This window comes from Medicago truncatula, chromosome 2 (assembly GCF_003473485.1).
Source record: "Medicago truncatula cultivar Jemalong A17 chromosome 2, MtrunA17r5.0-ANR, whole genome shotgun sequence".
Lineage (NCBI taxonomy): Eukaryota > Viridiplantae > Streptophyta > Magnoliopsida > Fabales > Fabaceae > Medicago > Medicago truncatula.
The window spans coordinates 18344050-18488228 of NC_053043.1; the positions used below are offsets into that span (position 1 = coordinate 18344050).

The following is a 144179-nucleotide window of genomic DNA, read 5'->3' on the forward strand; positions in this document are numbered from 1 at the left end:
ATAAATTTTGTACATATGCAAAATGTATCTCAATTACAATCAACAACTTTTTTCTCTTTCTTTTTCTCGAAATGTCGATTTCAGGTTCAAAAATATCTAACTAATGTGATAATCCAAGAATCATGCAAATGCAACTGGTGGCTATGGATTCTTCTTGCTAACTGGAATACTAATGTCGCGATTATTAACAAGTAATTGTCATGCATTAGTCCCACATGAACTTTGTTTGTACTCGAGCTTTTTACACCGCTTCTGTGAAGTATTGTTTGTTTTGAGTTTAAAAGTTATCTGAATCGTCTTAATTTTCTTAGTTAAAAAGCGTCTCAATGAATTGAGGAGACTTAGTTTTAAAGCAATGTGCAACTTTTGTGTATTTTAACCTATCATAAAATGAACAACATTGTATATCGTTATGAGTCTTGTTAACCGGTGCCCCGGAACACTGGTTAAGGAATCTATAAATAAAATTTTTTGTTTTGGAAATATAAACTTTCACTTTTTATTAAAGGAAAATACTATTGTGCACGACATATTTTGTCGTTATATTTGCACGATTGCGTAGATAAGCTCATTTGATATGGTTCTTTTAATATTTTTTAACCTAAATAGCCCTTTTAATTAATGACGCACTTCTCCTAAAAGAAATCACAAATTATTGATCTTGTGGCATCTCCATATCATAAAGTGAGTGTGTTTTGTCTTATCTAATACTACTAGTATTTATCTTCTTTTTTGACTAAAGATAGTATTTATTTATCTTATTTTAGTACTATAATGCTTTAGAATTTGTATTATGATAAATACAAGTGTGTGTAGACCGTTGTTGTGGAGTCTGTGGTGTTTTGCATGTATGTTTTCACAATGCAAATTGCATGATTTTCATTGTCGTGCTAGTCGTGTGGTAAAGGGCGTCCTGCTATATAGCACAACTTTTTATTAAATAATAATTATATTACTTTTTAATAAAAACTTACTTTATTTGGTGCTTAACCAATGCCCGGATACACTGATTAACATTCTTATATTGTTATTGGCTATGATATGAAATGAATGGCCATTGGCCAACGACAAACTTATCCTATGCTGCAGTTTGAGCATCCAATCGAATTTGAACATAAGAATAGGGAGATAGCTAGGTAGGGACCAATAGTGAGCAAAAATCACTGAAAGAGTTGCTATATGACATAATAGTACAGGCTCATCCTCTTGTCATGGAACAAAAGTCACAAGGAACCTTTTCATGAGTATTAGTCATAATCATCATTATATACATACATTTGTTGTTATCATTTTGTAATTATTGAATGGTAAATCACTCGAAAGATATTTCTAATTGATAGTCATAGCCTAAATTTAGGGAAGCCTAGAGACCTAAAAAAAAGTTCATTTCACAATAACATGCTCAAGAACACAACGGTTTGCTAACTTTGCCAATGTGAGTTTAGAAGAAAAAAAATCGTGTTAACCCTCCAATTTTTAAGGAAAATAGACTCTGATAATCCAAGTTCAACTGAGTGGTAAATAAAATCTGATTAAAAATTGTTTTATCAATAAACCAAATTCAAGTAGTTATGACCAATTTGTTCTTTGGTGAAGCTACAAATTAGAACTGCTAAAATTGTAAAAAGTGCTTACAATATGGTTTTACTTTTACCTAGTTGAGTAAAAATAAGGTTCCCTATAAGATAGGGAATTTGAGATAACCACAAATGTATGTATGGCCATATATATTGTCAGTAAGTCTTGCAGAAAGGGGTCATTCTATTCTAGCTGTCAGACGTCTTCTTATGCCGTCCTTTGTTCCTCATCCCATGTGACTTTGTTGTGGACCATCACCTTCATTTTCCTTACTACTATGCACTTTTTTCCCCTCAAATTCCTACAAGGATTTTTATTGGAATGTACACAAACTCAAGCTCCCCCATTAATCAGGAATATTTTCCCAATGATAAAGGAGAGACTAGGACTTTCATGTCATCAATGACTCACCCATTTTATGAATTAAAACATATGATTAGAAATTGGTAAAAAAAACTTACCAATTGAGCTCAAGTGGTCAATGAGTTTCACCAAAAACGAATCGTTCGGAAGATTCCAAGTTTAATTTTTAAGTGAAACAATTCTTGGTCACACTATCGTTATCCAACCGCTGAACTCCGAATTATCAAGGTATTTTTTTAGAGATTATATGACAAAAAAAATTTGTTTAAGTTATATTTGTAAAGATTTATCTTTTTAAATATGAGACTTGAGTTTTTCTCGATACAAGTAAAACTCTATATGATGGATGCATGACTTAAACATAAGCAATTGCAAACTTTTTCACCAAGTGCTATATAACATAGGTTAATTCAAATAATAACCCTAAAAATTGGAGGAACATGCAACTTGAAGAAACAATATCTTTTGGAGCATATAAATTATAATATACTAGAAAATCCTATTGTCCTGAATTCAAACAAAAAGACACTTATTGTTGTTATTCAAAGGAAAAAAGTTCATCATTCACGTGAACAACAAATCCTACCTCAAAATATCTATCCTTTCAACAAAAAAATCTATCCATGTTGAATAAATTCAACATTATTCAATAACAATAGTAATAACATATTCACCATTCCACTCTCTATATATAGTAGAACCAAATTGACCACAAAAACACACAAAACCTAACACTATCAACAAAATGAAGATGATTGTAGCTATCTCCTTCATTTTTTCTCTTCTTTCCCTTTCTCATGCATCAGTAGTAGATTTCTGCGTAGCAGATTACAATTTACCAAATGGCCCCGCCGGATATTCTTGCAAAACACCATCAAAAGTAACCGAAAATGACTTCGCCTACCACGGCCTAGCTGCAGCCGGAAACACCTCAAACATTATCAAAGCAGCTGTGACCCCTGCATTCGACGCGCAATTTGCTGGTTTAAACGGTCTTGGAATTTCCCTTGCGCGTTTAGATTTAGCCGCAGGTGGAGTTATTCCACTTCACACTCACCCCGGTGCTTCGGAGGTGTTGGTTGTTATTCAAGGAACAATCTGTGCTGGTTTTGTTTCCTCTGCCAACACTGTTTACATTAAAACACTTTACAAAGGTGATGTTATGGTTTTTCCACAAGGATTGTTGCATTTCCAAATTAACAGTGGTGGTTCTAATGCACTTGCTTTTGTTAGCTTTAGTAGTGCTAACCCTGGTTTACAGATATTGGATTTTGCTTTGTTTAAAAGTGATTTTCCAACGGAGTTGATTACTGCAACTACTTTTATTGATGCTGCTGTAGTGAAGAAGCTTAAGGGTGTTCTTGGAGGTAGTGGTTAAAACTATGATGTTACTCATGAAAGAATGAGGAATTAATCTTGAGGATTAGTGTGTTCTCTTTTAATTTAATTGTTGTTGGTTTTGTTTCTTGTTGTGTTTAATTTGTTTTGAAGGAATGTAACTTGAGAAATTTGTGACATGAGATGAATAAATGTATGTGTTGTATTTTCTTGAATATTTGTGCACTTGCTTGCACTGCCAAACTCAGTTTACTTAATGGATAAAACTCAACTTATGTCAAGACCTGCCAGAAAAGGCTAAGGAAAATAAGTATTAGTTACAACAAAGAAAAAACGAAAAACACCTTGAAGATATCAACCAATCAAAATGTGATATACAAATGTAACATTAAATGTCAAATAAATGAGTCAATTTTTTTCTATAAAAAAAAATCAAATTTAATAAGGTAAATTTTAATTTTAATTTATTATATTTAGGTATACAATCTTAATTAATTTACACTATAGGGCTTGTAACAATTAAAATTTCACATCAAATTCAACCCATCATGGCTGTGTTTGGTAATACGAATAAGCTAGCTTATAGCTAAGCTTGTTTTGTTATAATAAGATGTGTTTGGTAAAAAGCTTTTTTCACTAGCTTATAGCATATTTTGAGAAGTTATTTCAAGTAGCTTTTGAGCTTATAACTGATAGTTTTTTTATATTTTCTTCCAATTTTAACCCTATTAATTTAATTTAATTATTTTTTAATAAAACAACATGTTCATGGCATAAAAAATAACGGTCAAGTTCATAGCTTATTTTTTAATAAAAAAACTGTCACGTTTTCTCCTTTGAAAAAAACTGCCATGCTTTATTTTATTTTTTAATGAACGTTATATATATATTTTTTTAAAAGAAATGCTTTATATTTAACTATAACTAGTCTACGGTACGTTGTAAAATTTTTTGTATTCTTGCTTACATTTTTTTCCACCTTCCTCTTATTTTTTGGATTCATAAAAGTAGAGATCAATGAGCTTTTGCCCTCTTTTGTACAAAAAAAAAAAAAAAAAAAAGCAGAGATCAAAATTTTCTGTGAAATTTTAATAGAAACTAAAACCAAAAGTTTGAATATTTATAGGGATCCAAAACATAGTTAACCATAAATTAAAATATTAAAAAATAAATACGTTAGAAAAAATGTCTTTCTCACTATATATATATATATATATATATATATATATGTGTGTGTGTGTCCTTTTATGTCATTTTATACTTATCAGTCACTTCAACAACTAATTTTACCAAACACTTCAATTTTAATAAACCATCTTTTCAGCTATAAGCTATCAGTTATAAGTCATCAACTATAAGTTAGTTTTTCAGCTTTCAGCTAGCTTATAGCTTATTTTTACCAAACACACCCCACATACGTTCATAAATTTTGTTCCATTCCAAAACCTAGAACAAACATAACGTGCAATTTCATCTTCATTCTTCTTCCCATCTTGATTGTTGAATTCTCTTGTTCCAGAATTGCCGTCGTTTGCAATTATCGTGAGAATCATTGTCGTCCTTTTGATTCCAGACATTGTGAGAATCGGCGTTGTTTCCATAATCACATCAGATATCATGACTTGATTTTTCTTCTTGATTTGATTTTTCATTTTCGTTTCTTTCTCACTACTATCGTGACTTGATTGCAACCGTTTTACACTTATAATGCGATAGTGGCGACTTTCAACTTTGGCATGAATTCTAATGATGCTTCCATTTTTATTTGGGCCTTGAGTTTGATTGAGTTGTTTTAGATTATATGAAATTGTATTTAATCACACATATTTTGCGTTTGATTAAGATAAATGGATCTTCAATACTTTGATTATTAATTTTATTTTTGGTACAATATTGATTATTTTTTGAACAAGGTACAATATTGATTATTAAATTTACTTTTGGAATTTGTTTTATTCAAATCATTATATTGTGTTGTTATGTTGTTTATGTAACTGGTGAATTTTGTGTTGCCGAAATGAACAATTATTGAGATTGTGAACACCGTGTGAGGTCGGTTAAAACTATGGAAGAGAAGACAAAGTGAAATAAATAAATAATAAATAATGCTAATACAAACATGAATTTCATAAGGTGAGCGTTAATTCGTGGATATAGCTTTTGGAAACAATGGCGATCTCACAATGTCTGAAATAAAACGGACGGCAACGATTCTCACGATAATTGAAAACGGAAACAATTCTGGAACGAGAGAATTGAGCAATCAAGATGGGAAGAAGAATGAAGAAGAAATTGCGCGTTATTTGCGTTCTAGGTTTTGGAATGAAACAAAATTTATGAACGTATATGATGGGTTGAATTTGATGTGAAATTTTAATTGTTACAAGCCCTATAGTGTAAATTAATTAAGATTGTATACCTAAATATAATTAAATAAAAATTAAAAGTTACCTTATTAAAATTGATTTTTTTTTTATAGAAAAATTGACTCATTTATTTGACATTTAATGTTACATTTGTATATTACATTTTGATTGGTTGATATCTTGAATTGGTAAATACTCTCTAAACAAGATAGGGTAATCTAGGTCTCACCAGGATTTAGTCAGCTGCACTTTTCAATGTAAAATTATTATTTTATTTTCAGTTGTACCCTCTAATTAATTAAGTGTACACTACTTCCAAAGCATCATATCAGTAATAAATAAGGTTAGTTTAGTAAAATTGTCATGTCTTTTAACATCATCATCACATTTTTTAATTTGTGTGTAAAATTTTTTAACAACGCTTATTTTAAAATGGAGGAGTGCAAATATGACTAGGGATGCTATTACTATCACTATCAAACTCTTGGGAATGATCGCCAAAGTTATTATTATTGCTTGCCTTATTAAGTCTACTGAACGAATGCAACGTTCTTTGTATCTCATAATCTAAAGAATATAAAACTTTAGACTTTGATGGTTGCTGAAAGTAAGAAGATGGAATGAAATTCCTCTCAATTGAAGCTTATCATGGTTTAGCGATGAAGATGCAGGTTTCAATGGTAGGAAGACAGTGCACAACGCAGAGGAAGAGAGGGTGCGCGTTCTGTTTTTGTTTTTTTAATTAATAAAATAAATGTTTATTTCTTAATATAAAATCACAACCATTGAATGTTTATTTTAAAAAAGTGAAAGATTTCTCAATTTTTACATATATTTTCCACCCCGGCCCCGAATCCTCACAAACAAAGCATTGGATTTGAAGTTAAACATTAGAAACACTAATAACTAAAGAAATATCGACAATGTCCCTAATGCCAAAAACAAAGTGGAAAATGAAAAATCCTATCAAATAAAACATAAAAATATAAATATGAAATTACCCAAAAAAAATTCGACAGATTTCTCATTCAATTATTAATTAATACGGGCCAAAAATTTTCTCCTATTCAAATATATACGAGATGACAAATTTTGGGGTACACACCATATATTCGATGTTTAAATTAGGGTTAATAGGTCTTTACCCCCTTGTAATATATGGCACTTTTGGTTTTGTCTCCTGTAAATTTTTTTTTTAGATTCTGTCCTTGTAAAATGAAGATTCTTCACGATTGCCCCCTAAGCCCATTGACTCAGCAGAATCTTTGATGTGACACCTACATGGCCTTTTCTTTTTATTTTTTATTTTTTTTGCTTGCCACGCGTAAAAAATAGTTTACACGTCATTTTTATTTAAAAAAATTAAAATATAAAATAAAATTTAAAAAAACGAAAATCATATTTTAAAAAATCTAAAAATTAATTTTCAAAATTTTAAAAAATCTGAAAAAATTCAAACTATTTTTTTAAATCGAAAAAAAATTAGATTTTTTTTCCAAAAATTAAAAAACATTTAAATTTTTTTCCGAAATAGAAAATTGTCTTATCTTTTTCGAAATAATTTTTTTTTTTATTTTATGAAAATTCTGGAAAATATTTTAATTTTTAAAAATCTGGATATAAATGTTTTTAAATTCCAACTATTTAATCTGAAAAAAAAATTGATTTTATTTAAATTTTTAAAATCTTAACTTCAGATTTTTTTCGAAAATTTTAAATTTAGAAAAAATTCTGATTTTTTTTTTGAATTTTTTTATAAAATCTTGAAATATTGTTCTAGAATTCAAATTTTACGAAATTTTGAAGATTTTTTAAATTCTGAATATATTTTTTTTTAATTCAAATCAAAATCTTAATTTCAGTTTTTTTTTTCAAAAAAATTAAATTTAGAAAAGATTTCAGATTTTTTTCGAGAGTTTTATTCCTGAATTTTTATGAAATCTTTTTCCAAATTAAAAAAAATCAATTTTTTTACGAAATTAGGAATAGTTAAAAAAAAATTCTGAAACTTAATTTTCGAAATAATTTTTTTTAGATATTTTCGAAGTTTTTTTAATTTATATTTGGAAATTTTAGAATCTTTTTCGTAATTATTTTATAAATTTTTGAAAAATTCGAAATATATTAAATTTGAGATTTTTTTTCTAAATTTAAAAAAAAATCCTAATTAATTTGTTTTTTATAATTTTTGAAAATTAATTTTCATATTTTTTTATTTATTAATGATGTGTAAATTGTTTTTCACGCGTGGCAAGCAAAAAAAAATGAAAAATAAAAAGAAAAAGCCATGTAGGTGCCGCATCAAAGATTCTGCTGAGTCAATGGGCTTAGGGAACAATCGTGAAGAATCTTCATTTTACAAGGACGGAATCTAAAAAAAAAAAATTACAGGAGGCAAAACCAAAAATGCCCTATATTACAGGGGGGTAAAGACCTATTAACCCTTTAAATTAATAGTTAAATGAACTTTTTCTTAAAATACATTACTTTTTATATCATTTACAATATTAATAACTAAATCTTATTTAAGAAAAGTGAGGGGAATATATTTTTAATTTTTTTTTTCCACGCATAATAATGAATATTGATTATTTTTAAGATAAATTAAAAATATTTTAATATCATTCTTATAAACAATGAAATAGTGTTTTTTTAAAATGATAATTTTTAAAAATATAAAAGTCGACTAAAGCTCTTTATTTCATAAAATTAATAGTTAATTTATAACAAGTGTATATTCTTTTTTGACAAGAAAAAGCAAATATATATATACACTTTAATTTGCGGATGTATCTAAAACCTCCCTTAAAACATTTTACCAGACAGAAAAAAAATAAAAATTGAATCTTACATGTCTACTAGATTTAATTCACAAGTCCTAACTCAACTGACCAAAAATGCCAAAATTGTTAGACCGAATGCCATGATCGGGGTTCGAACCCTGGTACCTCCACTTGTGTGTGAGTGGTCTATCTACCAAAAAAAAAAAAAGATTTAATAATACATTATCAACAACTAACTTTTTCTCCTTTTCTTATTCTTCTTTCCTCTCCTTCCTCCTCCACCCTGCTACAAACGGGTGTTGTGGACTCTTCCCCCTAACGTGAACACTAACGCCACCGACGATAATATAGTAACATCAACCGCACACAGTGACATGCATCCAATCAAATTTAAGCTTAAGGATAGGGACTAGAGACCAATAGTGAACGAAAATCACTTATCATTTAATTTCATATTATTCAGAATACCTCTTATCATATATATGGTAGTTTATTAGTCACAATAATCATTATATAAGTCATTGCAGAACCCTTTTCATAGTCATGTTTCTTTGAACTTTTAAAAAAAAGAGACCTAGCTGAGAAGAAATAACAAGAGTGGTAGAGAAAAGACGTGGATATATAAAATAACCAAACAATTAGATACAAGTGGTTAATAAGTATCGAGGAGAAATTGTTCAAGAGAAACTGAGTTTGCTTTCTGACCAAACTCCAAATCACCGGTGTCATTTTCTAGTGAGAAGGAGAGGGTAAACACTAGCTACAAACTATATAGCATACAAAGTAGAATCTTTATTTAGATACTTTTCCAATAACATGTCTCAATTTAGTATTTGTTGTGAAAAAGACAATGTAACCATCTAAGCCTTCATTTAAAGAATATTAAACATATCTCACATAAATGGTACTCACAAATCACAACCTATGAAACACTGATATAATTGAACGTAATTATACGTGTCAGTATCATATCGGTGTGTCGGACACGTTCTCTATCATAAGTGTCTGTGTTACAGAGCTCAAAACAATAACAAGTAATTATTATGTCACAACTAATGACACATATATATCAATTACACCAAAATCAATAGTTTGCCCAAACACACCTAATTAAGAAACAATGTTTATTTGACATTGCAGAACTTAAAAAGTACTATTTTAGTCTTCCTAGTGTTTATAAGGCATTTGTTAGAATGACCACAATCATCATTACTCATTACATGCATTTGTCAATGACAATGATCAATTCAAATTATTCAAAAGGAATATAAAAAACATATATTTCCACTATTCCACTCTCTATATATAACAGAACCAATTTGACCACAAATACACACACAATATAACATTATCAACAATAACATGAAGATGATTCTAACTATCTTCTTCATTTTTTCTCTTCTTTCCCTTGCTCATGCATCCGTAGTAGATTTCTGCGTAGCAGATTACAATGCACCAAATGGCCCGGCTGGATATTCTTGCAAACCACCATCAAAAGTAACCGTGAATGACTTCGTCTACCACGGCCTAGCCGCAGCTGGAAACACCACAAACATTATCAAAGCCGCTGTTACCACTGCAATAGACGCACAATTTCCCGGTGTAAACGGTCTTGGAATCTCCATTGCGCGTTTAGATATAGCCGTTGGTGGTGTTATTCCACTTCACACACACCCCGGTGCTTCGGAAGTGTTGGTTGTTATTAAAGGAACAATCAGTGCTGGTTTTGTTTCCTCTGACAATGTTGTTTACCTTAAAACACTTCACAAAGGTGATGTTATGATTTTTCCACAAGGATTGTTGCATTTCCAAATTAATGTTGGTGGTTCTAATGCACTTACTTTTAATAGCTTTAGTAGTGCTAATCCTCGTTTACAGATATTGGATTACGCTTTGTTTGAAAGCGATTTTCCAACGAAGTTGATTACTGCAACTACTTTTATTGATCCTGCTGTAGTGAAGAAGCTTAAGAGTGTTCTTGGAGGTAGTGGTTAAACTATGATGTTATTCATATGAAAGAATGAGGAATCTTCAGGATTACTGGGTTTTCTTTTAATTATTTATCTTTCATTTCGTTGTGTCTGTTTCTGGTTGTGTCAAGTGTTTTGAAGGAGTGTGTTAAGAAATTTGTGACATGAGATGAATAAACGTACATGTTGTATTTTCCTAATATTTGGTTTGTTTTTTTGTTTGTGCACTTCTCATTTTATATTTAAGCAAACATGTAGTAACATCATATAATTGAGTATCTATGTTTCAATGGTTTCTTCCTAAAAAAAAAAAGTTTCAATGGTTTCCTTCACAAAAAAAAAGTTATAATTGAGACCAAAAGTTTGTTATATGGTTTCTGAAGATTCCATTGATGTGAGCAATCTCAATAGTTCCAACCAAAAGTTTGAGAAACCATTGATGTGAGCAATCTCAATAGCAGCATAGTAGTTACTAATTCAACATATAACTCCCCCAAATACTAAGTAAAACATCTAATACACATGCTATCAGAGTTTCTGAAGATTCCTCATGCAGCTGCTCTATTAGGGTTCTTTGTAGATGTTCCATCAGTGTTGGCTTTAATCCAACTTGTCAAAGGAGGTGTCCAAATCACTTCTTTGATGATGGGGCCCTAGGGGGTTTGATGTTAACTTTACAAGCTTTAAGAATCTTGAATTCCTGCATATCCCCTTTGTAGACTTCTGTGGTGATGTTACCTCCTAGGCCAGTTTGAGCAATAATCATGTTGAGTGCAGGCTTCCGGTGCATAGTCTTATCTTTGAATCTCACATGATTCCTTCTAATCCATATAGTGTAAAGAGTTGTGTTATTTGAACATCCATATATGTGACAACTTTTGTGACAACCAAAATTTTACAAAGGAAATGAGATAGTGGCACAAAAACCAAAGCAATAGAGAGAGAAAGTAAAAAGATAATGTGAGTATGAGAGAGAAAGTTGTCACAAAAGTTGTAAAAAATGGTTGTTCAAATATCATTTCTCTAGTGTAAATTATATTGAACATGCAAGCTTTTAAAACAGTCCTGCACTGAGGAGACCAGTTATATTGATGATATCTCTATTTCTAGTTCCTTCTAACAAATGTTATAATCTCACTCAAAAATAATTGAAGCTTCAAACTATTATGTGACAATTTTTTAAAAAAACTTTTTTTCTAAAATTAAAAAGGTGTATTGGGTAAAAATAAATATAATTTGTCAATACTCTAATATATATATTATAATTTGTCAAAAACCGTTTTTCTTTGGAGTACAATTTTTTATTTGGTAAAAATACCAAAAGTGTGTCCCAGTGAGCTTAACTCAGTTGGTAGGGATAAATGCATTTTATATGCAGGGGCCGGGGTTCGAACTCCAGACACCCCACTTCTTCACATTTAAAATGTGTGAGCTCCAACCACTAGGTTACTTGACAAAACAAAAAAAAAAAATCAAAAGTGTAAATTTAGTACTTTAAATTAAAGTGTTGTCTAATATGGACCCAGTCCAATAATGGACTCTCCTATTTTAGTAAATTTTGATAAAATATTATTTTTATTTACAATCTTTTATTATTATAAAAAAATCTAAAAAATAGTAAAGATCCACCTTTAGACCAGTTTTTAGAGGTTCAATTTAGACGAACCTTGAATTCAAGGTAAATTAAGAAGAAAAACTTTTTTCTTCAATATTATATATATATATATATATACACACACATATACATATTAAAGTTTCTTAAAAAAACATATACTCCTACATAATACAGTTAATCATTTTAATATTGTTGTTTCTATTTGAACAAATTATCTATTTTATAAGTATATTTATATATAAAGACTTTCTACAACCAAAGGTTGTTGACCTCCTATATAGATTTAAAGGATCATGCGTAACACTATTATGTCTCCCTGATCTCATATTTACGAAAATTGATTTTATTATTTAAAAAGGTTTAGCGACGCAGCTTGTTGTCCATTGACCTTCTACTCATATGTAATTTTATGTATATAATATATTAGTGTATAAAGAGAATAAGGTATGTTGGGTCAGCTTTTTCATTCTTCAAATTATACTCTTAAAATAATTTGCCTATGTTATTAAAAAAATTTGTAAGAGTTTATGTTATATGGTTTGTATCATTGAAATAAATAAACATGATTTCTTACGATTTAAAATCACAAACATCTATATTTATACTTTAATTTAAATTAATATTTTTAATCAAAATAAAAAATTCATAAAAAAAATAATATCAAGATTTACGTGTTAGCTCAATAAAAATAACGGGCACAAGGCCACGAGATTGCTAGTCAGAATATGCAAGTAATATAATTATTAATGAGTCCTGTGAGCATAGGGAATGTCAATGCATTTTTATATGCAGGGGCCGAGTTTCGAACCTCGGACACCCCACTTATTCACATTATAAGATGAATTCTAGCCACTAGACTATCTAACAAAACAAATATATATAATTATTAATGAAGTTGAAAAATCTATACCTCCTAACTCAGGATTTGGATCCATTAAGGATCATATTAATAATTTTCAACGTCAAGTATCTATGTTGGAGCAATAATATAGATAGTTTGCAGCTCACCTCATTATTTATTTTTATTTTTATTTTAACCATTGAAACATAGATACTTTATTGTATGATGTTATATGAAGCACGGACACTCCTTGGATTAGGCGTGTCCGACACCGACACTTCTAATTACATTAAATTATGTGATTTTTTTAAATTATTATCTGTGTCAGTGTGTCTGTGACTGTTATCGTATCAGATATCCGTATTTGTGCTTCATATACATGTTTACTTAATAGAAAATGAGAAGTGCACAAAAAAAAAAACCAAATATTCAAGAAAATAAAACACATACATTTATTCATCTCATGTCACAAATTTCTCAATACATGACAATACCAGAAACAAACACAAACAAATAAAAGAAAAGCCAGTAACATGAAGATTCCTCACTCTTTCATATGAATAACATCATAATTTAACCACGACCTCCAAGAATACCCTTAAGCTTCTTCACTACAGCAGGATCAATAAAAGTAGTTGCAGTAATCAACTTCGTTGGAAAATCGCTTTCAAACAAAGCGTAATCCAATATCTGTAAACGAGGATTAGCACTACTAAAGCTATTAAAAGTAAGTGCATTAGAACCACCAACATTAATTTGGAAATGCAACAATCCTTGTGGAAAAATCATAACATCACCTTTGTGAAGTGTTTTAAGGTAAACAACATTGTCAGAGGAAACAAAACCAGCACTGATTGTTCCTTTAATAACAACCAACACTTCCGAAGCACCGGGGTGTGTGTGAAGTGGAATAACACCACCGACGGCTATATCTAAACGTGCAATGGAAATTCCAAGACCGTTTACACCGGGAAATTGTGCGTCTATTGCAGTGGTAACAGCGGCTTTGATAATGTTTGTGGTGTTTCCAGCTGCGGCTAGGCCGTGGTAGACGAAGTCATTCACGGTTACTTTTGATGGTGGTTTGCAAGAATATCCAGCCGGGCCATTTGGTGCATTGTAATCTGCTACGCAGAAATCTACTACGGATGCATGAGCAAGGGAAAGAAGAGAAAAAATGAAGAAGATAGTTAGAATCATCTTCATGTTATTGTTGATAATGTTATATTGTGTGTGTATTTGTGGTCAAATTGGTTCTATTATATATAGAGAGTGGAATAGTGGAAATATATATTTTTAATATTCTTTCTGAATAATTTGAATTGATCATTCAATAGTCATTGACAAATGCATGTAATGAGTAATGATGATCGTGGTCATTCTAACAAATGCCTTATAAACACTAGGAAGACTAAAATAATATTTTTAAAGTTAAATATGATTTTGGTCTCTATAAATATACCAATATTTTGTTTTAGTCCCTCTAAAATTTTCTTTAAACTTCTAGTACCTGTACAAACTTTTTGGTGAGATATGCTTACCATTCTTTAAATGGAGACTTAGATGGTTGTTATCTTGTCTTTTTCACAACAAAATACTAACGGGAGTTTATACGGTGCAGTTATCAAACTGACTTTTGTGAAAAAGTTAATTTTAATATTAATAATTTATTCATTTTAAAATTGTCGATTACTGATTAATGATAAATAATAATTCATCTAGTAATGCTTGCAACATCTTAGATAGAGCCGTCAAAACGGGCGGTCCGACCCATTTAGGGTCGGGCCTAACGGGCTTCGGGCTTTAGCGGGCCGGACCAAAAAGCTCGGTTGAAAAATGGGCTTGAAATATACTACCTGAGCCCGGCCCTACACGGGCCGCAGGCTAAACGGGCCGGCCCGTTTTAAAAATTATATATTTTTTATTTTAAAAAAAGTACTATAAAACACTACTATAATTTTTTTATAAATAATATTTTTAATATGTTTAAATAATGTCTAGCACAAAAATAAATTGTAAACATTTTCGTACAAACGTCGTAAACTAAAACGACGAGGAAAATGATTTTAAATAAATTAGATACGTTATGGTTATAGATATTTATATATTCGATCTTTAAAACTATAAATAACGAAACGAATAAATATAATTTTATATTACATTTATATTTGTGTTAATTCATTGAATTTTCACTTTTGTTTTTTACTTTGATAATCAACTAAGTAAAGAATTATTTGAAAAATATATATAATTTATAGAATTTTTTTTGTTATGCGGGCTACTCGCGGCCCGTTCGAGGTAGCCCTAACGGGTACCGGGCTTTTAAGGGCCGGGGTAAAAAGCCCTATTAAAATTCGGACTCAATATTTTAGGCCCAAGTCCTATATTTATTCGGGCTAAACGGGCCGGCCCATACATCCCGGCCGTTTTGACAACTCTAATCTTAGACTTGCAGTTACTATTTTATCGTTGGGATCTTTAACATGCAAAGAGAGTTGCTGATATCATGTGATAGTCTTAAGTGTTACACTTTATGGGGTGTTACACTTAAAAAAATGTAGGATAAAATTAGATTAAGTTTATTCTTGTTAACATCCGCTTCTCATTAAAAAAGGACTGTGTAATCTGGAGTTCGGTCAAAAGATTCATTAAATCTGATAAAGAATTGTTCCATGAGAAGTCAAATTTAGTTTCTCTTGAACACAATTCCTTCTTGATGCTCGTTAACTACTTGAGCTAATTACTTGTTATTTTATTCATATCTTTTCTCTACCACTCTTGGTTATTTCTTCTCAGCTAGGTCCCTTTTTGTTAAAAGTTAAAAGAAACATGACTATGAAAAGGGTCCTGTAATGACTTATATAATGATCATTGTGACTAATAAACCACCATATGATAAGAGGTATTCTGAATAATTTGAAATTAATTGATAAAGTGATTGTCGTTCACTATTGGTCCCTAGTCCTATTCTTAAGTTTAAATTTAATTGGATGCATGTCACTACTCACTGTGTGCAGTTGATGTTAATGCTACTATCATGATTGTCGGTGGCATTAGTACTCACGTTAGCGGGAAGAGTCCACAACACCCGTTTGAGGTTCCTGTATGCCGGTGATCGCTGTAGCAGGGTGGAGGTATGCTCCATTTATTCTATGCTCAGTCATGTAGGGTTTTAGATGAATGACATATGGTAAAAAAAGATTCAGTAGTTTAGATTTAGTAATAAACAAAACATTTATTTTTTTAATAAAAACTTATTAAAACTCATAAACGCTTCTCTTTCTCTTCTTCTCCTTCTCTTGTATCAGTGTACGTTTTTGTCGTTAAGCTTTTACCACAAACTCTTCCTCACCTGTCTCATCACCGCCAACGTAACATTCATCGATTGTGCGGCCATCGAGAGAAGAGAAATAGAAGCCTTTATGAGTTTTAATTATTTTTTATTAAAAAAATAAATGTTTTGTTTATTTTTAAATATGAACCATTGAATCTTTTTTTGCCACATGTCATTCATCCAAGATCCTAAATAAAATAATTAAAACTCACAAACGCTTCTCTTTCTCTTCCTGTATGACAAAATGTTTCAAGGAAGATTCTAGGATACACTCGCAAATTAAAGTGTATATACCTTTATCTTGTCAAAAAATAATATACACTTATTTTATAAATAAAAAAATTAACGATCATTTTTATGAAATAAAGAGTTTTAGTTGACTTTTATATTTTTATAATTATTATTTTATAAGAAAAAACATCATTTAATTATTTATAAAATAATATTAAAAAAAATTAGTTTATCTAAAAAAATAATCAATATTCACTATCACGCGTGATAAAAAAATTTAAAAAAATAATATTATGCCCACACTTTTCTTAAATAAGATTTAGTTATTATAATTATAAATGATATAAAATAACATCTTTTAAGAAGAAGAAGAAAAAAAACATTTGATTATTAATTTAAAGACCAAGAACCCATTTGAGTTGGCCTGGTGGTATTGGCTTGAGATTTGAGAGTGTGCTCCTCCTATAGGTCTCAGGTTCAACTCTCTCCAGTGTCAATCTAGATGGACTAGTTTACCTTCTTCAAAAAAATTTAAAGACCGAGTATATCGTGTGTACCTCAGAAATTGTCATCTAGTATATATTTGAATAGGAGAAAATGTTTGGCCCGTATATTAATTAATAATTGAATGGAAAATCTGTTCAATTTTTTTTGGGAAATTTTATATTTATATTTTTATGTTTTATTTGATAGGATTTTTCATTTTTCACTTTGTTTTTGGCATTGGGACATTGTCGATATTTCTTTATTTGTTAGTGTTTCTAGTGTTTGACCATCATGCATCACTAGGTTCAACTCTTGTGAGTTTGAAGGGGAAGAAAAGGAAGGGCTTTGAGGTCGGGGTGGAAAATATAGGTAGAAATTGAGAAATCTTTCACTCTTTTTAAAGAATATATTTTTTTTTAGAAATTGAATGTTGACTCAGTTGATAAGGAGTTGGGTGACGCGTAAGATCGTGGGGTTCAAGTGTCGTTGTCGATGTGAGAACATTTTTGATGAGTGATTCGTAAGTAGCTATTTAGTGCTCTTTGAACTTGAGATTTGTCATAACCCTGGTGAGCACCTTGAGGTTGCCTAAACTTTTTGTAACCATTTTATTTAATAGATAATTTATTTTTTAAATAATCTATTAATAGAGGAAATTTTAAATAATTATTTGATTAAAATTAAATTATTTATTTAATCAATTTTATAGATGATTGAATTCCCCTTTTGTTGAAAAACTCTAGCATTCATGTCACGCCGAATATTCCAAACCCAAGAAAGGAAAATTAAATAAAAAAACATAACAAATGTTTTTTGAGAAGCCACCCACAACGATCGAAAAAGAAGAAAGTGATCCTTTATTCGAGATGGTTTGGCTGAGATCACTCCGAGCCAATTATATATGTCATACCAAATTTGTCCAAAATAATCACAGGTGAAAAATATATGATCAATATCCTCTGGTGAACCGCAACCTCCTGAGCAAAAAAAACGTATTTGGTTGAAGGACCCTTGGCCTGATTAAGTTATAAGTTGTTGGAAGACGGTTTTGCAAAAGACGTCAAGCAAAGATGTTGACCATTAGAGGAACCTCCTTGTGCCAAATAATAGTATTGCAATCATTGTTAAAAAGTTGTAAACACTGTTAACGTTGTATTTTGAAGAGACATGAAATCGATAAATCCACCTGTCATTTTTATTAGCCTGCAAAACAATTGATAACAAAAGAGCACAACATTTCCTCCTTATTTCTTTCTCCCACGCCAACGACCTCCTAAAACCCTATAAATATAGGTCCTGGGGATCATCCCTTAATCATCACTTTCATAGAATGCCCAAAAACCAGTGCTCTACTCAGCATTATCGTTAGTAGGGTATCTACTACTGTACTCTCTGTGTAAGTATAATCGGAACCAAAAATTGTTATTTTGAGTGACGTAACATATATTCTTGCACGACGTTTATTTTTCGGAAACAAAAACATGAAAAATAACCTTAAAGAGATAAGAACTCTTATAGTTTAAAAAAAAATAAAAAAATAAGAACTTTTATTATGATTCAAAGAAATACAATATGTCAACATACGATTAATCTACTCCAATTTAGTTGGCATAAAGTTGTGACTGATCGGATGACAGATAAATCATTCAATAAATTCGTCACCATATTGTTTAATCCTATCCAAAACATTATTAAGTTTTCTAAACTGAGAAATTATTAAGTTGCAAATTGATGGAGAAATCGGCAACAGATTTATTTTTTATTATGAAAAATAATCCAAATGGATATGCCAAAGAAAGTAATGATAAAGATGTTTGACCGTGCTTAAAAAATGTTTAAAGTAAAAAAATGATAGAAAGGTGTATTTATTTATTTTTATGAGAAATTAATGCTACCTATCCTAATACGCAATAGCATAAGTTAAAAAAAAAAATATTATAATTTGTAAAATTGTAATTCTCAATAAAAAGTTTTTAACCCTCCCAAAAAAACAAAAAGTATTTTTATATAAGCGAATACCTACAAAAAGTATTTTTTATTTAGTATTGGTAATCATGTTTCTCTTTTACTTTTGTCAAAAAAAAAAATTGTTTCTCTTTTACAATCTTTCAAAAATAAATCTTTTTTACAAGTCAAGTTTATTGTTTTTTTTTAAAGAAGTTTATTATTGTATATAAGGTTTAAGGAAAATAATTCATGATTTTATTTTTATTTAATTATTTATATTTTTTTGTTAAAATTTAATTAGTTGTATATTATTATCTACTTCTTTTTATTTCATAAATAATTAGATATTTAATTCACAAAATATAGTTATTTTTTTTGGCATTATAAAAAAAATATTGTTCTGCTTTAAAATGTCTCAAATAATAGAGTTTGAATTGAACAGATTAATACTTTTCTTAGTCCCAAATTATAAGTGGTTTCGACTACTTTACATAAATTAAAAATGTAAGTAATTTTGTATGAGAAAGAGAAATTATGAGTTATTTTATAAAATTATCCTTTATTGATGTTATTGAAAAAATAAATTAAAGAGATATTAATATTTTTTGACAAAATTAAAGAGAGATTAATAAATAGCTAAGAGTATATTAGTAAAAATAACATTAATATTTTATTAGAAAATGAACTTATATAAATTGAGACAAATTTATTTCCAAAGCAATATATAATTTTGAGACAGAGAAAATAATGTAAATTGATTCTACATTGTTAGTGTACAATAATCGGTTTTTATCTTCTAGACGAAGTAACAAACATCTTATCAAAAAATAGAACGAGCAATATGATCGTTAAGAAACCTTTTAAAATAAGTTAAATTAAAATGATTTTGATTGTTTTTTAGTGAAAAATCATTTAGATTATTTTTTAGTGGAAAATCATTTAGATTATTTTTTAGTGGAAAAATCATATGATCAAAAGATAAAATTACGCGCGCTTAATTCGATTTAAAATGATTAATTGGTTCGATCAAATTTACTCATCATTAATTTATTTTCTTTTTTGAAATATCCTCATTAATTTCTTTTTCACTAAATTCCATCATAAAAATAAAAATCCATGATTAAAGAGAATAGCAATAATTTAAAATGTGATCAAAATCTATAAAAAGAAAGTACATCCAAAAAAGTAAATAAATAAAAAATGAGAAAGTGAATGAATGAATGCAAAAAAATCTCAAGCAGAGAATCCCCAGCAGAGAGACAGGTAAGCAAAGTGCAGGTTGGCAAATGGAGATTTTAGAGAGAGAAAGTAACAAATTTAGAGAGAGAAAGAGACGGACAGACTGGCAATTATAGGAAACCAAGCGAAGGTTAAGCAACCTCTATCCTTGTTTGTTTTTGTTTTCTATATATATAAAACCTTAAATTAAATTGAGACATTCTTTGATTTCTTATTCTTATTATTTTTTGGTTTTTGTTTTTTTGCGAAATTTCTTACGAGGTGCCTCTGGAACTTGGATCCATCTTCAAGAATCAGAGTTACCTTTGATATTTCGCCACCATGAGTCTCTTCGGTCTTGGTAGCAGGTTCTTTTTTCTTCTTCTTCTTCTTCTTAATTTTATGTGTTTTAAGATTGTTCTCTTAATCTCTTTGAACTTAATCATCGTTTTTTCTTATGTTATATGAGATTGATGATCATATCATTATTGCACATGGTTATAGAATTTTTGTGCTTCAATTTGTTTGTGATTTGATGATTTAGTTTGTGGCATAGCAATTTTAATTTGTCTGCTATTTGGAATTAATCACAAGATTCAGGAATTGAAATCAGATTGAAATCTGAATAGTAATATGCTTTTCGTAAGTTTTGGATGATGTATATTTTATGTTGAGTGATAAATACTCCATCATCTCCGGATACAAATATTCAATGAACCTAAAAAGTTTTTTTTTTTTTTTTTACTAATGGTAATATTATGTTGTCAAATTTTCTGTTCTACCGTCCTTCTCAAATTGGCAAATTGGGTCTATACTTAGCTACCTTAGAATGGGTTTATTTGATATGCATCAATACAGCAAATATTTTTTACACGGTCAATCAACCATCAACCAGGTAATAATATTTGATTTTAATCATATTTACTTTAAAACTCATACGAAAGGTGCTTTGTGATTGATTGGTTGATAGAACGGTATAACAAAATTAAACTCTTTCAATATTTATATTTAGGTTTTGCAAATATGGACATAGGAAGTACCTATCAAGCACGGACGCACCTTAGATTAGGTGTGTCCCGGTGTCTGACACAACACCGACACATATGGGATTATGTCATTTTCTTGAATCAGTGTTTGTGTCGTGTTCGTGCTTCATAGATAGGAACTACTTTGCGTTTGAAAATGTGTAAAACTCCGTTCAACATTAACCACTTCACGGCTATGGTTGACTGAAATTTGAAGCTCTATAGATATCACTTATTACCTGCCAAATTGCTTCTATCCGTAACTTTTTTGTTATGGAAATTGCTTGTTTTATTGAATTATCCGCAATTTCTTATGGCTTTTAGTATGGCATACTTTCGTTTTTATTTCTATTGATGGTGGTCACTCGAGCATAACTAGAATTTGATATTTGATTCATGCAGAAACCAGAAAACATTTCGTCCAAAAAAGAGTGCTCCAACTGGAAGTAAGGTTGGTAATTTTGCTTGTTGTGCATCGGTTGCAAGATTCCGTCTACTTTATATCTTTTGTGGTTCATATTTGGTCATATGAGTAATGAATGTTCTATTCGTTTTGAAATCTAGGGTGCTCAACTTCAAAAACACATCGATGCTACATTGGGTAGTGGGAACTTGAGGGAAGCTGTGAAGCTGCCTCCTGGTGAAGATATCAATGAGTGGCTTGCTGTAAACAGTAAGAATCTCTAATCAATTCAGTTCTGGCAATTGGTTGCGAAGTTTCCAACTTTTCCATCTAAACCTATGTGTTTGATTTCTTAAGTCACTTATAATCTGTGTTGTTAAATAGCGGTGCTAATCGCTCTAACGTGAATTTGAACAAATCACCATTGTTGCACTATACAATATTTAGTACAAAATATTGCTAAATAGTGGCTATAGCACACTGTTGTGTAGTGCAATTTGAGCAAACTCTATTTCCACGATCTGCAATCTGTGATTGACACCACTTATAACGTGTATGTTACTGTTTAATTGTTTACAATATTTTTGTCATAGTGATTTATGTTTTTATTTTATGTGCAGCTGTGGACTTCTTTAATCAAGTGAATATCATGTTTGGTACGTTGACCGAATTCTGCACGCCGAGTAACTGTCCTACGATGACTGCAGGACCGAAGTATGGTTTGATCCTTCAAAAAACTCTTATCTTAGTTTCACAGCGTTTTTGCATCTATATTAATAAATATCATATCAGCTATTTCGTGTTTCTCTTTTTGGTTTGTCTGCAATTTATGTACTTCAATTCAATTGGTGTTAGGAACTTGTGAACTCTTATTATAGGAAATATTGATGCTGATTTTAGTGAATATGACATACCGATATGATAAGTAAACCCTGCCTGCTAAAAGTTATTGCATAGTTTAGTTTCTGTTAATATTTTCAACCTTTTTGACAAGGGTTGAGATTAAACTGATTTCACATTTTCCATGTCAATCTTCCTTTGTTTTTTTAGTGTCCACTTGATCAAGTCGTTGCCTACCTTAAGCAGAGTAGTTAAATCGTCATAAAAACGTTAAAACATGCATGTGCGACAAGTATTTAATGTAAAATCGTCCAAAAAAAGAAAAGAAAAGTTATTTAATGTAAAATAATGTACAGGTATGAGTATCGATGGGCTGACGGCGTTACTATCAAGAAACCAATAGAGGTATCTGCTCCAAAGTATGTCGAGTATTTGATGGATTGGATTGAATCTCAGCTAGATGATGAAACAATTTTCCCTCAAAGATTAGGTATGTTGGACATTTCGACAATGCTGGTGGCATAATATTCTTGACTATTTATATATGTGTAGTCTCACTGCATTATTCAATTGCTTTTTTGTAGGGGCTCCTTTTCCACCCAATTTCAGAGATGTCGTCAAGACAATATTTAAGCGATTATTCCGTGTATATGCTCACATTTATCACTCACATTTTCAGAAGATTGTGAGTTTGAAGGAAGAAGCTCACTTGAATACTTGCTTCAAGCATTTTGTTTTATTTACTTGGGTAAGATGTCACAAAGATAAATTTTTTATTGATGTCTTTGTACTGAATTGTAGTCATTGAAAGCATGTTGTTGGATTCAACTTGAATTTATTAGCTGAGATACATACTTTCTTATGTTGTAGGAATTCCGGTTGATCGAAAAAGCGGAGCTAGCACCTCTTGAGGACCTTGTTGATTCAATTATACAATTATAGTGCTGTTTATTTTCCTTCTCTTTCATTCATTTTGGAAAGGTTAGACATTGGAAGGTTGGGTATACATTTTTGTCGGCTTATTATCATGCCCTTGTGATATACTTTGCTAAATGGAAAACCTTTAGCCACTTTTTTCTATTTGTGCCTGCATTGTTGGTATGGTTTGCTGAAAAATCTTTGTGAATCAAGCTAAACAGCGAGCCAATTATCGATGCATTGACGCTTTATTTTTCCTAGATGGTGTTTCTATATTTTGAAGTACTTTTTGCTTGTTTTTCCTGTCAATGGTTTTAAGGCGACGTTATAAATTATGATTTCATGTGATGAACAATTTATTCAAATTCTGTAACTTTTCAGATAAATATTCAATTTCTTTGCAAATGAAGCTGCTAAGGCTTTTGATGGAAGACAAACATGAATGCAGTTAACAAGTTCTGTATATTGTATTTCCCTAAAAAAAAAAAAGTTATGTATATTGTATATTCGTAATGTGAAGAAATTCTTTATATTAGATTTAGGAGTTCCTAGAATTTGTTAACGCGGCTAAATTTTTTGCGTTTCATCATTGAAAACGATTTCTATGATGATACAAGTATTTCTTGAGTATTTAAAATAATTTGTTTTTGGATCACAAGTAATTGATATATTTTTTTGTTGAGAAAATCCCAATTTTGATTCAACTTTGTGAAAATCGATTAAATTTAGCAATTGATTAAAAAACTTTTAGACTGTTTTTTTCTTAGGACTTTTCCCAATAACAACAATATTAGTAGTTCCTTTCAAAAAACAATATTAGTAGTTAGTGTGTATATTCAGGAAACTTTTTGAGGTTTGCCACATTAACGGTTTATGATTCCAAGTTAACCTTTTCAGATACTAGAGCTATACTAGAAAAGGAGGAGGAAGTAGAAGAGTTGATCTTACACTCCAAACTCCAAAGGCAGCTTAAATTCAAAAGCATCAAACCTAAAAATGGTTCTATAATTTCTATTTATAGTTAAAATGTGTCTAAGTCCAACAAGAAACATAATTAAAAAAACATAAAATGCAGTTTTAACGTATCAAACACGATCGTGTTAACTATCACATCTAAATGTATTTCATAACAAGCTAAAATAAACTACAATTTGAAGCATGAAACACGGTCGTGTTTCTTAATAAACGTCATGTTGACGTTTAATTTGCTTTTAGATTGACCAATCTCCAAATAATAGACAACTTTTCAATGCTTAAGTGCTTATTTCTTACGCAACGAAATATAAGAAATGCAATCATCGAATCTAAGAAAATGAGTCAAAACCAGAGAGATTAAACGTAGATGGGATAAGTGTGCTTGGTTGAGTGATGGTCACCCGCCACCGTGAGTTTAGAGTTCCCTCGATTGTGAGTTTTAATAGCTTCAACGTACAGTTTCTACTCCACGGTAAATTTTTACCACAATTCAATTGCTTTTCTAAAACTCACTAAAAACACATGAAAAAGTGATTGAAAATATGATGCAATCAAATTAACTATGGAACATAGAAACATTGGTCAATATTTCAAAATGTCTATATTATACTTAGATGATATATTCTATCTTTGGACTTTTGAGTTCTAAAAGTCTGCAATTAAAAAGTCAAATCTCACACATGAACTAATTTAAAATTACCGGAGTTTAATCTTTATGTTAATTTTTAAAAATGTGAAAAATAAATTGGCTGTTTTGGTAAATAATGGATATCCTAACATTAAATTAAAGGAATGGAAGAAACGGAAACTCCCTTACACGATTTTGAAATCCTAAATTTAAATTTAGACGACAACGTTCAATCTAATAATATGAATATTGCGAACTAAAATAAGAATCAAAACACATTTCAACTAAAGTTTGCATGTAATCATTCACCTCTTAAACATCTAATCAAGAGCGAACAATCCAGATTATAATAACCAATTTTAACTATTTTTAAATCTAAAATTAAAGTTTAAAATTCAAACCATATGATCATAATATGACGGTCTAGATATGACAGACTACTGTGCAACCACAACATCACTACTACACACAAACCCAGTCCACACTACCGGCGGGAAAATGAAGTAAAATGTGCGAAGGAAGATTCTCATACGTCGTCGTTTACTGTACACATTAATCTGCGGTTACTTCGAAGCGGTGCAAACCACAAATTACACTCCCAATAAATACTCACTCACTCTCCTTTTCCCTCCAAATCCCTTCATTTCCCTTTTCATTTCCAAACCCTACTCTTCTTCCTTATTCATAGCCGAAAATGTCTCCACCAACTAAAACTACACCCCCCTCTAAACCCATACACCCCCTCACTCCTACTCAAACCACCGAATCTCCTTCCCTTTCTTCCTCCTCCGCTCCTCCTCGCCGTCGCAGCCTCCGTCTCGCTAACTCCGAACCAGCCTTAACTACCCCCGAACCAACCACCGCTAGGGTTTCCGAACCGAAGAAACAGAAAATGGATAAATCAAATCTTACCGCTTCGGATTCCGAACCTAATCCAATACCGAACGGTTTTGTGAACTTGCGATCGGGGAAGAAAATTCTCAAACGTGAAATCGTTATCGATGATAATGATTCTCAGAACAACACTCCTAAAAGGAACAAAATCGAAGTGAAAAACGATGAAGTAGAATCTAGTGGAAGAAGAAAATTGACTAGAGAAGAGAAAGGGAAGGAACCTGTTGTTGTCGCTGATGAAAAGGAAAATGAAAATAACGAATTCGGTGTGGAATCTGAAGGCGTAGTTGAGAATATTGTGGAAGAGAGAAATGAAGTACCGAATGTTGTAGAAGAAGCTAGAAATGCTATTAATAATGTGAGAGAGGAACGCGGTGTGAGGAGGAATATGGAACGATTTCGTGATATAGCGAGAGTGAATGCTTCACGTTTCGCGCATTTTGTGAATGATGAAAGCGCTGATGAGGATTTGGTGCAGGAAAATGGAGTAGAAGAAGAGAGGAATGAGGTTGAAGATTGGCCTGGTCCATTTTCAACTGCGATGAAAATCATTAGGGATCGAGAGAAGAAATGGATTCCATTTGGTTCTGATACTGTGCAGGAGAATTTGATTGATAAGATAAAGTGGAAACCGAAAACGGGTTTGGAGAAGTTAGGTGGAAAGTTAACTGTTCCGTCATTGCAAGAGCTTTGTATTAGGATACTTGCTAAGAATGTGGATGCGATTGTTTCGCTTGAGGGTGTGCCGGATGGTTTGAGGCATAGGCTTAGTCAGTTGTTGTGTGATTCGAGAAGAATGAATGATCATTTCTTTGAACTTCTTGTTGGTGGAAGTCCGACCGAGATTCGGGTTAGAGACTGCTCGTGGTTGTCCGAGGAACATTTTACTAAGTGCTTTGAAGAAAGTGATACTTCTAATTTGGTGGTACGTGGTTTTTACTTGTTTTGTTGTCGTTTAGTGTTTCATGTGATTTTGTTAGATTGTTGTGATTAAGGAAATCACGGTTGCTGTCAAATATATATAGATGATACTAATTGAATTGTAGTTGCAGTGATATCAAACAGGCTGATATAGCGGCCGAATTGCAGTCGCAGACTCTTTAAAACACTCAGTGATTTTAGTAGATTGAGTTTAGATTAACTTTGGATTGTAGGTGAATATTTGTTTGATAACTGAATAAGCTATTTTCAGTTTTCAAAGGTGTGTTTAGGCGGTTTTTTTAACTTGTTTAATAGCTTTTAGTGTTTCATATAATTTCGATGAATTATTGCAAACAGGGTCTGAATTTGCGGTCATAGTTAGATACGGAAAATGCCGCCTCAATTTTAGTTGTAGTGGTATCGAACACTTTGCTGTAACGGTCAAATTTCATTTGAGGACTTTTTAAAACCCTAATAGTGAAATTAATGAATTGAGTTTAAATTAACTTTGGTCAGTTGGTGATTCTCGCTTTTAGATGAATATTTGATAACTGAATAAGCCATTACAAAGTTTACAAACGTGTGTAGGCAGGCGGTTTTAACTTGTTTGATTGCTTTTGGTGTTTCATGTAATTTTGTTGAATTGTTGCGTGATATCAAACACCGTGATATCAAACACCTTGATACAACTCTGACAAAATGCAGTTGCGATTTATTTTTAATAGTATATTTTTCCACAAATCTTTATTGTTGTTATATAATGATTATATAACAAATATTTCACTAAAACTTCAGTGCGGTTTTGTCGGCGTGGTGGTTTATCCTTGTATATTTTTAAATTATCACGTACTGGGTTCGAATCTTGACATTAATGTTTTTTGCTCAATAAATTTGTTAAAAAGGCTTTAGAAGGACTTGATCCCAGGACAACAAGGCTGCGATATATTGTTTTGCCGCTGATCCACCTCTGCTAGTTTGGTTGTCTGAAGATATTATACTAAAAATATGCAAAAATATATGCAGTTGAAAGTGTGTGTATATCGAAACTTTTGGAGGGGCACATTCTATGTCCTATCTAAGATCCGCCTTGGTTTTAGGCGATTCTCGATTAGTATGAATATTTAATAACTGAAAAAGCCCTTATAAGTTTACAGTCGTGTAGAAGTTCGGCAAGCGATATTTTCAAAATTTTGAGATTAAGAGTCCATTAATTATAAAAGATTCAGAATCAATTAGGATGAAGTTTTCAATAAAGATTTGTGGAAAAATTTACTATTAAAAGAATACGCAATAACTACTGGTTTCTTTATTCATTAGTAATGTGAGCCAATAAAGATTTGTGGAAAAATTTACTATTAAAAGAATACGCAATAACTACTGGTTTCTTTATTCATTAGTAATGTGAGCTTCCTTACCTTGGCAGTGGAGCCAACAGAGAGTCTGACTGGGTCGTGTAAGCACACATATATGACTCTATAAGAATATGGGGATTACATGGGGATATGAAATGGATATGATTATGGGGATATGAGAAATTTTGAAAATTATAGGACATTACATGGTCTATAATTGGTTTAAAATTAATATGAAGTGTAAAATATTAAATCACGGACAGTAACATTTCAAAAGTTAGCATGTGTCCTTTTAAAATCATAAATTTTTGTGGTACTTTGTTTAGTATTTGACAAGGCAAAACACAATGTATTTTTGTTTTAAATGTTTTTTCCGCTTTCTTCACTTTGTAGCTTTCTTGTTTATATTTATCTAGCTTTTGTTTTATATTCCTATTTGCTTTCTGAAGATTTGATTATCTGAGTTTTACTTATTTATTCAATTTTGAATTTGAAATAGGTACTGCAACTTGACCAGTGTGGGCGCTGTTTGCCGGATTATGTGGTAGTTGATACTTTAGCAAGGTCACCAAAGCAGTTACCTAATTTAACAAGTCTATCCCTTGGTGGTGCATGTCGGCTCTCAGATGGGGGGTTGCGAGCACTTGTTTCTTCTACTCCAACACTTAGATCAATAAACCTTAGCCAGTGCTCGCTTCTCACATCTGCCAGTCTTCATATTTTGGCTGAATCATTGAAAACTCTTTTGAAAGAGTTGTACCTTGATCACTGCCTTGGCATTGATGCTGCACTAATTGTGCCAGCACTGATGGAGCTTGAAAATTTAGAAGTGTTGTCAGTGGCTGGCATTCCAACTGTTTGTGATACCTTTGTAAAGGATTACATTGTTGCACGTGGTCACAACATGAAAGAGCTTATTCTGAAGGACTGCGTGTAAGTATCATTATAGCAGTTTGTTTCGTGTCTCAAATCTCCTATAGATATTCATATAAGTAATTTCATGGCAATTTCATTTTAGATAGTTGGAGAATAAATTACCAATCAGAGAAAAATATAGCCTAATTCGGTGTTTATGTTAAAACCAATATCGTTCTTTTTAAATTGTTGATCATTCTTTGGACATGGATTAATGATTATTTGTGAATTTATTAGTTCATTCAAAATTAATAATTTACTCAAATTGTAGGTTCCTTATTTCTTTCTTTCTCAATAGATATTTATCAATATTTCAACTTGTTGATTATATTTCTCGATATGCAGAAACTTGACTGATGCATCAATCAAAGTTGTTGCTGAACATTGTCCTGGAATATGTCGGCTTGATCTGATGAACGTGTGCAAATTAACAGATTTGTCCATGGGATATCTTACAAACGGTTGTCGTGCACTTCATACACTGAAGCTTTGCCGTAACACATTCAGGTGTCTGTTTTTCCTGTTTCCTTTATTTGTATTTGTGTTTAATTATGGCTTTATGTTTTTCTTATGCTAGCACTCGTATTTTCGGCACCTTATTGATGCCCTCACTTTTTATTATGAATTTTACTGTTCTTGTCTGTAGTAAGAATTTAAAAGGACAGTCATCTTTGTTACCATACTGTTCCCATGTGCTGTTTGAGTGTTCTAGAGTTTAATGGGCATATGCCGTCGGTGTATAAAATTGGTTTATATTAATAATGCATATTCGTTAATCCTTTTCCATATGCATTAAGAATGGACTCTCTTAATGTTGATTTTTCACTTGTCTGAGTCTCTGAGATAGAGACGAAGACCCTAAACAGGTTCCGACATATTTTGCTGATAGGCCGAGGGTCTTTGTCTATCTCTGTAATTTTCCTGTCGTGCAAAAAATTCATGAGAGGAATATTCATAATATTCATACCCTCCTATTGATTGATTCCCCACTTCAAGTCTTACTTTTGTGCTTAATCAAATCATGAGTCTCCCAATTAATGTATAAACTAATCTAACTTTTTCAAACACTGCAGTGATGAAGCAATTGCTGCATTTGTGGAGACTAATGGAGAGTCCTTGATAGATTTATCGCTTAATAACATCAAAAAGGTATCTTGCTTATTTGCCTCATGTGACTCTCTCTCCAGTGTCTTGTGAAAAGGGTATGATTATTATTGCATTATGCTACATAAATGCACATTTATAAACAAACAGGTACTTGAACATTCTTATATGCTGAAAGAGCCGCTTTGTGTTTGTAAAAAGATTTCATACTCTATTTGTCTGTTTTTTTTTTTTGTGAAATTATATTGCTCAAGGCCCCGCCCACCTGATGCAGGAAGCTTTATTATAATTTTAGCTATCTGAGGCTGTTAAATATTTCTGCCTATTTGGATTGGATTATCAGTTTAGTTGTAGCCTGCTAATTCTTAGTTACATTGTTTCGCTTTCTGAGTGCCTCATTTGATTTAATCCAGGTTGGTTATCACACGACCTTATCACTTGCAAGCCATGCAAAAAAATTGCATAGTCTAGATGTATCTTGGTGCCGAACTTTGACCGACAATGCATTGGGTTTGATAGTGGATAGTTGCTTGTCACTTAGATTGCTTAAACTCTTCGGATGCACTCAGGTATCATATCGTTGAGCCTTGCCTCAAAAACGTTAGTTATTAATTCATTGATGCCACTGATATCATAGTTCCTTCTTATGTTGGTATTGTATATTGTATAAAATGTAGTGTAATTATATGATTCGCTAAGCTTTCATGAAGAATAAAAGAAATGTTTCATTTTGTTGCAGTTAACAGATGTTTTTCTGAAGGGCCACTCGAACTCACAGATCCAGTTAATTGGCCTAAAAATGACTTCTGTTTTGCAACATGTCAAAGTGCCGGATCCTCATCAAAGCGCTTTGAATTATTCGTCAGTCTCTGTAGATTTGGCTCCGTAGCTTTGACATAATCTGAAATCAGAGAAACTAATACAGTAGTAACAGTGGCATTACAAATATTTCTAGGCCAGTGGAACTTTTTTTTGCTACAATGCCTCAACTTGAAAGAGGATTTTATTTTTGCTTTCGACATATGATAGTGAAGTTATATGTCTGTAACAGTGACAGAAGTTTCCTTTTTTTGCAAGCATTTATCAAGGTCATCAAACCTAACATACCAACCTGACTTTTTACTTTTTTACTTATATCTTGAGAAAGACCATTACATTTATGTGTCCAAATATTATTACTTGGTGGTGAGTTTTCATTTTGTTGGCTCGAGTTCTGATTACCCTTTTTAGCAATTTATCAAATTCATATTAGCCTCCAAAAAAAAAATTTGTTTTAGCCGATTTTTATCCATGGAATCAATAGAAATGATTATCATGACTCTTGCATTGTCGTTTTCTTGAACTAATTTTTTCTTTTTCTTTCTAAATGAAGCATAAGAGTATACATTTATGTATATTCTTGCAACTGATCTCGGTGCATATTTTATTTAATCGTTAGCTGTGAAACCGTGCAAGTGCTTTCTTTTGTAAAACTTGTCTATGTAATATCATTTAACTGCAAGTAACCAAATAGTTCGCTTGAATGATTGATGAACTTTTAATGTTGAATCAATCAAGATAACCCAGTTCAATCCGTGACTGGAATGGGCAACAATGAATCCCCGACTATAAATAAAGAATATGGAAGAAAATCATTTAACTGCACAAACACTGCAATAGAACACAGTGCATTCCAGTCCTTGTTCTTGTTCTGTTTCATTAATACTTTTTACAATCCAAATGTATTTGAGTATGCATAGTCAAATTCAATAAAAGGAGGAATACAAGACACCACAAAAATTACAAAATGGAAGACATCCATACATAAAAAGATGGACACCTACACGCCTATACATTGATTCAAATGATTTACAGAAACTGAAACAGTTGGCTTTGAAATTTGCAACTGTTCCAGATTGGATCATAATTAACTATGTTTTGTATTTTACATCCGTAAACGTAGCAAGTATGTTTCCTCTGGTAACAACCGAGAGTTTGCAGTTTCAACCATCTGAAATTGACGGTGAAGTTGCCATAGTTATTGATTTCACATGTAGCAACAATCTATAACAAAAACTGGAAATACAGATGAACCAACAATTACATTACCTCAAAGCCCATCTTCTGGTACAACAACTGTCCAGGCCTATTATTTCTGTCAACATGCACATATACCTGACTCACACCTGCTAAATGAATCCACAGACAAATCAGGCGTTAACCATAAAGTTACTTCAACTTAACGTTAATATTACCATTAGATTTTGCATTTTCAACAGCAAAAGACATCATGTTGCTTGCAATCCCTTGTCGACGAGCCAATTTGGCAACACATAAATTTGCAATGTAACCATATCTACTTGGTGGTGTCCTGTTTACGCTGCAACAAAAAGGAGTTTTGACTCGTTCCTGCAGAAATGATATGATGCCTAAGTCGTGAGAAACATCAAGACCATCAGTCTAGACAGAACAACAGACGAGAAAGAACGAGTAGTACCCCAGGAAAAGTCTCTCCTTGCAGCAAGTATCGGATATTCAAATCAAGTGTTCCTACAACACTTTTTATTATCGAGCGCTTTACATTCTTCTGCTCCTTTCTCACCTGATAAACATAAATCCAAACACCGTAAGTCGAATCATACTCAAGGAAAATCAACTTTCAAACAGTAAATAACTCAACAAAGTTAGAGCTTTAATCGAAGTTAGAGCTTTAAATTATATATATATATATTTTCAACCTGAATTTTTTTTAACTAGATCAGAATCTCAGATGAGATTGATTTACCGCGATAATGCATGCGCAGCTGTCCCCATTTTGCACCTTGCACCGCTTTTTTACCGCATTAAATTCCTAAACAATAGGGATTCTTGTTAAATTTTCATGAAAGACACTCCAATGTATACAGTACTAAGTAAGGAAATTAAGCGCTGCCAACTCCTACCTGGTCAGCAAATTTCCTTTTGTAGATATCAATATATCTAAAAAAAAAACATAATCGCAGTTAGTACTACCCAAATTCTTACCTATTGTTAATCAAGTCAAATGATTTACACCCACAACCGGTAGGTTCATTCAGATTACTTCCTATATTCTACTATTTACAAAACTGATTATTGACATTATCCATCTTGATCTGGTTTATAGTTTGTTCTCAATTCAAGTACCACAATTTGCTCAACATAAGTTTTACACATTTTTTCAATTCATTCTACAGAATCCTTATGCATGAAAAAACATTGGAGATTTGTGATGTATTTTGTATCATACCTTTCATATGTTCGATTCTCCCAATGACTTTCTGCTCGTAGCCAGGCTGCTGTCTACCACATAATTCAAAAACTTACAAATAAATAAAAGAAAATATATTTTGTGTAATATTATTTTCCATAAAAGTAAAAAAAGTAATAAATGATTGGTTGTATGCACTTATAAAACAATCTTTCTTTGATTCCAACATTATGTTAAGCTTTTTTTTCTTCTTTCTTTTTCATCTTCAACTAAAAAATAGCTTTGCTTATCAATCTACCACTAAAAGATATGAAGCACGGATACAGACACGGACACCGGACACGATACAGACACTGATATGCCGACACCGCTAATAATTTGAGAAAATCACTTAATTCAGTGTAATTATGTGTGTCGGTGTCAGATACCACACGTGTTCAACATTTTAGTTCATTAAATTGCAGAAATTTGGCAATCAATGATCACATTAGTCATTTTAGATCGGTTTATTTAAACCCAAATATTGTCCCAAAAGGACTAATATGATCGAAGATTTACAATTTCAAACATCATTATAATAAAGTTTCTTTGATTTCAAAACCAATTAAGCTAATCCTACAATTCATGACAACAAATTGAATACTCACTATCAAACAAACCTTGAGAATTTTCAATTTGAAACATTATTTTAGTAAAATTTCAATAATTTCAAGACCAAATCAACTAACTCTACAATTTCATACACTAAGGGCCCGCTTGGATTGACTTATTTTTGAGCTTATGCAAATAAATGTATTATTCATTAGTCTGGCAAGGTAATTTACTAAAAAACAGCTTATGAAGGTAGTCTGGCAAGGTAGTTTGCATAAGCTATAAAATAAGTCAATCCAAACGGGCTTCTTTCTATCCAACAGTTTATGACATACCCAAAACTCTTCATCAAGCACAGCTTCCCTAGCAACAAATTGTCCAAACTCAAATATATTTTCTCTAATCAACTCTTGTTCCGACGGCTGCAACCGATCAAATCGAAGACCGTTCGAGCTCAAACCTTCTTCCACCACTTTAGGAACAATTGGACTTGAAAGCTTCACAGATAGTTCCTCCTTCATCTTCTTATTCTTAATATCACTGTTACTATTCACCGTTGAAGAAAATTTAGAATCCATAGACCTATTCATATTGAACAGTAATTAATAAAAATAACCATATAACACAAACATATCATAAAATTGATAACAATCATAATAATTAAACTAATAAATGACTGTAAAAAGAAATTAAGATATCAAATAGAAGAAACTTACATGGTCCATGAGGATGTAATTTTAGTGCATTTGTAATTAGGGGAATTGAAAAGTAAGATATGAAATCCAGGTTTTTGAATTGGAATAGTTGACATGATTTTGAATATATTAAGAAGAATAGGTTATTATTGGAATAATAATATAAACCTTTTTTTGTTGTTAAAGTAATTAAATTAGGCGCTAATTGATTTGAGAAGCATAAAGTATTGGGAAGAACATGGTTTTGATTTTGATTTTGATTTTGATTTTGATGGTGATGACTTCTACTTTTCCGGCGTGGTGGATTTGATGACATCACCAGTCAGCCACCACAATGGAATGGATAATATGTTTATCCATCTTTTTTCCTTCATCTACTTTGTACTTCATGTATATCTAGACACGTACTATTTCTACTTTGCACCATACCATTTTCTTACCTTTTTTTGGACATATATGCTATTTTGCTCGTACAAAACAGTGGATGAGTTTATAAAGAATAGTGGATAAGATAATTCATATTGGATAAGGTAATAGATTAAATTTGAGGTTTTGGTAAAATTGTCTACCAGCTAGAGAAATTTACCTTACATATAAATGATTGGGTGTTTGGGATTTGAACTCCAATCCTACTTATATTATGCATTATTGCTTACCAAGTCACAGAGACGGTAAAATTGGAGTTTAAATTAACTCAATAGCATACAATGACCATAATAATCTTTAGTTTTTTTTCTTCTTCTTTCATTTAAGATAGTAAGAGCAAAAAAAATTGAGAGAAAAACTCAATTAGTTGAACAACGATTTGGAGGCTTTGTCAATTCAATGCCGGAAATTGTTCTATAAATTTCTCTATGGGGATATATCTTATGATGACATAAATTTATCGGAGATAAGTTTGGATTGACTTTTTTTTTTTGGTCAAATAGCCTAGTGGCTAGAGCTCACACAATTTAATTGTGGAGAAGTGGAGTGTCCGGGATTCGAACCCCGGCTCCTGCATATAATATGCAATATCCCTACCAACTGAGCTAAACTCACGGGGATGGATTGACTTTTCTATTTCCATCAAAAACTATTTTTCTAGCGATCTTTTTAAGAGTTGAGCAACCTACATGTCTATAGAGCAACCTTCTTCAATATGGAGTTAATACATTAAACCATAACCAAAAAATCTCGCAAGAGTAATATCTAATTCAGTTTTTAAAACATTGGGTTAGCAATCCACGGGTGATGGTTTCTCTATTGGCCCTCCTATTTGCTCTTTATCCTGAAAAATAAGATTCAGGAGTTAACTCGAAACCTTTGTGTTTAATTTTTTAAATAGTAAATTCTTGACAAAACAACATAAGTTGCTTAATAAAAACAAAACAACATAAGACAAAACTTTATCTAAAAAAAAACATAAGACAAAACACCACAAGACAAACTTTTATGATATTGAATAATATTGTCTTATACAATTTTTGGTGGACATAATGCTATTTTATACAATTTGTATGTGAGACAAAAAGTTGTGACGTGATTTAGTGAGGAACAAAAATTTTAGTTTTTGTGCCGTCCTTTGTCTCCAGTTTGTCTTGTCCCTAAAACATTTTATAAATCAAACATTGCACAACTAAATTGTCATGTCCTGTCCTTAATTTTTTAGCAGATCAAACACATCTAAATCGATCGTGAGTTGTCTCCGAAACAATTTATGTATTTTCGGGGAACATTCCAACAGTGAAGCCCAATCCAAAATAAGCCCAGCCCAATTACTTCGCACCACTCCACCGAGCTTCTTCACTTCACTTCACAGTTCAAACTTCAAAACCAGCACAGCGTGACAGCGCAAAACAGAGCAAAACAGTTACAGAAGAAGAAATGGTAGCAATGGCAACCACCACAAAGAAGAGAATCGAAACCTACGAAGACTTCACCAAAGTTCACGGAATTCTACTCGCCGCTTCGGGATTACCAGAATCCCTCCACCGCCGTCTCTTCCACAAACTCTCCACCGAAACCTTCGACGGTGGCGAACATTTCCAGATCGAACCTTGTGAAGAGAATCGCATGAGACGCCTCGTTTTAACTTCGGATTCTATGGCTAAAGACTCCAATGTCTTCCTCGTTGATCATGCTTGGACTTTCCGACTCTCCGACGCTTATAAACAGGTCCCAACCTTCTCCTTCATGCAACATTCATTTCGAGTATCGTAGAACACTTTCAAATATGTTTGAGATTATGAATATTTCGAAGAGGTCTCGGACTCTGTCAAATTATGAGAGTATGTTAGGGACTTTTGGATTGACTAACTTATTTGAGATTATAAAAAAAGTTTTAACATTATTTTATGTTTTGTTACTTGAATGGCTTATGCATAAGTGTTTATCATTATAATAAGCACTTATGCTATAAGTTGCAAATAAAGTTGTTTAAACATAGATTAAATTGATTGTAAGTGGTTAAATATGAGTCTAAATTGATAGTTAGTTGTTAAACTATAGGGAGCTAATAGATAGTAAATGGTTAGTTATATTATAGGACCAACTTGACAGTTTAATAGAGTAAGTGATCTTTTTGAGATATTCATAATCCCAAAGTATCTTAGAATGTTAGGGACTAACATTATGGCGTAATTTTATCCATGTAGCCAATCCAACATACTGGGATTAGGCTTAGTTGTAGTAGTAGGGTTTCATTTTTGCGTTAATTTTGTTGATTTTTTGTTGTTTGTTGTTCTTTTTGGCGATTTTAGCTGCGTGAAGTTCCGGGATTGGCCGAGAGGATGGGTTCTTTGATGTGCGTGGATATTGATTTGGATGGTGAAATTGAGGTGAATGGTGTTGATGATGAAGTTTCGAGAGAGGAGGTTAGTGTTGTAGAAATGTTGGAGAGTGAGGTTCGAGAGGTCAAAGAGAAAGGTGATGGTACATTGAGATGGTTGGAGCTTGATGGTCTTGATATTGATGATGATACGTTTCTTTCGTTGGACTTGCCTGCTAGATTCCCGGTCCGTAACTCTTTATCTTGTTTTTTATTTTGTTCATATTTTATTTTATAGTAATAATTTCTATAGGTTCTATTATTTTGAAAGTGCGGCTTTGTTCATTCAGCAAATAGAAATCATGCTCATCAAACTTAGGAATGTTATTATAAGACTCACTTTTGACCTTTGTTAAAAAAAATAAGACTTTTGATATTTCCTTGTCCCTTAATATAGGACTCTTTTCAAAATTTTACATGCACTAATAATTACTTAAAAATTTCCTTATTTAATGTACAATTGTGAATTGGAAATTTGTTTTTTTCACTCTTACGATATCAATAATTGTGAGGATATTTATAGGAAGTAACACAAATTTGACAGATTTATTGTTACAGCTATTTGTTACAGCTGTTAGCGAGTATCATAATAAGAGACGATGACAGTATTATTTATTTATCGTCGGAATATTCAGTTTTCCTGTCAGATCCTGTTATTCTAGATGTTGAAAGCCAATTTTAGTTTCATGTTTCTTGTTATAATTATTTAATTTGAATTTTGATGAACTATCCTCCCCTTTCCCTTTCAGAATTTAGTGGCACTTAGCCTATATGGAAACAAGCTTACAAGACCTGAATTGATTATTCAAGAAGTTATCAAATTTAAACATCTCAAAGGACTCTGGCTGAACAATAATCCAGTTCTTCAGAATTGGTAAGTTTTCTCATATTTTAAAAATTTCTTAAACCACATTCCTTTTTGGTAAGATGTTGCTGTTAAGGAGAACTAAATTACTTTACTTCTAGTGATGGTGATCTTGCAGGTATTATTCTTAAGGAGTTACCAGAACTGGAGATTTATAATTCAACTTTCACAAGCAATTTTGGGGAGTGGGCTTTGGGCTTTTGCGCAGAGATATATGGAAAGGATAACCCATCTAATGCTGATCAAGCTGACAGTCCACTGCTGAGTGTATCTAATCTTGATCTTTCAAATAGAAACATTCACAATTTGATCAACAAGGTTGAACCTTTTTTTATGCTTATTTTCTATCTTCTTGGCTTATGTTTTAAAAGTATAGATAGACTTAAGCATATTATTGTACTGAGTTAAAAAATCTGATAATTATGAATCTCTCATTGAGTCTATGCTCAAGAGATGCAAAATGGTAAACAAAGCATAATCAAAAAAAGATTTTAAACATATGGCATTGCCAATTCACTTTTTCCAATCCCATATTTGTATGTTTTGATCTAATTATTTTGACGCTTCCCTCATTTTGTTAGGACTTTTCACCCGTTTGTTTGCCATCCCTTTCATACTTGAACATTCGTGGAAATCCATTGGAGCAAAGCTCAGTTACCGACTTATTAGATCTGCTAAGGAGATTCTCTTGCTTATGTTCATTGGAGGTACTTTGATTTATAATATGACAATTTTTCAAGCCCCAAATTGCCTTTGTTATTTATTTGATTTTGTATGTCCATTCTCTGGTAACCAGTGTTTTGGCTTTGGGAATTTTGAGCAAATTTTTAGGTCGATATTCCTGGTCCTCTTGGGGGAAGTGCCGTTGAAATTCTGGAATCTCTTCCAAACATTTCTGAACTAAATGGTATTTGTGCATCCAAAATATTGGAAAGTGGAAAGCATGTTATTGATTCAGTGCTTCTTCCTCGCCTTCCTGAATGGACTCCTGATGAGCCTATTCATGACCGTATTATAAGTGCAATGTGGCAATATCTGATGACATATAGACTTGCTGATGAAGAAAAGTTAGACGAAACCTCTGTATGGTATGACATTCATTTTACGTGTTTTATTTTCTTGGTTCTAATGTAGCACTAGGTTTCTATCAATCAGTAAATGCTTTTAAGTTGTGTTTTTGCACTTCTTGTTGAAATACGCAATTTCATCAAGGTTGTCTGATTTGTAAATTATTGTTGTGACACTACTCGAATCAATGGGTCAATGTTTAACCATTCAAATTGTTGGGTCAGTACATTATATGAAACATATGATCAATTTGGAATTTCCCAACAACAAAGAAAACTAACATCCCATTGTTTTCGATAATTCTAGGTATGTGATGGATGAATTCGGTTCTGCTTTGCGGCACAGTGATGAGCCAAACTTTAGAGTGGCACCTTTTCTTTTCATGCCGGAGGGTAATCTGGCATCGGCTGTGAGGTTTTCTTCTATATTTTGCTTTTCAGATTTGTTCTATGACGTTGAAGTTACATTTTCATGATCTAATTCTATGATACCTGCTGCTTTACTATATGATTGAGCTTGCATGATTGTAAAAAAAAAAATTATATAAAAAAATTCGATTATAGGTTTTGCTCCGTAATTCTTGCTCATTAATATATAATAACTTAATTACCTGTGTAGCTCATATTAGTGACTTCTAACTGCGAAACTTCTCCTCCATCCTTTTTATGAATTAGATGTATTTTATGGCATGCCCTCTGGATTTGTGATAATTCTAAATTAGTCTCTGCAAGTAATAACTCCCACTTTTCACAGCTTTTCTATTCTATGGCCAACACGGAATGTTTGGAAAGGTGATGAATGCACTCGTGACTTTCTTCTTGGTATTGGAGAAGATAAACAGCGTTCTGCCAGACTTACTGCCTGGTTCAATACCCCAGAGAACTATTTTATCCAAGTATTTCTTCTATTACTAAGGCAGATTATGATTCATATATGTGGTTAAAATATACCATACGAAAGTGTTAGGGATGTTTGAGGCTAATTATTTTATTACTTTCAGGAGTATGAGAAGTACGATCAGAGATTGCAATCCACAAGTTTAATACCACCCACTGTGCAGTCCTCTGAGAGCAGAAGTATTCGCCCACATGATGTGCGTCCTTTACGGGTATACACAGATATACCTCACGTGGAGGAGTACTTGACACATCCTGAGTTTGCAATCAGTAAGTGGACTGTATGCATCTGATAGATACTGGATTAAATTAGAGATTAACAGAATGAAAATAATGAAATTTTGTCACATATCCTCCTCCAACTTTTGTTCCTTTTAGTTAGGTTGCTTTGAAAAAGGCACAAGCAGGGAATAATCCGTCCCAGAGTTTATTGATAACCGAAAGGTTTATTGATAACAGAAAGAAAAGGGTTACTCAGGGAAGCAATCCTTTCCTCACCGGAATAAGCCAGTCAATTTCTTAATAAAGTTCAGAATGCCTAATCTAGGGGCTGGGAAGCTATTTATAGATTATAGAATAGATTGACCATAACAGAAACTAACTATTCTAACTGGCCCCTAAGTACTGCCTCTCTAACAAATAGAGGCTGATTTATTATTCCTGAACTTCCTTCTATAATAACCCCCTTAAGATCTTCTCAGTAGCCAGTGTGTGTTTGTGGTGGGTTCGGAGCCGGACGAAGGAGAAAAACTATTCTAACAACTAATTACTAACCGTTAAAAAAAAACATTCCTTATCTGACTGACAGTTGCCAGTTAAGACGGTTACAGTCTGTCTCTGATACCATAATAGAGTTTGTAGTTTGAGAGATTTTGCTATTCTATTGTAACTGAATTCTCAACTGAAACGTCAATTTATTTCATAATAAGATTACAATAGGTGATGAGTCTTTATATAGAGTCCTCCTGACTACCTCTAGTTAACTGACACATGTCAGTTAACATTCCCTGTGACTGGCAGTTGCCAACTAAGACGGTTACATTCTGTCAAGACAGTTACAAGGGAAATGCTCTAGTGAGACACAGCTTATGGTGATCATTCTGAATTCTGATCACCTACTACCTATATTTGGAGTCAATCCTTTGAAATGTCCAACACTTTGTTACAAGAGAAATGCTCTAGTGAGACACAGCTTATGGTGTTCATTCTGAATTCTGATCACCTGCTACCTATATTTGGAGTCAATCCTTTGAAATGTCCAACACTTTTCTTGATCTTAAAATCTGTTTCCTTGAGCATCACCTCTCTCGGAAGCTTTCCCAGGTTTCCTTAGGATTGTTAACCTCCCACTACTTGTAAACCAGTGTCGGAACGTTCACCCAATGCTTCCACGCCCATCATTTTCTGTGTGTCGAAGTGCTCCTCAAAATGGATTATCCACCAACACTTCTTTAAAATCTACAATCCTGATAATCTGATATGTTCCCCCTTGAATGCTTTCCTTAAGCTTTGCAAATGTCCTTTGCAAATCTTCTTGAATTTACTTCTTGATCAGTCTACACAAAGTTCCCCATTTCTTGGGAGCTTCAGTACTAGTTGATAGGTACTGGTTCAATATATGGAGGCAAACAAAAGGAATATGAGGACGTTTTATAATAAATCCTCTTAACTCAACTCTGGATGAATGATTATCCAAGTCAAGATGAGCAGGATGACATATAATGATGTTTTCCCCGGGTATTTGAGCTGGTCTCTCCTAAGTCCCACTCAAAACTAATTAACTTCCTCTAGCTTCTTTGCCTCTATTAAACAGCCTAACTAATTAACTACTCTAACAAGCTAGCAGGGTTCCTTGACCTAACTGATGTAAGCTTTCCTAATGGAGTCTGCTCCTAACAGCATGCTTGAACTCTTTCATCAACTCTTAATATACATTTAAACAATCATGTAACTTGGAAAGTGAAGAACCTAAATTGAATTTTCCTTGTTTCATTTGAACCTTTTCTCATTCTGAGCAGCATTGACATCTTATGTTTTTCATAAAATTACCTTGGATATTTGATTCAATGATTGCCTCCACGTTTTTAACATTTGCTGGATTCTGACCTTCTCCCTCTCTTTTGAATGTGTTTGGCTTCAGTAAAGGACCCAAAAGATGCAGATATAATATGGACCTGCGTACAAGTAGATGAGGAGTTGAAGAAGGCCACGGGAATAACTGATCAGCAATACATTAATCAATTTCCATTTGAGGCTTGTCTTGTCATGAAGCATCATTTAGCAGAAACAATTCAAAAGGTGATATTATAGTTAATCAACATTGTATGTTGATGCTGATGAGATTATCCTTAATGTCTGACCTGTTTTCATTATGCATTTCTAGTGAAATTCCATCATACATTCAGAGAAATATGTATTATATTATATATTCATCAGAGCATGCTACATTTAATTTTATTTTCGAGTCACTTACAAATAATTTGAAGTGTTGGTTTCTCTTTTGAGGCTTTTTAAATAATGAATCATTTTGGGGTTGGGTGTTTTATCTTGCTTCAGGCACATGGATCTCCTCAATGGTTGCAGCCTACTTATAATCTTGAAACTCATCTGTCTCAACTTATTGGTGACTATTATGTACGCAAAAGAGAAGGACTAGACAACCTTTGGATCTTAAAACCCTGGAACATGGCCCGCACTATTGATACTACTGTAACTGATAACTTACCAGCCATAATCCGACTCATGGAAACTGGTCCAAAAATATGCCAGAAGTATATTGAACAACCTGCTTTATTCCAGGGGAAAAAGTTTGATCTCCGTTACGTAGTACTGGTTCGGAGCATGCACCCTTTGGAGATATTCCTGTCAGATTGTTTCTGGGTATACTGATTCTTCTTTATTTTATTCTTATGCTCTTAAAAGGTTAAACTCTAATGGCAATGAGTTTTATGTTTTATTTCAGGTTAGGATAGCTAACAACCAATATTCCTTGGCCAAAAGTAGTCTTTTTGAGTATGAAACTCATTTCACTGTTATGGTATGTCTTGAATACCATATTGTTTAGCGACAAAATGTTTGACCGTGCTTCCCTTTTTCTTATCAAGTTTTAACGTATTCAATCAATGCATGTTCTCAGAATTATCGTGGAAGAATAAATCACAAGAATATTAAGGATTTTGTGAGGGAATTTGAGGAAGAACATCAAGGTAACGAGGGCTGCCACATTCTGTAGATGAATTTTTAAAGGCTTCAAGAGCATATTATATATTTTGAATGATTTTTTTTATACAAATTCATGTCCCTGTATCTCTTGCAGTTAAATGGTTGGATATACATGCAAGAGTAAGGACTATGATTCGATCAGTGTTTGAGGCAGCTGCGGTTGCACATCCTGAGATGCATAGTCCAACATCAAGGGCAATTTACGGTGTAGATGTCATGTTAGACAGCTCTTTCCAACCTAAGTTACTAGAGGTTGGTAACCGAAACAGTGGTTCTCATTTGATGCTCCTTTCAATACAATTTTTTTTTTTTATATTGACCTGAACATCTTGATTCAAGGATTCAAATTTGTAATGCACTATTTGTTTAATGCTGAATTATCTGATTAGGATGCATTTCACCATACGCATTATCGCATTACATGTATGACTTGTATTTTATATTGCAGGTGACTTACTGCCCTGATTGTACGCGAGCTTGCAAATATGACATGGATATCGTTGTTGGAGAAGGAGGTATTGCCAAAGGTTGTGATTTCTTCAACAATGTTTTCAAGTGTCTCTTTTTGAATGAAATTTCTCAGGTTAGTCGATTGTAATCTAGTCATCATAGAGATTTGACATCCTTAATTAAAGCCTTCTTCGACAACGGACTACAGGTTCTTTTAGCAAAGGCCTGGAAACTAGATGTATAACTTGTGATTTCTTTGTAATCTAGTTATCCTGCGTGCTGTAATTTTCTTTCGGTGCTGGTGAGTGACTGTGACAATAAATATTTTTTAGCAAGTTTGGTTATTTGGCTGGATAACAAACAGCGGTAATGATGGCAGTTAATTGTGTGAATGATTAGTAGTATTATAATAGTTTTTATACGGTTCCTGTTCACATTCAAAGTTAATCATTTTTAAAGATGAACTTTTTGAGAAAAAACAAATTCTAAAGAGTTCAGCGTTTTTTGTGTTTTTGTTGTGCTGTTTTTTTTTTTTTTTCCTGGAATAATTTAAGAGGGAACGAGGATAGAAATGTAACATAATTTTCACTTGTTTGGATATGAATAAAAATATTGAAAAAGATAATTGTAGATAAATAAACTGTATAAATCTTTAAATGCAGTTTAGCAGTCAGAGGAATGTATGTGCAATAATCCATTGTCGGGTGAATAATTGTTACATTTAATTAAACTAATAACTTTCTTTCCAAATTCTATTATTTTTCTATGTTAAATTCCTGCCAACTTTCCTCCTGAAATTCCTCACAAAAGCACCCCCAATAAAATATAATAAATTGTACTTTCCTGTCATCAGTCAGAAAATGCGATGCATTTGGTTGAGAGATTGTTGAGGTAATTCGAGTAAGACTAGTACAAAATGATGATTAAATAAATATATGGGCTGATAAATTGGTTGAGCATACGGTACCCCAATTCAAGGAAGTTCTACTGTATGGTTGTTGAGGTTTCTGAGATGTTTGTTTTGCAAGTGAAGTTATCTCCTTTTTTTACTTCATTTGTTAAGTTTGGTGGAAGAAAGTGGATGGTTAGATTAACAAGAAATCAACAAATATTGAACCAGGCATCATATTGAAATCTAATAATTTCTCAATACAATTTCGAAAGAAAGCCAAACTAGTAATCATTTCCAAAATCATACATTAAATTTTCCAATCTTTAACATGGAAAACAAAGACAACATTGAAGCCACCATAAAGTTCTTGACTTCTAGCTTGAAAACATCAATAGCTATTTCTTCTGCATTAGATGAGTCTAGTTCAAGATTAGAGCTTCTTAACCAACGATGTTTATCCATGCAAGCTTCACTTAAACCCATCTCAAAACAAAATCTTCTATTTTCTAATGTTGAACACGGTATAGACAGTGTTCTATGTTCTGTTTCAGCAATCCTCAAGGTTTTTCAATGTGTTGGTCACTTGGAGCATTCTCTTTCGATTGACGCAAATTCTGATCTTTTCACATATGTCTCAAACACAAAGAAGCTTGAAGAAGCATTGACGTTTCTCACTAATAATTGCAAGTTAGCAACTAGTTGGTTGAAGAGTGTTTTTAAGTTCTTACAAAGCAAAACAACAATTGGTCCCAATGAGTTTTACCTATTGAATGTAAACAAATCCTTGAGAATATTGCAAGAATTGCAGGCCATAGAGAACAGTGCTTGCCTCGACAGAGGAATTCTCAGTATTGCCCTTGACAAACTAGAGATGGCTTTTCACAAACTTCTAATGGAAAATTCTATGCCTCTTCCATTGGTTTCATTATACCCTCACAATGATCAACAAAACGACGTCGCAAAACAAGGTTTGCAATTTCCAAGTTCAACAAGGATGTTACAAGTCATTGCCGATAGATTAAATGCTAATAACAGGCTAAACAAGTGTCAAACTATGTTTGTTGAAGTTCGAGGTACAAATGCTCGCCGAAGTTTGAAGACTTTGGATTTGAGCTACCTTGAAATTTCAACAAGTGAGTTTGAGGATGCACAAACAATGGAGAGTTGCATAGGCAAATGGGGAAATCATTTGGAGTTGGTTGTTGTGAAACTTCTTGAGGTTGAATACGAGCTATGTACTATTGTATTTAAGAATATTGATTCAAAAGCATGGATGAGTTGTTTTGCAAAGATGGCTATTGAATTAGGAATCTTTTCATTTATCAAATTTGGAAAGGTTGTTACGGAGACGAAAAACGATCCTTTCAAGTTGTTGAATTTGTTGTCAATGTTTAAAATATTGAATGGTCTCAGACTAAAATTTAATCAACTTTTTAGAGGAGAAGCTTGTGAAGAAATTAGAATTGTTACAAAGGATCTTATCACAAGAGTTGTTAATGGTGTAAGTGAGATATTCTTGCAACTTTCAGAACAAGTGAAATTTCAAAGACCAACTTGTCCTCCCTCAGATGGAAGTGTTCCTAAGCTGGTAAGCTTTGTTACTGATTATTGCAATAAGCTTCTTAGTGATGAGTATAAGCCACATTTGAATAAGGTTTTGGAAATACATCTTAGTTGGAGAAATGAATTATATGAAGAGGTTATTTTCTATACTCAAATATATAGCATGATTAAAGAGGTTGCAGTAAACTTGGATAATTGGTCAAAAGCCTATGAAGATATCAATTTATCCTATTTTTTTATGATGAATAATCATTTTCATTTTTATAATTTAAAGGGTAGTTTAGTTGGGAATATGATGGGAGATTCTTGGTTAAGAGCACATGAACAATATAAAGAATATTATGCAGCACTTTATCTGAGGAATAGTTGGGGAAATATTCAAACTATTCTTGAAATTTCATCCTCTATGACTATGACTTGTCAAGATCTAGCTAAGAGAATAAATACTTTTACTCTAGCTTTTGATGAAAGGTGCAAGAAGCAATGTAATTTGATAATCTCTGATGAGGCATTGAGGAAATGGGTATGCAAACATTTGGTGGAAGGTATTATACCAATCTATAAGGTATATTTGAAGAATTACATTTTGTCACTTGAAAATGATGATGCTATGGTTGATAACAAGAATGTTAAATATACAGCAAAGAGTTTGGGGAATAGGATTTGGTCATTGTTTCAACCAAAGTTGAGGAAGCATGCTGATGCTGGTAGCATTAAACACATAGATTTGATTAGTAAAATAAAAAAGTTAGCCATTAGTTTTGTTTGACTTTGTGTAATATGTCATTTTCCATGAACTTGGTATATGGAATGTTGATGTAATCTATGATTAACTAATGTTAATGTACTCTAACTTACTTAGTATAACCATGAACTTAAATGTTTATTATTAATTTCTCTGTTTATATGGTGTGGCTGATTAATCATTCATTGTGTCTTTACTTACATGTGTGTTTTACTAATTGTAATTGTTTTCCTATAGATTGTAGTAATATGCTATCAAATACCTTTATGACATAAGTTAAGAAATTATATATAGTAATTATGTTTTAAAAGTCGTGTATTTAAATTATTCAAAATATGAGAATTATTCTTTTTTTGTTTTTTGTTTTTTTTTATAATTTTTGTTTGAGTTCCTTAACATGTATATTTAGAACACATGTTAGGAAGATCCTTTTAATAATTCTCAAACTGTCTTTAAATTCAATTTTTTTTTTATGCTTTTAACATTCAAGAACTTACTTCCTGTTGAAATTTCAATCCAAACATCATTTTTACTTGCAATTTTACTTTCTAATTATTTCAATTCATCACTTCTCTTCGACTCTTTTAAACTTCAAGTCATTTTACTTTCAAATCTTTTTCAATTCAATCATTGACTGATTCATTGTTAATTTTGATTCATTTTTTTAATATGAACAACAATTAAAACTCATTCACTTCACATAGAATTGAAATGAGTTAATCTGGACAATAATATATGCAAGGTTCGGGGTTCAAACTCCGACCACCACTAAAAATAAAATTGAACATAAATAAATGTAAGAAAATTGAAAGAAAAAAAACTTGATTTATATTACTAATTCTATTAAGATTTTCTATTGGCGAGCTACGACAATTGCACATATCAAAGCAACTAAAATAATTATTGAAATTAGTTCAAATGAAAGAAAAAGAAGACTTCTTATTGGTGAGCTATGTATAAACTCCTTTTTAATTCCCAATATATTCTTTTGTTCCAAACTTGTTATATTCTTTAGTCAATTGAATCTATTGAATTGTTGTTCATATTAAAATGAATCAAAATTAATAAGGAGTTGGTCAATGTTGCTCGAACATGTACTTTATTTTGAATGCCTATTTATTCAATCGTCTTTTACATTTAAGTCATTCAATATTAAAACAATTAACCATTTTTAACCATTTTCACCCTTAAAATCCGAACCAAATTCAGAGATATTTTTAAAATAACTATACACACACATGAGTTTACGTACATTTTTTTAAAGTTCAGATGATCATGAGTTTACTTATGTGTGTTGTTACTTCCTTCTAATTTCTTTTCTTCTTTGGACACCATCTCTTTGGTCCAAACTGTACTACCACTTTGCCCTTATTCTCCATGGGGTTTCTACATGGTTTTATGACCATTCTTGTCTTATCCATTGCTCTTTTGGGTTTGTCATGAGTACCCCCAACCCCCACTCACACTCTCCCTTGGAATCCATGTATTACACATTCATTGTGTGCCATTTCCTCTTGAATTATATACTCACTGCCATTTCCTTTTGAGATAGAGCATAGTTTTAATCACCGACCTTATTGGGTAGATTCATTTTATTGTTTTATTGTGTCTAATATTCTGTTGTTTATATGTTTATATGGTGTTGGGTTTATGAGTACATCTACTGATTTTGAATTAATTGGGTTGATACATTGTTCTAACACTACATACCTTAATAGAGACATGACTTTTAAATGTCAATTTTTTGTAATGTTAGCATGTAGCCTTCCTATTGATGTATGTTACAAAATAAAGAAGATGAAGTTACTTGTGATGCAAGTAACTTGAGCAAACCCTAACAAACTGTACTAGGCCAGCTGTATTTCTGTTGTGACAGTTAGAGTAGATAGTGTTACTGTGTAGTTAGCTTATGATAGATATAATGTGTAACGCCTCAGATTTTATAGTCCAAGACACTACGTCTAATTCATTTCCATTTTTCGAAAAACAGTACTATTTTTTTTTATTTCATCAATAGTAAATTCTTAGCAAAATCTATACAAAGTTCTTAACATAATTTAATGAAAATTCTTAAAATAAATATCCTATAACATTACAATTCGATCAAAACCCAATTTATCCCCCATATGCACTTCAAGCAAAAACTTCAAAGCATAAATCATCTCTTCTTTGGTACCTAAAATGTTAGTGTAAGGGTCAATTTCCTTATCCAAATTGGTTCATCCTCAAAGCACCAGAAACAATGTCATGAAATAGATAATATCAAAACTTATCAATCAAAAAGAATTAAGAAAAATACATTCAAGTCATATGCTTCAAAATTATTTGCAATAAAATAGTTTTAAGTCAATAATCAATCACATGTATACAACAGACTCAATACAATTATGCGTAAGATGCATGCTCTTATAACTATATGATCCAGATATAATTCCTGCCTTCCACTAAGGCATCCACACAGAATATAATTGCAATTCCCGCCACTAAGGCACCACACAGATGCATATGCCATGCATGATCATGAAAATGCAGACTAAAACCCGCCACTAAGGCACCACACAAAATATAATTATAACCCGCCACTAAGGCACCCCACAGATATATAATATTAACCCACCACTAAGGCAATTACAGCCAAATATTAACCAAATATTAATGCATCATCAAACACACAACCAACCGTCAATCATTTCACAAACTCACATTTTCATCTTTCTCTTTTCTTTTATTCATAAAAAAAAAATGTAACATTTCTTTTCCAACATCACAAAAATATATAAAGCATAATAATATAAAATATATCAATTCACACTACATTATCACACACAACTTTCATATAAAACATAATTAAGAATAATCACTCATAATTAATAATAATCACTTTTAGAATGGATTTATTTTACCATAAAAATACATTTTAACTATTTTTCTTTTTAAAAGACAAGAATTGCTACCTCTACTTAATAACACAGCCTAGCACTTAGTATGGACGTATGGGAAAAAAACCCTTACCTTGAGAGTTTTCTTCCTAGACACAAAAGTTCCCGGAGATAAACAATGGCTCTCATGAATTCTCACAAATATTGGTTCAAGGCTCCCTTTCGGTGCTACACGAATTTGAATTGATACGAAGGAATTGTTTGTATAGCCTTTAAGAGAAAATGGTATATTGTTAGAAATGGATCAGAGAATAGAGAGAAAGCACAACAACACAATTCTTACCTCAAGACTCCATAAAAAGATGCGATTGGATTGACAACTATGTGGTGATGAAGGTTTTTGTTTGTTCTTAAGAGAGTAAAGTATTTATTTGTATGTGTGGGAGGTCTGATGTTTGTGCTGAGGTTGAGAGAAGAAAGGAAGAAACACGTAACAAATCATGGCACACTGCCTATTTATTTTCCCATGCATATTTTGACTAACCACCTAGTATATGTATAGCAAAAATTAAGGAGATGAGCATCATGGACTAAAACTACCTCTCATGAATTTAGTCACACGTTCATTTTCAAAAATACATTTTTCACATGCACCTAAAGCCTTAAAAAGAACCTAAATTATAGTGATTATTTGGCACACTTGAAATCCCAATAAAACAAAACCGGGGGTGAAAATTGACTTCAGGTAGGAAAGTAGGAACCAAAATAATTACTATAAAAATTGATCAATTAAAGTAATTAAATAAATAATTGTAATAAATAAACTATGGATTATAATCAACTAAAATAGCAAGTTACAATTATTATTTTATTTTTTAAATAATTTTCTCACAAAATAAATTGATGAATAAATCATAAATAGAAAATTACTACAAAACATAGATAACATACATAAAATATTAGGGTGTTACATAATGTACCTTCATTAGCTTATAAATAAGTGCTTACACATTGTAACTCATTCATACAATTCAATAATAATCTTTCTCCCTTTTCCATTCTCTTCATTTCTCTCTCTTTTTGAGTTTGTTATTAATGTACAACCTCATATAATAGGCAATTCAAAAGCTTAATTTTTGTAATGTTAGAATGTAGCCTTCCTATTGATGTACAACCTCGTATTTGGCAATTCAAAAGCTTAATTTGTACCTTTTTTAAAAGACTTTTTGGAATTTCCAATTACATTAATTATTTCTTTACGAATATACCTTTATTTATTTTGCATCTTTTTCTTCAATCAACAATAAATATTATTAAAAACATAAATCAACTCTTTCTCTTAAGAATAAAATTGTAAAAACAATAGTAATTATATACAAATTTAATAATACTACCAACTTTCTTAATTCTTATGATTTTAGCAAAAATATCTTATAATTAACGACAGAGGTAGTATATATTTTGGTTGAAAGGTAAATTCATTAATGTATAATATCATTGCCAGAGATATATGTAAAACCAGTTAAAATAAAAAAGAACAAATAAATCTAAGAAATATCACAACAAATAACACAAGATAACACAAAAATTATATCTCTTAAAAATTGACCAAGTCTTCGTCTCAGTAAAATTAAATTTACCTTTTTTTGCTGATATGAATTAAGCTAAAAAGTAAACAAATTAAATCTTGCTAAGAAATTAGTTATTACAACCTTTAAAGTTGTTGTGAATTGATTTACAACTTGCTTATATCAATTGACAAAGAGAAGTATTTTGAATACCTATAGAAACATCTTGCTAAATTAAAAAAAAAAAAAAAAAGAAGGTTATTCCAACCTTTAAAGTTGTTCTGAATTGATTTTCCACTTGGTTACTTAGATCAATTGAGAAGGAGAAGTATTTTAAAAACCTATCATACCAAGGTGAATGACTAGTTTAAAGAAAGGATAAAAAAAACGTAATTAATATGTCATTTAGTTTAAATTAAAAAAAATATTTTGAATATTAGATAAATCATAAACAATCGATTTTTTTCAATTCTCATGAATTAGACATGATTGTTAGAGTCATCCATTTTAATCACAAACAACACTACCAACTACATGCACGAACCACCAATATTTCGGACAAACAATACATACTCTCTCATTTTTCATGTATTGAATGTGACTATTGAAGTTATGAATTTCAATTACAAGCGCCACCACCAACTACATGCACAACCCATTAATATATCTTTTAAAGAATACATATTTTCTCCATTTTTTGTGTATTAAATATGACTCTTTGAGTCATTCATGTCACAAGAGAATAATTATTATATATGGAAGAAAAACAAAGTGGTTGTAAATTTTAACCCATATTATATCTACTAGCGAAAAGACGAGCAACCACGTGCCCTACGTGCTCGTCTTTCCACTTTTTTATTGCGCTAACGCGTGCAAATTATGAACGGTAATTTATATAAAATTTTGATTTTGATTAAAATTTAAGTACAAATATTTGTTACTTTCAAATTGTAACAATCCTCAAAAAACAATGTTTATCTTTTTCAATAACGACAATGATTTAACATATATAATATAAATCCTTATCTTTTTAATATCACCAACAATATTAATATTAATATAGGAAAATTTGTTTAAAAGTATAAATGAAATTATAAAAAATTCAGCCCAAAATCTCTATCCACTTCATAATATTGTTCCTATTGTAGTGAGATATTTTAGATTTTAATGAGATTTAATTTTTTAATAAAAATTTAAAATAACATTATTAAAGGATTAAATGAAAGGGTAAAATAAATAATGCCAAAACTCATGTATTTTAGGCCTATTTTCCTTATATATTATAGTATAGATGTATCAATCATCTATCAAATATCTTGTCAAAAAAAATCTATCAAATATCTGATTTTTTTTTTTTTTTTTTTTTTTATAAATAATCGCATTAAATTTTGTAGTGCTGTATTATTTTATGGACACATTACCACTTTGAAATCAAATGAGGAACATCACCAGTGTCATATATTTATTTAGTCTACTTTCAAAAAAAAAAAATTATTCCTTTTTATTTTATTCTTTTTTCACAATACATGAAATAAAATACACTTTTACGAGAACATAAATACAAAAAATTGTATTCCTTTAACTATTAACATATGGTATTATAAAAAATTGAGTGTCCCTCTAAATATATGTATACATACTTTATCTATATGAGCCCGTTTGTTATTGTTTTTTAGCTTAATTGTACTTTTCACCCCTATCTTTTGCCAATTGTGCGATTTTGCACCCCATGTTTTTAAACGAGCGATTTTGCACCCCATCTTTTTCCCCTTTTCTGATTTGGAGGCCCCCCATGAATTTAGTGATGATGTGTCTTCATTTAATATTTGCCACGTGTGTAAATGTAATTTTTAAAAAACAAAAAATTAATTTTGGAAATTAAAAGAAACGGGAAAAAAATTTGGTGACAAAAAAAAAAAGGGAAAAAAATTGACAGCTCTACCATGAACGGAACCAGTAATCGATATTTTTTGTTTAAAACAAATCTATGAATAAAATCCAAATGGAAAAAAATTAAAATAAATAATTAGGTTTTTTTAATTGGTTTTGTTTTAATTTTATTTTTTTAATTGGTTTTTGTTTGTATTTTATTTAATTTTATTTTTATTTTAACAAGATCTGCATTTTCTTTTAATTTCCAAAATCAATTTTTTGTTTTTTAAAAATTACATTTACACACGTGGCAAACATTAAATGAAGACACGTCATCAAAATCAGACACATCATCACTAAAACACATGGGGGGCCTCCAAATCAGAAAGGGGGAAAAAGATGGGGTGCAAAATCGCACAATTGGCAAAAGATAGGGGTGAAAAGTGCAATTAAGCCTTGTTTTTTTAAGAAAAAAAACCCCTTATAAGAGTTTTGCATCCGTTTGTTACAGATTTTTTAAAAAATTAGAATCTAAAAAAACAACTTCAAATGAGAAGCTGCTAAGAACAGCTTTTTAAAAAATAGATTTTTTTAGAGGAGCGAAAAAATATGAACCAAAAGATTGAACTGATTTTGTAACAAAAAAATCGCTTATATAGCTGTATCCAAACAAACTAGATTGTTTTTTTTGAAAAAAAGTGATTTCTATTTGAGGAAACAAACTCAAAGTAGGTTATGATTTTTCATAAAATCTCTATAAGATAATCTCTAAATTATTTTACTGTAAAATCATTTTTATTTTAATCTGTAATAAACAGGCTCTATATTACCATAAAAAAAATTGGTGCCATTTATGAATGATGTTATGGACGGGAGCGGTTATGGTGCATAGGGAAATCCTTATGCACCGTGCATAAATCCCAACATAATTGCTTCCTACACCCCCAAAGGAAACCAAACAAAACAAAACGAACCAAACGCGGAAACAAACTGAATCATCATTGTCGTTCATCATCATCACCACTGGAATATTCAATCTCATCACCAACACCGTCGTTCATCATCATCACCGTCATCATCACCGTACCGGAATGTCAAAACCATTTTGCTGTGGAAATGGTTTTTGTGAGTTGTACTCCAAACCCATTTTGTTGTGGAAATGGTTTCCAGAATCTTCAATCTCATCATCAACACCGTCGTTCATCATCATCACCGTACCTGAATGCCAAAACCATTTTGCTATGGAAAACCATTAGATGTACTTAATGGTTTCCAGCAGTTGTACTCAAAAACCATTAGATGTACTTAATGGTTTCCAGCAGTTTCCCAGCTATAAATCCCTCTAACATCACAAAGATTAAGAATCCTGTAACAACTTCAGATCTGAAACCGTGAACACAAACAGTGACGAAGCAGTAACATATAGCAATCAACACAGCGCCACTGGATCGAAGAAGAAGAAGAAGAAAACGCGAGGGAAGAAGAGGAGCGAACCGGTTTTAATCTTTAGATCTACTCCTTCTCGTTGTGTTTTTGCGCGACCCGAGTTTGGATTTGGCTTTAAAACGAAAATGGATGTTGAAAAATGGCTTTATTTTTTAAAAAGGGTGAGTTTGGTTCTCCAGCACGGCGCCGCCGCCGCCTTTGGCCGGCGACCACCGCGCCGGAATCATCATGTGTGGTCGGAAGAGATGAAGACTCATCTAAATTGTAGAGAGAGAGGGAGAGATTTATGTTTTAGTGAGAGAAACGCTTGAAGCAAATGAAGTTTGATTTGGTGTAGTTTGAGAAGCCTAGGATTATTACACGTGTACACTAGATCTGATGGTTGTGAAGTGTTTATGCACGGTGCATAAGGATTTCCTTATGCACCATAACTTTTGCCGTTATGGACGGTCGTCCATTCCGACCGTGTTTAGAGCCGCCATTGAGTAGATGCGATAGCAAAAAAAAATAAAAAAAATACAACATGAAATAAATCATGACTTCTGATTTGTTCGTAATTTTTTTAACTATAGGTCAGATTAATTTATGGTATAAGTGTGGAGTGGAAAGAAATAATAGAAGCCCTTGCAAACTTTACATAAATCTAAAGCCGAGAGTGGACAGTGGTTTGCTTTTTTTTACGGTAACACTAGACTTAGAAGCCAAATTTTGAAGAAACGAGGTAACACTAGACTTAGAAGGCAAACTAAGTTATAAAATATGATTACACATATCTGATTTTTTATACGTGCAAGCTTCATTCACGATTCATCATTGGTCCGATCAAAACCATGGCGAAGCGGAAGCATGTACAAACAAAATCCCAATTTATGTTAACATGCAATTAAAATTCAATACCTCCGGTGGAGAATCAATTACAACATCCGAAGAAAAAATTCTAGTGGGAAGCATCAACAAGAGAAACATAATCGAAAAGACATAATCGAATATGAGAAACATAATCGGTAGATATAGCGATGGCTTCCAATGATATCGTAGAACTAAATGCAGCACTAACACCAATTATTTGTGGCGTTTGTAAAGTCTAATTTAAATACGCAAATGAATAAATTATATTATATGTATCAAGCTATGCGTGTATCTTTTTTACCATGCCATAACCATAATAAACTTGTAGTTTTGTTAAAAAAATTGATTTCTAAGGTAGCTTTGAAACAACACAAACCAATAACAACCTTTGATTCAAATATTTTAGGCGGCGCAAAAAGATCATGGCCCTATCTTATCTTATATAGTAAGTAAGAAATAAAGTTTATAAAGTTTGGGCAAAAAATTTATCGTAAAACGTTACTTCCTTCCTGCGAATAATTTCACATTTCCTGCAGATAATTTCACATTTCCTACAGATATATCTTTCTTGCGGAACCTAAATCCTTGGCAAAATCTGCAGGAAATGTGTTTCCTGCGGAATTTACACAAAAATCCGCAAGAAAAGTTAAAAATTCTAGTAATGGTTGGGCTTGCTACAAAGAAAGTTGGAGGTGAGCCCGGGCTGGGGGTGGCTCCGCCCCTGAATAAAATATATGTGTAATTATTTTTTGACAACTTTTTCTCTCATACTCACATTATATTTTTGGCTAAAGTGCACTTTTCCACCCGTAACTTTCAAAAACTTTCAATTTTGGCCACCTAAGTATAAAAACTACAATTTTGGCCCCCTATGATTTAGCCCTTTTGCATCTTTGATCCTTTTGGTCAATTTTGACCAAGTCAATGCTGATTGGACATGTCACGCCTGTAATTACCTATTTTAAAAATAAAAAAAAGCCACGTGTATAAATGTCAAATTAAAAAAAATTAACAATTGTTTATGAAATTAAATAAATAAATAAAAAGTCCAATTATTTATGAAAAAAAGCCACACAATTATTTATGAAATAAAAAAGTGAACAAAAATCATAAATCTTCATCATCTCTACACATGATTCATTCAAGATTATTGACAGAGAAATGTAAAACACACAACACAAGACAAAAAAAACAAACATTGGAGTTTCCTCGACCAAAATTGTTTGGGAGCAACCTAAGATCATTTCATTTCATTGTTTTTCTCACATGTTCCTCTTGCTTATACCTCTGTATCTCTTCTTCATTCTCTTATGCTATATAATAATAATAATAGCATATAATAATTTGTAGTACCATACCACTTTGATTTGAGTTGTAAATGGCAAATGCATCTGGGTTATTCTCTACTCCTTATGTTCCTAACTTCAGAGTAAGCCTTCCTTCTCTCTCTACCACTCATCGATTTATATGCTTGTGTTTTGGGGAAAATCTCATGGGATTTTAGAAGGACTGACGATTCTCCTTGGGGAACTAGATTGTTAGAGCTTGAAAAATTGTAAAATCCCATTGAAGTAGTATTGATTGAACAGTAACCATGGCATGTAATCCCATTTTGATTGGTTTATTGGTTCTTGAGGATTTCCAGATTTATGGGGTGTTTGGTTTCTGGGTTCATGAGTACTTATGGGTTCATGAGTGATGCTCCTCTTCGGTGAAGGAAGAAGATGATGAGTCATTTTGGAGTTAATAATTTCTGAATTTTTGGATTTGTAATGTTCTTATTTTGTAGTTGAAGATGATTGTTGTTGTAATATTAAAATTTGTTGACATAACTTGTTTGTCCTTAAAAATGGTTTAGTGGGCTTGTGCTTGAAGTTGAGTTTGTGGGTGTTGGATGGATGGATTGAATCACGTGTAGAGATGATGAAGACTTATGACTTTTTTTATTTATTTAATTTCATAAATAATTGTTAATTCTCTTCACAATTTTTTTTTAAATAATTGTTAATTCTTTTTTAGTTTTTTTAATTTGAAATTTAAACACGTGGCTCTTTTTTATTTTTAAAATAGGTAATTACACGTGTGGCATGTCCAATCAGCATTGACTTGATCAAAATTGTCCAAAAGGACCAAAGATGCAAAGGGGCTAAATTATAGGGGTCAAAATTGTAGTTTTTGTACTTAGGGGGTCAAAATTGCAAGTTTATGAAAGTTAGGGGGAAAAGTGCAATTTAGCTTATATTTTTATATTGTCTCTCTATTGTTTTGATTTTTGTATTAATACCTTATTTTCTTTGTAAATTTATAATTATCTAAAAAAAGAAGTCAAACTTTTGGAAAGATGCAACACCTTATATGACTTTTATCAACCTCTCTGTAAATCTGTGAAGCCCTGATACTTCAAAATGGATGACGTATCGTATCCCCTGTGTATTCTGCACCGATACCTGTCTGATACTTCTCGATACGTATCGGGAGAGTATCCAAATATTAAATTTTATTTTTTAAGAAAATAATTTTTCGATACTTTCCGATACGTCCCGATACGCACGGATACTTGTGTTTTTTATATTATTTTGATTTTTGTGTTTTTTTTTTTTTTTTAAAAATAAGAATAAAAACATTATATTATTATAATATATATACATTTCCTTTATCTTTCTTTGGTGCCAGTACGACCCACACCATACCACAGAAACAATTTCATCTTCCCCTTTCTAAAAAATTAGGGTTTCAACTTTTTCTTCCAAAATGGTCGCCTTCCACTTTGGATACAGTGCTTCTTTTTTGGATCGATATAATATAGCACTAGCAATGTTCCTTTTGGATATAATATAACATTGATGTATGGTGCTCTTTTTGGTATATTTTGCGTATGTAATTGACTAATCACCACTCTCTTAATTGTCAATATTATTTATATTTATGTTAATGTGCTACGAGTCTAGTTTCTTGTGTTTGTTAATATATTTGCATATATTTAATTATATAATTTTTTTATTAACGTATCCAAGCCGTATCGTATCTTGATTTTTGAAATTTTCCCGTATCGACATATCGGTGCAGTATCGTATCTCGTATCCAGGCTTCAAATTATTATTTAACAATCACACAGTAAAACCAATTACTATTTAACAATAAACCTTTCTCCCACACCAAAATATTTATCTTTCGAATTTTAATTTTTAATTCAATATCTCATCCCATTCTCTACAACCCTTCAAATGTTAGCTTTCACTCCCTAACATCTAAATTATCTCATGTTCTTCTTCTTTTTCTCCTTAATTTATTTTTTTATTTATATTTTGAAAATTCACCATTTTTAAGAGAGATTTGTGTATTGCTACTGTTTCATTTTCTTTCTTTGCTATGTTTATGTTTCAAAATAAAAACTGGACTAACTTTTATTTGAAGTCCTAACTTTCTCCTTCTTTATTTGAGGAAAAGAGAGATTTGATGAGTATTTTTTAAAAGTAGGAATTTGGTTTAGTTTTATGTACAACATACTCTTACATAATGTGAGTGCGTATTTTTCTTAGGTAATGTTTTGATGATTATGTCAAAACTAAGATAAAATTTGATGTAAGGATGTTTTCATCTAAAATTATGAGCTATAAAATACACATACGACATTTGTTTTTGAATAAATCTTACTCTGCATGTTTCTCAAACCAAAACGAGTTTTTTTTTCAACTTCTATGTCTCAATATACAACTTATGTGTATCGATACAAAAGACAACTTGTATTAATGCAAAAATAGCTTGTATTGTATCCAATATCAATACACAAACAATTTGTATCAGTACAATGACTTTTTACTCTTGTTTGTATAGATATACAAATGCTTTTGTTTCAATACAAACTATTGATGTATCGAATATCGATAACAACCTTTTAGTCTTAAAAAAATCTAGTTGACGAAACTATTGTTCAATCGATACAACATAGAAGTGAGGTGATAAAAACATAAGTAAGTCCATGCAAGATTATTAGTGAGTCGACATAAACATGTTATTTTTCAGTTTTTTGTGATACAAGGTCAGTTACAAATTTTAACAATTGGTACTTTGTGAAACATGTTATTTTTCATGTCATTCAATTGGTAGTTAGAGAATGTGATTCACCCCTCTTTCTCGTCTTTCAAATCATCTCTTGTACTTAGAGAATGTTGACAGTCTGGTTATGACGATGTTGGCAATGAAATTCGCGCTATAGATAGAAACTTAAACTTTCTTCTTGTAACCAAAGATTTTACAAGAAAAATGCAAATGTTGAGCATACAAGACACGCAACTTAAAATCAAACTTGATCATTGTCAATTCTTTTAGCACAAAAATAAAACTCGGTTTGGAACTAATTAATATATGTACATTGGATCTCCACACAACAGCAATAAAAGTAAGAACAAGGTACATTGGATCTTCACACAACAGCGATGGTTCTGTACATTTGCCTAGTTAGTGAATTATGACTTGATAAATTCCAGAATTGTATTCAAGTCAAAGCAAGTGTGAATGGAAGGTCCAATCGGCTGTGTCAACTCAAACCTAATTGGTTTGTGTGATTTTAGTTACTGTTAAAATACTAAATAATAAGGGACTAAAAAATGCTATTTTTGTTAAGTGTTAAGACTAAAATGAATAAATTTTTTAAAGAGATCCAATCAAATTTTACCAAGTTTTTAGAGATAAAAAACATTTAACCCCTTTAGCTATTGGTAAAACCTGCAATATACCTGATTGTTGGTCGTACGGACACGTTAGATCTCTGACAACACATGCTCAATGTCATGGGCATAAACCATAAAAGAGACTAGGAAGAGAAATGGTTTATCTGTGTTCATTACTACTTGGGGTGTGCTTCGATCTTCAGTTCATTCATATTTGCTCAAAGACTCTTGCAAACGAAGAATCTGCAAGACCAAATGTTAATGAATTAATTTATGCATAGTGGAAACTCTACACTATCAATACAAGTTCAAGTGTATATAATGAAACAATAAGCGAAAGCTTCAAATCCTGAGATACCTCCTCATTCATAAAATGAAGATTTTCACGCTGATATTGCAACAAAGCCATTTGCTGATCAGAGAGCCTGCGATCATTGGTACCTATTGCATCAAGGTATACAAATTACACAATTTACATTCTTCACAATCCAAGAACACAGTGTTTGCAAATGTAATTCGGATTTTTTTATTATTTCGTGTAAACATGGATGGAATGCATAAAAGGTAGATTTCCGTGCATTCAAAAATATTATGGTTTGCCAAACAAAGTTCTAATTTTGTGGTTCTTTACAATCCAGAAACCCAATGTTTGATGTGTGTATTTGCAACTGTGATTTGCATTTGCATTTGTGCTTTTTCTTAATTATGATTAGCATTATATTATAATTAAGAACTCGTAATCTAAACTGTCCATTTAAGCTTTTGGGTTGATTTGGTTCTTGAGAATTGCCACATATGTATCAAATGACTTCACATGTTAAATATCATCTAAAAGTTAAAGTCCAAACACTGAAATGCTTATGATAAGCTGTAATGGCAAAGGGTATGCAAACGATAAATTTCTTTCAACTTCTGGCTGAAACTATAATAGCCCTGCATAAAAGAAACCTTCATAGAGACATGTAGCAAAACTTCTTTTGGTAACTCTAATGTATCATATAGATCTATCTAACTGTATTGAACTTTCAGATTCCAGAGTCCTATCAGTTAATGCTTCGAAACAAATGCTCATGGAATGGACACATGCACATGAGAGATATCCAAATTAAGATACTACTATGACAAAAAAAGCACTAGCAATTGAACGAATTACTTGCGACAGTATCTTCTGCACTTGATAAACTAGATATTGTTGAAAGATTCCTGAGACGGTAAAGACGCGGCATTTGAACCCAATAAGAAGTGCTTTAAATCTTAACTAATGCCTAATAGAATAACATTTATTAAGCTTGTAAAGCTACATAAATAATGTTAATTCTATACATTACCATTGACAAATACAACAACAATGTAAACTCCAAAGGGGCTAGGATAGCATTATCACATGATTTCTTCTGATGAACTTAGCAAATGCGGCACACCAATCAGAAAACTATCCACACCCGATTAAAAGAACAGAGAACAATTAATCACATTAGTTCTGGTACCAAACCTGTCAACAGCAAAAGAAGAACATCACAGCTACATAACACTGGAGAAATCAATCCTTGCACAGGCCGAAATATCCATTGAGCTCCTACAGCCAAAGTAGTATAACCTGCCTAAAATTGAAGAAACAATAAGCAAATCATCACACTGTAACAATACTCTTAACGTAACAAACCTATGTATCGTGGACACTTCATACTGAAAGTGTCCGATACCAGGCAGCACCTACATGACACCGATACATGTCATTTCATTTAATCACTTTTATTTTCTTAAATTAGTATTGCATCTACGTGTACGTATCACGATTCTTAAATTATTATATTGTCTTAAATAATCATCACACATTCACATCATTCTTAACGCAACAATCCTACATATCACCGACACTTCATATTGAAGAAGTCCGTTGACCGACGACACCTACACAACACCACTGGTACACGTGATTTCTTTCAATCACTATTATTTTCTTAAATAATTGTGTCTACTTGTCGGTATCAGGGTTGTGTTAGTATTTGTGCTTCATAGCAACAAATTATCAAATTAAATATAAAAAATCACGACATAAATTATCAGTGCCTATGTGTCACTATCAGTATTGAATCCTAGTATGTGCTTCATAGCAACAAACTATCACATTCAACGAAAAAATCATCATCATCATCATATATTATTAATGTCCATGTCTCAGTATCGTGTTTGTGCTTCAAAGCAACAAAATATCAAATTAAATAAAAAATCATATCATAAATGATCAGTTCCTACATGTCACTATCAGTATCGTGTCCGTATATGTACTTCATAACAACAAAACTATCAAATTATAAGAAAAAGCCATCATCTTATATTATCAGTGTCCGCATGTCAGTATCAACATCGTGTTTGTGCATCGTAGCAACAAACTATCAAATTCAATAAAAAACCATCATCATAGATTATCAAATAAAAGAAGAATACAAGACACCACAAAAGTTTCACCGAAGACATCCATACATTATAATATGGACACCTACACACATATACGTTGACTATAGGGTATACTTAAATGATTTACAGGAACTGAAGCAGTTAAATTTTGAAATTTGCACCTGTTTTGGATTGAATCATGTATAACTATTTTTCCCAATTTAATACTTATACCATTTTTTGACTTGGGTTATACAACCGAGTCATCTGATTTATCTAGTTCAATCATACAATGCAATCTGTGACTCAATGGTTCGACAATTAACCTCATGAATTTGCTGAGTCAATGACCAACCGGATTTAAAAACATTGCAAATATCACCATCGCAGTAGGAAGAAATTCCTCAGTGTCACCAAACACCATCCTCAGCGTCACCAGAGTAGGGAGCAAATTCCTCATAATCCTTCTCGAGAGAAGCAAGATTCTAACGAGCCTCCTTCTTCCATACCCTCGGTCAAATACCAGTGCACAAAAGAACGCTTATTGCTAGACATAAGATCAAACTCCTCGGAGTCATCACTTTCAACTTCCCAAGTATCATTAGAGTAGGGCGCAAAGTCCTCATACTCCTTCTCGAGAGCAGCAAGATCCTCACGAGCCTGTGATAACTCACCTTCTTCCATACCCTCACACACATACCAGTGCACAAAAGCACGCTTGGCATACATAAGATCGAACTTATGGTCAATCCTGGAAAACACTTGAGCAACACTGGTAGAGTTAGAGATCATTCCTACAGCCCTCTGCACCTTGGCAAGATCACCACCAGGAACAACAGTTCGAGGATAATAATTGATACCTACCTTGAACTTAGCTGAACACCAATCCACAAATTGAAGGGTTTCATTTCTCTTAATGGTGGCTATTGCAGAAACCACGTCCTTAGGCACAATATCACCATGATACATCAAACAACAACCCAAGGATTTTCCATATCGAGGGTTGCACCTAACCATCAAGGAAGAAGGGTTAAAAACACGATTGGTGATCTCAGCAGAAGAAAGCTGGTCATGGTAAGGTTTGTTGGCAGAAATAAAAGGGGCATATGAGGTAAGCATGAAATGGGTCGTATGAAAAGGAACCAAATTGGTTTGAAGCTCATTGAGATCAACATTCACTGATGCATCAAACCTCAAAGAGGTAGTGAGGGATGAAATAACCTACACAATCAAAATCAAATAAATCCCAATATTCAAATGCCCACATTTGATTTTGAAGTTTCAATGAATATTGAGTAAATTTATACCTGAGAGATAAGACAATTAAGGTTGTTGTAAGTGGGTCGCAGGATATCAAGGGAGCGCTTGCAAATATCATAGACGGATTCATTGTCGAGAAGCACTGCCATATCAGTATGTTCAAGGAGAACACTGGTTGAAAGGACGGTGTTGTAGGGTTCTAGGACAGAAGTTGAAACATGGGGAGATGGATATACGTCCATGCCAAGCTTGATTTTTTTCCCGTATTCAGCAGAGAGATGCTCCAATAGAAGTGAACCCAAACCAGAGCCTGTGCCGCCACCCACGGCATTGAACACCAAGAGACCTTGAAGATCAGCGCAGTTATCTGCTATCTTTCTGATTCTGTCCAAGCAAAGATCAACAACATTTTTCCCAACTGGGATCGCAATCATCATATCATATATATGTTAGAACTTAATTTAATTAATTTAAAATAAACTACTACTACAACGAGAGATGACTTACTGGTACGACCACGTGCAAAACTGTTGGTGGCACCTTCATTGGCGGTGATGAATTGGTCGGGTTGGAAGAGTTCACGGTAGGCACCGGTCCTGACATCGTCAATGGCGGTGGGTTCAAGATCAACGAATACGGTGCGTGGAACGTATTTTCCAGTTACAGTTTCACTGAAAAAGCTGTCAAAGAATATATCTCCTCCGTCGGCGGTCAACTTCCCATCAGGCTGAAAAATCATAACCATTGAATGATAGTTAAAGAAATGAAACGAAAGAAGAAAAATAGGTTTTAAGATTGCATAGGTACCTGAATGCCATGTTCGAGACAGTAAAGTTCCCAGCAGGCATTTCCGACCTGGATACCGGCCTGACCGATTTGGATCAAAATACACTCTCTCATTTACAAGGTAAGGGTAATCTGAATGGAAATCCAAATTCAAATTCAAATTCAAATGTGAGCGGCTGCCTCTTATTAAAACGTCTTCTCTCTCCCCTTCTTATAAAAATATTAGATGGGTGTAGCCTTGCATGGAGAAGGGGTGGGTAGCCTTGCATGGAGGGGTGGTGCCTTGCCTACCTAATATTTTATTATTATTATTCTTGAATAAATTGGCATGTATTTATATCCGACTAATTCAAATAAATTTGTTTGTCGAAAATTAACATGAACGCGGAAAGAAAAAAGATCACTGCATGATTGATAGATTTATTTGTATTCGTTTGATACATTCGACCTCAATAACAAATATAGAGAAAACTTTTACAACAATAAAAATTAGGTTTAAATATGTAAATCGTCCATATAATTTGACGTGTTTTTGTTTTTCGTACTTGTGTCTTTTTTTCTTTTAAAATTGTCCCTGTAACTTGTTAATGTTTTGCTTTTTGTCCCTCCTATTAGCTTTTGTTACAAAAACGTACATGTGGCTAACAGATGATGATGTGGCAGTGGTAGACGACGCTGACGTGACAAACTGGATGATGAGTCACACAGTGAGAGGGACCAAAACTAAAAAATGAAATTCATAGAGGGATCAAAACCAAAAAACGAGAATTCGAAAAATTCGAATTTAAAAATTTCGGTTCTTCCATCTTCTTCCTATCTTTCTTCCACCATTTTCATCTTAGCTGCACATCTTTACCATTTCTTCTACGATTTCATTAATAATGGTGAAGGTGTGCGAATACAATGGAAATGGTGGAAGAAAGACAGGAAGATGATGGAAGAACCAAAAAATTTAAATTTGAAATTTTCAACTTCTCGTTTTTTGATTTTGGTCCCTCTACGAATTTCGTTTCTTGGTTTTGGTCCCTCTCACTCTCTGACTCATCATCCAGTTTGCCACGTCAGTGTTGTCTGCCACATCAGTCACGACCACATCATCCTCTGTTAGCCATGTGTACGTTTTTGTAACAGAAAGTAATAGGAGGGACGAAAAGCAAAACGTTAACAATTTACTGGAATGGTTTTGAAAATATTTGCTTCAATGATTTCAGTTCTCGATTGCCATGTATTGACCTCCATTTGTGCCTCCAACTTGAAACTTGGAAAATTATCTAAGATAGTCCTGTTAATTTTTTTTAAAATCAATCATAAACTCTGATTGCCATGTATTGACCTCCATTTGTGCCTCCAACTACCAAGTCCGTAATCCATTTTCCGTCAATGTTTGAAGCAGCTGGTAGTCCACCTTTTATATTAAGAGAAAGAAAATATGTGAAGAGTGTGACAAGGGAAATGTGAATGAGGGGGCGAATGCAGAGGAAGAAGGTCCACAAAAACACGTCTACACTGCAACGATGCAGTTGCTTATGGTGGATAGGCGGAGGAACAGAAATGGTTGTGCAGCAAGATGCTTACAGAACAAGGAAGAGTTGCAAGTTGCAAGCACATCGTTAAAATTGATGGTGGTTTTTGATTGTGGTCATCCTCATAGTGTTGATGGTCTTGTAATGACGGTGGTAGTGATGAAATTTGCGCTATAGATAGAAATTTTCTTCTTTGTAACCAAAGACTTGATAAGAAAAATGCAAATGTTGAGCATAAAAGACACAGCTTAAAATCAAACTTGATCATTGTCAATTCTCTTAGCACAAAAATAAAACCCTGTTTGGAGCTAATATATGTACATTGGATCTCCACAAAACAGCAATGGCTCTGTGGATACAAATTCACTGCATGTTTATAAAAGTGAGAACAAGGTGAAATGCTCTACATGAACAAGGTACATTGGATCTTCACACAACAGCGCTGGTTCTGTCCATTTACCTAGTTAGTGAATTATGCTCCTTGATCAGTTGCTTCTACCGACATATGTGTTTGACTTCTTACTGTTGGAATCTTTCTTTGCAATTCAATATTTGACATCCGCTCGGCCTCCAATGCTCGCTCAAGCTTTCATAACATCATTAATAAAAGGTTTTAGCAGAACATTTCAACAACTATAAAGCTCAACATATTATTCTAACGATATGGATATTCACATATTACACTTAATTATCAATAGTACCTTGGCAGCTCGGGTGCTCCATTCTCCTAAAATAGCTCTGAGTCTTTCATTCTCTTCTACATACTGTAATGATTATAACCAGAATTCTACTATGAGCATCTAATAGTCGAAGGTAGTATAATTTTAGTATGGTTAAATGTATTTTTAATTCCAATAACACTGATAAAGTGTGATTTTGATACAAAAACTGTGTGCATTTTTTTTGGAATACAAAAAAAATAAATTAGGGGAGGGACACCTTTATGCAAGAAAGAACCACTGCCTTTAGCGATGATTTACAATGGAATTTACGTATAGCTTATGACTTGATAAATTTCAGAGTTGAACTCAAGTCACAGCAATTGTGAATGGAAGGTCTAATCGTCTGTGTCAACCCTAATTGGTTTGTGTGATTTTAGTTTACTGTTAAAATACTAAATATCAAGGGACTAAAAAATGCAATTTTTGTTAAATGTTAAAGACTAAAATGAATAAACTTTTTAAAGTGATCCAATCAAATTTTACCAAGTTTTTAGAAATAAAAAACATTTAACCCCTTTAGTATTAGTAAATCCTGCATGATACCTGATTGTTAGTCGTGCGGACACGTTGGATCTCCGAGTCCCTTTCAGCAATCAAGGACCTTGCAAGCCTTAGTTCAGATTGTACTTGGTTCATCTGTAACAAAAATTTCAAGCAAGGATCCGTTTAGTTCGAGCAATTGGGTTTGAATGATATCTGGTGACATTTAAAAATGAGTTGGTGGGGGGGTAAGACATATTGTTAAAATCACTAATTTATTGATTTATAGTGTAAATTCAATAATATACTAGTTTCTTAGATGAATAATTATGTCAATATCGACTGTTCATAATGTTTGAAGAATGTCCAATTACATTTTAGCAGAAAAACACCACTAAAGTAAAACGAGTTCTGGAAAAAAAAAAATGAAGGCCATAAGATTTCTAGAGCATAATACTTAACTAATTGCTCTATTTGCACAAATGGAATCGATGCTTAGAATCTCATGACCAATGGTGTCCTCCAAAACTTCCAGACTAGCCATCATTTGAAGGCTGGGATGGGAAAAATATAATACAAGCCGTGAACTAATCAACTTCAAATAATTCACTTAGCTTTCGTCACTTAACTGTTCGACCTATCTTAGGTTCTACATCTCACTTAACTGTCCAACCTACCTACTAGAGTTATCTTCATGTGGAAGTATTGTAGCTAGTTAGGAGAGTGTGCTAGGTACTTGTAGCTGTATGCAATAACATTTAAAACTAGAACAGGACAGTAATTACCTCGGCAGAAATTGTACGCAATTCTTGGTCACGAGCGGCTAGTAGATGAGCAAGGTCAACCTGCAATATAAGCAATTTATTTCCCCAGGTAGACAGATGGAGCCACAAATATTTACAGAAACCAAGAGTTGTTAAGGAGCTATGCTAGTATGGAGTGTTTTTTTTTTTTTTTTTTTTTTTTTTTTGTTATTTAAATTCTATATTTGGTTTGTCTAAACTATACAATTCAAGCCTAGCTCATTGTTATTTAACCTACAAGGCTCGAAGTTTTACTGAGTTCAAGTTTGGTTCATTGAGCTTCAGTGGGTTTTGAGCTCAAGTTGAGAAAACAGGCTCAAATTCTTGCCAGGTTTATCCTGACATGACATATTCTAAGTGAGCGGAACCTAATTTTATCAAGTCCGAGCTCTGCTAAACTTGACTCGTTGCCATTCCTATGCAAAATAATTTTTCAACTATCAATGAAATGGATGACAACAACAGGTTTAAAGGTAATTGAAACAAGATTTACGAAATTCCCCCACTATAAATATATTTCAATTTTTTTTTTTTTTTTCAGAGGAAATATATTCCAAAAGTTATTAAATATAATGAGCAAGGTCAAAGAGCAATGAAAGAAATTTGTTCCCTAAAAAATGGAATGATTGATTGTAGGGCTACAATTATGTATCTAAAACTAGATGCCAACCAATCTTGAAGATCTCAACTGTCAGGGTTGAATAGAGAACTGTTTTTTAGCAGGAAGGATTTTGAATATAAATTGATTAAACTTCAACATGGTACTCTGGTTTACATCACAAGGTGAATTCAGATTGCAGTACATCACTACTAATCTACTATTTCAGCAAAGACATTTTCTATCTCATATTAAAATGACATTGAGTATGTCTAGATGGATAAGCCACAACAACACATACTCAATGTCATGGGCATAAAACATAATATCAAATAGAGATATAACACATAAGAATTTAAAATTAAGTTGGAAAAGTGAAGACTAGGAAGAGGAATAGTTTATCTGTGTTCATTATTACCTGAGGTGTGCTTCGATCATCAGTTCCTTCATATTTGCTCAAAGACTCTTGCAAACGAAGAATCTGTAAGACAAAATGTCTATGAATTAATTTATGCACAGTGGAACCTCTACACTATCAGTACAATACAAGTTAAAGTGTATATAATGAAACAAATAAGTGAAAGCTTCAAATCCTGAGATACCTCCTCACTCAAAAAATGAAGATTTTCACGCTGATATTGTAACAAAGCCATTTGCTGATCAGAGAGCCTACCATCATAGTACCTGTTGCATCAAGGCATACTAATTACACAGTTTACATTCTTCGCAATCCAAGAACCCAGTGTTTGATATGTGTTTGCAAATGTAATTTCAATTTCTTTTATATTTGCATGACATGAATGGAATGCACAAAAGGCAGATTTCTGTGCATTCTGAAATACTATGATTTGCCAAACAAAGTAATTTTGTGGTTCTTCACAATCCAGAAACGCAATGTTTGATGGGTTTGCATATGCAATTTGCACTTGTGCTTTTGCATAACATGAATGGAATGCATAAAAGGTGCAGTAGGTAGATCATGGTGCATTTTGTGGTTCGAGAATTAAACGTGGATATTGAATGATGAAGTAATTAAGAAAGAAACTAAATTACAAAATGTTTGCCTTAGACCCTCCAAAGAACTTGCTGGTTGTAGTGGTGAATACAAGGACTTCAGAACATCAGGATGGGAGTTCAATGAATTGTACTGGTGTATGTATCCTGCTTATACAGAAAAAGCACATAGGAAGAATTACATAAAAATACTACTACGATAACAAATATACAAAAATGGGATATTATTATTATATAAGTGAACTGAATTTGCAGAAAATACATAAATATTTCATCAGTAGGGTAGATGGGTAGAATGCAATACATATTTCCAAATTTTTCAGCCAATTAGGGGTGCTGTCCTCCCCTCCCCAAGACTCAATACACTATTATAGTTTTTCAAAAAGACAATCTTAAGCTTGTTCACTTTTTTTATACATATAATTTACTACATATCAATAAATGTTCCCAGGTTTTTCATCCAATGAATGGCCGTTCGTGGCACCTGAAGGCTGAAAGAATTTCTTTAAATGTCCTTATATATGTATAACTTTTTTATAAAACAATGTTCCCATAAAAGAAACTAATCTTAATAGGAAGTTTATAGCATTGTTAACCTCCCTTAAAAATACGAAAGGATTATAACTTACCAATGTAAAGGCTCATAAAACATCCAGCACATAATGCTTCGACAACCATAATAATCCTGCAGAGTTTTGAGGCAACCAAAGTAAAACGTCTTGGTAGATGAATGTTGAAGTTGTGAGATTTTGGATAAAATGATGAGAAAAATAATAAGAGTTTGAATATTATTGATAATAGCTTGATACAAACTTCATACAAAAGACTAAACACCAATTCTTATTTATAGGGATACATATACCAAAACCTAAATAAATAGGAAAATCAAGAGCAAATATAATAATGATAATAATAATAATAATAATAATAATAATAATAATAATAATAATAATAATAATAATAATAATAATAATAATAATAAAATAATTGTTGCACGATATGAAATATCAAATTTCATTTGATTACGGCCAATTTAAATGTAGAACCGTTAACAAGCCTAGACGTAAACAACCAAACTCTTGTCCCCTACCAAGTATATATGTTGCAGCCAAAAGTTCCAAAAACAGCAATGTATCGAGCATCACTATTTACAAGCAAGACCATCATAATACAACACTAACATAACAAAGTATACTCATTCAACCAAACATGCAAAAAAGCGTCATTGTTTTTCCTGTACTTCATGGCAACATATGCTGTCTCCAACAAAAACTCAAAGTTTGTAGCATTTAATCACCAATCAAATTTATAAATTTATAAGAAATTTCTATCGATAAGAATCACATTAAGCAGTCCTTCATATTTAGAAGCAGCATTCTCCTGCTGATATTCCATTGAATAACCATAAAAAATGTCTTAAATGGACAAGTATGACCCAGTGATGATAATACCTCAATATTCCAGAGATTGACAGAGAACCAGTGTAAGGTTTCCAGACTATAACAAGTAGCATTGCAGCAGTTCCTGGCATTAAATCAAATTGTTGAGAATATTAGTATTATATTATAATTAAGAACTCGTATTATAAAACTATCCATGTTGAAAACATTCATCTGCTTCCACCTAACAATTTAAGCTTTTGGGTCGATTTGGTTCTTGACAGTTGCCACATATGTATCAATTGACTTCACGTGTTAAATACCTTCTAAAAGTAAAGTCCAAACACTGAAATGCTTACCATAAGCTGTAATGGAAAAGGGTATGCGAACGATAAATTTCAACTTCTGGCTGAAACTATAATAGCCCTGAGAAAACACATCAATGATTAAGAACATAACTAAAGAGGAAAACAACATAAAATAAAATATAAAAGAAACCTTCATAGACCCATGTAGCAAAATTTCTTTTAATGTTTCACAGATCTAACTGTATTGAACTTTCAGATTCCAGAGTTTTATAAGGTAAATGCTTCCGAACAAATATGAGAGATGGACAAATTAAGACACTACTGTGACAAAAAAGTACTAGCAATCGAACGAATTACCTGCAATCGTATCTTCTGCACTTGATAAACCAGATATTGTTGAAAGATCCCTGAAACCGTAAAGACGCGACATTTGAACCCAATAAAAAGTGCTTTAAATCTAATCCCAAATAAAATGACATTTATTAGGCTTATAAAGATTTATAAATAATGTTTAATTCTATGCATTACCATTTACAAATACAACATCAATGTAAACTCTAAAGGGGATTTTAGCTGCTTTAATTCACCAAAAATTTAAACGTTATCCAATTACCCTACGCCAAATTCAATTAACAGAAGCCTAGGATAGAATTATCACATAATTTATTCCAAAGAACTCAGCAAACACGGCACACCAATCAGAAAATTATCGACATCCAAATAAAAGAACTGAGAACAACTAATGACATTGGTTCTAGAACCAAACCTGTCAACAGCAAAAGAAGAACATCACAACTACATAACACTGGAGAAATCAATCCTTGCACAGGCCGAAATATCCATTGAGCTCCTACAGCCAAAGTAGTATAACCTGCCTAAAATGGAAAAAACAATAAGCAAATTATCACACCGTAACAATATTCTTAACGCAACAAACTTATGTAGGACTGGCACTTCATATTGAAGATGTCAGTTATCCAACAAAGACACCTACATAACACCAATACATGTGGTTTCATTTAATCGCTTTTATTTTCTTAAATTATTATTGTCTGCATGTGAATATCGGGATTCTTAAATTAGCAAATCATCACGCATTCATAATATTCTTAACGCAACAAACCTATATATCACCAACACTTCATATTGAAGGTGTCCATTGTCTGACACAGAAACCTACACGACACCACTGATAAACATGCTTTCACTCAATCACTATTATTTTCTTAAATTATTATGGTGTCTACCTGTCGGTATCAGTGTCGTGTTCGTATTTGTGCTTCATAGCAACAAACTATCAAATTAAACAAAACAAATCAAATCACATCATAAATTATCAGTGCCTAGTGTCACTATCAGTATCGTATCCTTGTATGTTCTACATAGCAACAAACTATCAAATTCAACAAAAAGAAAATCACCATCATCATATGTTATTAATGTCCACATCTCAAGCTCAGTATCGTGTATGTACTTCATAGCAGCAAACTATCAAATTAAATAAAAAAAATCACATCATAAATTACCGGTGCCTACGTGTCATTCTCGTGTCATTATCAGTATCGTGTCTGTGAATGTACTTAATAGCCACAAAACTATCAAATTAATTGAAAAAACCATCATCTTATATCATCAGTGTCCACGCCTGCGTGTCAGTATCAGTATTGTATCATGCTTCATAGCAACAAACAATCAAATTCAACTAAAAATCATCAACATATATTATCAAATCAAATAAAATCTCTATAAAAAAAGTATAAACTTACCAGTAGTATGCAATACAAAACACTCCCAAAAATCCTTGCAGGTTTGCGATGAGCAAATAAAGGAGCTTCATGAAGTATATCCAGAAATCTACATCAAAATTAAAAATAAAGCTTGATTTTGCATGCATCATAAAAAACTGAACTATTGAAATCAAAATTCGGAAGAAATTGAAAAATTGGGAGCGTGATTACTGACAGAGCGTTTTCTTCTTGAGATGTGGGTGGCCGAGAAGAGAATCTCTCCGTTGCCATTTTCTTCTAGATTTGAATCAAGGGTTTGGAAAAAGGATGAAGGTTCTTCTTCTTCTTCTTCTTATTGTTCATCAATGAAAATTGAGTTATGTCATTTCAAATCCATATTTTTGTTACCATCTAAATTTAATTACATCATCAAGTATATATAACTCACTTGTGATAATTATTATTAAAAATATTTTTATGGTAATTATTAAATGTTTTTATGTTGTTTTATTGATTTTTCTTATGAGATGTTTGATTCATCATTGGATTATAAATAAGGGAGATATACTAAAGATGGTTTAAGGTTTGGATCTAACTGAAATCAACTCGTTTAAATTTAAAGTGGTTAGTTTTGAGTAACGTGTTTATAATTTCGAACATGTGAATCTAACAAATTATATAAAAAAAGTTAACCTAAAATGTTTGCGATGAATAAACATGTTAATCAACTTCTTATTATTGTGTCAGGTTAATCATTGTGTCATGTTGATGTAAATTTAACATTAAGTACACTTAATGTGGATGTACACCTTTAATAAAAGAGTCCTGATACATGGACATCCTAAGCTCGCATACACACTTTAGACCACCACGAACAAAATTGACATGTGGCTAAGTGACCCCACACACAAACACACTCAGCGAAATTTTGTCTTTGACCCTCTCGTCTCTTCCGTCTCCCTTCCTTCACCATGTCCTTTCCATCCCACCACCGCTGCCAACACCCATCCTTCCTTCATTTAGTTGTGGTATCAGCTTTCCTTTCACCACCACAGAACTCCAGGATTGTGACTTATTGCCAATACCTAACTGTGATGGTGATCCATTGAAGCCCAAAAAAATGATCTAATTTCAGAACAAAGGAAAATGGTTTGAGTTTGAGCTTTAGATTGTAAGTCCTCCTGAGTATCACAGTGGTAATGCTACTTCTAATTGTGTTTTTAGAGATTGTGAAGCTTTCAAATATAACTATACTCTTCCCCCACCTCTCACTTTGTTTCTTTTCATTTGTTCATGTGCAACAGTACTCTCCATATCAAACTTCCAACATATATGCATAATTATACAAAATACCCTCACTACGATCTCTTCTATCAGCCTCACATCTATTCCGAAAATGGGTCTTTGAGTTATTTTTTAGCTTGTACAAATGTCATGCTTCCGATTAAAGACGTCGCTGATGCTAACGACCCTTTTACTTTCATAACGGCTGATGTTTCCATTGCAGTAAAAGTAACAGAAGGAAAAAGGAAAGAAAACAAAAAAAAGTTGCATAGAAAGTTGCAACGTGATGTCGCCGGTGCGCCGCCGCCAGACGGTTAAAACGTGAGGTCGCCGGTGTTATAGCGGAGGCGCGACGGTGGCGTTGGTGTTGATGGCGGAGGCTTGGTCTCTACATTTGGGATGATAGAAGAGAGAAGAAGGAAGTGAAAAAGGAAGTGGTGTGATGAAATTACTCAAATGTCCTTAGTGCCACATGGAGGTGGTACATTAGTGGTATGGAATAAAAGGTGTACATGAAACATTGCTCTAATAAAAATGGTTCACGAGAGATATTTAAACGAAAAATGCATCCAATTTTGATTTTTAATTTTGTTATTTTCAAGTACTATTGTGAGAACACATTACACTAGATTCTTGAACCCTAGAGTTTGCCTAAAAAATACAAGTGATTATATTTAGGGTAATGCTAACCAGTGCCCCGTTAAGGTGGTAAAAAAAGGAAATTTTAAGCCAAAAGATAAAGCATTTAATGCATTGATTACACAACTTTGAATGCAAATATTACTCTTTTTGGGTAATTATTTAAGCATTTAATACAAATATTACTATATTTGACTTTTTAATCAGTGTCTCGGGGCACAAGTTAGCATGACCCTTATATTTAAATGCAAAAACGACATCAAGGACAAATTTGTAATTTCCTTTAAATATAACTAGATAATTGAGATTTCAACTAAAAATGAGGAGTACTTATGTAAATTGCTTTCTCTATTTTATCTATTTTTGAAAATCCACTATCATTTTTTCTAATCCATCCTCATCCTTTCTCCTCTACATCCATTGTCCTTGCAACCACCATCGTCCTCATCATCATGCCACACTCATCTTATATCACCACAACTACCACCATATTCATCGTCCTTTAATCCGATCAGATCTAACCTCACTCCATTCCGATCTCACCTTCTCCCTCATGTCGTTGACAACCTCTTCTTATCCCTTACACAACCCATGACTTTCGTCTCTCCGCCCTAGCTCTATTTTGCAACTAACATCAGTCTGGTGGTGGTGTTGAGAGTTGCGAAAGATAGAGTGACAAAGAAGAAGGAGATTGTTTGTACTAAAGAGAGGAAGAGAGATGATCAAGTGAAGTGAAAAAGAGGAAAATGAAAAACTAAAAAAAAAATGAATGCAATATCGAAATGGAATACAATACAATATATGCTTGTATTTTGTTAAAAAATCTATGCTTAAGTAGCATTTCTCAAAAAATATAGAGGGTAAAATGATAAATATATACTAAATTAAATACTTCTTTTGTTAAGAGATATTTGGATCAACAAAAATAAATGTATTCGGTTCAATTTTTTAACCAATTACATTCACTTTTGTTAACCAGAATTTCTCTCATAGGATATGATGGAATGAAGTATTAGTCAATTAATTAATTATTTTTTGATTCAAATTATCAAAATTGACAATTCATAATAATATATAAAAGGTCTCAAGTTCAAATTAAAAAAAAATAAAAAAATTCTGATGTTTCTCTTACATTTATATGTCGAACACAAATTAATTAATGCGTGACATGTCCACATCTCATATTTGATGTGATAAGTAAAAATTCAAAAACCCTAACGCAACACTGAGCGAGCGAGCAAGCAAGCAACTGTGGCATCTCTTCCCCTTTCTTCGCCGCAGTCACCTATCATCACTATCACCGCCCCCAATTTCCATTCTACACCCCTCTAAAATGATCAAACCACCTCATCTACTCTTTATCCTCTTCAATGGATCATCAACCTCGTGATTCAAATCTCAACCATCCCGCACGTGCTTCCACCACGAATGCTGTTCCTCGGCACGTGACACTCTCCGATGCCGCCCTTCCCACAATGGGTCCCATTAGAAGAGCTGACGCCTGGTTCGTCAAACTCGCTTCAACCGTTTTCGTTCGTTACACTTCATTCGACCGTTTCATTTTTTATTTTAGTAAACATTTAACTCCAAATCTCGTTCAAGAGATTGTTAATTCTAGGTTTAACAAAACTCCTTTGTTAGGTTTTAGGGTTGTTGAATTCACTAAAGAGAAATTGCATATGAATCATAATTATTGGACTTATAATATGCTTTTGAGATCGCTTTGTGAAACGAATCATCATCGTTCCGCGAAATTGGTTTACGATTGGATGAGATTTGATGGGCAGGTTCCTGATAGTTGGTTGTTAGGGTTTTTGGTTTCGTCGTATGCTTTGATTGGTAGATTCGATGTTTCAAAAGAGTTGCTTGTTGATGTTCAGTGTAATAATGTTGGGGTTAATGTTGTTGTTTACAATGATTTGTTTAATATTTTGATTATAAAGAATAAAGCGAGGGAGGCTGTTGATTTGTTTTGGGAGCTTGTTCGGTTAAGGTATTGTCCGGTTACTTATACCATCAATATTTTAATGCGGGGTTTGTGTCGGGCGGGTGAAATTGATGAGGCGTGTAAGCTTCTTGGTGATTTGAGGAGTTTTGGTTGTTCACCGGATGTGATTACTTATAATACTATTATTCATGGTTTTTGCCGGATTAGTGAGGTTGATAGAGCTAGAAGCTTCCTTAATGAGGTTTGTTTGAATGGCCAAGTTGCGCCCGATGTTGTTAGTTATACGACAATTATATCGGGTTATTGCAAGTTGAGTAGGATGAAAGAGGCATCTTCGCTTTTTGATGAAATGATTAGATCGGGAACTATGCCTAATGCATTTACTTTTAACGCTCTTATTGATGGATTTGTTAAGTTGGGGGACATGGCTTCCTCGTTAGCCATGTACCACAAGATGCTTTTTCGTGGATGTAATCCTGATGTTGTTACTTTCACTTCCCTTATTAACGGCTATTTTGTAGTTGGCCAAGTGAAACCTGCCTTAGAAATGTGGAATGAAATGAATAGCAGAAAAGTTGCAGCAAGTTTATATACTTTCTCTGTTCTTGTCAATGGTTTTTGCAAGAACAACAGACTGCACGAGGCTCGTGACATTTTGACAAGACTGAAGCAGAGTGACGTTGTTCCACAATCATTTGTCTACAATCCTGTTATTGATGGATATTGTAAATCAGGGAACGTTGACGAGGCTAATAAAATTCTTGCTGAAATGGAGGAGAATAGGTGCAAGCCTGATAAGTTGACATATACCATTCTTATTATTGGGCATTGTTCGAAAGGGAGAATGGCCGAAGCAATTGGTATCTTTGATAAAATGTTGGCAGTTTGTTGCGCCCCTGATGAAATCACTATAAATAATTTACGTTCGTGTCTTTTGAAGGCCGGAATGCCTGCTGAAGCTGCCCGCGTTAAGCAAGCTCTATGCCATAAGCACAACTCGAGTACTTCATTGAAGAAGAAATCTTTTCATGAAAGTACAAATGCAGATATAACCATTGCTGCTTATTGAAGTGCAATTGCCATCTAGTGTTTTTAAATAATGCTTCCACCATTTTGCATTGAGTACTGGTGCATGTTTCCTGGCTTGTGGTGGCACAAAGGAGTGTTATGATCAAACAGAGTGCCTCTATGTGCTGTAGATCACCAACATTTGCATTTGCATTGCCGCTGCCTCCAAGATTCTGCTGATTGGTTTTTAACCTGAACCTAGGTATTCTTCTCTAGTTAATTTGGTTGAATAGTTTCTTCATTGACATTCTTTTATGCTGAATTGTTTCAATTTTCCTCAAAATTTTTTTATTACAAAGCAATGGTAATAATTTGATAACTTGTTCATCTGAAAGTTCATTTATTTTCAAGAGTATATTGAAGCTCTACATGAAAGAAATGGTGTAACATTAGTGTTAAATTTTATAGTAAATAAACTTTTATTGTAAAAAAGATAGGATTATTATTAGCGAAGATTCACAGAAACAGCCACAATTTAAAAGAGGCCAAAAGGAAATTTCTTTATTCACATGCTCAGAAGTTAGTAACATACATGACAGGAGATAGCCGTCTCATGTATTCTCAATCTCATCCATAAATTGTCGTGAAAGATTTAAGCTGAAATGCAAGGGATTTACAGTACTTTGCAAGGTTTCATAAGCTTAGGGACTTGAATTACTGAGTTTTTAAGAATTGGGGGGGGGGGGGGGGGGTTCTTCTACAGCCTAGAGTTGGAAGGGGTTATGTACATTTTTGCCTAATATTTACTATCAATTTGGTGAATTAGCATTTGCTTTGATATACCTTGTACTTGTTTCATAAGCATCCAGCCAACTCCTTTTTCTTTTGAGAAAAAAAAAAAAACTGCACAACAAATGTTGGTTCAAGAGTCATGCTTTTCCAAAATATTCCTCGGTTTCTCTTTCTCGCTTTAAATAATACACAGGAATTGTTGTATGCCTTTAACATAATTGTTGTTGCTGTCAGGTGAGAGAAAACAGAGACATTCTACGTATTCTTTAGAATGCTATACATCTCTGAAAGAAAAACATTATTATGAACCCTGTCACTTCTTCCCTTTGCCACAAAAATTGTGCTAAACCTGTGACAATTCTTGCTCAAGTGGTGCAGGTCAATAGATTTGGCATGGGTAGCTTTAAAATTTTGCACGGTAGAATTCTTAGAATAAAACACACAGAGGCCTGGATATAATGGAACTTTAGTGTCTGCGCGTGAAACATGAGCTATTTTCTTGGGATTGACAGTAATAACATGTTTTAGGCATATGATATTTAGGGGCCATAGTGTTTATGTAACCTTAAGTTGTACAGATTCACCTGGAGTATAGATGAATTTCTACCAAAATGGAACCTTGTCACTTCTTCCCTTTGCCACCAAAATTGTGCTAAACCTGTGACAATTTGGACTCAAGTGGTGCAGGTCAATAGGTTTGGCATGGGTAGCTTTGAAATTTTGCACTGTAGAATTCTTAGAAAATATAACACACAAAGGCAGGGATATCATGGAATTTTGATGTCTGCGTGCGAAACATGAGCTATTTTCTTAGGCTTGACAGTAATAACATGTTTAAGGCATATGATATGTAGGGGCCATAGTGTTTATGTAACCTTAAGTTGTACAGATTCACCTAGAGTATAGATGAATTTCTACCAAAATGGAAGACTTCCTCAAAGTATGTTTCACATACCGTAAAGAAATGAGTTCAATTTTTCTCCAATTAAATGTTAATCATGTTGTGGGCTTCATAGTAATATATGGACAGTGTAATATTCTACCTTGAGGTCATTGAAATTTGATGATTTACTTGTTTGTTTTCTTTGGTATCGGCAAAGATGATGATTTACTTAATTTGTAGATTTGGTTTAATATTTTTCGTCTGGCAGGTCTTGCATTGGTATTTTGAATTGCAATTGTGAACTCCAACAATCCCACCCCATCCCGAATGGGAGAAATATGCCGTGAATCACTGAAGCCTAGACTTTTTGGCCATGCAGGTGGTTCAGAGACAGCGCTTCTCAGTTTTTTGAAGTACGTGGAGAGGCCCAAGTTTCACAACATTGACACACAAATGCGGGTCAGTCAATTAGTATAACCCGATTCTTTACAAGTTTAATGATTGCTTGATGTCAGTAATGTTTAATGTGATAAGGCGCGTCATGTTATACAGAATTTCATGCTTTGAAGTTCAATTTATCATTGGCTAAATAGCTGCTGGCCTTTGGAATTAAATTCTTCTGTGAAATAAGGTTTTCTATTTTCATCTTTTTTGGCTTTATACATGGTCTCAGAGGTGTAACAATAATTTTAATCAGTGACCTGAATGAAATTCAACCATATGAATTTTTTATTCTTTCTAGACATTTATAAAGTACAAGAGAGAGTGGAGTTTCCCATAAAAGAGAATATGACAGAAGTATAATGTATGATTGATTTGGTAAAATCTACCTCTAGTTGAAGATCTGCATATCCCCTTTTTGAGGGAGAGTTGTATATTGTGCCTTGAGGGTATTCCCTATTCCCTAAATCCCAAAATTTTGTAGCCATCTCTAGTATTGTTTGTTTCAGCTCTTATTTAATTATTTTGATTTCAATTTTTTATCATCCCAAGCTCAAATAAGAGGAGGATCTCATTAGTTAGCAGGCTCTGCTAACTTGAACTTTTTATCACGAATTCTGTAATGTTGTCAATTTGATTTATTCATTATTTTTGTTTTGACTTTTTTAATAATAATTTGTTTAGTAGAATGAATTCCGTGATGTAACCTTATGTGTCTCTGAAGGCCATGGAAGGGTGGGTGATTGTTGATTTCTTAGCAAACTATTCCAACAAAGAACTAGAGTTTTGAAACTGAACTTGTTGGATTAAAACTTTGGAACTTGTATTTTCATGAATCTCATTCTCAACCAATAAAAAAAAAAATTGTTGACCACTTTTTATAAGGCCACTTCACTTTAGTAGTATCCAACTTTTTTTTTTCTCCATGATATAGAAGAATTTTCTTTTTCCATTACTTTATTCCGGTCCCTTCACCTGTGGCATGTAAAAGATGCTTGCATCATGTAACCTCATGTGCCAGGCATTAATTAGTTACTACATCCAAATCCAGATAAATGCGAACATATATCAGTATAAAAGCAGCATATTTGTACCAAAAAAAATAACATTTTAAAAACTGTTTTTTTATTTTTTATAAAAAGCTTGAGAAAAAAAAAATAGGCATAAACTAAATTGAGGATCTATGTATCAAAACATAATTATTTTTTTATATAAAAAATTTAGGCGACTTTCTGTAATCCCAAATGCTCACCAAAGTCAGAAAAAAGCACAAAGACTCACAGATTGATTACGTAGCAACTTAGAGCGTACACATCCGAGACACTTAATTTGATGATTTAAATGGATATTATTTTATATTTTTTAATTATTTAAATAATTCAACTATATTTTAAATATTCATGCAATTCATCAAAACCTTTAAATTGAGTCCCATCAAATCCCACATCATACCTCATATATTATGTTTTTGTGTGTTTTAATTAAAAAAATATACCAAGCAAACAAATGCCAGAGGGTAATCGGTGTTGTGCAAAGCCACGATAGTATACTAAAGAATCATCTTCTTTTTTTTTTGTGGTGTTCAGGGTTCGAATCCTAGATCTTGCATATATTATGCATTGTCCTTACCAACTGAGTTAAGCTCACATAGACAAAGAATCATGTCCTTTAGTGATATATGAGCTTGTTCATACATAACGGTAGTGGTTTATGTGAAAACACTTCTCTATACAACCAATGTGTATACTCTCTTACATGTACCATCAATGTTTGTTCAATACACATATACTAGTAGGGTTGGTTTTTGGACAATCCCTTTGGTGGGAACAAATTATGGAAGAATTACTAGTACGATTATAAGACGTGGGACCGAAACTCAATCATTTCTCTCCAAATTGTGTGGAAAATAGAGAAGCTGTAATTTTGTTGAATATTTGAATCATATTTATATATTTTTTTTTTAGGGAAATCTATTTTTTTTTTTGAGGAAAGGGGAATCTATTATATTGTTTTCTTTTTTATTACTAAAATTTCAATATTGACCGAAATATTTTGGTCTCTGCCGGGGACAAAGTCAATATCCACATTAGTCGTTAGATTAGTTTGTGATTAATTTAGAGTCTGATTTGCATAAAGTTACCAACTAGTTACCAGGGTATGCCATGGATTTAGCTGCGTACATACACAAAGCACCTAGTGGCATGTTACCCATTATTCTTAAATTCTCAATTAAACTTTTGGTCAAATCACTTAGTTGTAATCTTCATGTTGAAAGATCTTAAATTTGTTCAACAAATCTTAATTAGTCATTGTATATTTGTTGAACCATTCTTTTAATTAACCAAGAAGCAAAATGTGCACCTTAAAATAATTATAATTTCCTCCTTTAATTGAAGAATGAAAAATAAAACTAACTCAAGCATATTTTCCATGTGAGGTCTATTACAATTGCACTCCCACTCTCATCTTTTTTCTCCATTGTGTTTTTATGTACTCTCTCCTGGCATGCAAATGATTGCTAATCACACTTAGGCTATAGTAGTATGTACACTACATAAAATCACTAAACATGTTTTTGAAAAATATTTGTATATATATACAAACTCTTTTTTTTTTATCCATTATGCTAATTTTCATAGCTTTTTTTGTCTGGCGAAGGAGAATCTGACCCACTTCCTCTGCCATTTCGATTTATGTGTGGTAAAGGAGAATTTGACCCACTTTCTCTACCATTTCGATTTATGCGCGGCATAGGAGAATTTGACCCGGTTTCTCTACCATTTCGATTTATGCGGGGCAAAGGAGAATTTGACCCACTTTCTCTACCATTTCGATTCATGTGTGGCGAAGGAGAATTTGCCCCACTTTCTCTACCATTTCGATTCATGTGTGACAAAGGAGAATTCAACCCACTTTCTCTACCATTTCGATGCTTGTCAATCTGCAGATGTGGTTGTGGCCGTGATTGTGGTCGTGATTGCGATTGTGATTGAGGACTTGGCGACTTTGGCGATTTAAGTGGATGATGCCTATGACCATTCCTATGATATTTATCATTTTCCCTCCTCCTCTCCCTATTTGTTTCATACTCCTTTGCTTGATCCTTTTCTTTAGCCACTTCATTATTATCAATTGGAACAGTGTAAACAAATGGTCCAATTGGAATATCATCAAAATCTTGTAAAGGTTCCAAAATTTTAACCACATTGCTCATTGTTGGCCTACTCTTTGGTCTATGACTAAGACATTGATAAGCCAATGAAGCTGCTTTTTTAGCACCCATTTCGGAATATTGTCCTTCAAGTTTTGGATCCATAATTTTGCTAATTTTCCTTGAATCAATTAACATTGGTCTTGCCCAATCTACTAGGTTTTGTTCCCTTTGAGGACGATTTTTGTCCACTGACTTTCTCCCTGTTAGCAACTCCAATAAAACTACTCCAAAGCTGTACACGTCACTCTTGGCCGTTAAGTGACCTATAAGAAAACATTATTAAAATAAAATTGATTTAGTCATAAGAATCCCAGTTCCAGTCAATCATATGCTGGCATCGTTAATGTAGCACATTATCACTATAATTATTAATTAATATATAGCAAAACAAAGCTTAAGTTTATTTTAAGTAAAACTTGGTTTAAGTACATTATTCTTGGGAGCTATGTAAAGTATATTTTAGATTTGTTTTTGACTCAAAAGTATATTTAATTTAGATAGTGCTTCACAAGTAGTACATTTTAAGAACTATTTAATACTATAAGGAAAAACTATTAAGACAACATTAAACTAACATTTTTGTTTTTACCTGTCATGACATATTCTGGGGCAGCATACCCTTGAGTACCCATAACTCTTGTTGAAACGTGGGTGTCATCTCCTTCAGGACCATCCTTTGCCAACCCAAAGTCAGAGAGTTTTGCATTGTAATCCTGAAAAATAAAATAAAATAAAATAAGTATAATAATTAAGGAAATATCTTTCAATTAAGAGTTTATAGTTAATCTTCATTTATGTAAGTTTTAATTTATACATGCATTCAATCAAATTTTACCACATAAATTTTAGTGGCAGTAGTAAGATATGATTGAATGTATGTGTAACTTTTTTTTACACTAAAAACCGTGTATATGAATTAAATCATTCGATGAAGAAAGAATAATAAGATGAAGTGCGATACGTACCGAGTCTAACAAGATGTTTGAAGCTTTGAAATCTCTAAAAATAACTGGTTGCTCAGCTTCATGAAGAAAGGCTAAACCTTTTGCAGCTCCAACAGCAATTTTCATTCTTGTTGACCATGGTAGTGATGCTGAGAATCCTACAAATTTTTTTTAGATAAAAACTAGGTTAATTTTCTACTTACAAACATAATGAGATTAAAGAAGATAATTAATCACATTATTGTGACATAGTAGTAAATAAAACTTACTTCTAAATAATTGATTTTCCAAGCTGCCTCTTGGTAAATATTCATATACCAAAAGTCTATGTTCATCTTCAATGCAATATCCTATTAGCTTCACAAGGTGTGGATCCCTTAATTGCCCCAAAACAACAACTTCAGTCTGTAAGCACAAGTTACAGAATCAAAGTATTAGAAGTCAAAACTCAAAAGTCAAAATCACTTATTACGAAAAGGATTCTTTCTAAAAATAACTAATTGCATGCAGCCATACACATGACATTATTTCTAGTCTTTTAATCACATTCACACCACTGAAATAAGTTCATATTTTTTCTTTCCAGATTTGGTTACTAATTTTATTTTTTCTTGCGGTGACATATATGTGACAATTGTAATTATTTATTACCGGTGGTATTGATTTGGGACCCGTGAGTGTGTTCCTCTTCAAAGTATCATTCGATTCTATCCGATGTTAATTTGGATAAACTAATTTAGATTCTAAAAAAAAAATAAAAATAAACTCTCATTTTTTAATTCTCGTAATCTCTTGTGGTGTCCGAAGTGTTTATTGTAACTACGAATATTGTTTGCTAAAATGAATATTGTTTTTTCCTTCGTCCAAATGTGAACCTACATCCTTCAAAATCTGTAACCCTTAGTTCGAATCAGTTGAGCTAGTCTATCCTATATTCAATCCTAATTTCACTCACAGGCCAAATCACTTGAACAAAATATTAAGTATTTCTAATGACTAAATTATAGACATTGATACAACAATATTTAACCCTAATCTAAAAACTAAATATCTAAAAAGCACTTATTAGTAAAAAACCATGATGTGGTAAAAAGTTAAAATAAAAAGTACTTACCAACCACTCTTTATGACCTTGTTTGCTTTCTAAGTCCAAGAGTTTAACAGCAACAGATTGAGCCTTCAAACCAGGCCTAACCTTATCATCTATAAACCCCTTATGAACAGGTCCAAACCCACCAGCACCAAGATGATTACTTGAAGAAAACTGCTGTGTTATAACCTTAAGCTCGGCTACGGTAAACGCATAAAGATTAGATCCTGCTAGAGAAATCGATAAATCTTCCGTCGCGTTTGGATTGCTCAATTCCTCTATTGAAATCCTATGAGTTGATGTTGAAGCACTTCTTGGTTTTGTAGCTACCACTTTCTTTGGTTTTGGTGATGGATACTCTCCCTTGAAACAACTTGCTGGGAAAATAGATTTCCATTTGAGTTTCATTTTTTGTTTGATAATATATTTCAAGTGTAAAAGTCTTCAAATTATTTTGAGAATTTGTTTTGTAGAGTATAAGATTATAGAGAGTAATCTACAATATTATTCTCATATATATAGTTTGTATATGTTTTTCAAATCCTTATATATAGAGATATTTGAGGAAGGTTTTATTGGTGAGAATGTGTTATGAATTAGGTAGGAAGAGAGATAATGAAAAAATTGGAAACGGGTTTATGACTTTGTAAGAGAGGTACAGTATTCAAAATCTTCAACTGCTAATAGAGAAAATAGGTTATTCAACTCCTTTTTTATATCTTCCCTACGTTGAAATATTCTTCTATTTTCTTTTGTTTTGTTGTCTTGGTCATATATGCGATGTAATTCCTATTCTTTGTTCATACTCATACGTACGTATATATTGAAAGCCTTGTAGTTTTTTTGTGTTAAGTTTCCAAGAAAAAGGGTTATAATAGTCCAAACTTGAGCCAAAAGTAAGTAAAGTCATACAATGATTATTCCATCTTCCTGTCATACGAGATTAACCACTTGAGTCAAACCATTTGATTAGTTGTTTTTTCTTTTCGTTTAAGGTAGTCAATGATATCTTCAATAGAAAACTACATACTAATTTATAAAAATATGAAGATTATTTATGAGATATTTTATCGGTTACTCATTTAAGATACACCGATTAAAAGTCGATTTCTGATCACATGTATAAGAGATTCAATTATCTATCGACTATATCACATTGAAGTTTAATTATAGTAACATGTAGTAGTTTGCTTGATAAGGAAGAAAATTAGAAAGACCAACATAGTTTAATTATAGTTTTGTTTTTAGAGAATAGTTTAATCATAGTTAATATGTAGTAGTTTGTTTGACAAGGAAGAAAATAAGAAAGATCTAGACAATTTGTTTAACATAATTTGATAAATGTGGAACCGGTTATCCTAAGTCTAACAAGTTGGTTAACTGAAAATGACATAACTACCCTTGCCGCTTTGACTTTAATGTATACATGTTGATAATTCTTGTAGAAGAAATTTTGTCTTGTCATATTTGGAACTTTACTAACATTAAAGAATCTTTGCTTTCGTTATCTAATTTAAATGAAGTCATGTGCAATTGCACGGAACCAAAAGATGTTACTAATTTCATTTTCTTCTTGGATTTGTTGGGTTTGAGTTGACATTTAATTTTTTTGTAACAAAGGTTATTGTTTGTATGTGCATGTCAATATAATAAAGCAAAGTTCTAGTAAAAGTTTTAAACTTCAAAACCAAAAAACCACACAAAAATAGTATAAATATATTCAATTTTCCAATGATATATATAGTCAGAGGGCAATTATGTCATTGAATCGACGTGTTTCTAACGTGTTTGTTCTTCATAGTGTTGAAAATAAAATATATGCTTGGTTGGTCTGCTTGCAACTTTAGTTAGATTGGTTTCTAGAAGATGTAACACTTACAATTGTAAATTAATCAACATGTTCTATATAAAATGATACAGGTCAACATCATCTAAGCAGGGAAATAAGAAGGATTTGCATTAATTTACAATTGACATAAGGAATTGTATTTATATATAATTAAGATTCTAGAAAGGTTGATATTTATGGTTTATCTTTTAGACAATGCTACACCACACGGTGATCGAAATTGCAGAGTAAATGTTTGAGGGTTCAAACAAAAATAGGTCACAATAATTATTTTAATTTCTAGAAAATTGCACGTACCTCTTTGAAAATAAACTTAAATAGTACACATACATATTCTGTTAATTTTTGGGTAGGCATAGCAATGGATTAGATTCATGGGTTTCTAGATAAAGGAAACCCACATTAATCTACGTGATTGAAAATGAATTCAAATAGGGTTTTAATTACTTGAAAAAGATTCAACATAGTCAAAACATTTACACAATCTAGATAACACTATAAAAAGTGACTATATATATCATTGGAAAATCAACTAATATATTAATCAGGTTTTTCACAAAATAAATTTGATTCAATGACAAAATTTATATTGATAGAAAACGAAAAAAAATCTTTATGGAAATTATAATTTTGAATGTAGAAATTTTTCTCAAGAATAGAACATTTTCTTTTCATGTGGTTGGGTGGCACGACCGTGTGTCCTGCCGTGCCAACCCATTTATCCGGAAATCCTGATATTTTGCATTTTTAAGTACTTTTAAGTATACCAATGGATTCCAAACACCTAAACCTAATTAAATGAAGTGTAATTAGACTTCTAAGAGGGATTAAACATAGGTTTACGTTAGGATTGAATTGGTTTTGAAAAATGAAGAAAAAGGAGACGAACTTTGCGATTTTTGAGAATTAGATGAACTTTGTGAAGTGAATATGTCATGATTGATTAACTAAGATGTTATAGGATATGTAGGGATGTTTTTGATGATGTGTAAGAACATGGAACCCTTATTTTGTTGAAAAAATTAAAAATAAACGATTTTGTGAAAATAGACGAACTTGTTCAAAATGAGGTTTTATGATCGAATAACTTGCAAATGATTTGTATTCTTGGGAACATGATAAAATAAGAATGAAACAATGGTTGTTGGGTGTTTGATATGTTGGTTATCATGATGTGGTTACTTGCAAAATATGTTTTGTGAAACGATGTTGTTTCCTTGTGGTGAAAATTGTTGTTGGTGATGGTGATGATGATTCTTTTTGTGAATATAACTTGATGAATATGCCGATGACCCTTTGTGGTTTATGAATTGTTGATTGTGTGGATGTAAACACTTAATAATGCAAATGGTGGTGTTTGATGAAGATATTATATGATGGTGTAAATTATATAATATAGTTTGGTGATTTGTGCATTGTCGAGTCTTTACTTGAAAGTCCATGCATCCATAGTCATGTTGAGTCTTTTGGGAAAGAATGTAATTGGTGGTGTTTATTACATTGGTTGGTGAATAACCTAATTGGTGGTGTTTATTACGTTAGTGGAATCTCGGTAATAGTTATCTCCAAATCTAAACTTGGTACCATATGCATGTAGAAGTGTCTAGGACATTGCATGCACTTGAATTTGGTGGAATGTGTCAAACTTGAATATGTGCTTTGGTGAAATTTGGTGAATGTTGTGATAATGTGAATTTGTGGACTTGTATGTGTTGATTGATATACTATGATGGTAGTGTGATAATATTAATGTGGAGTTAGTATTATAGGAATGTGTGTATTTATTTGAAATCCTTGAATGCTTTTATTTGATTATGTTTATTAGGTGGAATATTATCTAACACCTAGTGGTCGTTTGGTTGATCGCCTACCTATTTGCATGAATGAGTAGACGACTTGCAGGATTGAGTTGATTTGATAGTGAGTTGCTTGATGATAGCGTGGAGCTACATCCTTTCTCTTTTTCTCGAGTCTAGTTAGACTCTAATTAGGGTGTCAGACATTTATGTTTATTGACATTATCTGATGTTGAATTTATTTGTGGAGATTATGGTTATCTATTCGAAACCCAAGATGTAGTGTTGAGATTTTTATTTACTCATGCATTGAGGATTATTACTTGGTGATGAGATATTATGTATGATGATTGTCTTCTGTTGCTAGTTTTTAGGAAAAACCAGATTATGCATGTTTTGGAAAAAATGTAGATGTAGAATCCAAGCTCTTGATTAATTGAATTAATTGCATATGTGGTTTATGGTGTTACACTGCATGTTTCCGAGGATTGAGATGGAAGCTACGTTGTTGAGATCGCCTGAAGATATTATGAAGAGTTTGATTATGCCACATGATTATGTTTATGTAGCATCATTACTATGTAGTGTCTTTATTTTGTTGGAATTTAAGTTTAATTCTTATTAGTTTGCGGAAGATGTTGATATTGAAGTGTCTTATACTGAATGTATAGATTTGCAAACCTCTTTGAAAAATAAAAAAAATGGATAAAACATATGTTGTTTTCTACCTAATGGTTGTACAAGTTCTTGCATCAGATTCCTTCGTATAAGATGAGTGGTACGAGAATGCACCTCTATGATGTTGTTTTGTGCTTGATTATGCTCCTCTGTCAATTGAAACTTGTCAGTTGGCAGGGCAGTAATATTGAGTTCAAAAAAATATATTGGAATTGAATTCATTTACGTACCTACTCATCTTATATGAATGAATTTGATGGGAGAATTTATACAACTCATTAGGTAGCATGCAACATGTGTTATATCCATTCTTTTGAGTTTTCAAAGGGCGCTGCACATCTTTACACTAAGTATAAGACACTTCAATCCCAACTTTTTCCACAAACTTTCAACAATAAAATTTAAACCCAACATCATGATGATACCACATATTTAGGGAGAATATAATGTAACTTAGATGAAATTAAAACTAAATAAAATTGTATAATTTTTGAATTGATTTCGTGTACTTGTGCAACTTTATTCGAATTTATTCAACACACAACTTTATTCGAATTTATCCAATACACAACTTTATTCCTATTTATTCAAAACACAACTTTATTCAATACCAAAATGCGCGGCATATCAAAAAACATAAAAAAAAATAAACAAATCAAGACATTACAAGCCATTACATTTAATCATCTCCCTCGTCGCTTAAGTCAATTGGGTTGTCCTCAACAGTTCATGGGCACCTCCTTTTGGATGCGAACCAAAATAACAGGTTCTTCCGCTCCGTCTCATCTTGTTAAAATTGTACACGGGCACATTCGCCTTGCTTTTTTGTCCGATTCCTTCACATTCGATACCATGTCATGTCACAGTGGTTTTTGCTTTCTTCTTCTCACCCTCTTTCTTTAATTGAGCAGCATCACCCTGTTTCTGAGACATATCTACACAATGCAAACATCAGATCAAAACATACCCTAATCCTAAAAAATTTACCACAAATTTCTAACAATTTCACAATTTCTACCACAATTCAATCAATTCTCTCTAATAATTATCTAACAATTCAATCAAATTGTAAACATCTAACATCATAAAATCAAAAATCAAAAATCAACAAAACCTAAATATGTGAAAATTTATCCAAAAAATCTAACAATTCAATAAAAAAAAAAAAAAAACCAATGCAATAGGATAATAAGCACTTACTTGATTTTATGATTGTTTTTTTGAACAAGCTAAAATGAAATTAAATAGAACAAAAGGAGTGGTTCATCTCACACAAGGCGTGCAAAAGAGAACTACTCAAAGTTTGTACAAGTTAGGTCACTGCTGCCACAGAAAACAAAAGCAAATAGGCAAAAAAAAAAAAAAACAGAAGAAAAACACCAAATTTACTGTAAAACTCCCATGCAAAGTAAAAGATGTCTCCACCAATCATGATAGCTAAAAGAACAGGTTGACATATATGCCTTTAACCACCGAAAGGAAAGCATTTTTACCCTGTCGGTCATCTGTTGTAACTCTGATGCCTTCTGATTAAAAACACAGTTGTTCCTTTCCTTCCAAATTGATTTTATGATTGTAATTGGCGTTGAATGACTTAAGCTTGGAGAAAATCGCAACTTTCTTGATCAAAACCGCAAATGGAGTTTTAGAGATTCTTATAAAGCTGTTTTGATTTTATAACATAACCCAGTGTGAGTTAACTCACACTAACTTAAATCAGGTAGCGAGCATGACTTAAATCATGCTAGTGTATACACCTCCGTGAATTAACTCATACCTATTGGGAGAAGATCAATTTTCCTCTAATATAGGTCCTGTGATTTGTGACAATTTACCTTTTATATCTTAGACATCGTAGTTCTAAGAGGCATACTTGGGGTAGTAATCAACTTGTAAAAGTTTTAAGACTTTTTACGAAAAAAAATGTAAATTGGTGACATATTAAGCCTCGCTTAAGTGTTTCACTTTTTGGAATTTGTAGTAAAAATCACGAGCCCCGTTTTTTTAATAAAGTCAAACATGAGCCCCTTGTGATGAGTGGATTCCGTCCAAAACTTATAAGGAAAACATATAATATTTCTCATGGTCCTATATATACTACTAAAAATAAATTAATATCTCTAAAAAAAACACAAATTAATATATATATATATATATATATATATATATATATATATATATATATATATATATATATATATATATCTCTTTCCCCATTACATAATATTGTCGGATTAGGAACTACAAATATAAGTCAAAGAACATATAAATTTGAATTCAAAAGTAAAAGCAGAAAAAAAAAAACTAAAATTAAAACACAATCATATATTATCTTTGTGGCTAACTGAAAATATATACAGGAAAATGAACAAATAGAATGAACCTGTTCGAGCAGAGATTCTAGTTGCATAAAATGAACATATAAATTTGTTAAAAAGAATTAAATTAGATTAGAGTGGGTCCTATATGTGTGGGGGTTCAGGGCTTATTCCGCGGGTATAAAGGGTGTTTGAAATTGTAGAGGAATGTTATGTTATCCTTTACATTCATTATTTCAATTTTGCTAAAAAAAGAAGAAGAAAAATACTAATTATGAACGAGGTAGGTATCTTCCAAATAATTTGGAATCAAACATTGTGTGCGAAAGAAGAGGAAAATTTAGTGATGGTGAAAACCGCGGAGAATACTGAATATTGATCAAACGGTGTGCCAAACTACGACAATTCTATAAATAGAAAAAAAATAGAGCAGGTTATGTGGGGTCACTCCACGTGTCATCACTTTTTCATAGTCAATGAAAATGTTTGATTATTTTCCAAAAATAAAAAATAAAAATGAATGACCTAGTCAAATTCTAAACATTATGACATTTCATTCCATCACTTGCCATGCACGGAAATAAAGCTTTAGTGACGCGATCAAGTTACACTATAAAAATGCATAGAGAATATGTTCACATCAGTTATGTTTTTTTGTTTGATAAAACCTTTTTGAAGAATCATTTCATCATGCTATTATTCGATCCTTGGTCAAGGTTTGGAAGAGTTTAGCTTCGTTTAAGGTTCAGGTTTTTCTCGTGGCCATTGTTTATGAATAAAGTTCAAACTCGTGTTAATCTCTTAAGATGCAGTGTTTTGGTCGACTAAACCGATACAACATGTTGTTTTTATTGTTACCCAGGTTGAATCGATCGATCATTTGTCTGTTCATTATTATCCTATCGTGTCCAGAGTGTGATATAGAGTTTGTAGGTGGTTAAGTTGAAAGATAGCTGTACTAGATAGTCTAGTGGGATTGTTTCAAGTGTTTTACTTTTCTTGCTCATAGAGCTAGGTATAGGTTAGGTCTTATTTTCTAAATTTCTGTTTTTTTTTTCTTCAAAATAAAATACTCAATTTTCTAATAAATTTAGTTTGTCATAGTTTATTTGAATGAATTTGTTGTATTTCTCTAATGGCATGACATAGTTTATGGCTTTGTCATTCTTAGCTAACACACAAGCATTTGTTTCTTAAAAAAGTATTTCCACAGTGAATTGATAATATTTTGGCACTATTTAGAAAATGCACATTTTTTTTTTATATAACTCAGATATCTACTGCGCGCAATTGTTAAGACTAATTCATCAAAACTCATGGTACCCAAATGGGCATCAATCTCTCCCTAGAGAGAAAAAGATTGTTATCATAACATTTTCATTTTTGTTATGCATAACTTTTCGTCAAATATTGGGATCAAGAAATTTGGAAAAAGAATTCAATCATTCAATTAACAACTTCTATAATGGAATTTTACCAAACCTTAAGCCTAATTTCTATAAAATTACTTTGGTATAATGGTTTACCATTATTTTTATACTATTTATTATATTTCAAAAGTTATAGTTATCATGTTTTATTTCATGCTGATATGAATACATTTTAATTATGGTTTACTTGATCAAATACTCTCTATAACGTGCATTTCCTTCAATCTTGTAAAGTGGCTTTAATGTGTAACTGATTGATTTTAATTTGCAACGGATTGATTGGCATATATAGAAAAACATTTTTCCACTTTGATTAGAATGAAAAAACTATACAATTTCTTTCACTTTTTTTTTTATATACCAAAAGGCTCCCCACACTCATGTTTTTGAGAAAGATACAAACCAACCAACACCAATTTTTATCAAGCTATACACAACTTTGGATTTCATCTTCCAGATTAAATTATATTCTTGCTAGTTTATGCATCCTTGATTACCATCAAGAAGAGTCTGTTAAATTCTTGGGGGTTAGCGTATTATACGCGGAAAATTCTTGAGGACAACGCGACCATCATGTCTCAGACTATCTCACCAATTTTGTTTTGTAGGTATTTGTAGCAGTTTCTACAACAATCTCAAGGATTCTTGCATGGCTGCTTGAAAAAATATGGTGCAAAACAAAGCTGCAATGAAAAGGTACGATAACAAAGAGTCTGGTCACAATAACCATAAAATTGATTTTGTCCATGATGTTTTTAACCCAAAAGTTTATTTATTGAAACATAAAGATGAAGCGTTTGATAAGTTTATTATATACAAAGATGAGGGAGAAAATTAATTGAGTAGAAAAATTAAGCTGAGATATATTCTTTTAATGATTTTTGTGAAAAAGAGGGTATAATTCATGAAGTAACTCCCCCTTATTCTCCTGAATCAAATGGAGTTGCAAAAAGAAAAAATAGGACATTAAAAGAAACAATGAATGCTATGCTTGTTAGTTCTTCTGCACCAGACACCTTTGGGGTGAAGCTTTGTCAACTGTATGTTTTTTACAAAAAGAATTCCACATAGATTCACTGGAAAAACAACCTATGAATTGTGGAAAAGTTATAAGCCGAGTCTTAAATTTTTAAAAGTGTGGGGGTGTTTAGCTAAAGTTATGTTACCTGATCCTAAGAAAAGGAATATAGGTTCTAAAACCTCTGATTGTTTATTTATTGGCTATGCTGAACATAATGTTGCATATAGATTTCTTGCTCTCAAAAGTGATGTGCTTTCTTGTAACATTATTGTTGATACTAAAAATGTGGAACTTTTGGAAAATGTTTTTCCTTTGAAAGTTGAAAGTGTTGTGATAAACCTTCTTTAAATAAAGAAGATGTAAACTCATATGATGATTTAAGAAGAAGTAAACAACAAAGAAAAGAGACATTCTTTGGAAGTGATTTTTATACTTATCTTGTTGAAAATGAACCTCAAACCTTTTATGAAGCAAATTTTTCTTCTGATACAAAATTTTGGAAAGAATCTATTAAAATTGAAATGGATTCAATTTCTAAAAATCATACATGGATTTTGGTTGATTTACCTAAAGGCGCAAAACCAATTGGTTGCAAATGGATTTTTAAGAAGAAAAAAAATGTTCCCGATGGTTCTTGAGACGCCCCAACGTCTCAGTGAAACCTTAACAAACATCCTAACTCGTTTATCGTAATAATCTATCTCCGTTGAAAATTACGGAGACATTTAAACTTAAATACATAAACATCAAGTACACATAAGAAGAACCAATCTTTTATTATTTATCTATTTTTCTCATCAATACAAAGGTGCATGCGGATCAACCAGATACTGCGTGGTACTCGTGAAACTAATTATCCATAAAACATCATAAATCAAAAAGACTTAAAAGATAAGATCTCAAAAGACACACTTACTATACAAACAAGACCATACACGTGATCTCAAAAGACACACTTACTATACAAACAAGACCATACCGAGTCAAAATATAGTAAAATTAAATATCCCAAATATACCATTTATAATTATTTAGAATAATGGTTTAAATAAATTTTTCTCAATGGAGTTGATAAGAATTTTGGGATTTTGACATATTGCTTTTACAAAATGAGTTTACAATGATATAAAATAATATGGAAGTGTATAATAATTTATGAGAAATAATATAATTAATATCCTCAATATAAGTCTCTACAATAATTTTTTTATCTAAAGTTATAAAACAAATAAATATATTTGTTTATGAGAATATAGTTAATTGACATGTAGAATTTTCCTCGCTTGTTGAAGAATTATATGTTCTCCACTTTGTGAGAATGATAGTTAAACTAATAAGGTATTTTTATTACCCATAAAAGAATGATTATGTTGAGTAATGTCACACCGATAAGGTATGTCCATCACGTTACACAATACATAGTAAGGATTCTCCCACTTGATAGAGAATAGATAATGATAGTTGAATTAAAAAGTTTGAAAGATATTTTAAATAAAATATTAAACTATTTCTCTATCACAAAATGACATGTTAAGTAACGTTATACCGATAGGGTATGTCCATCACTCACATAACAAAGGGATAATAGCAATCCAAAATATTTATATATATACAAAAATAACATTTAAGTAGAATTTTAATTCAAAATTAGAATAATATTGGATTGCAAAATTTATATAGTTTCATACATGTCTTTTAATAGAGTAACTTACTTATTGTAATCCCATTCGAGATCTTAAGGATAATAAGCAAGAACTATATCATCACAATGTACAATTCTTATGTCTCAAAAATTTAAATATTGATATAGTACTGTAATTATATTTGACATAAGTATAAAAATTAAGGTACATTGAATAATAACAATTATATTAATAACAACACACCGATAGAGTATGAGTGTCACCAATATAATGCTAATCTATTTAACAAAATTTGCGTAATTGTATCCACGATAGGTGAGATTACAATTATACAAAACAATAATGTTTATGCTTAAGAGAATATGATACAATAATATCATGCATAAACAATTGTATTTAATTTACTCAACTTCGGTCATATTCAAATGATAGAAAAATGTGCTTAACAATATTTTAAATTAGCACATCATAAATATGACTTTATAATTTCTTTTATATGAAGTAGTATAATAACAAAAGTTATTATTTGGAATAGAAGTGTGTCAAATAGTTTTCTAATTTATCCAGAATAGAAATTTTAGAATAAAATTTTTCAATACTCCCAATATAAATTAGAAAGAACATAAATACAAAATGGAGTATTATAATAAGAAAATAATATAAGAATTATAGAGTTCTATTTAGAATATTCTAGAAAATAGATTTCACCTCTATATAGTTAATTGCACAACAAAAGAGAAGATGTTTTCATATGTGCAATAATATACGATAAGTCACAAGAGGATAAAAATAATTAAATCACGACTTACATCGCAGTGTGTGACATTCATCCTTATACTTAGAGCCAATGACTTTTGATGACTTAACGAGAATATCTTATAATATAGTCATCTCAAAATAATCATGAATAGATAATAAGTAATTATAACTAAACATATATGAGACTCTAATTATAAATCATTATAATTTATATAAGTGTTCAGTTGTAAGGATGATTTAAAAAATGCCTGAGTTCTTAATAAGTTGTTTTGATAATAGTTAACGGATAAACAATAAAGAGGTGTGCAAATTTTAATCCATAATTAGAATTTTAGCATAAAAAATGCAACAATGCATTATTCACTATGTATAGTGTAATATTATTGTCATCCAAATATTTAATTGCGACAAGATACATAGTTAGATAGTTAATTGTGTTTGTCACGAAATTAAGAATAATAAATTACGGGTCTAGGTTGGAGACTATAGCAGAAAGCATAATGTATATTAGATAGAAATATGTCAATTTTAGATTAAATTAATATAAATGACATATATATACAACTCACTATACTCATTTTGAAAACAAAAAATTATGAGGACCCTTTAAAACAATTTGTGACAAGAATCAAAGACATGTGTCTTAGTTTCAATATTTCGCCAAAAGAATGATCAATTAGTAAACTTTGGATCTTTATGCTAAGACAATATGAATTGAAGAATATATTATATTAGAATATTTATAATGCCAAGAATATTTAAAATTTTAAAATTTAAATTAATTATATTTGGCATTAAAATTAATAAAATCGAGCCTTCTTTAAATTCACAATAGTAACATTTTAATTGATTAGGTAGATGGTGTTACTAATATAAGAGTGAATTTTCAAAATAATTTAGGCTCAAATATTGAGAATATATGCTTTGAAATAAATTTTTCTCAGTTTTATAGATATATGATCTTTTTTCAAGATTTGACAAATTAATAAAAATTTGAGACTTAACCATAAATTATTAGATACAAATTATAGCATATTATCAATAATAAAGAATGAATCATATGTAACAAAAAGGATGTACGGATTTCAATAATATATGATTCAAAGATTTTGCATGAATGTAATACGACAAGTGACACAGGATTCAATATATTCATGCGATTTTAGCAAACCCATAAGAATGATCAAAACCAATAGATAATATAATAAGTGGCACAGGTTTTGCAACATGAATAACCTTTGTGAAAATTGACATCGAATGAAGAGAGAAGTCAATTCACATAGTTGAAATAATTTGCAAAAGCCATAAAATGTATCGATTTGGCTCTGATATCAATTGACAATAGTTTAAGGATTTAGTTATAGATCATTAGATACAGATTATAGCATTAATAAAGAAGAAATAAGAAATTGTGTACCTTATATGTTTAGGTTCATGAAGGATCGCCATCAAGTTATGAGAGGAATATACCCTCATTCGGTTTAGCGTTAGGTTTTCAGAGTAGTGTTCGGAATGCTTAACCGTCTGATGGGATGACGTTTAAATAGCTAAACAGTTGAAGGCAGGGACCTCTCATTGAGCTTAGCTAAATGGTCCAACCCATCACGGTCCATATAGAAAGAATAGCTCAATCACACATATTCATCATCTAATTAGTGCTTAACACAATAGATCATAATTTATATTATGACATTAACTTATAATAATTAATTATTGTGAATCCATAATTGATTAATTAAATAATTAATCCAACATATTTAGCATCCTCAAGTGTAGTTCTTAGATCAAACATAACTATCTATATCCATCACATAGACTTAACTATCTATATCCATCATATTCAACTTAATCATTGCTCTCTCAAAGTCTATCTCCAAACATAACATCTATGTTCTTATGCATTTCAAAACTATATGCAGACTCAGGCCTTTAGACGTTATCAAGGATATCCTCCCAATTACTGAGATCAAATATCACAAAACCACATGCCATAAACGTCCTCCCATTTACTAAGAGAAACGCTACCTAACTTCACGTGGAGTCCAAGTGTTATAAGTTGATCGTCCCTACTCAGAATATCCAGTCCCAACTATAGTCTAACCAAGCTCTTCCTGTCCCGACCGTAGTCTAACCAAGCTCTTCCGGTCCCGACCGTAGTCTAAACAAGCGCGCAATAATAATCCTTGCCAGAATTCAGGCAGCTGATCAATCTGGTGCGCTCATACACACGACAGTGGACTTACACATTCCTCAATGCAAATCTATATGTACTCTCAATCAAACCATGTCACCTAATTTGAGTGCCAGTTACCACGAATAACATCAAAGTATCTTAATCATTCTTTCCTCACATAAAGCTTACTTATACCTAGTAAAATACAATGAAGAGTATGGTTGATTTTCCAGGTAAGAGAGGCAGACCGTAAACGACATAGTCTACCAAGTCTTTTCTAGCAAGAACCCAATCGAATTACTCAAGATATTTCACTTCCCTTGAGAATCTTAAACTTAATATCTAACAATGTTCTTATCTCTCACGTCAAAGAATACATATCCTTTCCTTAGACTAACAATCACAATCAAACACATTTAAACAAATAGACAATTAAAGGAATAATATGCAAATAAACAATCAATACAATTTAAATAATCATAGATCAATCCTTTGATAAATAATTGGCTTAATTGATCCTCCAGTCCTTTAACTTAATTCTTTTTTTAAAATGGTCCCATAACTTTAAAACGTCTCAATTTGGTCCTTTATTTCTAGTTCCGTTAATCAAGTTAGTCCTCTCCGTTAATTTTATTGCTAAAACTGTTAACCCTTGCCATGTGTCACTTGGGATTGATGATTAAAGGTTGGATTTAAAAAAGCACACACAATTTAGAATGGACTCTCAACATATGATAAATGTCTTAACAATCTTATCTTTTTCTCTCTTCATCTTCCAACTTCATACCCAAAACAAAACAAGAATCAGAACCACATACCCATATCAATATTTTAACAAATTTATCATAAATATTCGAAACCTTCAAATCATATTCGACAACAAAAGCAAACTAATCATCTGAACCAGGCCACCATGCTTCCACCCACCGTGCCTGCAACCCCACATTCCCTGTACTATAATGCACCACCTTTTCCCATATTTATGTTGAAATCCATCAACAAACTCCAAAATTCTCCGTAATTCGCTTAATTTCAAATCTATATCAGAATTGTTGGAAAGAGGAAAATGGGCAAAGTTGACATGGAGGTGAACGCGATCCTCGAGGTAACCTGCGGCGGTGAGGGAACGGAGGCAACGGGAGATGGAGTTGAGGTGGTTAAAGGCGATTTCTTTGATTAAGAAATTGATTGGGGGAAATTTTGAAATTAAGGTTTATTTGAATTGGGGATTTTAGGGTGAAATCAGGGTTTGAATTGGTGATTGGAGTTGGGATGCCATGAGAGTGATGGGAGAGAGAAGTGTACCCAGAAGGTTATTGATGTTGAAGATGAATGCGATGGGAGTGATGGAAGAGAAGGTTGTTACTATTGTTTTTGTGATGAAGAAATTATTACTGTTTGCAAACCAAATTGTTCCTCTGGAAAAAAAATGTTGTTGAAATTGGATTCCCTTGATGTTGTCGTTGAAACCAATGGGAAGATGAAATTATTGGTGATTTTAATTTTTAACTTTAAGAAATTCAAGACAATAAAAGAAAGATAATATAGATTATATATATTGTGAGTCCATGGTATATTAGTGTGAACTTTTCAGATCCAACCCTTGATCACCAATTTTAAGTGACACATAGCAAAGGTTAACGGTTTTAGCAAAAAAACTAACGGAGAGGACTAAATTGACTGACGGATGTGGAAATAAGGGACCAAATTGAGACGTTTTAAAGCTATTGGACCATTTTGAAAAAAAGAATTAAGTTAAGGGACCGGAGGATTAATTAAGCCTAAATAATTAAGGTCGGCATAACCTCATATAGTGACTCTTTGGAATCACTAACAAAGAATTATTTTATTTATCTCATGTTGGGCTTAGATCGCCCTACACACATTTAATCAATCAATAAAGTATGAGTAATCATGTTCGCTTATCAATGTTCAATACAAAAAGGATAAAAAATACGATGATTAGTCTAACAACAGGCCGCCCTAGCTAAAGTATGAGCAACCATGTTCGCTTATCTCCTAACAAATTTCACCTTGAAGTTGGAATGTAAAGATAACTGATAATTAATACTAGAAACAATATCATAGAATTCTAAATCACCACGATAGAGCTTGTACTAAAGTAGATGTTGTTTTTGGATTTCCAAACTGTTGTATTTGGATTTTCAAATTCTATTATCAACCGAAGTTGTTACTAGATTGAGTCACGACCAGGTCGCTCTCTTTAAGACGTTTCGTGGCACTGCCCAAAATTGTGCAAGGCAGACTATTAACCACGCCGGCTCCAGGATAAAACAAGCCCAGCTACAACTGTTCGATTAACTACTGCACTGTAGAAAATCGTTCGAGAATTACACCTCCAAATATGGTACTAAGACCACTATTTAATACTGAAACCACATATTGTTACCACTCTGTTATGGCGCTGAGACCACTCAAATATGGTGTTAATACCATTCTAACTTTAAGTTCTCCAAACTATCAATATGGTACTACGACCTCTCAGATATGGTGATACCACCATTTCTCCTCAAATAGAAAAATATTGAAATACTTTTTATATATACCGTTAAGATCATTCTTAATTCCGACGGGACATTGTTATTCCAAATAGGGACTATGATCTTAAAAGTACTATTTATTCTGAAGGGACATATATTATCGAAGGGACTATGTTTTAAGACCATTCTTCATTCCGAAAGGACATTAAACCAAAAAGGGACTATGGTCTTAAGAACACTCTTAATTCCGAAGGGACAAAAAGGAGAAGGACTTGTCAACACAAGTCGAAGGAGGGAGAAGAGAGGAAAAACACAGGAAGCATCAACTGTGAATTTCGGTGTGTTTTTGAACTAAGTGGGGTCCTCTATTTATATAGAGATTCTGTAACTGTTTTAGCAAAAATTGCGACAACAGTCACTCTAATGGATAAGATTAAAATGGAGTTTATCCATTAGTCAGTTCAACAACACTTGTGAATAGGATCAAAAGAAACAAATCCAAGTGGAGGAAACAAACTATTGGATTTGAATGAAGGAAATATAATAATAATTAAATTATTATTCTTATCACAACCACCATAAGCTAAATTTATGGAAAGTGATATTCTCAAATAAAATAATAATTACTATTATTTTTTTTTTTTTTATCATTATTAAGTATTTAAAATTAAATACCACAATTTAAACACTACTAATGTGTGTGTTCTATTTTATGTGGGACCCCCACACTCTATTTTTTTAATTCACACAACATTAGATCAAAGTATAATTACTTGGTGTTTAATCTTCCAATTTTTCATCCAACATCACATCAATGTTCCAACAGTAGATGAGTCGGATTCGAAGACAATTCGATCCCATCTGTTAGCATCAGCAAAGTGAAGGGCCTCGAGTAAGGCTACTGCCTCCCCCTCAAAACTGTCATATTTGTCCGTTACCATTTCGTTTGAGTTCAAATAAATTACCCACGGAAGTCTCTAACACAACACGCAAAAGAAGTAATATGGTTACGCTCATGGAACGTTGCGTCCACATTGCACTTCAACCATGTCTCGTTCGGTTTCTTCCAAACTTGCACTCTATTCTGCCCGTGTTGCACAACCGGTGGTGAATGATGTTTATGAACCTCTTGCCATTACTGCCATGCATTTAGTGTTGTCCTCGCAATGCTCGTTGAAGTGTGATGAACATCATTCCAAATGACATCATTACGTGCAGCCCAAATTTGCCAAAGAAGTAAAGCCACCGACCAGCAATGTCTCGGCTTTCTAAACGACATATATCAAAAACAAAATCTATCAAACTGCTCACAGTTCCAACTCACGGTTGCAGCACAGTCGAAAGCCCTGCCCAATACCAACTCTCACGCGCTACCGTACAACCCACAAAGCATACCAATCGTCCTCAACAACCGTATCACACCAGAGACAAATCATGTCACATTGTATATATCGTGATTGTAATCGGAGACGCGTCAGAACAAACTCTCCGCAAATTATAGAAAATGGACTGAAGTTAACATATATTTATAGTGATATTTGGAAGAATATTAAACTGATTTGAAGTGGCTTGCTCATCACACCATGCTTCCACGGTTGCCAAGTGGTGAATGAGAAATGGTGAGTAGTATAAAGCTTTTTGGTGGCTGATCCTTGTTGCCCCAACAATAAAGGTAAATAAGCATGAGGTGTAATTTACTAGTACACTTACCTAGTTACTAAGGAATGAAAATGACGATGAATACTGTAATATAGAAAACGGCTACTAATTGTCTTTCAGTTTGTTTTCCTAGTTCTTTACCATCTATATACATATATAAATAAACCTATTAATATATTGTTACACATAGTATGTTATACGTGTACTAATATAACATATAAGTTAATATATTAGAAAAATATATCTTTACATTTATCTTAAAGAGATAATATTGTTGGTCAATATATGACAATTATTTGAGATTCAATGCATGTATTAATTAAAAAAAAATTTAACCAAAAAGTAGCTAGTAAAGTGCTAGACTACCAGCAAATATATAATAAAAAAGATGAAAAACCAAAAGAAAGGAGGGGACCAAACGAAGACCTCCTTAGTAATATACAAATCTATAATTAGGTAACCCTAATTTGTTTGTAGCAAGAGTATCAAGTTGCTTGTGGATCAGGGTAAGTTAGACTTGATTGGTGTAGCTAGAGGTTTCTGTATTCCATCTCATTGTTTTTATGCAGATGACTTGATGGTTTTCTGCAAAGGGAAGTTATCCAACTTAGAGGCTCTGAAACATGTTTTTACTAGATATACTGAATGTTCTGGACAATCAATCAATCTCAGGAAATCTTTCATCTATGGAGGAGGAATAACACTTGTTAGAATGAATCTCATTGTTAATCTTTTAGGTTTCTCAATAGGGTCTCTCCTTTTTACTTATCTTGGTGCATCAATTTTTAAAGGGAGGCCTAAGAGTATTTACTTCCAACAAATAGCTGATAAAGTTAGATTAAAGCTTGCAATCTGGAAAGCATCCCTATTATCTATAGCAGGAAGAGTGCAGCTCATTAAATCAGTAGTCCAAGGCATGCTCATACATACAATGTCTATATATTCTTGGCCAACAAAACTTCTTAGACAAATGGAAAAATGGATCAAGAATTTCATCTGGAGTAGTGATGTATCTAAAAAGAAGATGGTCACAGTTTCCTGGAAGAAGGTATGTGCAGTTATGATGAAGGGGGCTTAGGTACAAAATCTTTAATCTGCTTGAATGAAGCTACCAACCTTAAAATGTGCTGGACACTTTTACATTCTGATCAGCTGTGGGCATACATCCTCGGAAATATTGCCCTGAGAGATAAAAGAAGCATCATATACCACATCTTCTCATCTATATAGAGTGAAGTTAAAGATGACTTGCAGTTTATCAAGAACAATTCAACATGGATAGTTGGGGATGGTAAACATATCAATTTCTGGTATGATTTTTGGTGTGATGGAAGCATAAGCCAGCTGCTCAACATTCATGACCAGTTAATCTTGCAGTACCTTGATAAAGTGGAACAATTTGTGTACAACCAAAGATGGAACATTCCTGAAGACTTACATCAGTTGTATCCTAATTTGAGATCAATTGTTTCAAAGGTAACCCTTGCCAATCTCAGTAAATCTGATGCCCTGGTCTGGAAACATAGTGCACCAGGTGATCTAACATTGAAAGATGCTTATGCTTTCAAAAAACATGTTTTTCCTAAGATTCTTTGGGCTAAACACATTTGGTCTAAAGATATTCCCCCTTCCAAATCATTAGTAGTTTGGAGATTGATGTTGAACAAGCTACCTACAGATGATAATCTTGACTCAAGAGGTTGCCAAATTCCCTCCGTGTGTTCTATGTGTATGAATCAAGTGGAAACTTCTTTTCATTTGTTTTTTGATTGCCCATATGCTATTGTTCTTTGGAAATGGTTGTCCTTTACTCTCAATAAGCCTCTTCAATTCAACAACATTGAAGATATATGGTCTCTTTGCAATAAAAGAATGAGCTCACAAAGTAAAGTTGTCATAAATGCAATATGGTATGCTAGGAATCAGTTTAGATTCAATGATAAGAAGATCAGTTGGAGAACATCCATTGCAAACATCATTTCTAGTACTTCCCTAGCTGGAAACATCACAAATGCTACTGCTTCCTCCTGTCTACAAGAATTCACCTTCATCAAGAAATTCAACATCAATCAAGAAATTCAACATCAACATTCATCCTCCTAAAGCCCCCCAGATCTATGGCAGCCACCTATTCATCATTGGGTAAAGGGCAACACTGATGGAGCATCTAATCCCCAGACTGTTGCTGTTGGAGGTATCTTCAGAGATAATGAAGCTAATTTTCTTCTTGGGTTCATTGAAAATGTTGGTCAGGAAAATGCTTACTTTGCTGAGTTATCAACAGCCATGAGAGCCATTGAACTTTCTTGTCAATACAATTGGATGCAGCTTTGATCGGAAACAGACTTTATGCTGGTGGTCAATGCCTTCAAGAACCATGCGTTGGTGCCTTGGAAGTTAAGAAACTGATGGCTTAACTGCATAAATATTATTATCCTCTCCATGAATTTCATTGATTCTCACATATTTAGGGAAGAAAATCAATGTGCGGATAATCTAGCTAATGTAGGGCAAAACTCAAATGTGCCTATAGTTTGGTTTGAAAAGCCTTCTTGTATAAATTCATCTTTTGCTACAAACAAATTAGGGTTACCTAATTATAGATTTGTACATTACTAAGGAGGTGTTGGTTTGGTCCCCCTCCTTTCATTTGGTTTTTCAACTTTCTTATTATATATTTTCTGATAGTCTAACACTTTGCTAGCTACTTTTTGGTTAAAAATAATAATAATAATGAGGAATGTCATAGATTAGGAAATTAAATTAATTTTGTAAAAAAAAATGGATTAAGGATATTATAAAATATTTGAAATATAAAAGGTAAGGATTTTCTTTTGGGCTCAGTCAAAAAAAATATTTAGAATTATTTTTGGGTAAAAAAGGGTATACATAATATAATATAAAAGAGATGTTAGGGTCATTCATTATTTTAGAATTTTAGCAAAAGCATATAGAATATACAAAAGGAATCACAATCATACTTCAACCGCCTAAGGGTTTCAAAAATATGTTTAAAGTGAATAGCTTTTTTTTTTTTTTTTTTTTTGTTAATTTTCTTTTTTTGGGTTATGTTTATGTCCTTTGTTTCGTATTGTTATATTTTTTCTTTTAAAATTTTTTTAGCTTATAAAAAAAAAAAAAGGCCCAAAAAAATATTACTAATATGAGATTTGCTTTGTTGTATTTGTAGTAAATTAAATTTTACACCGACCATACATAACTATCAAATTGTAAATACAACTTATTTTTCAACATTTTCCTTTAACATTGATCGTCTCATATAACATATTATTTATTCTTGCAAACTTCAATGCATGGATTCACGTAGACGCTAACATCACGAGCTTCTGCAAAAATAATCAATTATTATAAGAAACATAATTAGGTAAACCAAATATAATTTACGTATAAGATTGACTTGACAAAAATATATAATGTAAGAGGAAAGAAAAAGTAAAAATACCATTGTTGGCGTTAACCGACTTAAAAATGGCACAATTAGTTGCACAATCATAATCAACTTTTGATGTTTTTTGAGTACATAACAATTCACAGGTAACAACACAAACGGCATAATGTTTTATATTGCCTTTACATTTAAAGGGACACTTCAAAGCACAAACTGCTCTTTTGAATGACTCTTCATGTGCAGAATCGTTAGCCTGTGCCACAACTATCATCATCATCACAAAAATTAAAACAATCTCTTTCCTCTCACTCCTTCCCATACCTTTTCTCTATATTATGCTTTATTTTCCTGTAGTATATAATATGATAACCAAAGTTAAATAAAAATACCTCAATTTATATGCATAGAGTAAATGCACATCTTCTTATCTTCTTATATATTAAAGTTAACAAGTAAGCCCTAATTTTAACCTAAACCCTATTGCATAATTTTACTGTTTTAACCCTAATGTTCACACCTAATCTCCTATTTTCATGAACAATCCTAATGCTCTCTCCTAATCTTCTTATCTTCTTATATATTAAAGTTAACAAGTAAGCCCTAATTTTAACCTAAATCCTATTGCATAATTTTACTGTTTTAACCCTAATGTTCACACCTAATCTCCTATTTTCATGAACAATCTTCTTATATATTAAAGTTAACATGTAAGCCCTAATTTTAACCTAAACCCTATTGCATAATTTTACTGTTTTAACCCTAATGTTCACACCTAATCTCCTATTTTCATGAACAATCCTAATGCTCTCTCCTAATCTTCTTATCTTCTTATATATTAAAGTTAACAAGTAAGCCCTAATTTTAACCTAAACCCTATTGCATAATTTTACTGTTTTAACCCTAATGTTTACACCTAATCTCCTATTTTCATGAACAATCCTATTGCTCTCACCTAATCTTCTTATCTTCTTATATATTAAAGGTAACCCGTAAGCCCTAATTTTAACCTAAATCCTATTGCATAATTTTACCGTTTTAACCCTTATGCTCACACCTAATCTTATATTTTCATGAACAACCCTAATGCTCACACCTAATCTCATATTTTCATGAGCCCTAATTTTAACCTAAACCCTGTTGCATAATTTTACCGTTTTAACCCTAATGCTCACACCTAATCTCATATTTTCATGAGCCCTAATTTTAACCTAAACCCTGTTGCATAATTTTACCGTTTTAACCCTAATGCTCACACCTAATCTTCTATTTTCATGAACAACGCTAATGCTCACACCTAATCTCCTATTTTCATGAACAAAGCAAATCGGCATCGCTTTATTTCCCCTATTTCTTCAAAACAAATCGCCCTATTTCTTCAACAAAACAAATCGCCCTATTGGAATAAAAGGGTTTTGAAAGATTATAGCAACATTTTTTTTTGTTAATATTACACTTTTCATCCAAATTAGAAATGAACTCTCTTTGTTAAATATTTACCACAAAATGCACCTGAATTTTGCAATCTATATAAACAGGTGGAAGAAACATTTCAACAAACAGTTAAAGGGTATCATTTACGGTAAAGGCCAAATATTCGATAAAAGGAAAATTATTTAAATAAAACATTTTACATGTTGAGGTTAAGAATGAACTATTTTTAGGTACATAATATAACATTAACATATAATTTTTACAAAAGAATGAAGTAACATTTTTTCAAAAAAAAAAAGAAAAATATGAAGTAACATACCAATAATATAATATTGACATATAATTTTAACAAAAGAATGAAGTAACACACGATTGATAAAAATTAATATTTTTTTGGTGAATAAGCGTGGTGTTTGAGGTTCGAATTCCAACATCTGCATATATTTGGGACCACATATTTCATTCTCTTTGATATGCATTGAGATTTGTTTTTGTCTACTATATCTACAATGTATATGACCCGTGCGGCAGCACGGGTGGAAAGTCTAGTTAGGTATATTTTTAAACACCAACAAAACTGCACACGGGTTAGTAAGAATTTTTTCGTAAAAAAAAAGGTTATTAAGACTTTTTGTGTCACGTCATTCGATTTTGTTTTGAACCCACTACAGAATATTGTCCATATTTGATAAAAATAATAATAATAATAATAATCTAATGTGGAATGTCATAGATTAGGAAATTAAATTAATTTTGTAAAAAATGGATAAGGGTATTATAAAATATTTGAAATATAAAAGGTAAGGATTTTTACGCAGAATTACTTTTGGGCTCGGTCAAAAAAAATATTTAGAATTACTTTTCGGGAAAAAAGGGTATACATAATATAATATAAAAGAAATCTTAGGGTCATTTATTATTTTAGAATTTTAGCAAAAGCATTTAGTCAAAAAAAAGAAAAAAACAAGTTTAAGTTTCTTATAAAAAAGAAATTATTGATTGTTTGGCTAATTTTTTTCTCTTCTCCGTAAATAGAAACTAGAAACACCATATGAATTTTCTCTAGCGAATAGTGTTAGATGACTGAAACAAGGTTTGAATTCAAACTAAGGGGAAGAAAGATATAGTGTATTACTTGAACTCTAAAGACACAAATTAGTCGGTTACAGTTATTTCATGATCTATTTTAGCATTTGACAAAAATAAAATTTAAATTAGTCTCAAATAATGAGGGATGAAAATGATTCATTTGAGACTAATTTGAATTTTATTTTTGCCAAGGGCTAAAATAGATCACGAAATAACTGTCACCGACTAAGTTGTGTCTTTAGAGTTCAAGTAATACACTAAATCTTTCTTCCCCTTATAGTTTGAATTCAAACCTTGGTTCAGTCATCTAACACTATTCTCTAGAGAAAATCCATATGATGTTTCTAGTTTCTATTTTACGGAGAATTTTTTTTTTTTTAGCCAAACAATCAATAATTTCTTTTTTTCTAAGAAACTTAATTTTTTTTTCTTTTTTGACTAAATGCTTTTGCTAAAATTCTAAAATAATAAATGACCCTAACATTTCTTTTATATTATATTATGTATACCCTTTTAACCCAAAATTAATTCTAAATATTTTTTTTGACCGAGCCCAAAAGTAATTCTACATTTTTTTTTTTGAAAGAAAAAAGTAATTCTACATGAAAATCCTTACCTTTTATATTTCAAATATTTTATAATACCCTTAATCCTTTTTTTACAAAATTAATTTAATTTCCTAATCTATGACATTCAACACTAGATTATTATTCTTATTTTTTTATTTTTATTTTTTTATCAAATATGGACAGTATTCTGTAGTGGGTTCAAAACAAAATCAAATTATGTGACACAAAAAGTCTTAATAACCTTTTTTTTTTACGAAAAATTCTTACTAACCCGTGTGCAGTTTTGTTGGTGTTTAAAAATATACCTAATGTGCATTTACTCTATGCTTATAAATTGAGGTATTTTTATTCAACTTTGGTTATCATATTATATACTACAGGAAAATAAAGCATAATATAGAGAAAAGGTATGGGAAGGAGTGAGAGGAAAGAGATTGTTTTAATTTTTGTGATGATGATGATAGTTGTGGCACAGGCTAACGATTCTGCACATGAAGAGTCATTCAAAAGAGCAATTTGTGCTTTGAAGTGTCCCTTTAAATGTAAAGGCAATATAAAACATTATGCCGTTTGTGTTGTTACCTGTGAATTGTTATGTACTCAAAAAACATCAAAAGTTGATTATGATTGTGCAACTAATTGTGCCATTTTTAAGTCGGTTAACGCCAACAATGGTATTTTTACTTTTTCTTTCCCCTTACATTATATATTTGTGTCAAATCAATCTTATACGTAAATTATATTTGATTTACCTAATTATGTTTCTTATAATAATTGACTATTTTTGCAGATGTTGGTGATGTTAATGCCTACGTGAATCCATGCATTGAAGTTTGCAAGAATAAATAATATGTTATATGAGACGATCAATGTTACAGGAAAATGTTGAAAAATAAATTGTATTTACAATTTGATAGTTATGTATGGTCGGTGTAAAATTTAATTTACTACAAATACAACAAATCAAATCTCATATTAGTAATATTTTTTGGGCCCTTCTTTCTTTTATAAGCTAAAAAGTTTTTAAAAGAAAAAATATAACAATGCGAAACCAAAGGACATAAACATAACCCAAGAAAAAAGAAATTAAAAAATAAAAGAAAAAATAAAAAGCTATTCACTTTAAACATATTTTTGAAACCCTTGAACGGTTATAGTATGATTGAGATTCTTTTTGTATATTCTATACTATGACTATTACCCGTGTTAATGTCCAGGACATTAAAAATGGAGAAGCTAAAAAAAGTTCCGATATTATTTATTGCATAAAAAATAAAATAAATAAACATAAAAAGTATTTAAGGGCATACAAAATATTGGGTCACACATTTTCGAATATCTCCTTATAAACTACATTTGAAGTGGTGCTGATACAATCTCCATTGTCATCCGTTAATAATTTCTTCAGACCATCCCTTGATGTAACACGTGATATTGCAACATATAGCTGCCCATGTGAGACGACCGACTGTGGAAGATAGATGCCAACTTGCTTAAGTGATTGTCCCTGACTTTTGTTTATAGTCATCGCAAAACACAAAGCTATAGATCCAAACAGCTGCAACCGCCAACCCTATAGATCCAAGCCAGCAGCTGAAACCAACAACTAAACTGCCAACAGCACCATGACAGCACCCTGAAACCACCAAAAACCTGCACAGCACCACCAGAAAAGCTCCCAAAATGACAGCAGAACCCGCGCAAGATAAAGGAATTGAACGTAAGGAATGTTGAATAACTAAATATACTTCGCAATCATATTTTCAATTTATAAACACAGAGCGAAGTGGAAAGCACAATCATTAAAGGTCAGCATCAATGGACATATTGGTGTGTTTGAAAAAAAATACACATATGATTTTAAAGTATCAATCAATTTATTAAGAGCATAATACATGATGGTAAAATCTATTTAAATATCATCAATTCACTTACAAACAAACCAAAAATGTAATGGAATAACAAAGTTAGGGAAAAGCTACAGGAACAACGATTTAGGATATATATATATATAGTAGCATCTTCAACACACCTGACTGATACGACGCCGCAGACAACAACAGCGAAGGTGATGTCGGAATCGAGAGCATTGGTGAAGGGCGACGACAGGAGAGAGCTGCGGCGACGGAGAGAGCGGCAACGGCAGAGAATTTTGTTTGAATGTCTGAGAGTGAGATGGAAGATGAACAACTCAAAGGGCGAAGAGATTTTTTTGAGTAAAAGCAATCTGAATTCCAACACATAAAGAAGGAATAATGGGAGAGGAGAGAAGAGAACTTAAAAATGAAGGAGAAAGAGGTGGACATCGATAAGTGTGGAGTCAATTTGGGAATTGGAGGATAATTAATGAGTCAAAACTTGGATAAGTGCATAGGAAATATACATCAAATTTGAAAATTTGACTCAGATTAGATTAAAGGATGAGATGCATGCTTAGCCAAATGATGAGATCCAACGACCTCCCTTGTTTTGGAGCCAAAACCATTTAGGTTTAGGGTTTGCAATTTCATTAGCAATGTTAACAAAGATTAAATATAAGTATGATAAAAGAACGACTATGTAAATATATAATCGTCGCCAATTTCGCTTCCTCATTAGTATATATTTCCTCTAAATAAATTTCCAAGCAGTTGTCTCCTTTTTTGGGTCCATATGATGTAAACCTCATAATAAAAGAGTTTAACTAATAATGAATTTATTTTTTTAATAAGTTTTATTTTTAAAAAAACTATCACACCTCTTTCAACTTTTCTTTATACTATAAATTCTCCTATTTTTCTAAATATGGTAAAGGTCCATGTTTCGGTCGTTATTAATATACCCCATATTTTTATAATATTTTCTATACTTAACATTTTTTTAGTAGTGCTAACAATGGTCACTCTAACATTTATTTAGTCTCCCTCTATTATAAATTTACGCTTGTCACGTAGAAATTTTTGGAATTTACATGAGTTTTAATTTATAAAAGAGTGATTGTTGAGAAGACAATATTAAAGTGGGTTTTATACTAGCACTTCTAAGTTCTATTTTCTCTAATTTCCTACCTAGTGTGGGTGTGAAGACAAGCTTGTTTGCATGGGAAGCGATAATTAGTTTATTTCATTTTTATTTTTTTTAAATAGATAGATAAATATTAAGATGGACGAGCACAAAAAATCTACACCCATAAATATAAACAAAATTTCATGTTTTAGATTCATTCAATAAATGATGTATGTTGTCTACAGTAAAGACCGCATACATCATTTATTGATGAATTTAAAACATGAATTTTTGTTTATATTTGTGACCGGAAAGTGTGTGTATATATATAATCTATAAATTAAAGATAGTTATGCAACCCTAATTGCCGGTTTTTTACTATCAAACCAATTTTTTCCCTCCATTTTGTCATATCAAACCAATTTCTCCCTCATACTCTTACCCAAATTTTTTAATTTCCTCCATTTTAGCACTTCTATTTTCTCTAAATTCCTCCATTCTTTACTCTTACCCAAATGTTATAAACCTTTTAACGGACAATGGATAACCCAAATTCTTATACAAATCGCCGTAATCAGTCATCGCATATGGGTCCTTCTGACCCGATTCCAAACTCTGAGCAAGAATCTCTCCTCAAATCTTTTGATCACTGAGTCAAGAATCTGAAAAGAGTCATGATTATGAACATGATATCTATCATCAAGTTAATGTTCTTTGACTAATGCCTCTTTTAATGGCATATGACTAATGTTTTCCTTTCATAATATTTTTTTGTTCGAAAATAATCGAAGAGGCCAAAATTTAACTAACATCTGAAAGTGAGCATGTTAGTGCAACTAAGCCTGAAAATTTGATATCTCATTGTAATGCTAAATTTGTTGAAAATCTTGATGGGGGTAGTTTGAAGGATGCTAGAAAGTCATTCGCTGAAAATGAATAAATCAGAAGCCAAGGAGGAGAGCTACATTTTGTAGGGATGTTCGCGGTGCGATTTGGTTCGGTTTTGAGCATAAAAGTCATCTAAACTGCGAGATAAAGAAGCATGCGGTATGGATTGGTTTGATTAATTTTTAAAAAGTCATTCAAACCAAACCAATGCGGCTTGGATTGGTTCTGTTGATGCGGTTTATCGCGAGATAAAAAAAATATTACATTAACTCTAATATTGCCAACTTGTTACAAAATAAACATAAGACATTTTATTTTGCTTTTTACATGATAAAATATGACTATACATGAACTACATAGATCCTAAACTTTTATTTTCAATACCAACAATATATTGTTTTGCCTTAATATAGTCATGTATTACCTGTGTCATAAACCGACAGAACATACCACCAAAGTTTTATGGCTGATCAAAATAGGTACAATTATAACTAACCAGAATAAAATCAAACACAACTTATGTCAAAAATCAAATATGACTGATCGAAGCACAATTAAATAAAAATATCATGGAATCATTGTCACTCATTACTCATAAGAGGAAACAAAACAAGTGTATAAAGTTACATAAAAATTATAAAGTCACTCATCACAACATATATAGACAATACATAAAGTTACATACAAATTATAACTAACCAAATTAAGATCAAACAAAATTTATATAAAAATAGGTAAAATTAAGAAGAAACATAAGCATGAAACAAATTATTGGGAAGAAAATGAAACAAATTCATCACTGGAAATGAATTGAAGAAGATGGAAAGTGTAACGCCCTCTTTGAATTATTTGATTTATTTGATTGTTTTAATAGGTTTAGAATATATTTATATGATTATGTGGTTTATTAAGTGGCTTATTTTAGTATTTATGTGATTTAAATGATTATGTGGTGTGTCGTTATTTTATTAAGTAGTGTTATTTTATTATTTAATATAATAAGTCTTGAAAATAGAAATAAGATTAAGATTGTGGGGCTGTTTTGAGAATTTAGAGAGTTTAGTGGATTAAGTGGAAATAAGATAAAATAGATGGGAAGAGATAAATAGGAGAAACTAGGTTTAGAATTATTTTTCACGTACAACCAGTTTTGGAGAAAAGGGAGAAAACAAGAGAAGAGGAGAATCAAGAGGGAGAGAGACCGCCGATCATGGGTGGGACTAACTTTCTCTAATTCTAAGTATTTTAATTCTGAAAACTGGATTTAACATGATGTAGGTGGTAATTTTGATGATTAGAGAAATTAGGTTTTGGTTTGGAATTGATTGTTAAAGAGTATGTAATTCAATGAATTAACATAAGAATTGAAGTTCAGGCTGTAGAATAAACATAGGTTGAGTTTCCTATCAAATTTGGGATTTGGGTTGATGAAATTGGGGCTTTTGGAGTGAAAACTGGTTTGTTCCCGTAGATTTGTCCGTCGCAACTCGCCACAGTGAGTAAACTTACCCGCCTCGCGAGTTGCACTTTGACAGCATCCCCTATTTCGCGTTCTTGCGTCTTTTTCACACGTTTCTGTTTTGAATTGGCCTTTGGTGTAAACATGAAAGTTGTAGATAATTGTGTTAGCTTTTCAGTGGCTTTGGTTTGACTTGAAAATGTTTTTTGGTGTTTGAGATATGATGAAAATACTCCAAGGAGGTCTTAGTGAAATCTTATGAAAATTCAGCATAACCATTTCTAAGTTAATCCAAAACTTATGGGATAATTCCAAACCTCAAAACTAGAAGTACTATGAGTTCAATTAAGGTGTTTAAGAGTATTTAACCTATGTTATGAGTTGATCCTTGGGGTAGGAATGGAGGTTGAATATAATATTACCGATGATCTGCGAAGCTGTTATATATGATTTAATGTTGATAGTAATGTATTATATTTGTATATGCAATATGTGAATTATATAAGATGCTTAAGTTGATGTTGATTATTATTTGATGTTGTTATATCTTGAGATGTTTAAGTACCGCCTATGTTGCTGTTGTTGGTTTTGTGAAATGTTTATATGCCTTATGTGGAAAATGTACGATGTTTAAGTTGTTGATGCTTTTCATTAATATTATTATGTTGTGAATTTCTTGTGCTGTTTCTGTTGCTATTGAATATTGATCAAGTTGCAGATGTTGGTCTAAGTTGTAAAGTTGTCTTTCCAAAGTGTTTCCGAAGTATTGGAGTCTTAAGTTGTTGACGTCGTTGAGTTGTAAGTTGTTGTAAGCGTTGTTGAGTTGTACGTTGTTGAACAAGTCATAAGTATGTTATGCAAACTGTCGATGTTGTCATCGTCGTCCGTGTTGTTGTTGAAGTCGTAGTTGAAGTTCTTGTCGGTGACTGTTTATGTTCAGGTGCTTTGTGAGAGGTGGTGTACTCTTACGTTGTTGTTTTATAAGAGGTGGTGTACTCTTACTTTGTTGTTCTATAAGAGGTGGTGTACTCTTACATCGTTGTTTTATAAGAGGTGGTGTACTCTGATGTCGTTGTTTCATAAGAGGTGGTGTAATCTCACGTAGTTGTATTGACAGGTTAACGTTGTCGTCATCGAATCGTTGAAGTTGTTGTTGATGACAAACCATGAAATGTTAATGATTATGTTGTGTTGTATATGATTATTATTACTAGATGATGATTATGTTGTGTTGTTTAAGTTAATATGAGATGATGATTATATTGTGTCGTTTATGTTATTGTGAGATGATGATTATGTTGTGTGTTAAAAGATAAATGTATGATGAATATGATATTAACGATGATTAGAAGTTGGTTGAGTTATTAAAGAAGTATTACATGAAGAATTATTATTACTAATAGATGAAGTTTAAGTTGTTAAATGCATTGGATGAATTATATGCTTAATATTATTGTTTGTGAAATCTCACCCCTTCTGCTTGGAAATGTTGCTCTTCGTATGAGTAACTTGCAGGTGATCGAGTTTAAGTTGCTGTTAGATTGCTGTCGTGAGTGGATTATCTCTCACGTGTGTCTATAGGTGCTCTGATACGTAACGGGATGGGAACTTTGTTGCATGCTTTTCTATTCCTTACGTATAGCTTATGAATTTACATGATTAAGCTGTTAATTTGATTTTTATGAGATGCTTCGATGAGGCCTTCGTGCCAAGACTATTTTAGATGTTTGAATGAATTCCGCTCAGAAGTATTAAATATCATGTTATTGAATTTTGAAGGATAATTTGTTATTTATTCCATTTATGATTTTTAAGAAGTGTAGCATACCGTTTATGTTGAAAACTCTGATTAATTGTTATGAAATTTTTATGTTGGGAAAATGGGGTGTTACAGAAAGAAATTAGAATCGAACATGATGGTGCAACAATGGAAAAATCGAATCAAAAGAGATTATTTTCGGGCTATGTAATTGGGCTAGTACAAGTTTAAGTAATATTGATTATTCTTGCGGTTTGGTTTGGTTTGGTTCGGTTGCTGAGATGCAAACTGTAAACCAAACCGAACCGCGTGGTTCAATGCAAAAGTCATTCGAATTTATCCGAACCAAGTGCGGTTTTTTGGAATTTCGGTTTGGATTGGTTTAGTTTGCGGTTTTTCTATTGGGTTGGTTCGGTTTTAAACACCCTTGATTTATACCGTAGTCTCTACACTATAAACATTTATTGTAGGACTCTACCACCGATTGAATTTCAATTTCGTAAGCACTAATGGACACAAGTGACCATCTAAAGAATGGAATGGCTCAAAGATAAAACCTTTAATTGAATATTTTATTTTATTTGTTGTTGTCGTCACTACAAGAAATTTGACCTGTAGTGACAGACAAAAACCGTCACTATAGGCTATTGCTCCGTAGCTGAAGGTCGCAAAAATATTTACCCACGGCCACACTGACTGTGCAGTTTGCTCAACGAATGGCAACAGAATTTTATCCATCTGTCATTGCTAGGTGGCCGTCACTATATGTTTTAGACCTTTACCTACGGATAAACCGTAGGTATTTCTATGAGACCCAATGAAAATATCAAAGACCTTTACCTACGGTTTGACTGTCACTAAAAGTATTATTTTTAAAATAAAAAAAAATTTCATTCCACCATAAATTCTAAAAATTAAATAATTCATAAAATTACCTATAAAATTAGTTTACACCATAAATTCTAAAAAATAAATACTTCCTAAATTGTAGAATATAAAATAATGTTAAGATAATTGAATAATGAAGAATTATGAATAGCAGAAAAGAATTATTTATCTCTCTACATTGATAAGAAGCTGAGAACTCTACATTGTAACTAAACTAAGAAATTAATTTATTCTGCTCTAAACAAAACCAATAAATTCTTCAAAATTCCAACGTGTCTGATCTTGAAGGCCACCATTCAATCACACCAGGTGGCTTCCCTTGAGCATCACGCAGACGCCAAAATTCTATCTTGACATGATTCCTACAAATAATGGTAACATGAGAAAATGAATTCGTTTAACATACTTAAGACAAAATGCTGGGTACCTGGAGATCATTCCCTTGGCTGTGAAGTCATATGCAGTTGAAAGTTGTCCGCTACCATATCAATCCAAAAGAAGTATTGAAAGGGTAATGTATTCACATGCTTAGTAACCAAAAAGTATTCATTTATTTGCAATGTTAAAACTTTCAATCCTACTACACACTACATGATATGCAAAACAAATGAATCCAATAAAATAAGTAAAACCATAACATATTCTACAAGTCCAACAAAAGCTTATTCTACAACCACATACTTTAAAGAAGAAACTGATAAAATATTACATCAAAATATCATTTAATTCATGTTGCAGCTCTCTGAAAACACAACAGCAACATTTATTACAATACAATTCCAAAAAAGATTCAATTTCATCCCATATAACACTGATTTCAACCTACAACAGAACAAACACATTTTCACAAATTGAATAAATATAATAGATAATAGATATCTCAAAAAAACAAGTTCGATCTCTAGGCAGTCAGGAATGGAGATGAATCTAGTTGTAGTGATCTATGCACTCATCATATCATAAAATACATAGATATAATTGCTTAAATAAAACCATATTTGGATAAACAACATATTCTATCTTAAAATCATATATTGCATAAATGATTGATTACTATTGAAATGATACTTGTAGCACCCCAAAAATAATCGTATATTCTTATTAGCTACTATTTACTACATCACCTTAATTTAAAATAATAGTTTTTGAGTGTGTTAGTGGGATAGAAGAAATAAGGTTATTATGGAGAAGAAAATAAAGAGTAATGGCAAAACTGTGTTTTACAATCATAAGTCTTTATAATTAAGACCAAGTCAACAATTAGGGAGGAGACTTCTCAGAACCTTCCCACTTTCTACTTCACGTAAAACAGAACCAAAAACCCTCACCCTTGGCTCCCAATAACAACAAGAACGGTTCCAACAATTCTTGGCATCATTACTGACCCTCTTAATCAGGTGAGTTCTAATTAAGCATAAAATTCTGAGAATTACAAGCTAGAAGCATACGTGTTTATTTATATAATTAATTTAGGGATTCTGAACCATGGCCATAATCACACCTAATTAGATTGTGTGTGGTTTAGTTTGGGAATAGTACATTGATAGGTGCTACTTCTATGTATATTAGGTAGTAGGTAAGTTTGTAGGTCGATAATATTGATCCTGTAAGACTACATGGAGTACCAGTCAGCATCATATCAGATAGGGATCCGAAGTTCACTTCGAGACTTTGAAAAGTTTTCCATGAGGCTTTGGGGACCCGTTTGAATCTCAGCACAACTTATCATCCTCAAATAGACGGTCAAACAGAGAGGACCATTCAGACCCTTGAGGACATTCTTAGAGCTTGTGTGTTAGAGGATAGAGGCAGCTGGGATAAACACTTGCCCTTGATTGAATTTGCCTATAACAACAGTTATCACTCTAGTATAGGCATGGCCCCGTACGAAGCTTTGTATGGACGAAAGTGCAGGACACCCATATGTTGGACAGAAGTGGGGGATAAAGGAATTCTTGGACCAGAAATCATCCAAGAGACCACAGAAAAGATTAGATTGATCAAAGAGAAATTAAAGATTTCTTAAAGCCGACAAAAGAGTTATGCTGATAATCGTATGAGGCCTCTAGAATTTGAAGAGGGTAATCATGTTTTCTTGAGAGTAACCCCTAAACAAGGGATAGGACGAGCATTCCAGGCAAAGAAGCTCAATCCACGTTACATTGGACCATTTCAAATTATCAAACGTGTGGGTCATGTTGCATACCAATTAGCCTTACCTCCTTCAATGTCAGGTTTACATGATGTCTTTCATGTATCTCAGCTTAAGAAGTATATTCCAGACCCATTTCAACCTCTAGAATTTTAAACGGTGGAATTGAGATCGGATCTAACCTTCCAACCTCATCCAATTCAAGTAGTTGACCGCAGCATCAAAACATTAAGGAACAAGGAAATCCCTCTTGTGAAGGTCATATGGGAAGGATCACCTCTTGGTGAGGCAACTTGTGAATTAGAATCAAAGATGATGGAGACCTATCCTCATTTGTTCCAAGGTAAGCTTTAATTTCGAGGACGAAATTTTCCTTAAGGGGGTAGAAATAATGTAGCACCCCAAAAATAATCGTATATTCTTATTAGCTGCTATTTACTACATCATCTTAATTTAAAATAATAGTTTATGAGTGTGTTAGTGGGATAGAACAAATAAGGTTATTATGGAGAAGAAAATAAAGAGTAATGGCAAAACTGTGTTTTACAATCATAAGTCTTTATAATTAAGACCAAGTCAACAATTAGGGAGGAGACTTCTCAGAACCTCCCCACTTTCTACTTCACGTAAAACAGAACCAAAAGCCCTCACCCTTGGCTCCCAATAACAACAAGAACGGTTCCAACAATTCTTGGCATCATTACTGACCCTCTTAATCAGGTGAGTTATAATTAAGCATAAAATTCTGAGAATTACAAGTTAGAAGCATACATGTTTATTTATATGTAGAATTAATTTAGGGATTCTGAACCATGGCCATAATCACACCTAATTAGATTGTGTGTGGTTTGGTTTGGGAATAGAACATTGATAGGTGCTACTTCTATGTATATTAGGTAGTAGGTAAGTTTGTAGGTCGATAATATTGATCCTGAAAGCAGTCTGGGATGTTACAATACTTCTCTACTTCACTCATAATCTTTCATCCACAAACCATTAAAATTTTCAAATGGCAGAGAATGAATGTTAACAAAATTCTACAAAAATTCATATCTCCATTATTCTAATGTTATCACAATTCTCAATTATCCTAGTGTTAACACAATTCTCCCAAAATCCAGTTCAAAAACACATGCACATAAACTGATTTCAAAATTCTACCAAAATCAAGTTCAAAAACAAATACAAATAAATTTCAAAATTTGCCCAAAATCTAGTTCAAAAACACATACACATGAACTGATTTCAAAATTTTCCCAAAATCCAGTTCAAAAACACATCTACGTGTACTAATTTCAAGAATGACAACACTATACCTAATTACCACATACATATCAAAAACTAAAACAAAGAGAACGAAAATTACTAACACTATACCTAATTACTATTTTTTTGAACCCCGACCCCTGCATATAATAATGCATTGTTCTACCAACTCAGCTATGCTCACGGGAGTACTATTGTTATTATTATTAATGTTAATGTTGTTGTTATAAAATATCTCTAATAAAATGATCAAATTAGATTAAAAAAGGATTAATTTTTGAAATTAACCCTGTAATATACGCGAATTCTGAAAAATTACTAAAATAAAAAACGCATGTCTTAACCTTATAATTTGAGATTCTTGTTATTTTTTACCATGTAATGCACTCGAAGTCCAAAAAAGAGATCTTAAGGTTGAGTTTTGTCATTAATTTTTCAATGCATGTTTAGAACGTTAAAATATGGTTTTACACAAAAATTTAGAATTTTTCAACTAGTGACAAATTAATTATGAATTTTTAAAGCGCCGAAAACTCAAAACACAAAACAACGAAAATCTCCATCTAGAAATCAAATTTTGAGAAAATTGTTTACAAAGACAACTATAAAAATACATAAAGGAGGTGCAAAGTTTCATAATGTGTCAGAGACGTTTCGATTTATTTTTATTTTTCAATCAAAATGTGCAACGTTACAATTTTTTTCGAGTAAGCGTATACTCAGAGGTCAAATATTGTTACTTAATTTTGTAGGCAAGGTTAGAACATCATAGAAACGTCACCATGAAATTTTGGAGTTATTAATCAATGGACAATTTAATATGAATTGTTTAAGAAATTGACAATTTTTGAAAATAAACATTCATAATTAATTTGTCCTTAGTAGAAAAGATTTAATTTTGTTGTGTAAAGTTATATTTTAATGTTCTAAATATGCATGGAAAAAAAATTATAAAAAATTTGACATCTAAGTCTCTTTTTAGACTACGCATATATTATAAGGTAAAAAATAAAATGAATCTTAAATTACAGAGCTAGAATATGTGTTTTTTATTTTACATAATCATTTTTCAAAGATTGCGTATATTACAAGTCAATAATTAACTCCTTCAAAAAAATTAACTCATAAAAAAAAAAAAAAAACAAATTTGAATCTTTGAACTAAATAGTGATTTAAGAAAAACAGTTGCTCTCAGTGAATGAAAGTACAAATTAAAAACAACCATGGACAACGAAATTTGATTTGAACATAGAGAAGACTAATAAATATATCTTGGTACATTGGTGTAGTCATTTGTGAACTTAGTTGAGAGGAACTTTGGTGTAGTTAGTAACAGAGTCATGAAAATTCAAGTATCATCATATTGTTAGAAGAACTGGAAAGTTGTAATTCTTAAATTTTCAAACTTTTATGTGATATGTTATCTTCAGATGGGAAACTACGTAAGGAAAAATGAATTGAAAAAGCGCAGAGAAAAGGATTTGATAGAAGACTCAACGACATACATAATTGTTTTCCTTGGTTTCTTTCTTTCTTTCTTTTTAATTTTCCTTCGTTTATCTTGCCCTGGACATTTCATAATGGAGCTATATTTTTCTTGTGTGTGTGTTTTTGGGAACTGAAAATGAATTGTTTTCTTCTGTGTGCAGTTCCACTAACAGAGAAAACCCCATAAACACTGCAGAGCCAAAAATACCGGCCAGCCCAAAAACCAATTGGGTAGTAAACGAGTGTTTATGGGGTTTTCTCTGTTAGTGGAACTGTACTCTGGTTCTTCTTTAGTTTGGAGTAGCTTCTGTTATTGCCTTAGTCGCTTCAGGCTGCTGCTATTTCTTTGTAGCTGATGTTGTAGGTTGTTCAATTTTTATTTTTTTTGTAGCATTTAGTTCCCTCTGGTCTCAAATGGGAGGGTAGTGGCTGTTCTCTAGTGTTGAGGTTTAGAGTTCCTTTGCTCTTGAACCTTTTAGAAACAATGTTTTAAGTTAAGCTATAATTCAATTTTTAGGACATAATGTTTTTAAATGGAGTGGAGAATGCAACACCCCCAATATTTACAACTTTTATTTGTTATTCATGTAAATTGATTCATTTGTTTGTCTCTGATTTAACTAGAATAGTTGTAAAAGATGTAGTTATTTTTTCACTAGTAACATTTTTGAATTATATAGCATATTGAGGTTTAATGTCAGAAGGCATAGGGGTAATATTCAAGAGTAAAAGCTTATTATTTTTCATATCTTTAACTCTTTAATATATGGCATTGATGCAATTGACGGAAAATATTCTAAGTGAGTTTGTAGTAGAATTCTTAGAATACTTTGATATTCATTATGTCTTTAATTGAATGATTTAGGTATCTTCGCATTTTTAACTTCTCAAGCATTGGACTGATACAGACATCTAATACTCAAGAGTTGAAGCACTTGATTTGGTACACATTCAAAGGCAATGATTTTGAGTTAATATTTTCATCCTGTAGCTATTTCAATTAATAAATCAACTTTGTTATTTATCAATGGAGTTCTATAGTCCCCATACATTTGTGTTGTTGCAATCATATATAAATTTTTTTGACTATGTTTGATGTCTTCGATATCCATAATTTGTTTTATTCATAAATGAATGATGTTATACTATTGTTTATATCTTGTAATTTTCTAATATGTATTTAGGTTTGTGTTTTTGTTTTGTTGAAGTTAATTTGTATAATTTATTCAAGTTAATTTTAAAATGTTTTTTTTAAATTATTTTAATTATTAAATTTTAATTTTTTAATTTTTTAAACATTTAAAAAACGTTTTTTTAAAAAATATTTGTACACATTTTGCGAGGGGTTAATCCCTGGCAATTTCCCTGACATGGTTTGAAAATGACTGATGTGATCATATGCAAAAGCCTGCATTGACCAGAATGCGTCAGAAAAGCCTACAATCATGCAGACACAATTTGCCAGAGGTTGAGCCAGGGCCTATGCCAGGAGCACATTTGCCAGGAGCTAAACCCCTGGTAGGATCATTTGCGATGAGCAAATTTGCTGGTGATTCTGCTCCTGGCAAACGTACATTTGCCAAGACTTTCTGCATTTTGCCGGGGCTTCTGCCCCTGGCAAATTGCCAAATTTTTTATAGTGGTAGGAGTGATGATCATGAAAGGCTTAAAAAGGCTTGCCACTGCAAGGGTCAGACACCGGAAGCTAAGAGCTAAAGGAGACATTTGGCATAAGGATAATATGAGAGAGGTGGATTTGGAATGAAGTATGGTCTTAGTAATCATGGGTTGTTGGATATGTTCGGAGGAATGTCCCTATAGGGACGTACTGGGTTAGAGGCCATGGTCAAGGATGAAACAATTGGAGAAGGAGAATTTGCTTATCATTTGAAGTTTGATATTAGTTTTAATTATAATTTTATTTTTGTAAGAAAAACATGTGATTGGGGTGGAGTATACCTCGCTAAAGATGGTCAACCAAATTCTCTTGCGAAAATTAATCATTAATTGGTGGATATACTCCACATTAATATTATGGTTACCCAATAAAATTATCTATTTTCAGTTGTGCTAATTGAATTTTAGAACTCCAATAGACTCTTATCACAATAAGAAAGTGATTCAGTAGTTCGATAAAGTTCCATTTGATAAAAATAGTGAATAACTAATAAATTAGCTGATAAATTAACTATCTGATAACTTATAATTATAATCGATAATTGATAGTTTGTAGATTATGGCCCATGTGGAGGTGTCACGGGTACAATTAGGAGTCAATGCCATACCACGGGGTCAAACGGCGAAAACGGATGGAGGAACCAATGTAACAAAGGTTTAACAAAATCATAGAAAGTTTTTAGGTTTCACAAATTTCATGAAGATAGAAAACAAAAATATCATAGAACCTCAACAATTTTTTCTTCTCTTTTAAAAAAAAAAAAGGGAAACACGACATTCATAACTGCTTGACAAATTTATATATCTGGCTATTGCTGCAGTAAAAGATCTTCACGTAAACAGTAAAAGTCATGTATATTTTTTCAAATTATCTTTTTGCTTTAATTTCTGCTTTTGTCCAAACAGAGTTGGCATGATTAGCTAATATTGGTGGATGGCAATGTCACAATGTGTTATGGGACATATCGAATATGAAAAAGAGTAAAAGAAAAGCTGTAAAACTGTAAAGCTGGATGATGGTTGGGAAGCACACGAGAACGAGAATATCTTGCAAGAGTGATCGCCTCAAATGGTGCCACAATTAGTGGTTATCTTATGTGACCCACCCCCACTTACCCAAATTCCAATTTCCCAAATTACATAACATTTGGATGGATCATATTAAATGAGCTAAACTCACTGGGACTTGGATATACTCATATTAATTTACTTCATTCGTCTTTGATTATAAGATCATTTAATAAAAAGTATCTTCTTAAATATAAGACATTTGTAAATTTTTAAATGTATTCATTGCTCTTTGCTCAACTATACTCGTTATTAAAATTACCATTTATTTATCTAGAAGTCCTAGCTCAACTGGCAAAATGCCGAAATTGTTAGGTCGGATATCATGATCGGGGTTCGAACCCCGGTACCTCCACTTGTGTGTCTGAGTTTTATAATGACTTTGCCATTTCGTCTATCTACCAAAAAAAAAATTTACCATTTATTTTAGAATATGAAAAATCAATATTGAATGTATTTATATATAAAGAGCAATTTTCTTTCAAAAAAGGCTTAAATATGAAAATAGTCCCTGCAAATATCTGACATTTTGGTTTTAGTCCCTGTAAAAATATTTTTTGGGTTTTAGTCCCTGCAAATATAAAAAATTTGGTTTTGGTCTTTGGTATTTTGTTTTAGTCCTTGTAAAATTGATTCATATTGGATTTGGTCCTTGTAATATGTAGAATATTTGATTTTAGTCCCTCAAAATAAGGACTAAAATGAATATTATAGGGACCAATCTCAATATGAAATGATTTTACAAGGATTAAAACAAAATACCAAGGACCAAAACCAAATATTCTATATTTGCAGGGACTAAAACCAAAAAATATTTTTATAGGGACTAAAACCAAAACGCCAGATATTTGCAGGTATCATTTCCATATTTAAGCCTTCAAAAAATATATAAAGAGCAGTTTAGTAATAGTTGTACATTTTCAGACAAATTTATTACTTCAACATTTTTATTTAATACGCATGATTTTTGTAAAATACTCGTATATTAAGGGATAAAGGGAGTATAACTTTTCAATGATTGAATCTTCTAAAGTGAATAATACTTAAGTCCTTTTTTTTTACTTACAACGATTTTCAGACGATTTTATATACATGTTAAATTTGGAAAAAAGAAATTACAGAATGGAAGATAAGGGAGTAACAAACTGCACCGCTAATTTTTTTTTAATAATAAAATCGGTTCTCTTAAACCTAACGTTTATGATCTAGAAGACATAATTATTTTTTTTGACAGCAAGACATAATATTGTTAAGCATGACCTTTTACACATTTTTTTTAGAAGATCAACAATATTTGATGTTAGGAAGTTAAAAGTGTCAAACACAATCGGTATAAAAGTATGTTGATTGTAAAATCACCTTTTATCTTATCATGTTTGGCTAGTTTGATTGACGCAACACTAAGGGCTATTTGTCCCATTGTAAGAGCCTCAGTCCATAATTTCACAGGTGAGGAAACACCAATCAAATCCACACATGCAATCAAGTCCAGTACACCAGAACATCTATTGACCCAGGTGTTGATCTCCCATCTTGTAAGTCAGACAAAAAATTCACAGGTGCCTTATTATTCACAGATACTTCCTCCCTCCTACAATTGTCTTTTACAATTTTTATATAGATCAAATATATATATATATATATATGTATATATAGGGGTTTGCTAAGATACACCTACTAGTTTTTATTAAGATGTGTTTTAACAAAGATATAACTAAAAAATTGTTAAATATACCTTAAGGTGAATGTTGCTAAAACGCACCTTCTAAAAAATAAGTGGGTGTATGTTAGAAACTCTTATAGTCATTTGCTAGGATACACCCACTTATTTTTTAGAAGGTGTGTTTTAGCAAGTTATAATTAAAAAGTAGTTAAATACACCTTAAGGTGTAACTTGCTAAAACACTCCCACATAAAAACTAGTGGGTGTGTTCTAGCAAATCTCATATATATATATATATATATATATATATATATATAAAAATTATTGGAATTTTGGCTAGCCTAGTCCTTTAGAAGCGGATGCATATGTTTCGAAACAAGCGTTACTTGAAGTTGCCCTTAGTGTTAATTTTGTATTGATGATGTTTGATTAGGTTGCTAGGTATATTGATGATGTTTATTGTTCTCTTTATGATGATTACCATATGTTAAAGCACCTAGCAATCCATGATTTTAGGGTTCTTCAAAGTGTCGTGTGTTTCAAGTTTCATATTGTGGCAAAACTCCATTTTATATGCCTTTGAATCGATTCACTATTTGGTGATTTGTATCATTTGTGTTCTCTGGTCTTGGTTCTTGTTGGACATGTCAATATGAATTGTTTCATGAATGTTTTGATTCGTATCATGCTTGAATCGAATCAAAATTGTTTGATTCATATCATTTGAGTTCGTTGGTCTTGTTATTTGCCTGAATGAATTGTATCACTGTTCTTTGATTCGTATTAATCTTCATATGGGTCACTTTGAATTGAATCATTTCCTTGGTTGTACTCTTTTGAATTGTATCAATCATCATTTGGAAAACACTTGATTCGATTCACATGTTTTTTGAATCGTATCAATCTTTATAGCTTCAATTTTCTCCTTTTTCACATGTTTGAATCGATTCATACTTAGTACAATTCAAATCAAGTCGTTGTTTTTGCCAAAAAGTTGCACTTATCAATCACGTCTACACCCATACACCTTCAAACTCACTAAATCAATTGCAAATATCATTCTAGAGTCTCTAAACCTCTCTCTCTATATATATACTTGTTCTTGAGATTAAACACTTTTTCTAATATATTTGTAGATTTTGAGTCATAGATTTCTAGATTGCCATAGGAGTTTTACATTGGTTTCTTTCAAGGAACTTGATTGAGGATCAAGGGTCCAAAGGAAAATAGAGCTTTCTTTCCACCTCCAAGGGGAATTGTGAGTGTCTTTCTAACTTCTCAAAGGTTCAAAGGGATTCAAGCTTCGGGCATAGAAAAGAAAAATTCAAGGTGAAGGAATCCCAATGATTAGGTTATCGAAAGAATCTTTTGTAATCATAACAATTTGTAAACATTTTTCAACATAGTGGAAGTCCTTGATAGAGACATTTTCTAACAAGAAGAATGGAGGTACCCCGAAGCGAGGACGAAAGGGGGAACCACTATAAATCTCAGTGTTCTTCTCTTCCATATCCTTTTAGATTTCTGTAACTTTAATTGCAAATGAATTACTTGTTGAAAACAACTTAATTTGATTGTGCACTTATCTTTTACTCTACTTAATCACAATTAATTCAATTGAGATTCTATCAATTGAAATTCTCACAATCAAGTTTCAAGTAATCATCAAACAAGTTGATTCATATGTCTTGTGTTTATTAGGTGCTAATTTTCTTAATTGTTAATAGGTTCAATTTGAGATTGTTTAGTTTTTCAATTTGTATGTATGAATATTGATAATTGATTTTGTTCTTAAGATTCATTATTTGAACTTATCAATTCAACCTTTTGAAAATAGAAAAGTGGTATTCATTATAAAAAATAAACATTGTTTGTTGAGTTTGATACAATTGAAAAATCACAAACATATATACATGTACTTTTAATCAAAACCAAAATTTCTTAAAAAACACCGTTCATAATTTTCAAGTGTTAACTAAATAAAAAGAGAGGAAAAAACAGACACTAACAACGGAGTTATTATGCAACATCCGCAAAATTAATCGAATGAAGGCTTATGAATTGTAGAAGAATAACTCATTTGGATTGGCATGATGGTATTGACTTGAGACCTGAGAGTATGCTCATCCTCGAGGTCTTAGGTTTGATTCTCTCCGGAGCCAATTTGGGTGGGGTTAATTTAGCTTATTCAAAAAAAAATATGTAGAAGAATTCATTTGGCTAATAGGCAATAGTTACACTATAAATACTTTATTCATACATTATAATTGACATCCAATCAATTAAACAAACTTATTTAACTTTTTTTTTATCCCTTTCTTCTTTTATTTATACATTTCTTAATGTAGCTTAAACTCGAAAACAATTATACCTTAATCCTCTACTAGAGAAGTTAGAGAACCCAAAGATAAAGTTCCTCCCTCAACAACAATCTCTTGAAGCAAATAAAATCATAATTGAAGAAGCTTAGCTAACCTCAACTAATTTCAGCTACTATCATCACCCTCAACCTTAAGAACCCTAAACGGACGAGGTCCCTATTCAAGTTGCAAATCACACATCACAATTAACACATGATTGGACAGACCTTTGTTAAGAGCATATTGGAAGTGTATTAACTTGGAAACTGAAAGTGTGTTCCTCCTCAAGATCTGAAAGTCTGATTCTCTCCGGTGCTAATTTAAATGGGCTAATTTAACTTCTTCAAAAGAAATGACATATTGAAAGCAATTATCCCACACGTTGCACCACATATCTCACATCCAAAATCTATCAAATCTTGACTAAAGTGAACCTTTACCATTTAGCGGTAAATCAATCAAAGCCAAATCATCAGTAAACTTATCAAATCAATATATATTCTTCTCCCTTAAATAATTAACACTCTCATTTCATTATTTTTTTTTTATCTAATTGTATTAAAATCTCCAAAAAATACACCAAGTTGGCCACTGATCACGTACTACCTTCTTACATAATTGTTACGGTAAAGCTCTTTTACCTTCTAAATCACAAGGAGCATAAAAATTGGCTAAAGGTAAATGCTTTTCATTTACCGTGCACCCTTGATCGACACTGATATAAAATTTCTAGATGTATTTAATACTCCATTGTCATTGTATCTTAAAATATAAAAAGTTAATACTAAAGATATCTATACACAAAGGATGATTTGGAAATGAAAACATATGTTTGTGACAACTTTATTACTCAACCAATTTTTCTTAATACTCATATATATATTTTTTTAAATTACTTCCATAAAAAGGGACGAAAAGAGTAAATACAAAAACAATTTAAACACCTCAATCATCATCTTATAATTTTATTCATTTTTTATTTTTTGTCCTTTAATTTGAGTATATCCAAATGTTTTTCATTTAAGTTTGTGTCTATGTAAGAGTTTATCATTCTCAAACTCTCTATTCTCAAGAACAACTCTTGCAAATGCACAACCTCAAATAAAATTTATTTAGACATACGCACAAGAATGATAAATTTAAAAAGAAAAATAATATTAAAGGATGTGATTAAAATTATTTCTTTTTTAAATTTTATCATTTGTGTATCCAAATACCTTTGATTGTGTCCAACTAAATATTTCTCTTCTTTTCCATTTATCTTCCAATTTATTTGGTAAAAGGTTCACTTTAACAAAGAGAAATGATATTTGTACAATCATTTTATGACAACATTTTGACAACTCATTGTTTCATACTCACATTATATTTTTATTTTTTTTATATTTTTTTTATATTTTTTCTCTCTCCATTGTTTTTTATCTATTGAAATAGAGAAAAAAAAAATTGTCAAAAATAGCTATTAAAATATCACTACTCCTTTAACAAATGCTTCAAAATCACGTGTTAACATCTGCCATAAAAAAACCTACAAGAATAAGATCGATGTTAACAGTTGCGCGTGAGGTTGCTGAACGCTACAATTTGACTGAAGTCGAGAGTGACAGGCATAGGTTACATCACTCTGTACTTTGAAATGAGACACAATAACAGTGAAACAAAATATCTATCCGTTAGCACCTTAAATTGCGTGAAAGTGATTTTGTTTTCTAGTGAAGTATGTTAGTATATGATGTTTTTTTGAAAAAGCAAAAAGTTCATTAATTAAAATGAAGTATGGTAAAAAAAATATGCTAACAAGAGTCTTTGGAAATACTCCATCCATTTTAAAATGAGTATCGATTTAATCAATTGCAAACAAATTAAAGAATAAAATAAAATACTACCTCCGTCCCTAATTATAAGGCCCTTTTAAAAAAATAACGGGAATTAAGATAGTGGACATTGATAGTGGACATTTGTATTAAATATGTTTGTAATTACTATTGTTTTTACAATTTATCTTTTAAGAAAGAGGGTTGGCTTATGTTTTCAACATTCTATTTATTGCTGATTGAAGAAAAAGATGTATAATAAATAGGGGCATGTATGTAAAGAAATAATTAATGTAGTTGGAAATAGAAAAGGAGTCTTATAAAAAGGGACAAAATTTTTTTTTTCAAAAGGGTCTTATAATTAGGGACGGAGGTAGTAATCATTAAACATAACACTTTTACTAAATTACCCTCTTGTTTTTATATGAGAAAGACAAGTTTAAAATTGTATTGAAAATTGTGAGAAGAAAAAGTTTGAGTATTTATTGAGGGTAAAGTTGGAAGAAAAAAATTAAAATTATATTGGAAATGTAAAGTGACATTCATTTTCAAACAATTTTTTGTTTGCTAAAGCGAAACTCATTTTGAAACGGAGGGAGTATTGTTTGAAGGGTCTTGCTAACCGGAGTCTTCGGAGCATTGGTTAAGGAATTTACAAATAAAAATTGGGTCTTGTTAACGAGTATCCTAAGGGTACTCTTTAAGGATTCCTAATAAAGAAATTATTCTTTAAAAAAGTCAAAAACTCCAATTTTCAATGCATTGATTTCATAAACTTTGACAAAAACTTACTATTTAAAGTCACTAAACAATGTCCTAAGATGTTACCATTTCCCATAAAAAATTTGTTTGAAAACTCTTTTGAGATTTTTTTTGTCCCTTTTTATAAGACTCATTTGCTATTTACAACTATATTAATTATTTCTTTACATACATGCCCCTATTTATTATACATTTTTTTCTTCAATCAGCAATAAATAACATGTTGAAAACATAAATCACTCATCTCTCTTAAAGGATAAAATTGTAAAAACAATAGTAATTACAAACATATTTAATATAAATATCCACTATCTTAATTCCCGTTATTTTTTCAAAAGGGCTCCATAATTAGGGACGGAGGTAGTAACTTTTATATAAAAAATTATGTAATTATTACTTTTATGTATGCTTGACTTATATTTTTAAGATAAATATTCTTATAATAGAATCCTTAAACAATGACCTTAGGGCAATTGTTAGTGTAACTTTAAAAAAAATACTATAGTTGTATCAGTAAAAAAAATAAAAAAATACGATAGTAGTAACTGATTAGATAAATGAAGCTCGTTTCATAATGACATGTATTAATCTTTTTTTCATTATCACTTTTAACCTTTATCCTTTTTCACCCACAAACCACCAAGGATATGTAATCAATACCTACTAAAATCGCCAATTGAATCAACATCTTTTCTATCGATCCGTACTCTATTCATACAAGTAAGTAAATTTCATAAATTTCTTCGAGTTTCTATTTATCATTTGCTCTATGATTAATTCGATGTTGTTAATTTCACCAAGAATGTTTGTCGATGTTGTTTTGTTTGTTCCATGGTATAACGTTTACGTGGATATGGTAGCGTAATTTAAGTTTACATAAGTCACAAGTGAATTTAATTTACGTGCATATTTTAAAAATAAGTAACGTAATTTAAGATTACGTAGAGTAATTCAAGTTATACATGTATACGTAAACTCAGTTTACATAAACTGTGTAAATTGAATTTATGTTAGTTTACTTAACTTATGTAAACTAAGTTTATATAGTGTATGCAAACTCAGTTTACATAAACTAAAGTGTGTAAAATGAATTTACGTTAGTTTATTTTCCTTATGTAAAATGAGTTTACATAAACTAATTAAACTCAGTTTACAATGCGGGTGAACACGTGAACATGTACACGTAAACTTAGTTTACTTAACTCATGTAAACTGAGTTTACAAGTAAATTGAGTTTACATAAACTATGTAAACTAAATTTATGTATACATAGAATCAACACAGGCCAACTAAGAAAATGATAAATTGCTAAAAATAAAGCAATTAGAAGACCAGATACACACATGCATGCCGAAAGAGATGAAGAATTGAAAACTTACAAACCCTAATGGAGAAGACACGCGAGCGATTGACGCGATTGATTGTTGGAACAAAATGTGTTTAACATTACCCTTTGAGAGTTTTGATGATAACAAGGTATTAAAAATTGTCAATGCTAATATTTGTTCAAGTATGCAGGACCATATACAAAAATTTGATATCGTTATTAGGTTCTGGAAGAACAAAAGAGAGCTAAGGAATCAACAAAAAGGAAGCTTGAAGCATCTGAAGAAAAATGCTCCTGAAGTGATGACGTCATCAGAAGTAAGTTCATCAGAAGCAGAAGATCACCAGAAGTTGAAGTTCATTTGAAGATGAGAGACTTAAAGCTTCAAAGGCTGTTCAATGGATTTAATCTCGTCTAAGCATTGCAGAAGACCAGAAGAGTGAAACAACGACTATTTTGAAAGGATTTGAAGGCATTGGATGCTTGTTCTTTGAAGAGCGTTGACAAAGTACAATTGTACGAAGTGTACAACCACTATCTCCACTACTCAGTTTGTGTCTCTGCTACAGGACAAGATGCAGAACTCTATCTCTTCTTATTAGTATTTCCAGCTTAGGAGAAAACGAAGAAAAAACTAACACAATTCAACCCCCCCCCCCCCCCCCCCCCCCTTGTGTTTTTCTCACCTTCATTGATTTCTCTTGAAGATCATACCCGAGCGGAAGGAAGGAGATGAAGGCGTCCATGTGGGTGCTTCTTTCTGGGTTTGAGTGAATAAGGGTATATTAGTAATTTTGGGGTGCAACTTGGATTATTTGGGGTGTGAGTAGTATCTCTCTATGTATAGGAACATTTTTTATATCACATTTAATTTTTGGAGTAGTATTAAGAAGAGATATGTAGAGAGGATAGATAGAAGATATGAATGAAAAATGGGAGAGAGTGTGTTTACAATTTTCTTTTTAAGGAAAGTCAATCAAATTTGAAACACAAATAAGCGTTTAACAAGTGATTGAGGGGGTCCAAACAAGCTAATATGCAGACTCACATGTTACTGGGGTAGTTTTGAAAACATTTATAAAATGAATTCATGTTCTAAGGGTGAAATTGATCGAATGGCCAAATTGACATGAATTAAATAACTTGAATATAAAATGAGCTATTTTTCTAACCAGTTCACATACTGGATCCATGATAGGCCGACGTTAGTTGTCATCGAGTTTAATCAGATCTCAGAAGTTAATAACTTGGATCTGGTGGTGCCTTTGGCGCCTGAGGAAATTGAGGTTGTGATAAAGAGTTTAAATGGTGACTAGATCCCAAGACCAGATGGTTTTAATTTTTCTTTCCACAAAAGAATTTGGTCCCTTATCCGTTATGAGCTTAGTATTTTATTTAATTAGTTTTACTCTTATGTTAGTCTTTCGCAAATTTTCTCCTCCTACTTCACTACTCTTATTACCAAAGTGGAGTATCCGCTTCACCTAGGTGAGTTCTGTCCGATATTGCTTTAAGGTTTCCTCTATAAGTTGGTTGCAAAAGTGTTGGCTGGGTGGCTGACGAGGGTCATGGACAAAATTATCTCAGCTAATTAACCAATCAACTTTTATGAAGGGAAGGCATCTAGTTGACGGTTTTGTGGTGGTTAATGAATTCATTGATATGATTAGGAAGTCCAGGCGGGATTATCTTATTTTTAATTTGATTTTGAAAAGGCCTATGATTCAGTTAGTTGGGGATTTTTGGACTATATGTTGATTGGAGGTTAGGGTTTAATGTTAAGTGCAGATCATGGATTCGATCATGGATTCGATCTTGTGTGATCTCATGTAGACTATTGTTTTTGGTCAATGGTTGTCCAACACAAGAGATACACATTTAAAAAAGCCTCAAGCAGGGTGAACTTTTAGCCCATTTCCTTTTTATTTTGGATGGTTGAGGATCTGAGTGCGTCTATTGTAAGGAAGAGAAGCTAGGGGAGTTCTCAGGGTTCATGGTCAAGGCAAATCAGGTTTCTATGTCCCACCTCTAGTATGTTCATGATATTATTTTGATTTGTGAATCCTCCGTAGAAAATATGTGGACTATAAAAGCCATCATTGTTTTGGTATGGTGTTTGGCCTTAAGGTTAATTTCACCAAGATCAATATCATGGTTGTTAATGTGGACATAAACTTCATGTAGGGGTTGACAATAGACGGTTTCAGTCGAATTCAGGCTCAAAATCCAAAACCGAGTCTTCCGACGGGTGAGAAACTTCCACCCATCTCCGTTCGTTTGTTATCCCCGGTTAGATTGGTTTCAGTTTACTCGTTTTGTCGGATTTTCGGACAAGTTCATTCGGTTGTTCATGGTCTAGTTAAGAAAACGAAGAATAACAGAGAAGAAGAAGAATTGATGGAACGAAAATAATACTCCGATACATACTAATAGAAACCGATAAATTCATTACAAAATGTTCTCAATACATACTAACATAAACCCACAAAAGTTACAAACCCATGAAACTTCCATATCTAAATCCCCAATACAAATCAAATAAAGAATGAAAGTAAGAAATGATATCAGGTGGGAAATGAAGAGCATGAAAGAAACATTATTCATTCCAAATCAGTATCTTCCTTCCATTTTCGTTTTTTATGAGATCTTTCTCATGTTATCTCTGTTGATAAAATTTTGAGTTGATGTTGTTCCTGAAGAGAGAAAGTAATTAATAGGGACGTCGTCGGAGCAAAGAGAGTTCTTAAATGATGGAGATCGGAGAAAACTAAGAAGAGAGGGCGTGTATGTGAGTAGCGGCTGCTAGGATTGTTGATGGTTACCAAGAATTTGTGGTGAGAACTGAAGTATTTAGCTAAACACAATACGACAAGTTTCATACTAGGTTTAATTTTTAGGATTTTATATATAGTAAAATATTTATATAATAAATATATATTGGGTCCGTCGAATACGGGCTTCGCTGGGTTCGAATCACCCACTCTCAGCTGACCGAACCAAACCACTCAAGATTGGGTCTGCTTACCCGCTTGAACCGAGTTGCCCGTTTGAATCGACCTGTCTACCCGCGGGCCTATCAGACCGAGCAGATTGGGCCGAACGACACAATTTTGTCCAGCCCCAACTTCATGGATCTGGCTGGGAGCTCTCTCCACTTTAAAGTAGGACCTATTCCTTTCAAGTACCTTGGATTACGTGTTGAGGCGAATCCAATGAGGCTTGAGACGTGGGAGCTTGTAAGACCATCTCCAACGGTGAAGTCTTCACCATTTAAAACCCGGTACCTAATAGGTACCTCCATTGGGGAATTTTTTTTAGGGATCTCATAAGACCCATGGTCTTAGTTAAGACCCCCATTCTTAAGTGAATCTCACACCACTTTTTATAAAATAATCATTGTTGAGTCGCTTTTGTGGCTTTTGTTGAAATGTGAATGATAAAGAGTTATTGGTGGAACGTATTTTGACATTTTATTAGAGGTATTGGAGTGGTTGAATATCTATTAGGGATTATAAATAAAAAAAAAAATGATGTGTTCTTATGAAACCCGTTTAAAATCTTAAGATTGAGAATCTCCATTGTGGATGCTCTAATCGAGTTTATTGCTAAGCGGCTTTGGTCGTAGAGTAATAGGTTTGTCAGTTTAGTTCAACATATCATTTGTATTCTAGTAACTTTGTAAGTAAACCTTTTGTCATGACTCTTGAGCCTTAATGCAATGTAAAGAAGAAGAAACCCCACTTGGAAAAGAATGCAGCATCTTTTGACATCTATATAGATCTAATGATTTTGTTCATTCACTCCCAACATAAAATAATTCCTTTCATCCATTATGCTTTATTCTATTGTGCTATATATATAAATTATTTTTGTGAAAAATATCTAAACAAAGAGAAGATACACTACTGGTATTGGATAAAGCACAACAAACAAGAAAAAAGCAGGCCGGAACAAAACACAAGTAGAAGTAGTTTTTAGCATATGCTCATATAATGATATGATCATATATCAAAGATGAAGATATAGTTGGTTGAAATACTAAATTGAAATATTTGTATGCATGTAAAATTTAGTAAAATAATAACTTATGAATGAGTTCCCATAACATGCTCTCTAGCATCCACAAAGAAGGGTATGGATTCGTGGACCCTTTGCTATTTTTCTATTCTTATTACGTGGATACAGCTGTTCAGCCACATTGCTTGCATTCATTTTATTGTTTCTCATGAAGGCAAAATATGCTACGTTATCATTTTTTTTTTTTTATTTTTTTTTTTATAACAAGACAGAATATATTATATAGTAAAGATAATTCAAGGTAGGGATCTCAATAGAACAAGAAGGTGAGTAATCCCTTGCTCCTCACTTCTCATCCCCGCAGCCCAAATTACTGCATCTATATTCCATGATGTTTTTTTCTCTGTCTTTGTCCTTGTAGATCTGTGTGAGAATAGCACATCCTAAAAAAATAATAACAATAAATTAGGGCACTATTTTAAAAAAAAATAATAATACTAAGTCACTATTATGAATTTTGTGGCACAATAAACATTATATATGTATGAGCTTATACTCATATTTGCGTGAAAAGACATATCATTTTTGTGGCACAATAAACATATGATCAACCCGAAAAAATTACCTGCAGGCGGTCTCCATGATGATACCTTCTCATGAGTGTAAAATGACATAGCTTAGCAAGGGGTGGACTATTCCATCTTTCACTCTAGTTTTCATAGGGTTAATGTAACCACTGATATATGCGATTTTTTTAGAGAAAATTCATTAATATGTGATATATACTAACTTTTCCCCTCTAAAATTTTCCTTCAGCTTTTATTCCCTATAAAATTTTCAATAACTATTTTTGATCTTTATTTTTAAGTTAATTTTTGTATTTTCTTGATGAAATTGTATAGAAATGTGCAGAATATTGTAAAATAATTTCCCAAAATAATTTAGAATTTAAAAAAAAAAATATAAATTAAATATAAATTTTTAACTGTTAAAAATATAAAAATTCATATTTAATTCATGTTTTGTTAAAAAATTCTAATTTTATTCAAATGAGATTCTTATAATATTATAAATTTTTCTACAAAATTGTATTAAAAAAAAAATAAGAATTTTACATATCAGTGTACTTTAAAGGAGGGACCAAAAATGAAGATAAAAAACTTTTGAAGAACTAAAAATTAAAGAAATTTTTTATAAGACTAAAACAAAAAATTAACATCGAAAATATATTTAATCTTAACTCTAAAATAAACTTCAATAAACATAACATGCAAATGAATTATACATGATTTGAAGTATCTAATTTAAAATAATTTGAAGTATCTAATTTAAAATAACAATCACAGGTTCTATTATTCTCTTAGAACTGAAGTACTATAAAAAAATTGAAATAGTTCCATATGAAGTGCAAAAGCCAATGTGAAGTCAAATATATCAACCAAACAGAGCGCAGGTAACGGCACCGACGACCACATGAAACCAAATGATGGCAGAAACGTAATTAACAATTAAATTAATCATTAATTAAACAAAAAAGACGCATTAAGCAACCCCACACCCAAACACACCTTTTCTTTATAAATCCTCATTTCCTCTGACACTCACACTGCCACTCTCTTCTTCTCTTCCCCTTTCTTCTCATTCTCATTCTCATTATTTAACCTTACCATTAATTCAATTCAATTTAATACAACCCTAACTTAGATCCCACATTATGGGTTCTGTTTCTATTTCCATCTTCCTTCTTCTTACATTAATTTCACAATGTTATTCATTACCATCCAAAAAAACTTACATAGTTCACATGAAAAATCACTATAACCCTACAATTTACCCAACTCATTATAATTGGTACTCTTCAACACTTCAATCACTTTCTTTATCAATAGATTCATCTAATCTTGACTCTGATGATGTCGTCGACGAAACCGATTCCGATCCGCTTCTCTATTCATACACAACTGCCTACACTGGTTTTGCTGCAAAACTAAACACTCAACAAGCGGAGACATTACTTCAAAACGATGACGTTTTGGGAGTTTACGAAGATACTCTTTACCATCTTCACACAACAAGAACTCCACAGTTTCTTGGGCTTGAAACGCAAACTGGTTTATGGGAAGGTCATCGTACGCAAGAGTTAGATCAAGCGTCACACGATGTTATCATAGGGGTGCTGGACACTGGAGTATGGCCTGAATCGTTGAGTTTTAACGATGCTGGTTTGCCTGAGATTCCCACGCGCTGGCGTGGCGCGTGTGAGAATGCACCAGATTTCAACTCTTCTGTTTGTAACCGTAAACTCATCGGTGCTAGAAGCTTCTCCAGAGGCTTTCATATGGCTTCTGGAAATGGTGCTGATAGAGAGATTGTTTCGCCGCGTGATAGTGATGGACATGGGACCCACACGGCGAGCACCGCCGCGGGAGCGCACGTTGGGAATGCTAGTTTTCTCGGTTATGCTACCGGAACAGCGAGGGGTATGGCTCCTCAAGCGCGTGTTGCAGCGTACAAGGTTTGTTGGAAGGATGGTTGTTTTGCTTCGGATATTCTTGCTGGAATGGATCGTGCGATTCAAGATGGTGTTGATGTGCTTTCTCTTTCGTTGGGTGGTGGATCTGCTCCTTATTTTCATGATACCATCGCGATCGGTGCTTTCGCGGCGGTGGAGCGTGGGATCTTTGTTTCCGCGTCCGCTGGTAACAGCGGACCTACTCGTGCTTCGTTAGCCAACGTCGCGCCATGGATTATGACGGTCGGAGCAGGGACTCTAGACCGTGATTTTCCAGCTTACGCGACGTTGGGTAATAAAAAACGGTTTTTAGGAGTTTCACTTTACAGTGGGAAAGGAATGGGAAATAAACCGGTTAGTTTGGTTTATTTTAAGGGCACAGGATCGAACCAATCCGCGAGCATTTGTATGGCCGGTTCACTTGAACCGGCTATGGTTCGTGGGAAAGTTGTTGTTTGTGATCGAGGAATTAGTGCGCGTGTGGAAAAGGGGAGAGTTGTCAAAGAAGCCGGTGGAATCGGGATGATTTTAGCAAACACAGCCGCGAGCGGGGAGGAATTAGTAGCCGATAGTCATTTATTACCGGCTGTCGCGGTGGGGAGAATTATCGGGGATCAGATTAGAAAATATGTATCGTCTGATCTTAATCCAACGACTGTGCTTAGTTTTGGTGGTACTGTTTTGAACGTTAGACCTTCACCTGTGGTGGCAGCATTTAGTTCAAGGGGACCCAATATGATAACAAAAGAGATTTTGAAACCAGATGTTATTGGGCCTGGTGTGAATATTTTGGCTGGTTGGTCAGAAGCTGTTGGTCCCTCTGGGTTGGCTGAAGATACTCGTAAAACAAAGTTCAACATTATGTCAGGTATTTTTGTTTCTTTTTTTGTATAGTCTATTGATTGATGAGTTTGTTTGAAATTTGAATTAATGTGTGTAGATTTTAGACTATAGAGCCGTTTTTGGGTAGCTTTTAATGTGGTCCATGGACCATTGTTGAACTATTACTAGAAAACTAGAAAATTATTATTGGAAAGAGATTAGAAGACAATGACAGCCCTTTAGATTCTCAATGACATTGAGAGTGCTATATAATCTTTAAATTCAATTCAAAATCTAGTAAGATTGAAAATGCCCCTTAAATTAGAAATCTCATTTTCTATAGTTAAGATGTGGACCTGATTCGTGTTGGTTAGACAAATAAAAATAAGTAACATAAGTTGAAATTTTATGCACACTTTATTTTTTTTATTTTTTTTTATATTGATCAAGTCATTGTGTCAGAACTATAAACTACTACTTCTGAAAGGGTTATTACGTCGTCGTTAAAGTTTTAAATGACTTTCAAATATCGGACAATTATTTCCCTAAAAAAAATATCGGACAATTAACTCCTATCAGAGCGATCCACAATATAATATCGGACGATTTACCCTTATTTTGTGGTACATCTCCATTAAATTCATAGTTTATTAGAAGCAACTAAGATGTAACACTGTTTTATGGTACATCTCCATTAAATCCATAATTTATTAGAAGTAACTAATATGTCCTGATTAATTAATTTTTGAGAAATTAATTGTTAACTATTTTAACTTCAAAAGCATCATAGGCCACATTTTTTTCTTCAGTGACTACAACTAAGATGCAATTTTTAGTAGTTACATTTAAGTGTTGAGTGTTTGATTTTTTTTTTGTGTTGTGTGATTAAATTTTCAGGTACTTCAATGTCTTGTCCACACATAAGTGGGTTAGCTGCACTATTGAAAGCAGCTCATCCAACTTGGAGTCCAAGTGCAATTAAATCAGCACTTATGACAACAGCTTATAATCACGACAATTCCAAGTCTCCACTTCGTGATGCTGCTGATGGATCCTTTTCAACTCCACTTGCTCACGGTGCTGGCCATGTCAATCCACAAAAAGCACTTTCTCCTGGCCTTGTTTATGATGCCTCAACAAAAGATTACATTACCTTCCTGTGCTCCTTAAACTACAACTCGGAGCAAATCCAACTCATTGTTAAGCGTCCCAGTGTCAATTGTACCAAGAAATTCGCTAATCCTGGTCAGTTGAACTACCCGTCTTTCTCGGTCGTGTTTTCGAGCAAGAGGGTTGTGAGATACACGCGGATCGTGACGAATGTTGGTGAGGCGGGTTCTGTCTATAATGTGGTGGTTGATGTGCCGTCTAGTGTGGGGATAACGGTGAAGCCTTCTAGGCTTGTGTTTGAGAAAGTAGGGGAAAGGAAAAGGTACACTGTGACCTTTGTGTCGAAAAAGGGTGCTGATGCTTCTAAGGTTAGGAGTGGATTTGGTAGTATTCTGTGGAGCAATGCACAGCACCAAGTTAGAAGTCCAATTGCTTTTGCTTGGACAGAACTGTTAGTGTGAGTTGTTTGTTGGGTTTGCACTTTTATGTACTATTATTTTCAAGCCTACCAAGTCTTTTTCTTTTGTCCAAAATGAAAAATCAAAAGAAAGGAGGTGCTTGAGGCTTTGATGCCATCAACAACATAACATTATTTAGTTGAAAGTTTAGGAGGTTGTGCTTTCTTTGTTGTGTGTTTTTAAATGTGGGGAATGTTTGTAAACAAATTGAGATTGAAAAAGGGTGTGAGATGTACTTTTAAGGGTTAATAGTATTTTTTACCCCTGTAATATAGGTCATTTTCGGTTTGATTTGCATCTTTGCAAAACTTTTTTTTTTTTTTCCAGAAAACACCCTTCCTCCATCCAACTCATCATATGCGCATATGTGGCGCTGACTTGGTTTTTTTTTTAAATTTTTATATATTTTTAAATGTCCACATCAGATTTTATTTTATAAAATATCTGAAAATTAATTTTCAAAAATAAAAAAATCAGAAAAATACTCAGATCTTTTTACAAAAAATTTTAAAATCGAATATTAAAAAATCAGAAAAAACAATAAGATTTTTTCGAAATTTCAGTTTTTTTTTTTTAAATTCAAATATTAAAAAATCAGAAAAATATTCATTTTTTTTAAAGATTCTAGAGTTAAAATTAGAAAGAACAAATTCGAAATTTAAATAAAAAATAGTCAGTTTTTAATTTTTTTTGGGAAAAAATATTTTTAAAACTTTTTCTACAAAAAAAATTCTGGATCGAAATTTAGAAAAAATTCAGATTTTTTTTTTTGACAATTTTATTCCAAATTTTTATGAAATTAAAATTTTAGAAAAAAATAATTCTTTTACGAAATTTTCGAAATTAAAAAGTTTATTTTTTAAACAAAAAAATATAAAATTTGGAAAATATATTTCGTAATAATTTTTTTTTTCTGAATTTAAAAAAGAAGGTCCTAAATTTTTTTATTTTCAAAAATTATTTTTTATTTCTAAATTAATATAAATGAATTTACATTATAATTTTTTAAAACAAAATAGGCACAATTGCCACGTGTACCCTTAAAAAATAAAATTAATTATACAGTTAGCACACCACATAAACATTTATGCACAGTCAGCATGCTACACAACGTACCACGTCAGCAAATATGCACAGTCATATGGGGGATGAGTGTTTTTCGGAAGAAAAAAAAAGTTTTACAAAGATGTAAATCAAACCGAAAATTTTATAGGAGCGAAAACCAAAAATAGCTTATATTACAGGGGTGAAAAACACTATTAACCCTTCTTTTAATTTGTTCTAGTTTTTGTTTGTACGGTGCAAAACAAGGACGTTATTAACAGTCTGGTGACACCAGAGATTCCATAAACTCAGCATTTAGTCCAAAGTGTAAAATCCGTAGACCCAATTCTGCAATTTAATCTCTTTTTTTTTGTCAAGTAGCCTAGCGGCTAGAATTCATCTTATAAGGTGAATAAGTGGGGTGTCCGGAGTTCGAACCCCAGCCCCTACATATAATAATGCATTGTCCTACCAATTGAGCTATGTTTTACTATGAACTAGAATGACTCCAGCATTTCAATCGTCCTTTAAGTTTTAATTAGCCCAAAATTTGTGTTTGAAATATTATGATATTAACACATTCATAATTTTTGTTTCATAAACATGTTATTAGATGAAATGTGTGACGGAACTCAAACGTGGATTTTAATGATACACAATCTCTTTGAATTTTTCTATAAAACTACATACCTAGTTTGAGAGTAAAATATTAAATCAACACACTAAGAAAGTTGGACTGTGTACGATTAAATAAAAGATTTT

General features: G+C 32.1%; 13 protein-coding genes across 18 annotated transcripts; 8 read left to right on the top strand and 5 right to left on the bottom strand.

The window, feature by feature from the left end:
• The first annotated feature begins 2606 nt into the window (after positions 1-2606).
• LOC25486501 (auxin-binding protein ABP19a) lies at positions 2607-3496 on the top strand. The gene has a single exon (XM_013608084.3). It carries the CDS (start codon positions 2687-2689, stop codon positions 3317-3319), a length of 633 nt encoding a protein of 210 aa, XP_013463538.1. The 5' UTR covers positions 2607-2686; the 3' UTR covers positions 3320-3496.
• Positions 3497-9746: 6250 nt separating this feature from the next.
• On the top strand, positions 9747-10600 carry LOC25486502 (auxin-binding protein ABP19a). The gene has a single exon (XM_013608085.3). The coding sequence runs from the start codon at positions 9791-9793 to the stop codon at positions 10421-10423; it is 633 nt and encodes a 210-aa protein (XP_013463539.1). The 5' UTR covers positions 9747-9790; the 3' UTR covers positions 10424-10600.
• A 2682-nt stretch (positions 10601-13282) lies between these two features.
• Positions 13283-14097, bottom strand: LOC25486503 (auxin-binding protein ABP19a). The gene has a single exon (XM_013608086.3). The coding sequence runs from the start codon at positions 14058-14060 to the stop codon at positions 13428-13430; it is 633 nt and encodes a 210-aa protein (XP_013463540.1). The 5' UTR covers positions 14061-14097; the 3' UTR covers positions 13283-13427.
• A 5971-nt stretch (positions 14098-20068) lies between these two features.
• LOC25486504 (MOB kinase activator-like 1A) lies at positions 20069-23791 on the top strand. 2 transcript variants are annotated; one of them, XM_024776850.2, is made up of 8 exons: positions 20069-20438; positions 21498-21546; positions 21660-21768; positions 22119-22212; positions 22695-22828; positions 22923-23086; positions 23209-23319; positions 23638-23791. In XM_024776850.2, exons 1-7 carry the CDS (start codon positions 20413-20415, stop codon positions 23278-23280), a joined length of 648 nt encoding a protein of 215 aa, XP_024632618.1. In that variant the 5' UTR covers positions 20069-20412; the 3' UTR covers positions 23281-23319; positions 23638-23791. The 2 variants fall into 2 exon arrangements, with proteins under 2 accessions (XP_024632618.1, XP_013463541.1); XM_013608087.3 differs by lacking the exon at positions 23638-23791 and having other exon boundaries at positions 23209-23560.
• A 1602-nt stretch (positions 23792-25393) lies between these two features.
• On the top strand, positions 25394-31244 carry LOC25486505 (uncharacterized). The gene is made up of 6 exons (XM_013608088.3): positions 25394-26678; positions 28526-28959; positions 29287-29448; positions 30015-30090; positions 30459-30614; positions 30785-31244. The coding sequence occupies exons 1-6, from the start codon at positions 25554-25556 to the stop codon at positions 30932-30934; spliced, it is 2103 nt and encodes a 700-aa protein (XP_013463542.1). The 5' UTR covers positions 25394-25553; the 3' UTR covers positions 30935-31244.
• Positions 31245-31679: 435 nt separating this feature from the next.
• LOC25486506 (uncharacterized) lies at positions 31680-34998 on the bottom strand. Of its 2 annotated transcripts, none has more exons than XM_024776849.2 (9): positions 34561-34998; positions 34180-34426; positions 33293-33345; positions 32967-33003; positions 32810-32875; positions 32522-32626; positions 32280-32433; positions 32134-32213; positions 31680-32035 (listed from the first exon to the last, which is right to left on the bottom strand). In XM_024776849.2, the coding sequence occupies exons 1-9, from the start codon at positions 34653-34655 to the stop codon at positions 31970-31972; spliced, it is 903 nt and encodes a 300-aa protein (XP_024632617.1). In that variant the 5' UTR covers positions 34656-34998; the 3' UTR covers positions 31680-31969. The 2 variants fall into 2 exon arrangements, with proteins under 2 accessions (XP_024632617.1, XP_013463544.1); XM_013608090.2 differs by having other exon boundaries at positions 32134-32210; positions 34561-34995.
• A 1317-nt stretch (positions 34999-36315) lies between these two features.
• On the top strand, positions 36316-44241 carry LOC25486508 (tubulin--tyrosine ligase-like protein 12). Its single transcript, XM_013608094.3, has 15 exons — positions 36316-36696; positions 37281-37535; positions 38098-38222; positions 38315-38531; positions 38795-38920; positions 39045-39301; positions 39588-39695; positions 40035-40176; positions 40282-40447; positions 42318-42475; positions 42734-43057; positions 43140-43214; positions 43314-43383; positions 43494-43651; positions 43848-44241. Exons 1-15 carry the CDS (start codon positions 36406-36408, stop codon positions 43995-43997), a joined length of 2622 nt encoding a protein of 873 aa, XP_013463548.1. The 5' UTR covers positions 36316-36405; the 3' UTR covers positions 43998-44241.
• An 828-nt stretch (positions 44242-45069) lies between these two features.
• LOC25486509 (exocyst complex component EXO70I) lies at positions 45070-47073 on the top strand. The gene is made up of 2 exons (XM_024776983.1): positions 45070-46440; positions 46579-47073. Exons 1-2 carry the CDS (start codon positions 45070-45072, stop codon positions 47071-47073), a joined length of 1866 nt encoding a protein of 621 aa, XP_024632751.1.
• A 15612-nt stretch (positions 47074-62685) lies between these two features.
• LOC25486510 (tubulin alpha-2 chain) lies at positions 62686-64943 on the bottom strand. Of its 2 annotated transcripts, XM_024776189.2 has the most exons (5): positions 64798-64943; positions 64498-64717; positions 64038-64408; positions 63470-63951; positions 62686-63230 (listed from the first exon to the last, which is right to left on the bottom strand). In XM_024776189.2, the coding sequence occupies exons 1-5, from the start codon at positions 64888-64890 to the stop codon at positions 63074-63076; spliced, it is 1323 nt and encodes a 440-aa protein (XP_024631957.2). In that variant the 5' UTR covers positions 64891-64943; the 3' UTR covers positions 62686-63073. The 2 variants fall into 2 exon arrangements, with proteins under 2 accessions (XP_024631957.2, XP_013463550.2); XM_013608096.3 differs by having other exon boundaries at positions 62686-63951; positions 64798-64899.
• Positions 64944-66547: 1604 nt separating this feature from the next.
• LOC25486512 (protein FIP1) lies at positions 66548-73746 on the bottom strand. The gene is made up of 14 exons (XM_013608098.3): positions 73566-73746; positions 73370-73457; positions 72370-72478; positions 71961-72010; positions 71655-71721; positions 71368-71440; positions 70546-70601; positions 69967-70063; positions 69505-69586; positions 69321-69383; positions 68287-68346; positions 67565-67657; positions 67001-67063; positions 66548-66885 (listed from the first exon to the last, which is right to left on the bottom strand). The coding sequence occupies exons 1-14, from the start codon at positions 73619-73621 to the stop codon at positions 66772-66774; spliced, it is 1071 nt and encodes a 356-aa protein (XP_013463552.2). The 5' UTR covers positions 73622-73746; the 3' UTR covers positions 66548-66771.
• A 2684-nt stretch (positions 73747-76430) lies between these two features.
• Positions 76431-80759, top strand: LOC25486513 (pentatricopeptide repeat-containing protein At2g06000). 3 transcript variants are annotated; one of them, XM_024777366.2, is made up of 3 exons: positions 76431-78471; positions 80153-80343; positions 80437-80759. In XM_024777366.2, exon 1 carries the CDS (start codon positions 76624-76626, stop codon positions 78268-78270), a length of 1647 nt encoding a protein of 548 aa, XP_024633134.1. In that variant the 5' UTR covers positions 76431-76623; the 3' UTR covers positions 78271-78471; positions 80153-80343; positions 80437-80759. The 3 variants fall into 3 exon arrangements, with proteins under 3 accessions (XP_024633134.1, XP_013463553.1, XP_024633135.1); XM_013608099.3 differs by having other exon boundaries at positions 80153-80759; XM_024777367.2 differs by having other exon boundaries at positions 80264-80759.
• Positions 80760-82681: 1922 nt separating this feature from the next.
• On the bottom strand, positions 82682-86269 carry LOC11443267 (serine/threonine-protein kinase RIPK). The gene is made up of 5 exons (XM_003595231.4): positions 85598-86269; positions 84753-84888; positions 84505-84641; positions 84129-84252; positions 82682-83802 (listed from the first exon to the last, which is right to left on the bottom strand). Exons 1-5 carry the CDS (start codon positions 85979-85981, stop codon positions 82952-82954), a joined length of 1632 nt encoding a protein of 543 aa, XP_003595279.1. The 5' UTR covers positions 85982-86269; the 3' UTR covers positions 82682-82951.
• A 52795-nt stretch (positions 86270-139064) lies between these two features.
• Positions 139065-142664, top strand: LOC11438155 (subtilisin-like protease SBT1.8). The gene is made up of 2 exons (XM_003595244.4): positions 139065-140851; positions 141703-142664. Exons 1-2 carry the CDS (start codon positions 139186-139188, stop codon positions 142374-142376), a joined length of 2340 nt encoding a protein of 779 aa, XP_003595292.1. The 5' UTR covers positions 139065-139185; the 3' UTR covers positions 142377-142664.
• Positions 142665-144179: the final 1515 nt, after the last annotated feature.

Bases quoted from the DNA above. Each gene is read 5' to 3' on its own strand.
- LOC25486501 (XM_013608084.3), top strand. From the start codon at position 2,687: ATGAAGATGATTGTAGCTATCTCCTTCATTTTTTCTCTTCTTTCCCTT.
- LOC25486502 (XM_013608085.3), top strand. From the start codon at position 9,791: ATGAAGATGATTCTAACTATCTTCTTCATTTTTTCTCTTCTTTCCCTT.
- LOC25486503 (XM_013608086.3), bottom strand. From the start codon at position 14,060: ATGAAGATGATTCTAACTATCTTCTTCATTTTTTCTCTTCTTTCCCTT.
- LOC25486504 (XM_024776850.2), top strand. From the start codon at position 20,413: ATGAGTCTCTTCGGTCTTGGTAGCAG. The intron at 21,547-21,659 runs GTTGGTAATTTT...TTTGAAATCTAG, and splicing joins GTGCTCCAACTGGAAGTAAG to GGTGCTCAACTTCAAAAACA. The intron at 23,087-23,208 runs GTAAGATGTCAC...CTTATGTTGTAG, and splicing joins ATTTTGTTTTATTTACTTGG to GAATTCCGGTTGATCGAAAA.
- LOC25486505 (XM_013608088.3), top strand. From the start codon at position 25,554: ATGTCTCCACCAACTAAAACTACACCCCCCTCTAAACCCATACACCCC. The intron at 28,960-29,286 runs GTAAGTATCATT...CTCGATATGCAG, and splicing joins CTTATTCTGAAGGACTGCGT to AAACTTGACTGATGCATCAA. The intron at 30,091-30,458 runs GTATCTTGCTTA...GATTTAATCCAG, and splicing joins CGCTTAATAACATCAAAAAG to GTTGGTTATCACACGACCTT.
- LOC25486506 (XM_024776849.2), bottom strand. From the start codon at position 34,655: ATGTCAACTATTCCAATTCAAAAACCTGGATTTCATATCTTACTTTTC. The intron at 32,876-32,966 runs GTAGGAGTTGGC...CCTATTGTTTAG, and splicing joins AAAGGAAATTTGCTGACCAG to GAATTTAATGCGGTAAAAAA. The intron at 32,627-32,809 runs GTAAATCAATCT...TATGTTTATCAG, and splicing joins GCTGCGCATGCATTATCGCG to GTGAGAAAGGAGCAGAAGAA.
- LOC25486508 (XM_013608094.3), top strand. From the start codon at position 36,406: ATGGTAGCAATGGCAACCACCACAAAGAAGAGAATCGAAACCTACGAA. The intron at 38,532-38,794 runs GTTGAACCTTTT...TCATTTTGTTAG, and splicing joins TTCACAATTTGATCAACAAG to GACTTTTCACCCGTTTGTTT. The intron at 43,215-43,313 runs GTATGTCTTGAA...GCATGTTCTCAG, and splicing joins AAACTCATTTCACTGTTATG to AATTATCGTGGAAGAATAAA.
- LOC25486509 (XM_024776983.1), top strand. From the start codon at position 45,070: ATGGAAAACAAAGACAACATTGAAGCCACCATAAAGTTCTTGACTTCT. The intron at 46,441-46,578 runs GTTATTTTCTAT...TATAATTTAAAG, and splicing joins GAAATGAATTATATGAAGAG to GGTAGTTTAGTTGGGAATAT.
- LOC25486510 (XM_013608096.3), bottom strand. From the start codon at position 64,890: ATGAGAGAGTGTATTTTGATCCAAATCGGTCAGGCCGGTATCCAGGTC. The intron at 64,718-64,797 runs GTACCTATGCAA...ATGATTTTTCAG, and splicing joins GTCTCGAACATGGCATTCAG to CCTGATGGGAAGTTGACCGC. The intron at 63,952-64,037 runs GTATAAATTTAC...TTGATTGTGTAG, and splicing joins TTAATTGTCTTATCTCTCAG to GTTATTTCATCCCTCACTAC.
- LOC25486512 (XM_013608098.3), bottom strand. From the start codon at position 73,621: ATGGCAACGGAGAGATTCTCTTCTCGGCCACCCACATCTCAAGAAGAA. The intron at 73,458-73,565 runs GTCAGTAATCAC...ATTTTGATGTAG, and splicing joins TCTCAAGAAGAAAACGCTCT to ATTTCTGGATATACTTCATG. The intron at 67,064-67,564 runs GTATCATGCAGG...TAATCATTACAG, and splicing joins TCCGCACGACTAACAATCAG to TATGTAGAAGAGAATGAAAG.
- LOC25486513 (XM_013608099.3), top strand. From the start codon at position 76,624: ATGGATCATCAACCTCGTGATTCAAATCTCAACCATCCCGCACGTGCT.
- LOC11443267 (XM_003595231.4), bottom strand. From the start codon at position 85,981: ATGAAACTCAAATGGAAATCTATTTTCCCAGCAAGTTGTTTCAAGGGA. The intron at 84,642-84,752 runs GTAAGTTTTATT...AAAAATTTGTAG, and splicing joins GGAAAATCAATTATTTAGAA to GATTCTCAGCATCACTACCA. The intron at 83,803-84,128 runs GTAAAAACAAAA...GTTTTCTTATAG, and splicing joins CCCAGAATATGTCATGACAG to GTCACTTAACGGCCAAGAGT.
- LOC11438155 (XM_003595244.4), top strand. From the start codon at position 139,186: ATGGGTTCTGTTTCTATTTCCATCTTCCTTCTTCTTACATTAATTTCA. The intron at 140,852-141,702 runs GTATTTTTGTTT...TTAAATTTTCAG, and splicing joins AAAGTTCAACATTATGTCAG to GTACTTCAATGTCTTGTCCA.